The sequence below is a fragment of the Lepidochelys olivacea genome (assembly GCF_965140295.1).
Source record: "Lepidochelys olivacea isolate rLepOli2 genome assembly, chromosome: 9".
Classification (NCBI taxonomy): domain Eukaryota; kingdom Metazoa; phylum Chordata; order Testudines; family Cheloniidae; genus Lepidochelys; species Lepidochelys olivacea.
This window is the reverse complement of record NC_140419.1, coordinates 53,229,798-53,373,334: the sequence shown is the minus strand read 5'-3', so window position 1 is coordinate 53,373,334 and position 143,537 is coordinate 53,229,798. Positions and strand designations below refer to the sequence as shown.

General features: G+C 46.8%; 3 protein-coding genes across 7 annotated transcripts in view; 1 reads left to right on the top strand and 2 right to left on the bottom strand.

The window, feature by feature from the left end:
* Window positions 1-6,451, bottom strand: part of AMOTL2 (angiomotin like 2) — a 17,569-nt gene extending 11,118 nt beyond the window's left edge. The window contains exons 1-2 of the mRNA XM_084638610.1: window positions 6,307-6,451; window positions 2,479-3,311 (exon numbers count right to left, since the gene is read on the bottom strand). Of these exons, the coding sequence (XP_084494736.1) occupies window positions 2,479-3,227 (749 nt within the window). The 5' untranslated portion in view covers window positions 3,228-3,311; window positions 6,307-6,451. The remainder of the gene's footprint in view (window positions 1-2,478; window positions 3,312-6,306) is intronic.
* Window positions 6,452-88,283: 81,832 nt separating this feature from the next.
* ANAPC13 (anaphase promoting complex subunit 13) lies at window positions 88,284-94,351 on the bottom strand. 2 transcript variants are annotated; one of them, XM_084639801.1, is made up of 3 exons: window positions 94,277-94,351; window positions 92,711-92,836; window positions 88,284-89,124 (listed from the first exon to the last, which is right to left on the bottom strand). In XM_084639801.1, exons 2-3 carry the CDS (start codon window positions 92,807-92,809, stop codon window positions 88,999-89,001), a joined length of 225 nt encoding a protein of 74 aa, XP_084495927.1. In that variant the 5' UTR covers window positions 92,810-92,836; window positions 94,277-94,351; the 3' UTR covers window positions 88,284-88,998. The 2 variants fall into 2 exon arrangements, with proteins under 2 accessions (XP_084495927.1, XP_084495928.1); XM_084639802.1 differs by having other exon boundaries at window positions 94,223-94,297.
* On the top strand, window positions 94,324-141,020 carry CEP63 (centrosomal protein 63). 4 transcript variants are annotated; one of them, XM_084639798.1, is made up of 15 exons: window positions 94,324-94,410; window positions 107,249-107,317; window positions 112,600-112,780; window positions 114,931-115,026; window positions 118,095-118,217; window positions 119,307-119,420; window positions 121,688-121,924; window positions 122,240-122,385; window positions 123,248-123,382; window positions 123,966-124,080; window positions 131,147-131,344; window positions 133,882-133,947; window positions 136,225-136,430; window positions 137,887-138,205; window positions 140,490-141,020. In XM_084639798.1, exons 2-15 carry the CDS (start codon window positions 107,274-107,276, stop codon window positions 140,646-140,648), a joined length of 2,139 nt encoding a protein of 712 aa, XP_084495924.1. In that variant the 5' UTR covers window positions 94,324-94,410; window positions 107,249-107,273; the 3' UTR covers window positions 140,649-141,020. The 4 variants fall into 4 exon arrangements, with proteins under 4 accessions (XP_084495924.1, XP_084495925.1, XP_084495926.1 ...); XM_084639797.1 differs by lacking the exon at window positions 94,324-94,410 and adding an exon at window positions 100,101-100,117 and having other exon boundaries at window positions 133,882-133,968; XM_084639799.1 differs by lacking the exon at window positions 133,882-133,947 and having other exon boundaries at window positions 140,490-141,019.
* The last annotated feature ends 2,517 nt before the right edge of the window (window positions 141,021-143,537 follow it).

The following is a 143,537-nucleotide window of genomic DNA, read 5'->3' as shown; positions in this document are numbered from 1 at the left end:
CCTTTATTTCTAATCCATGTTTAAAAAGAAACTTTATACCACTCAACACCATCACCCCAGTGCTTAAGAACACAATAAGAATACACTTATCAGGGACAGCCAAGCATAGTGAAATGTCACCACAGAACTGCCCCCTCTCTTATCAAGCTCCTGGAAGTTAAGGAAATGCCTATTCCCCTAAGCAGCAGTGCCAATTACAAGGGAGGAACATCCCCCTGCCCCAAAGTTCTTCCACTTGCTCACAGTTCCACAGGCTGCAGAACTGGCAGGGCAGTGATCACTTTTCATCAGAGATCCTGTACTAATCAGTATGGCTGCTGCTGGAGCAGTCCAGAGCTTGGTCACAACACCACTGAAATTTGACCTGGCCACCCTTCTGTCCAGCCAAGGGGTGGCTGGGCCAAATGGTGGAGAACAGGGGAATCTGCCGAGATTGCAACTTTTGGCATTGGCTCATGCACTGTGCGAGTAAGAGGGGAGACTCCCCACTGGCTGAGGGAGACCCTGGTTGCTTACAAGGCGAGGAGAGATGAGTGGGGACCAGAGCTTGTCCTCCCCCTCTACGGAATATCTGAATTGACACCACTGCCCCAAGGTGATCCCTTATTAAAAGTAAACCATTAATAAACATGTCCTGGACTTTGAGGGAAAGGCATGCTAAGCAGACCAAACACTGTTATAGGGACATTCTGTTTTAATGAATCTTTAAGGCAACTGCTAAGAGGGCAAAGATACCATATCCCCATGCCAACTTGGCCACCCTATGGGAGTCTGACCATCAGGTGCTTCCCAGAGGGCACCATGGCTGCACATGACCCAGGGCTGGCTGTAAATGTGGGGCTGCATTCCTGGAAAGCGATTTGTAAGTACGTCTTCCTTTCTGCCTGCACCCCTCCCCTCTTTGTTCCCTCCAAAAGAGAGCACTTCCTGTCAGCGATATTATCTCTTCCTGTCAGCATTCACTCTGGCTTGCCCAACAGCACACACTGCTACTCAGCCTTCCACCTTTCCCAACCGTGCAGCTAGCTGAGAAGTCACAGGGAGAGTGGGCAGCTGGAAAATGGTGGGTGGTGGAGAAGGGAGAGAACACCCAGGGGGAACACGCAGGGTTTAAAGAAAAGGAGTACTTGTGGCACCTTAGAGACTAACAAATTTATCAACTTCATGAAAAAAACTCGTCCAGATGCAGACAGACATCATCTTTCTTTCCAAAAAATTTGTTAGTCTCTAAGGTGCCACAAGTCCTCCTTTTCTTTTTGCGGATACAGACTAACACGGCTGCTACTCTGAAAACTGTCATTACACTCAGGGTTTAGTTTCTCCTCTGCTACTCTGTATTTCCCTTGTTATAAGCAACCAAAAAGCGCTTTATGATGTGATCAAATTGCCAGGCAAAGCGGAATGCATGATGCCCTAAAGTGGCGAGGACCCATAACACCAGAGCTCTATGTAGGCTTCCACCGTTAGTGACACAGGTCATAATGCTAGCAAGGCCCTGTACACAGATGGTGGATCTGCTGAAAAGGGTTAGGCACTTTTCAGCCAGCATTAACACTCCACTTACCAACCCTATGCTGCAGCCAAGAGAAGCGGGACCTCAACTGCCAGTGTAACGGAGAGCATGGTTCACCCTTAGGATTGCATTGGGTGCAAGCTGGGGGCAGACTCTGGGCTTTGGCATTTGCAAAGTGGATGAGGGCAAAGCCCGGTATCAAGGGGGTGGTACGTGGCTAGGTACAGATTTGTATTTAGCAGGGCTCCCTCTGGGAATGTTTGGTAAGAATTCATCACTTTCACCTTCCTCTCAGTACAGAAAAGAGAGTTCCCAGTGTCCACGTGCTACTCAGCCCTCAGAGTCTGCACGCCCTCTGGGGACAGCACTGGTAGTTTTCCACATAGCAGGGCCTGCTTCCTCTCTCCCTTCCAAACTTAGCCATTTCCTGATTCAATTCCAACTTCTAAAATAATCAGAAATTCCACTCAGAACACAAGGGGAAAGAGGCTGTGAAGATACAACTTCATCTGCAAAACAATTGGTCTAATTGAGCCCTGGCATAGCCACCCCAGAGACAAATACAGCCCATAAGCATCAAAAGTCAGACTGCAAGTCCCCTTCCCCACCCATTTCTGCCCCACAGAACAGGGCAGCACTTCCAGAGTCAGCAAAAGGTAGATTGATCTGGGGCAAAGTAAGGATTCATGCAGCCAGGGGATGAACATTGTAGTGTCCCTACAGCTCATCTCCTTATTCTGCAACACGCGGGTTTCTCTGCTTATGCAACCAGCCTTGGGCATCAGAACCCATAGGGCTCCCCAGCCACAGCCTGTCTGCGAGCCATGCGGTGTAGCAGCAACATACCCGAACCCCTTCCCATGTGGCTGTCGCAGTCCCAGGAACTGAGTGCACGCCAGGAAGGAAGGGACTGGCAATGCATGCTAGCTGTGAAGTGTGAGGTGCTAGACAAATGTTGTGGTTACCTGACTTCAGGATGCTGAAATCCTGGCCCTTCCCTGGAGCAGTGCCTGGGATCTGCCAGGTAACCAACTGCAGGCTCCTGTGGGGGGATGATGTAGGGGTACTCTGGAGGGGGACCCCGTGGCTCCATCCCCTCGGCATGCTGCCCTCTTGGGGCTGACAGCTGGAAGTGCCTTGACAGCTGGGGATAACTGTGGGAGGAGCTCATGTGGTTCTGGGCCTTGGCTCCATTCCTCTCCAGCGACATTTGCATGAGGCGTTCACTCAATGACCTCACATGCCCATGCTTCAGCTCCTTTAGTGACTCGTCCTGCCGCTTGCTGCTGCTGTCAGGGGCATAGGCCCTGCGTTGGCCAGGCTCAGCGGGGGCACCTGGACAGGGCACCCCAGCCTGCTGTCCTCGCTGTGAGGCATAGTACTGGGAATGCACTTTGGCCTCCTCATAGGTGGGGAGCTCCTCGCCCTTGCGCTGAGGCTGGTGGAGCCGATACACATTGTTCTCCAGGTAGATGTGGTCGCAGTGGTGCTCCTGGCCCTGGGGCTCCTGCCGTGTGGACTGCTGGACCATCTGGCTCTCTTCTTGGGTGAGACTTTCCAGTGAGGAGCGAGGGCTGCCCGTGCTCCCACCTCCACGCAACGCCTGCTGCTGAATAGCCAGCAGCGTGCGGTTCTCTGTGAGGTTCCCGTACCTCAGCTGCTCCTGGATGAGCCGGTGCAGGACCGTCCCAGAGGAATCCTCCGCCGTCCTCATCCTCAGCTAGTCGATTGGCAAGGGGCTGCCACCAGGAACAGTAGACACAATACAATCCCAAGGATCTGGCAGCACCCAAGGAGCCTACAAGAGACGAACACAGGAATCAGGAGGCAGCTCTCAGTCAGGGGTTTGCTCATTACATATTTTCAGAAGATTTATTTTGCCAGGAGTCCCATTGTGGCACTCTGCCAGGAAAGACGCAATCCACCCTTTAGTCACAATACTGGTATCCTAGCAGAGCGGAGGAGGGGAGGGGGATTCTGAACAACATCCCATCCCTTTGCCACCATTAGGAAGGGCAGAGCCAGACCCTGGCTGAACGCTAATTCCATGGCAGACCCTTGGCAACCCTGTGGAGGCTGGAAGTGGACCATTCCTGGCAGGCTCAGTTGCAGGGAACTCAGCTCTCATGCAAAAAGCCTCCCTGCCCAGCGCTTCAGTGAGCCGCTGAATCGCCATCTCATCTTAAGCATCCTAAAGGGGGCAGCTCTTGGTGGGGAGTGAGGAATGTCAGCCATGGGGATCTCTGCTGGCTTCCCAGTGGGGTGAACGGCCTCAGCACCTGGGCTTAGCATGAGTGCATTTGAGATTCAGCGTGACTGCTCTGCATAACTTGATTTACTACTCTGGAAAGACCAGGTCACAGGATCCTAGGAACTTGTGCAGCCAGAACCCCTTTTTTTGGTTCACTTAGTGTGTGTGTCTCTCCACATGTGCCAGGCGAGGTAGCCATGGGAAAAGCTGTGATTGCTGTCTAAGAAATTCATTCAGTTCACTGACCAGAGTGAAACTCATTATCCAAAACAGTAGGCCAATGCAGGACTTTTAGTGAGACTCCTGTTAGTCTAGCTTTGATTGTGGGGCAGGGAAGAAGTTCTGCTAAGTGTAATGAAGATGGTGCTCTGAGCTCAATCCACCATTACACAAAATATCCTAGACTTGGCACGCCCAAGTTACACTGGCAGAGAATGTTCCTGTGTAACCTGCAGGACAGCAGCTACAGTCCACAAAGCAAGAGGATTTCAGTCGCCAGTACTTTCCGTCTCCTTAAAGAAGGGAGACTTGTCAAATTTGGGCCAACACTTAGAATTTGTAAATGGAAGCTCCTACAAAACCTAAAATCAACAAGAGTGTATCCACAAAACATTTCTTGAACAATTCCCATAAGATCTAATTGTTTGAAACAAATAAACATTCTCCCCCTCACATTTGCAAACATTGCAATATTATAATCCTGAATGAGTGTGAAATTGGCTCAAAAGTGACTGTGAGCAAAAGTGAAAAGGGCTCATCTACTATCATCACACCAGTGGATCACAAAATATAATAAAAGCTTCATACGAACAGTCACATAAAATAAACCTGATTTTCCTGATTAACAAATTTATTTGAGAAAACAGAAATAGTCTCTAAGGTGCCACAAGTACTCCTCGTTCTTTTTACATTGTTATGGTGTTTTATGTATGTATGTATGCACCCATGCTTTTCATACATTTACTGAATTTTAAATATAAAACACTTATCTTAAATGAATCAGCCATAACCTGGAGTCACCAATGTGGGGGTAGACCTTAAAAACATTCTCACAACCTTTTTGCTGTCTCTGGCAATCAGAAACTTCAGCTGTAGCCCAGGTTTGTGCATGGCTAGTAATTTACTGAAGAGGGATGCTTGCCAGGGAAGTTATATCACTGTTTTTAAGTTGCATGTCCTCCTCTGAAGGCAAACTTTCAAGCAAGTGAATTCCTAAATAGACATTTGATCACCTGTTTCTAGTCCCATGCTAGTGCATGTGGGTTGGCAAAGGGAGATTGCTAATCTCATATTGCTTCATACAAACATACCTCAAATATTGGTTCCCAACACATTGGTTCTTGACCAGGTTTTCCCTGAAGGTGAAATTAGGAAACTCTACACAGACTACCTTTCCTGAGCCTCATTTCAATGCTGACTCAGACCTCTGAGATTTAAAGCTAACCCCAGACTGCCTTTGGTGAATCAAAATAAAAGAACCACACATCCCCTTCAGTTTCACAAACCCTGGTGCGTTCTCACAAGGAGGAAGTATGAAATATTGGGTCAGGAAGCATGACTAGATAGCTAGGAAATTGGAGAAAACATTCCTTACCCCACCCCCGCTATATGTGCTCCTCAACCTTTTACTATTAGGGAGGATCACTCCTGAATCCTCAGCTGGTTTTTAATGTGGTTGCCTGCCTTTATTCCCCTCCCCATATTTTTATACATTTATTTAATTTTGAAGTGACAAGAAATTCCCTTAATGGCATTCAGCATAACCTGAATGAGCAGCATCAATTAAGAGAGGATCATTAAAAAAAAAAGGAGAGAGAGAGAGACAACTCAAACTCCAGTTGACAGATTCTAGGAAATTCAAAGACGATCCAGTGAAAGAACAAGGGTTTGCAACCCAGGAGATCTCCCTGGAAAGCTTCAACCGGCTGGGAGGTTACAGTAGGGTTGATGTTAAACAGCGAGACATTTCTGTGGCAGCATCCCATGGGAAAACCCCTTTTTTTGCCTTTCCAAACCCACTAGGTGTAAACTAACGCACCTAGCTAGAGCGCATTCAGCAATTGCCATCGGCAGAGCGGTGCTAGGGCCCTGCCTCGCTGCCGCTTTGTTTTCCAAATCGTTCAGCACTGACATCACCCGGGTTTGGATTGCAATTAACATTCCTTCTAAGTGAGAACGAGCTCATGGCTGCGGCAAGCATTTTCCGAGCAGGACAAAGAGAATTCTCCAGCTAGCTGGGGGCACAAGCACCTGTGACTGCAAACGAGCTCGGCAAAGCCCTGCTTACCCCCACTCTGCTTACGATGGGTCACAACCCAGGCGCTCTCGGGGGCTTGCAGGAATCACGGGTCACACGCTGCAGGGGAAGGAATGTGGGGAGCGAGAGCTATGGAAAGAGGGGGACCCCGCAGGCTGACGCCCACGGAGCGCAGGGAAAACAGCGTTCCCAACCCGAAGCGGCACGCGAGCCAGGGACGGGGAGTCCGAGATCTCCCCTGTGGCACCAGACACCGCGGGAATGGCAGCCCGGAGCGGAACTCACCGAAGCAGAGCAGCCTTGCTGCAGAGCCGGGGGAGGAGAGCCTCGCTCCGCGCTCGGCCGGCTCGCTGTGTGCGTGCGGCTCGCAGAGATCCTGCCCCCGCGGCTGCTGGCAGGCACTGAGCGCCGCGCCGGCCCCCGCCAGCTGTAATGAGAGCCAAGGAGGCTGGGCTGCGCGAGCGGCTGCTATGCCAGGAATGCGAGAGTTTCAGGTTCCCCCGGGATCAAAGCTAACCACAAATAACCTCTACGCCTCGGCAGCCGCTGCGCGGCGTGGCCTGCAGGGGGCGCAGCCGCGTCTCTCTCTCGCGCACACACACACACGCGCGAGCGCGGTTACCGCCTGCCTGGCTCGCTCTGGGTTAGGATCCGAAGCCTTGCAGCGCTGCTAGGCCGAAGCTGCTGAGTCCGCAGCCAGCCTGGGCCCAACCCTTCGGGACCGCCAGGGCTGCTCTAGGCAAGGAAAAGTTTTCCCGGTGCCTGGCGGGGCCATGCTTTCTGGAGCGGACCCTTTATACAGCAGGGAGATCTGTAGGAGATGAACCAGGGAGGGTTGCCAGTTTGTGTTGGATGTATTCCTGGAGGTTTCAGCCCATGACATAATCCAGAGAAACACCTCAGACATGGTGGATTTGGGACCCGTCTCGGGTTATTTACTTGCAATACCATGTGTGCAGACAGCAGTAGCATGGAGGGCTCCCTATTGTGCTGGGTACAGCACAGATACTGAGAGACAGTTCCTGCTCCAAAGGGCTGATCATTTAAAAAGACAAGACAGACAAAAGGTGGGAAGGGAAACAGAGGCACAAAGACCTGTCTGAGGTAATACAGCAGGGTGGTGGAAGTGCTGGGCCTGCAGCCTTATGGCTCCTGACCAGCACCCTCTGAATTAGAACATGCTTCTGCCTCAGTGAAGTAACTTCTTGGGGCTGCCACTACAAGGCAACAAAGAGCCACGCTCACCTTGTACGAGTTACACCACTGAGACGTGCCCAATCCAACTGCATGTGTTTCTCAAAGCCCCTCATGACTCAGAAATGTGCCATAGGAACCCAACAGGGGGAATGCTGTGGAACATCATCACATTGTAAAAAGGGGAGCTTGGAATGGAAACTATTTTGCAGCCTTCATTAGAGCAGTCGCCTCTGCCATGACTGCTATTCATGCGTGGCACGTGAACTGCTAGCTGGGGGAGGCTAGCCCAAGCCTTGCCCCTTCCACCCGAGGCCCCGCCCCTTTCGCACTGCACCTCTGAACCCAGAGCCCCCCCAGGCTGGCTAGTTCCCACAGCCTTCCCAACCCTGGGAAGGCGCGTGGTGTGGTCCCAGCCCCTGGAGTCCAGTGGCACCACTAAAGCGGGACCACGCCTCGCTGTTTGGGGAGGCACAGCCTCCCCCATACACTGCCCATGCTGCTATTACTGTGAGTTTGTTACTAACATGATTGTCTTCAGAATTAAAGCCCCAGTCTTCCGGCTGGGGAATGATGGTCCACTGGTGAAGGTGCTAGCCTGGGCAGGCCAGGGTCTAACTCCCTGCTCTCCCACAGACTCCTGGGATAAGTCACTTGGCCTCTCTGTGCCTCAGTTCCCCATCTCTAAAATGGGGATAATAGCCCTGCCCTGCCCCACAGGGTTGACGGGAGGGAGGATAAATACACCTTGTGAGGTGACTCATAGACTTCAAGGTGAGAAGGAACCATTGTGATCCTCTAGGTCAGGGGTTCTCAACCTTTTTCTTTCTGAGGCCCCCCTCAACATGCGAGAAAAACTCTGGGGCCCAGTAGGGGTGGTGGAGCAGGGGCTTCCGGGCCAGGGGTGGGAACCCTTGAGCATAGGTGTAGGTTGACTTCTATTTTGGGGGAAGGGCCGGCAGGGCTCGGGCACAGCAGGGTCCAAAGTGGGAGCGCCACCTCCACTCCTTGACTCACCTCAGCAGGCCACCCATCTGTCTCGGGCTGTGTGCCGGAGGCTGCTCCCTGAGAGCTCTGCTGACCCCAGAGCTGGGTCCCTGCCTGGGCAGCTCTGACCGGCTGCATGAGCAGTCAAAGGGGGCTGGGAGCTGAGGAGCAGCCAGAACCCCGGGCACCAACAGCAGATGGGGGAATTTCATAGCTGCTTCCCCCCCCCATGTCACCACCAACCAGAGGAGCAGCTGCCCTGAGCTGCCTGGCTCCGGCTTCCCACCTAGGACCTGGCCAGAGGGCTTGGGGAGAGGAGGAGGTGGAGGGGGGTGGAGCTGCAACCAGGATTGCCCCACTCTGGGTAAGGCACTGCAATTTGGGGGGGTACCACCCTCATGCCCCCTCAACTTTGCCCATGGGCTCAAGGTTTCTGCCTTTGTCAGGGTTTCAGTAGTTCCCCCCACTGCCACTGCTCCCCGCTTCAGTGAAGGGGGGCGGGGGGGGATGGAGCTCGGAATGTCAGCCCGCACCACTCCTGGATTCAACACAGGGAGCTTGGGGTTTCAGCCCCACACCACTCCCTGCTTCAGCCCCGCAGGGGGTTGCCAGGGGTCAGGGCACCGGGTTTCAGTGGCGGGCCTCCGTGGACCCGCTGAAAGGGCTCGCGGACCCTCAGAGGGCTGTGGATCCCCCGTTGAGAACTGCTGACCTAGGTGGATGCAAGGAGTTTGCTACTGGAGGTAGTGTGTGAGAGACTGCAGGCGGCAACCTTGTGTGTGAGGACATTGCAGAGATTTAGCAGCTGGCTGTGTGTGGAGGGAAGTTGTGTGTGTGTGTATGTGACAGAGGAGATTGCAGGAGCGTGCGGCTGGCTGTGCGTATGCTGTGTGTGGCAGAGGAGATTGCAGGGAGCGTGCGGCTTGCTGTGGGGTGCATGTTGTGTGTTTGTGAGGAGCGTGCAGCTGGCTGTGGAGGCGGGCGTTGAGGGGGTATACAGGCTGCTTGCCAGCTGTCCAGGGGAATAAATCTTCTTGTTTAAGTAAAGATAGGAGAGACACTCCATTGTCTTTATACGATACAAGCCTGCTAAAAGCTGCCTTACCATCTGCTCCTCCTTCACCCCCACCCCCATGCCCAGGGCACTTGGCTTCTCCCTCCCGCCTTGCCCCGTCTGACAGGTGCTGCCCATCTGTCACAAGCAGCAGAGGCACAAACTGCCCATCCTTTGAGAGCTCTGTGCAGCTTGTCTCTCTCATCAACAGAAGTTGGTCCAGTAGAGGATATTCCCTCCCCCACCTTGTCTTCCTTTGAGAACCATTCCCGGTGCTGGTTTGGGAATTTTCCCCTCTCTTTCATATGGGACGACTTACCCATTGGGGCTATTTTCTGCTTCACCACAAGAAAGGGTCTTAGACCGCAGTGGAGCCAAGGCAGGAGGCTTGAAGGGATTGTGGGCAGAGAGAGGGAGAGGAGAGTGGAGGAAGGGCAGCAAGAACAGATGGAAGAGAGACAAGAAGCCAGACTAAAGGAGAGATTTTCTGCTTCTCATTTTGGACCCATAGCTCCCTTCACATGACTGTGGATCCTAAGGTTTCTTCTCATCTGGGGACAGAACCACCCTAAGAGAAGGAGTGAGGAGGGTCACACACCTGCACAAGCTATTATCTTTCTGTACATTCCCTTTAGAATGTGAGTGTAAAGCCCATGCACAGTGAGACTGCAACCATGTCAGTGTCTGTCTGGCACGGCTCTGGCTAATGTTTGTAGGGCTAAGTGTCTACAGTTTCCAGAGACAGGCCAGGTAAACTGCTCAAACCCTCTCAGATGGTACTAACCACATGGCTGAAGTGGAGTTTTCTTATACACCTGCCCTGGTCTACACTTTTTCTTATATACCTGGCCAGGTCTACAATAGATCAACCTAAAATTTTGCACCCTGAGGGCCATAGTTAGATTGTCCTAACCCCCAGCGTAGCTGCATTTAGGTTGCTGGAAGAATTCTTCTGTCGACCTAGCTACCACCTGTCGGAGAGATACATTAACTGCATTAATGGAAAAATCCTCTTCCATTGATGTAGGAGGTGGCCAAACTCTGGTGCAGCACCAGAGCTGTGCGGCTGTAGCGTAGCCATGCCCTGATTTCCTCCTGAGAAGAGAAACTGCAAAGAGAACTGAAGTCCCCTCTAAAGTAGGAGTCAAATCCATAGTGAGTGTAAATCAGTGTAGCTGAAATTGGCTCAGATGGTTTGACACTAACTGAGGATCTGGCCGCACTGGCCTTGAACCAAGCTGGATGCATTGTACTCCAGTTCATCATGTTTGCCGTTCCCAGATGCTGCTGCAAGCCACTTTATAAACCATTTTCTAGCGTCAGTCCTTCCTGCAATGAGACCAGCTGGGTGGCATGATAGAGCAGAGGCCAGAAGGCAGAGGGAGGGGGAAGGAGTGCATCCTTTGACCTGTGCTCTGTAGACTGGGGTTCCATTTCTCTCTGTCTGTTTGGCCTCGGGCTCTGTGCCATTATGGGCAGTACTGCAGGAGCCGCAGGTGCGCTGAGGACAATGTACAATATTGATTGTATAGAATGCCACATGTGCTCTTAACAGACCCCAGCCTCAGCACAATAACCTCTCAGCTTGGTAATTGGACCCTTTCTCCTTTGAGCCTTTCATTGTTTCCTAAGGAAATGAGACAGCTGAACAGATGTAATCTTGTCAGGGGTTCCGCCACCAGGCAGTCACTAAGGGGTTTTGGAATAAGTTGACAACATTAGTCAAAGAGTGATCCAAGTTGCTGGGATCTTACCAGAGTTTCACTGCTTGCCTGCTTTTCTCAACAGGGGTCCGCCAGAAATTGGCCTCTGTGAGGAGACTCTAGGAGGTAAATCCAGGTGTAAAACGCTCCCAAATGGTCTGGTATCACAGAGCACTTTGCGCTGGGGTTACTGACAATACAAGATACAGCGCAACTGTGGGTCAGACCCAGGGAATCCTGAAGAAAGCAATGCAGGCTCCAGTATGAAAGTTGGGAGAATGGGCCTCTTCAAATTAGCTAAAAGAAAAGGAGTACTTGTGGTACCTTAGCGACTAACCAATTTATTTGAGCATAAGCTTTCGTGAGCTGTAACTCACGAAAGCTTATGCTCAAATAAATTGGTTAGTCTCTAAGGTGCCACAAGTACTCCTTTTCTTTTTGTGAATACAGACTAACACGGCTACTACTCTGAAACCTTCAAATTAGCTGTGACACACACTCGGGTAGCCCTGGACAGCAACAGATTCTCAGCTAAAATGGCAATGGACTGGCAAGATCAAATGCCCTAGGAGTGGATTGCTTAGATTTTCAGGTCTTTTTCAGGTCTGTGCCACAGTCTTGGGCAGTCCCAGTGGCGCAGTGTCTATCAGTTTCTGAGTGGTGATGCTTCTTGTTATTTGTAATTCAGTCCCAGACTCTCTCTGGATTTCCAGAGGCTGTGTGTGTGTGTTTTGGCCAGCTCATCTTCAAAGCAGCTGAGACGTCCCTCTCTGCAACATGAGTGGCACCTTCATGTCTTTGTTTTCAGTTGCTTCAGTAGGATCGGATCTGAGGGCAGCACCACGGGGTAGCGAGCACTTAGGAAGCTGGAACCAGAATCCAAAGTGACCTGGAGATGTTATGGGAGCAGGAGCTGCTGGCAACAAGGAGAAATTTGGGTCTAGTAATAAAAGTGCATTTCCTCATGCTGGGGTAGGGTGACCAGACAGCAAATGTGAAAAATTGGGATGGGAGTGGGGGTGGGGGGAGGGTAATAGGAGCCTATTTAAGAAAAAGACCCCAAAATCAGGACTGTCCCTATAAAATCGGGACATCTGGTCACCTTATGCTGGGGCTGACTAAATTCCTACTCCCACAGGGAGGAAATAAACAGCTCAGATGCAAATGAATCCTTAGCAGTTCCCCACAGTACACTTCATCCACAGATCTCCAAGCTCTTTCCAAAGAGATAATTGTCCTCATTTTACAGATGAGCACGATGAGGCATAGCGCTATTAAATGACTGGCTAAGGATCACACAACATCATCAGAAACAACACGCAGGCTATTTCCTGACTTCTATTTCCACGTCCTGGCCACTGGGCAAGGGAGATGCATTTTGGGAGACATAGTCAGATAGCCAGCCCAACAGCTTTCAGGAAGCGAGTTTATTTTTCTGATTTCCCTGTTGTCCTGTGCATGGCCTATTCATGCAACCAAGCTAAGCTGTATTTGCTTCAAGGGAGGTCTGAAATTGGACTGGAATGTTGGGAGAGGCGATGGCTGGGAGAGGACGTCTAGCCAAGGAGTCTGTTCTCTGGAGGAGTTTGAGGAGCACTAGACTAACAGGCTGGGCACTGGTCAGCTGCTCCTGTTCGGAACCAGTAGGCGATATGGATCAACATAGAAAGCTTGCTGAAGCCTGTGTGGCTGGCAGATTGTCCCGCCCCTGCATTATTCTATGCAAAAAGAAGGTTGCTTCTGGCAGCAATGTTGAGCTTTTCAGGAGGCCCCAGTATTAGGAAGGGCAGCCAGGGCTGGCTGCAGATGTGCTGCTAGTCGGTTGTGTCCAAGAAAGAAAAAGAAAAGTGTTGAACATTGCTAGTTCCGGAAGGTGGTGGCCAGGTGTGGCCGGGGCATCCCGTGCCATCAGCGCATGCTACTGGCTGCCTCTGCAACACTGAGGGATCAATATGCCCAGTAATGGCTAGGGTGACCATCTTTCCCTGTGCTGAATATGGGACGCCTGGTAAAATAACTCGTGTTCAAGCGAGTTCAATGGCAATCAATCAGAACTATGCAGTACAAACGTTCAAATTAACATCAAGTTGACTGAGCCCCTGTTAAAAAGAAATACTGTATAGTTGGATTCTTTTAATTTGCCTTCTTATCTTTAAGGCTTTAGGGTTCACAGAAGGAGAGGTGACACACCCATACTCCCATATACCTCTGTCACATGGAGGGGGTGACTGATTGACCCGACCCTCCCTGCTCGGTGCTCTCTGCCCTCCATGCCTGTCTGGGCCCCCAAGACGGATCTGCCTCTCCTGGTACATGGCGCTGCGTCTTCCTGAGGCAACGCATGGGGGAGGAGGCACATAGGGTCACATGCCCCCCTCCCCAGATTTCTGCCAGGGTTCACAACAGAATATGGCCAGCAGCAGCCTTTCGGCAGGCACTGTGTGGGAGGGAAGGGACAGGAGCTGTCTCCAGCCTCAGGTGAGGTGGAGGGGGTTGACCTGACCTGTATCTTTGCACAGCCCATCTTTCCACCCCACCCCACCCCTTTGCTCCCCTGTGGCTGGAAGCAGCTTTTCCCTTCCTGCCTGCACAGAGTTGAAAGGAAGCTAACATCTCCAGACTGCTGCTGGCCACTGACATAACCCAGCTGCCTCCTGTCTCCCGGCTACTGTGTGGGCAGGAAGGGATTAAGCCCTGAAGTATACATTGTGCACCAGGACCCAGGGAACCTGACTGCAGAGGCTACAGCCCACCCTCCCTGGGGGCAGGACTCAGGGTGGCGGGGTGTGTGTGTGAAGAGGGTGCCAAGCCCCTTGGGGCAGGAGGATGGATGCTGTGGAGTCTGCAGGGTTGGGGCATGAATAGGCTGGAAATCGCTTCCCCCTCCCACACTGCAGAGCTTAGCTGAGGGGTGGAGAGGGTTCCCATGCCTCCGCTGTGTGGGGCTTTGGCACACATAGGGCTTGGCTCCTCCTGACCAGCGCCCCGGGCCGGAGGTCCTTGGGCTTTCCGGGGCAGTGGGGGAAGCCTGCTGACCAGGCTGTTGGTGAGCTGAGCACTCTGGCCAGGGGCTGATTCTCTGCACAGCACTGGGAGTGGGATGCATCCCGCCGGGGAGGGGGGGAAGGATATAGTGGAGCAGCAGGGTTGGGGGGAAGGGGGAAGAAGAAGGGGCGAAGCAGGGAGAGGACAGCGAGAGGGGGAGCACGTAAAGGGCGGATGGGTGGGCAGCAGAGGCGACATGTAACCAGCCACCGCCGCTGTCAGTGCGCAGCCAGTGCTGGCTGGAAAGAGAGTGGGGCCGTGCCCGCTGAGAGCTGGCACTCAGTGGGGGCTGCACTGACGGACCAGCAGGAGGAGTGACTGGCCCCCACTACCAGCCTTGCACACCCACCCCTATCATCGGCCGTTGCCCCCCTCAACGCTGGTGGGCAGGCGGCTGGTGATCAGGGATCCTGCCAGCAGCAGGACCTGCTAGTACTGATGGGGAGGAGGGGGACAGAAAATACAGGAGAATTTGCCCGTTTTAAAGAAAAAGTCAGGACACCTGCAGGAGGGCTTAAATAAGGGACTGTCCCTTTAAAAATAGGACATCTGGTCACCCTGATAATGGAAGATCCAAAACCAGAGAGGCCTTGCCCAGTTTGCAAGCAGCCAGGATGCAGGTTAGGGCACAGCTGAGAGCAAAGCTAATTTTTCCGAGGCTCTCTAGCTAAAAGGTAAGAGGAGCAGCGGAGTGACAGTCCTCTGCAGCCAACGGGACCAGGACAGCAGGAAAGTTGCCCCCCTCCCAGTGCAATGCAGCAATACGTGCAGCAGGGCTTGTACCATGCAGAATGGGGGAGGGGGGGTTGGTTAAAATTTCATGCGGCTGGAGGTGGAGATAGACGGGGCTTATCTTGGATCAGAGCAAATATTACATAACAAGGCCATAATTAAAGCCAGGCAGAGAGGTGCAGGGTGATTTGTAACTAATAATTACACAACCTGGTCAGGTCATTCATATGTGCGGGTGGGGGGGAGGGGCTGCTGTGCTCCAGTCTCTCCTTTCACAGAATAGTCCATTGAGCCCTGTGTGACAGCTTCCTGCCCCAGCGTGGCGCACCAAGTCCTGTCCCTGCTTCGGAGCACCTGGACTTGTGTGCTGGCCTTCTACTCTCTCACTCCCAAGAGCTCTCCTAGCCCAATTGGGCTCAAAGACAGGCCCCAGTTCGGGGTCTCCCCAATGCTGACCAATTTGCAAATCTGAAATGTGTCTGAAACAGAAACCTCACCTCTCCAGGGCTGATTCTGATCCCCCTGTACTACAACACAGCCTGGCTGGAGTGCATCAGGGACCTTGAGGGAAGGATGGGATGTGGTCGGACAGCAGCCAGCAGCCTTGGGCCCTGCCCTGTTGAGAAGAGCATGCAGGACCCTGAGAGAAGAAACATGGTATCCTTTGGCTCTACCCAGAGGGCTGCTGGTTCTCCTTTCTGGTAAGAGCTGGTAGACCAGAGAACAGGCCATTGCTTTGCCAGGTCTGCAGTTCAGAGGGGAATCTACACTTGGCTTTGTTGCCAGAAATGTACCACCACTGCCCCACTGATGGTATCAATGGTGGGAACACTAGTGTAGACAGGGCCTGCTGGGGTTCTAACCACAGTGTCGTCCAGTCCTGCTCAGAGCTGGACTTGGTCTGACAATGTCATCAGTTGTCTACACTAGGACTCACCTGTAGCTTCCATGTGTACTATTAATGGCAGGCAGTGTGGGCCAATGTTCAGGGGGCTGGACTGAGACTCACGAGAGCTGGGTTCTGCTCCTAGCTCTGCTGCTGACCTGCTGGGCACCTTTGGGCAAGTCACGTCCCCTCTCCGTGCCTCAGTTTTCCTGACCTCGCTCTCACTATGTGTGGAGAGGGAGAACGAAGTGTAGACAAAGCTGGAGGGGAGAGGCAGCCCTTTGTCTGCATGGGGTACCCCCCAGCAGCTGCTCCCCTGTTCTGTTTACATTGACATGGTAATGCCTGGAATGCAGCTATTTCCTCTTCCCCTCCCCAGACAATGCGAAGAGGGACAAGAGGCAGCAATTTGCTCACCTCAGGTCAAAGATTAGCCCCCTCCCCTCAGAGCAGCCCCTGCTGCATAGCACCTCCCCGCATTATCTCAGCAGGGAGATGGAAAGTCAGGCCTTCCTAACAGGAGGCCTGCTCCCACACAGCTTAGTTCCCTTTGGAATGAAAACGGGCTCTAATGCCCCTCTCCCGGCCCCAGGCTTCCAGGAAATCACTGCCCTAGCTCAGCTGGGGACCTTGAGAAGCAAAGGATGGCACCTCAGTGGGCATACTGTGAGAGAAACTGCCCTAGCCCTTTGGAGGAGCCCAATTCTGCCCACCCACGAAGGCCCATGGTGGTGGGGTGCTGACTATGGAGCAAGTATCTTGCTGAACATGAGCAAAGAGGTCAACCTCTTGCCCTAGGGGTTTTCACTTTCCTGGCTAGAAAGTTGCTAATTTATTATTATTTGTTTGTACTGCAGTAGCATCCAGGAGCCCCGGGCATGGGCCAGGACCCCATCATGCCAAGTGCTGTACAAACAAACCCAGCACAAAAAGATGGTCCCACCCCTGCCCCAAAGAGGTTACAGTCTGACATGGTTTCCTGGCCAGTGCAGAGGGGACTATTGGAAAGCAGGTCTAAGGCCAGTTCCAGGAGTCGTAGGCACAGCTGCCATGGAAATTTACTGACCCAGCTGAAGTTTTTGGAAGAATGGTATTTTGGAGGGAAAAGATATCTGTTTGCTAATTGATTCCCACCCCAGCCAGGAAAGTAGGGTGGTGCCTGGAGAAATTCTGGAAAGTCATTGTATCCAACCAAATATTGTTACAAAGAAACATCACCTAGTGAAAGAGAAATCTCCTTTCAGTCTCTCCCACGTTTGTTGGAAGCTGGTTCAGACCGAGAGCCAGGTGGAACCACAGCCCAAATCTCAATGGCAAGAATCCAGACCATCATTTCAGATGAATAAACATTAATAAACGGCCCTTCTTCCAACACCCTGCTCTGAAATCCACCTTGAGGCCTGAGCAGGTCTGGCACTCCCTGGGACTGTTTACCTCAGGGTAAGTCACCACTGCACAGTTAACCTGGGAATCTTACCTGGGTGTCAGTCTGAACTCCCCGCCCATCCACACAGAAATGCCATGGATCTGGAGGTGCTGTAAGCCCAGGGCTAGCTGACCAGGATGTGGAGGTTTAGAGCCCAGGCTGGAGTGAGGATGCAGGCAAAGTCACCTGAGTGTTGGCAGTCCTCCAGTGTTCTTCCCACAATTCCTCCCCAAAGGACAGCCAAGTTCTCCCACAGTTGGCACAACTGACTGGGAAAGAATCCCAGAATTTCGCGCACAAAGGACCATGGGATCTGTCCCAGACCCACACAGGCAAGTGTAGAATCAGTGAAGATACATTAAAATGGGTAGGGCATTGCTGTGGGGATGATCGCACCCAAGCTGGGCCTACCTGAGTGCAAATCACCATTGTTATCTGTGCAGTGAAGACATACTTTAACTAGAGTGGAGGGGAATAAGAAGGGGTACAATAAAGGTTTACAAAATAATGATGGCTAAAGAGAAGGTAAATTAGGTGCTCCTCATTCACCTCCTCATCATACAAAAACTAAAGGGACAGTCAAGGAAAATTAGAGGTGACAAACTGAAAACTGGTACAAGGAAATTCCTTTAAAAAATGTAATTAGCATGGGGAACTCAATAGCTCAAGAGATCACTGAGGTCAAGAGTTTAGAAGGCTTCAAAAGGGATTAGACATTAATGTGAATAATGAAAACATCCATAGTTACAACAGAGGACAATAATTTGTATGAAGGGATACAATAAAATTTAGTAAAAATAATAAATACTTTGCTGTTATACACTGCTATGCCTCAGTAGATCTCAAAGTACTTCGCAAAGGACATCAGTATTGTTATCCTCGTTATACAGATGGGGAAACTGAGGCATATCAAAGTGACGTGACTAGTCCAAGTTCACCCAGCAGACCAACCCACATTGCATCATGGTATAAGTCAACCACTAACTGCCAGAGGACAGAAACTTCACCTGTGGGCAGATTATTCCATAATTATTCATCCACTGTCCTGTGAAGCATTTAGTTCTGCCCACAGTCAGAACGAGGATACTGTACTCAACAAATCCCCGATCTGATCATTATGGCTGTTCCTTATATTCCTAAAAGTGGCTTCTGCACTGTGCACCAAGGGAGGGTGCGGCTTTTAGCCAGGTCATGACTGTCTTAGTGGTTGGTTCCAGCTGTCTGAAGTAGTTTCACCAGAATGGTCCTGTATACATGGTCTTTCCTTGAGAGTTTCATTTGCACCTCTCTGGATAGACAGCAATTCTACTGCAGCTGGCTGCAGCTGTCTAAGAAGTGCAGATGTATGCGTGCAAAGCTTTTTGCCTCAATTTGCAATCCTGCAGAATATATTGTTTATTATTTGATTGGTTGGCGGTAGCACCTCAGAACCCCAGTTGTGTGCCAGGACCCTTCTACGTTAGGCACTGTACAAACACAGAACAGTGCTCTAAGCCTACATCCTTGGGAGAGGGTCCAAATACTGGCTTTCATATCTAATTCCTGTTTTTTGGGCATCAGCTGTTTTGTTTAGTCAGCCACCAAATACATGTGGCTTGCAGCTAAGATTAAGGGGTGCCAACATTTGCCCCCACAGAATCAGATTCCTGTTCATGGGACTATATTTCTAAGGCCAGAATCAGCATCTAGCCTTTTCAACCTTGGAAATGAACCTCCACCATCAAGAACCTCCTTTATAGTGCAACCCGCATGCTGCCCAGACAAAGAGATGCCAAGCAACTGTTCAGACTACATCCCAGGGCATTTCAAACCATAAAGCTCAATCTGGGTGGGGAATAGCGTACTTGGCCCTCAGCCCTTTTGCTGTTCTCCAAGGCACTGATAAATGAATCTGAAATAAGCCCCTTCTTGTCTTCTACCGGCTCCCCCCAGACACACATGTGCACAAGGGTTGCTCAGACATGTAGCTGCTGCCGTCTGCATTGGCTCTGAGACAGCAGATGGTCAGAAGGGCTACAGAGAGCGGGAGAGAGGAGGGCAGGTGCAGGGAAAATTGCTAATTAGATACGGAACATTAAGCTTCCATTCTAGAAAGCTGGAATTCAGCACCGAACCCCCCCTCTCCCCCATCTAGGCCTAGGAGTTTGGCTGGTGACTTCTCAATAAGTTGCATTCTCTGCTAGAGGCTGCGGCTCCCCACACAAAGCTTTGTCTGAGGGAAGAAAGGGTTTTTACCACTCGAGAAACTTCACTTGCAGGGTACTTTGGCCCTAATCCAAAGCCCTTTGGCATCTTTCCATTGACTTTGGATCAGGTCCTTAAAGAGCGACAAATGGTTCAGTTATGAAATGTCGTGTCGGAGTGACAAATGCAAGCCAGTAAAGCGCGCGGCAGCCCCTGAAAATGCCAAAGACTCTGAAAATCTGAGGCAGAACATTTTGTTGAAATAAATCATTTCTGATTAATACATTAATAATGAGCCCCCACAACTACTCCCCCAAATAATACCGGTGCTATTTCTGCAGAACAATGGGATTGTGTGATTAGAAGCCAATCCCTGCCTGGAGGGAACCAGGGAAAGAGGCAGGACAGGGTGCTTCTTGTTTGCAAGCACCATGACACTATAAAATGAACACTAATAATGCTGTGTAGCAGCACTGACTCCAAAGCCAGAACACTCAGTCAGCACAGGCACAAGACACCAGCTGGCTGCGTGCTCTCTCCATTGCTCTCTCAGAGGCTGCTCTTCACTGTCCTCCACTCGTCCCAGCCCATCTTAGGCCTTGTCTGCACCAGGCAGTGCAGTGCACCAGCTCTTGCCAGATACTCCACTTCCGACAAAGCAACTTGCAAGAAAAGAAGCTCCAGCCTTCAAGTGAATTTCAGCCCTGCTTGGGGGTGGGGGGAGCCCCCTTTTGATTGGCTGCCTTCTCCACTGACCAGCCTCCTTCTGGGGAAGGGCAGCCATTCACAGCTGCTGCAGGAGAGAGGTAGAGCTTTCCTCCCTCCCCTTGAGAGCCATGAGGAATTTCTGGAGAAGGGACAGGAGGGGGGAGAGAAAACAGAAACAACCCAGCTCCTTGTGATGGCTTGGCTCCCTCCTTCCCTCCTGGGGGCAACAGGTCAGACCATCTGCTGAAAGCCCAGGAGTCTTCCTTCATGGTGGCAGATTGGAAGGTGAAACCAACCCCAAGAGGCCGAGGTCAGGGTACTGTTCCAGTCTGTGAGCTGGACTAGTGGTCACAGCCCCTCTGCACCAGTTGCATGGGGCATTGGGACCAATGGAACTATTTAAACATGAATCCGTGGCCCCTTTGCTGGCCCACTAATTGTGGCCTGTGCAGGGCCTGCATGGAGACCCTTGCCAGGATACACAGGCAAAATGCAGAGGCACATGACCCAGTGGCACGGCCTGCAGATCCTTGTGCCTTCCCTATCATTAGTCTCACAAAGGGATACATCATGCACTGGGTTGAACTTGGGAATTTGCTCTACAGCTCTCCATAAAATCATCTGTGCCTCTGCACCCTGCCTTCCCCCACTGTGCCAGGCAGAGGGGTGCAAAACGGTCGATAAAACCCACAGTGGGACAAGTGAGTCTGTAGGGTGCACCCTGTGCTGCCTCTGCAAAAAAAAAAACCATGCAGCACAAAAAGGGAGTGTGAACAGGAGACAGGGAAGTGGAGCCACCCTTCCACATTTAGCACTATGCTTCCCACCCTGGAACTGCAGTAGAAGGGGTGGAAAGGGAATGCAGGTGGCAGAGACCTTAACTCTGCTGGGTGGTGTGTGTGATCCCCTGTCAGTCGGGTCTCAGAGTGTAGTCCAGCAGTCTGACAGCATTGTGGTCTCACTGTGCTGGGCAGGATGAAACATTTTTGTTGGAGGAGATGCATGAATTTTTTTTTAAAAGAAAATGAAAAGGAAGCAAATTACCTGGTTTAAGCAGCTGCAGTTCCACTGACTTTCATGAAGTCACAACTCCGATTTTGCAGAGGTTTCTGTAGCTCTGGGTCTCAAATGGCCCTATTCACCTGTCCAAAAAATAAAATAAAAAATCCCAGAGCATTCAGGGAGTGACAAATTGACAGCACTGATTTAAAATCATGAAAACATTCCAATTGAACAAGGCTGATCCAGTCTTTCCTTGTGAGATCTGTGAGGTCTGAAAAACGAGAAGTTGTTTAAATCATATCAAGTGTTTTATTAGAGAGTCAGAGATTTTAAGGCCAGAATGGATCCTTATTATCATGTACAACACAGGCCAGAGGTCAACTGGTGATTCCTGCACATAGCCTATATTTTGTGATGGAGCTAAAGCATATGGTTTTAATCAAACATCTAAGAATAAAATTGCGAAGGGAACAAGGTCCCCAGTACACGTTCCCTGAAAAGAAGTCAAATACTTCAGGCCAGCTTCTCAGCAGGTGTAACTCAACGTAGCAGCATTGAAGTCAGCAGAGCAATGCCCAGTTATGCCAGCTCAGGGTCTGTGCCTTCGTTATTAGGCAGTTATTATTTTCAGACTGTGTAGGAAAACAGACAGTTACACACCCTAAAATGTCTCTCTGTTGCTGCCCCTGGCATGATTGTCTTGCCGAACTGACATACATGCACCAGCCACCCCTCCAACAAAGGAAACCCTGTTGTGAAACTTGTGAACTTTTGCCTTTGTCCCTTCTGCCTCACACTGAGACTTCAAATGTCCTTTTGATTCTCATCTGTATTAATCTGTGAAATTCTGGCAGCAACAGCACAAACAAGTCTCCTTGTTTTTCTAGCTCAAAGTGATCAGCCGGTGAGAGAGTCAGCAGCTTGAGCTCATGAGAGCCCTTCAGTGCCGCAGTAGCTTCTTTTTCTCTGTGCTTGTCACAAAGACAACCTTTTCCCCTTTGCAAGAGACCACCTGGGCTTGGCAGTCGGTTTCCCAGCACCCCCCGGCCTGCATGCTTCCTTGCCGCAGTGCTGTGGGTTGCTTTAGAGAGGTTTTGTCGAGCAGCTGAAAATGCTTCACAAAACCTTGATTTTTTTTTTCCTGAGTGGAATTAGCCCGTCTCTATCTCTGGTAGTTTTGTGGTCCCTGTTACCACATATCTGAGCCCCTCAAAACACCCCTGTGAGGAAGGAAAATACTGTTATCCCCATTTTATAGATAGGGAATCGAGGCACAGAGACATCAAGGACTAGAGTTTTAAAGCTATTTAGGTGTCTAAATCCCATTGGGAGTTAGGTGCCAAAATGTCCTTTAAAAATCAAGCCCTAAGTGATTGCCCAACTGAGAGAGACAGTCCGTAGCAGATCATGGAACTGAACTCTGGTCTTCTAAGGGCCTAGGTTAATAACCTGGCTGCACCCTCCTTCCTAGTCTCACTTTGCTCTTTGTGCCATGGTAAGAATGTGAGGAAACCCACAATGGTACAGCTGAGTTCCAAATAAACAGGTTTACTAACTACATACAAATATACCAAAACCTTCAATACACTACAAGAATGCAGATCTCTTACACAGCGGGCCCTGCTCTCAGCCACTTAGCTACTCTGCCTCTCCAAGCCGATCCACCAGTCTCATCTATGCTGCTGTCATTCTGTTTTCCTTCTCCTGCAATGGTAACACTGTTCTGCTTTCAGCAGCAGGAACCCCCTTTTTCCAATGATAAAAACCTTTGGAAAATGTACTAAAGAAAAATCTCCTCTTCCCCTCTTGCCCCCTTTTTCCTCCAAAAACCAGGAATAACTTTTCAAAATTCCCATTTTCCTGTATAGCAAATTAAAACATTGGAAACACTTTCTTGTGTTATTAATTGTTGTTAGTAGTAAGGGAACATGTAGAGGCACTGATTTATTGTGTTAGGCAATGGACGTACACATAGTAAGAGAAAGTCATTGCCCCAAAGAGCTTACAATAGATAAAACAGACAAAAGGTGGGAGGAGAAACTGAGGCACCGGGAGCCATGATTTGCCCAAGCGCATGTGGAAGAGCAGGAAATAGCATCCATCTCTCCTGAGTTCCAGTCCACTGCTTTATCCATCTCTTTAACCTTCAATCAACTTCTTATAATCGTGACCTTACTCAGGGTATGTCTACACTACAAAATTAGGTCGAATTTATAGAAGTTAATTTTTTAGAAAGCGATTTTATACAGTCGATTGCGTGTGTCCCCACTAAGCGCCTTAAGTCTGTGGAGTGCATCCACAGTACCGAGGCTAGCATCAACTTTCGGAGCATTGCATTGTGGGTAGCTATCCCACAGTTCCCACAGTCTCTGCTACCCATTGGAATTCTGGGGTAAGCTCCCAATGCCTGATGAGGCAAAAACATGGTTGCAGGTGGTTTTGGGTACGTCGTCAGTCGCCCCTCCCTCCGTGAAAGCAATGGCAGACAATCGTTTGGTGTCTTTTTTCCATGTGGGCACCATACTGCTTTTAACAGGTGGTGCAGTAGGTCTGCAAACCGTCGTCATTGAACAACTGCTTCCACTGCCACTCTGCTCTCCTGATGCTATGAATCCACCTCGCAAGTCCTCTATATGATCATCGCCATCCACTGCTTCCGCTGCCACTCTGCTCTCCTGCTGGTCTCGCAGGGCCACTTCCGCTGCAACTCTGCTCGGCTGCTCTTGTCTCGCCATAAAATGGCAAGCGTGCAGCCCACTCAGCTGTTGTGTCCTGGCAGCACGGTGCAGTAGGTCTGCAAAACTGGTCATCCAACCACCACTTCCCCTGCAACTCTGCTCTCCTGCAGACACCATACCATGGCAAGCATGGAGCCTGCTCAGATCACCGTGGCAGTTATGAGCATTGTAAACACCACACGAATTATCATGCAGTATATGCAGAACCAGAATCTGCAAAAGCAGGCGAGGAGGCAATGGCAGTGCAGTGACGAGAGTGATGGACACAGACTTCTCTCAAAGCACGGGCCCCAGCAATTTGGCCATCCTGGTGGCAATGGGGAAGGCTCATGCCATGGAACGCTGATTCTGGGCCTGGGAAACAAGCACAGACTGATGGGATCACATAGTGTTACAGGTCTGGGATGATTCCCAGTGGCTGCGAAACTTTTGCATGCATAAGGGCACTTTCATGGAACTTTGTGACTTGCTTTCCCCTGCCCTGAAGTGGAAGAATACCAAGATGAGAGCAGCCCTCCCAGTTCACAAGCGAGTGGCAATAGGCCTCTGGAAGCTTGCAACACCAGACAGCTAACCGGTCAGTCAGGAATCAATTTGGAGTGGGCAAATCTATTGTGGGGGCCGCTGTGATCCAAGTAGCCAACGCAGTCACTGAGCTGCTGCTATCAAGGGTAGTGACTCTGGGAAATGTGCAGGTCATAGTGGATGGCTTTGCGGCAATGGGATTCCCTAACATGGTGGGGTGATAGACAGAATGCATATCGCTACCTTGGGACCGGACCACCTTGGCAGCCAGTACATAAACCCAAAAGGGTACTTTTCAATGGTGCTGCAAGCACTGGCGGATCACAAGGGATGTTCACCAACATCAACGTGGGATGGCCGGGAAAGGTACATGACGCTCACATCTTCAGGAACTCTGGTCTATATGAACAGCTGCAGCAAGGGACTTACTTTCCAGAGCAGAAAATAACTGTTGGGGATGTTGAAATGCCTATAGTTATCCTTGGGGACCCAGCCGACCCCTTAATGCCATGGTTCATGAAGCCATACACAGGCACCCTGGACCGTAGTCAGGAGCTGTTCAACTGTAGACTGAGCAAGTGCAGAATGGTGGTAGAATGTACATTTGGACATTTAAAAGCGCGCTGGCGCAGTTTACTGACTCGGTTAGACCTCAGCAAAACCAATATTCCCATTGTTTTTACTGCTTGCTGTGTGCTCCACCATATCTGTGAGAGTAAGGGGGAGATATTTATGGCGGGGTGGAAAGTTGAGGCAAATCGCCTGGTCTCTGATTACGCACAGCCAGACACCAGGGCGGTTAGAAGAGCACAGCAGGGTGTGCTGCGCATCAGAGAAGCTTTGAAAACCAGTTTCATGGCTGACCAGGCCACGGTGTGACAGTTCTGTTTGTTTCTCCTTGATGAAAACCCGCCCCCTTGGTTCACTCTACTTCCCTGTAAGCCAAATGCCCTCCCTTCCCCCTTCAATCACCGCTTGCAGAGGCAGTAAAGTCATTATTGTTTCAAATTCATGCATTCTTTATTAATTAGTCATACAAATAGGGGGATAACTGCCAAGGTAGCCAGGGAGGGGTGTGGGAGGAGGAGAAGAGAGAAGGAGAAGGCCACACTGCACTTCAAAACTTATTGAATGCCAACCTTCTGTTGCTTGGGCAGTCCTCTGGGGTGGAGTGGTTGGGTGCCCGGAGCCCCCTCCCGCCATGTCCTCGGGCATCTGGGTGAGGAGGCTATGGAACTTGGGGAGGAGAGTGGTTGGTTACACCGGGGCTGCAGTGGTCTGTGCCTTTCCTGCACCTCAACCATACGCCAAAGCATATCAGTTTGATCCTCCAGTAGCCTAAGCATTGCATCCTGCCTCCTTTCATCATGCTGCCGCCACCTTTCCTCTCTATCCCGCCGCCTCTCCTGTTGCTCCCACCACTTGTCCTCACGTTCATTTTGTGCTTTCCTGGACTCTGCTGTTGTCTGCCTCCACACGTTTGTCTGTGCTCTGTCAGTGTGGGAGGACTGAATGAGCTCAGAGAACATTTCATTGCGAGTGCATTTTTTTGGCCTCTTATTTGTACTAGCCTCTGGGACAGAGATGCTAGTTGCAACGTTGAAACATTTGCAGGTGTAGGAGGAAAAAAGGGAGAGTAAAATTGAAAAAGACACATTGGCCATTTAAAAGGAGGGGCTGATGTTTTCGGGTTAACGTGCAGCAAAAAACCCAACTAACCCCCCCCCCCACACGCACACACAATTCTCTGGGATGATCGCTTCATCCCTCCCCCCACCACGTGGCTAACAGCGGGGATGATTTCTGTTCAGCCACAGGCAAACAGCCCAGCAGGAACGCCCACCTCTGAATGTCCCCTTAATAAAATTCCCCTATTTCAACCAGGTGACCATGAATGATATCACTATCCTGAGGATAACACAGAGAGATAAAGAACCGATTTTGCTTGAATGCCAGCAAACACTGGTACCACACTCTGCCATGCTTTCTTATGCAATGATTCCAGACTACATGCTACTGGCCTGCCGTGGTAAAGTGCCCTACCATGGAGGATGCAATAAGGCTGCCCTCCCCAGAAACTTTTTGCAAAGGCTTTGGGAGTACCTCCAGGAGAGCTTCATGGAGATGTCCCTGGAGGATTTCCACTCCATCTCCAGACATGTTAACGGACTTTTCCAGTAGCTGTACTGTCCGTGAATGCATCCCAAGTCTTCAGGGAAAAAACCAATCATTAAACACTCTTGCTTTTAAACTGTGTATTATATTTACAAACTCACCAGAGCCCAGGTGGGGAGGGTACTGTCTCCAGGGTGATAAACAGTTCCTGGCTGTCGGGGGGAACGGTTTCTCTGCTTGCCTTGTGTGTGCAATCATCTTCCTCGTCCCCAAAATCCTCATCCCTGTTGCGTGGGACTCACTTGCAGGAGTCCACATACAGGGGTGGGGTAGTTGTAGGGCACCCTCTAGAATTGCATGCAGCTCATCATAGAAGTGGCATGTCTGGGGCTCTGACCCCGAGTGGGCGTTTGCCTCTTGGGTTTTTTGGTAGGCTTGCCTGAGCTCCTTACGTTTCATGCAGCACTGCTGCGGGTCCCTGTTATAGCCTCTGTCCTTCATGCCCTAGGAGATTTTTTCAAATATTTTCATAGAATATCAGGGTTGGAAGGGACCCCAGAAGGTCATCTAGTCCAACCCCCTTTGGCATTTTGTCTTTTGGAACGGAGTTCTGATAGCACGGATTCATCTCCCCATACAGTGATCAGATCTAATACCTCCCGTTCAGTGCATGCTGGAGCTCTTTTGCGATTCTGGCACTCCATGGTCACCTCTGCTGATGAGATCCGCACCGTCACCTGTGCTGATCAGCTTGCCACACTGGCCAAACAGGAAATGAAATTCAAAAGTTCACGGGGCTTTTCCTGTCTACCTGGCCAGTGTATCTGAGTTGAGAGTGCTGTCTAGAGCTGTCACAATGGAGCACTGTATGATAGCTCCCGGAGGCCAATACTGTCGAATTGCATCCAGACTACCCCAAATTTGACCCAGCGATGTCAATTTCAGCGCTAATCCCCTCGTCAGGGAGGAGTACAGAAATTGATTTTAAGAGCCCTTTAAGTCGACAAAAATGGCTTCGTTGTGTGGATGGGTGCAGGGTTAAATCGATCTAACGCTGCTAAATTCCACCTAAACTCGTAGTGTAGACCAGGGCTCAGTGTGTGGAGACTACTGAGAACAAGGTGGCAATTCCACTTGATCACCATATGGTTAGTATAGTTCTAACATACTAGTATAGGCCTTGATTCAGCAAGGTATAAAGCACATGCCTAACTATAAACACAGTATATCAACGGGCTTACTCACGTGCTAAAAATTAGGCAGGTGCTTAAATACCACAGTGAATCATGGCCACACTATTGCATGTTTTGGTTTCTTTTATATAATTCAGAAGCTTCAATTAGGTTCTGAAATATCTGAGATGGGAAAAGCATGGGAAATAGGTTACTGAGCAACTGTAAAAGTGGAAAAAGAGATATGGCTCTGGCAAAAAGGATGGGAAAAGAGGAAATTACCACCTGCTGCTCTTATTCTCATTAGTCAGGAAGTGGCTGTACCTATATCATCATAAAGAAAATAATTTAATACATCTACCATGTATATGGTGTCCTGTAGAACTGGAATTAACATGTTTCCATTTCAGAATTTTTCACCCTCTCCCCCCCCAAAAGGGACCAATTTTTCACAAGCATTTCCATGAAAAATTCATCCTGTTTTCAGCCAGCTCTATAGCTTCTCCAAACTTTCACTTTAAGACAAAAAGGAATTTTTTGGTGTGGAAATTTTCATGATTCCTCCCCTCTCCCCCCTGTTTTTCAGTCAACTTGAGTCTCCTGGTGGAGTTTGAAGGATTATTTTATTCAAACCCCAAGAGGGGAAGCCAAATTGCATAGAAACCACTCGGATACAGTGATGCAGTCTTTTCCCTCCAAATCAAATAATTGTGCTTGAAGGGTCTTTCCTTTTGCAGCTTGTTGCTACCAAGAGATGTAATAAGCTGTGAATTCTTTAACGGATATTTCCCTTTCACAGGGAGATCTAAAGAAGAACGAAGGGATTCCAAAGCAGTCTGGTTTTAGAGATTCAAAAATTAATTCTAGGACACACATCCACAATTTCACCACCTTTGGACACTCCTACCAAAGGCAAAAAAAAAAGGGTATCTCAACCACACTGTATATAAAGGCTCCATTTATAGAGGGTTAATAAATAAATTTTAGATGTTTTAATAAATGACAAATCAATTGTTATAGACTGTTGTAGAGTCCCAACAGGTGAAAGCTGTGTCTTTAAGTACCTATAAAACCTTCCACAGCTGAGGTTATAACCATCTAAAGACCAACTCTTACTCTTTCCCATATAGAGTGTTAATTTATACTATTGAGTATAATATTTATACTATTGGGAAACTGTCACAGTGTTTCATGGGAAGAGGGGCAGAGGGACAAAGTAACCAGATCTCAGACCATTTAGGACTTTTGGGGTCAAAATAGAAGCCAGTGCAGATCACACCACAGGAAACATGAGCTCCCTGTGTGACATGCTGCTTCATAATCCAGACAAGTCTCCCATCTGACCAATATTAAAATGTTTGCATTTTTTGAAATGTTTGAATTGTGCGGGACATCCCCAGGGGCGTGATGGGGAGGAAATCTCCATGATGCACTACTCTCAGAGGCGTGTCCTGATTCTTCCATCAGGGGGTCATGGTGAGCCAATAATACAAGAGGATGCAGGTCTGTCCCAACCCCCAGATCCTTGGGATCCCTCCGAATCTGGGAGGGGGATCCATGAGAAGCCAGGGCCATGGGTGCAGAGGCCCTCTCACAGCAGTGCTGTCAGGCCTTCAACAGACAAAAGGAGAGTTCCGCCACGGAAGGGTCCAATGGAAAGGCAATACAGACATGGGTGGCACTGGGTTACTGAACTGCACTGTCTAGGGCTGTATCATCCCTCTGCCCTGATCACCACAGGGCTAGCGGGGAGTCGTGACTCTCACACCCTCTTCCCCCATGCTGATCCCCAGGCCTGTGGGGTGGCCTTGGGGCGGGATGCTGGCACAGGTGAAAAAGCTTTATCTGCCAGGCATTGGGGGCAAGATGAATAAGGCAAGAAAATATTCAAGAATTAGATCACCTTGATTTTTGGAATGCTCATGTTTCCCAAAAGCCATGTTCAGTTTCTGTCTGACCTCTCTCAGTCCCAAGAGAGAACAACCATGTAAACAAAGAGCACAAAACAAAAGCCTTCCTCCCCCCAAGATTTGAAAGTATCTTGTCCCCTTATTGGTCCTTTGGGTCAGGTGCCAGCCAGGTTAGCTGAGCTTCTTAACCCTTTACAGGTAACAGGATGTTGCCTCTGGCCAGGAGGGATTTTATAGCACTGTATACAGAAAGGTGGTTACCCTTCCCTTTATATTTATGACACCATCTTAATCGTTCCTGAGTGAAAACTTACTCTGTCTGCAAGCTTTTCTGCTTTTAAACAATGTGACCACCACAGAATGAAGGCTTTGTGGGATAGCTTACATTTCTCAGATACACTATACTGGCGTTATTCATGTCTCAGGAGAACAGAGCACTGCCCCAGAACTCTGGAGCAAAATCAAAGCACGGCTGGGATTCAGAGATTGGCAACAAACAGGATTTTCCAGTCTCTGGGGGTGCATAGCCCCCAAGAAATTACGGACCGAGATGCTTTTTAGCATTAAATTTGGGTGAGTTAATTGGGCTTTTATAAAAAATCCCATGGCCAGATTCCCAATTGGTGTCAATTGTTCCGGCACCGCTGAAGCCAGTCAGTGAGGCTGTATGGATTTACCTCAACTGAGAATCTTTACTGGCCATGGGTCTGTAGGACCATCCATATTACAATGCTAATAACACTAGGCCCAATCACCCCTTTGTGCGGGACACCCCCATGGGGGTGATGGGGAGGCAATCTCCATGATGCACTCCTCTCAGAGGCGTGACCTGATTCTTCCATCCTGGGGCATGGTGCGCTGATAATTCAAGAGGATGTGGGTCTGTCTAAACCCCCAGATATCTCTGATTCTGAGAAGGGGATCCATGAGAGGTCAATGCCATGGGTGCAGTGCTCCTCTCACAGGCTCTTTGCCCCCTCAGGGCTGTCAGGCCTTCAACAGCCAAAAGGAGATTCCCACCCAGCAGGCCCAGGAGAAAGATGGATACGGACATAGGTGGTACTGGGTCATTGGACTGCACAGCCTATGGCTGGATCATCTCTCTGCTCTGATCACTACGGGGCTGGTGGGGGGTTGTGACGACCTCACCCCTTTCCCCCAATCCCCTTTGCTGATCCCCAGGCCTGTGGAGTGTCCCTGGGGGGATGCTGGCAGGCATGCAGCTGAGCTACCCTTCCACATAGTAGGGCTATGATCTAGGAATGGTGGGTCCCTTTCCAGGCAGATCAGGGCATATGATTAGTCTTGCTGATACTTCCCAACATCCATCTCAGATTCAGCAGTACATGCAAGGTGACAAAGCAGGAGCAGTTTGCTTTGCAACTTTAATGCATGAGGTGTTAGAACCAGGAGCACAGGGACATGAGCGTCCCTATTTTCACAGCAGAGCCATTTTGTGTGCCAAGGGAGCTGTGGAGTGCAGCTTGGCCAAAGCCATGGTAAAGGAGCATTGCTGGAGCCACAGAACTGCAAGGCCCCGGGAGACACAAAAGAGTTTTGCCATGACAGGAGACAAGGAACAGTAGCACTGTGGGAGTCCTGCCATGAAGCAGTAGCACTAGGAGGACATTGCAGCCCTACAGAAGTAATACCATCAGCAGCCACATCGATAACTCCTCAATAGATCTTTGCAAAGAAATGGAAATTGTTAGGGAAAGAAGCACCCAAAGTACAGACACTCCTCTGACATCACCATCTTCCAGACTTAGTTATCTCTGATGCCATACCTGTTACCACCCACTTACCCCATATGGGTAGAAAGATCACTGCAGAAAAGGACCTGGGGATTACAGTGGACAAGAAGCTGGATATGAGTCAGCAGTGTGCCCTTGTTGCCAAGAAGGCTAATGGCTTATTGGGCTGCATTAGTAGGAGCACTGCCAGCAGATCGAGGGAAGTGATTATTCCCCTCTATTCGGCACTGGTGAGGCCACACCTGGAGTACTGCATCCAGTTTTGGTCCCCCCACTACAGAAGGGATGTGGACAAATTGGAGAGAGTCCGGCGGAGGGCAACAAAAATGATTAGGGGGCTGGGGCACATGACTTACAAGGAGAGGCTGAGGCAACTGGGGTTATTTAGTCTGCAGAAGAGAAGAGTGATGGGGGGATTTGATAGCAGCCTTCAACTACCTGAAGGGGGGTTCCAAAGAGGATGGAGCGTGGCTGTTCTGAGTGGTGGCAGATGACAGACAAGAAGGAATGGCTCTCAAGTTGCAGTGGGGGAGATCTGGGTTGGATATTAGGAAAAACTATTTCACTCAGAGGGTGGTGAAGCATTGGAATGGGTTACCTAGGGAGGTGGTGGAATCTCCATCCTTAGAAGTTTTTAGGGCCCAACCTGACAAAGCCCTGGCTGGGATGATTAGTGGGAGTTGGTCCTGCTTTGAGCAGGGGGTTGGACTAGATGACCTCCTGAGGTCCCTTCCAACCCTGGTATTCTATGATTCTGTTATTAGAATTCAAGACAAACTGGAGAATTGGTCTGAAATCAACAGATGAAATACAGTAAGGACAAGTGCAAAGTACTTCACTTAGGAAGGAAAAATCAAATGCACAACTACAAAACAGAGACTAACTGGCTAGGTGACAGCACTGCTGAGAGGGGTCTGGGGGATGGAGTGGATCACAAATTGAATATGCGTCAACAGTGTGATTGTCACAGAGTCACCAGGCCAATGCTCTGGAACTACTCCATATGAAGCCAATCAGGACTCTGGGGGAGCATGCCTCCTCTCTCTTAGCATATTGTCACCAGGGCAAGAAGCTTACACAGCTTAGACTTCCTGGGTCTGACCTCTGAGCATTCCACATCCCCTTCCACACCATGCACTTCCCACAACGAGTCCGCCGGGGGGGGGCTCCTGGAGAAGCCAGAGGGCCCTGCACCCCAACTCCGTAGTCAGCAGTGACTCTCAGCTAGCATGCAGAACAGAAGGGTTTATCAGTCGACAGGAACACAGTGTAGAACAGAGCTTGCTATCACAAAAATCAGTGACTTTCAAATAAGTCCATCCAGACGGCCTGGACTCCCCCTTTTCCAGTCCCCGCAAGCAGACTGCCCAGCTTCCAGCGATCCGACCTCCAACAGCAGCGATGATGTAAAACTGTATTTGTGGGACAAAAAGGTGGATGCAGTGGGTGAATTAGCTGGGTTTGCAGACCCTTACGAGCAGTCACAAGCTGCAAGTAAACACAATCCACTGGCTGAGGGGGCAGGGTTGGGGGAAAGCAGAATCACCGTTATACCCCTGGGGAAAAGGAGGCTGGGTGTTCACCTCCCCATTCCCCTGTTACTCGTCCCAGGTCTCCTGTACCAAGAGGAGGAGCCCAGAAGGTGCTTTCACTGTAATTCCCCAGGGCACCTGAGGAATAAACTTCCTTGGCTGAGTGGGAACAGGCACCAGGTAACACCTGAAGCTGCTGCTTCTCAGGGCACAGGGGTATCCTAGGCTGCTGCCTCTTGCCACACAGGATTTGTAAAGGTTGCTTCTGCACAACCAAGCAGTGAGCATATGCGTGCTGTTAAGCTTAACGGCAAAGTACTCCAAGGATGGAGGGATACTGGTGCAGAGATTTCAGTGGTCAGGAGAAACCTAATCCGGGAGAGACCTGATCCAGGAGCAGGATTTGTTACCAGGAAAAATGGCAGAATTAGAATTGGTGGACTCAGGTTACAAAGTCCTTGCACCTTTAGCTAAGGTACACATGGAAACTGGTGATTTGCAGGCTGAACTAACTGTGATAGCAGTGGCACACAATTTTGCACCTTTTCTACTGGGGAATGATTTTTTTGGTGTCGCAGACTCTGTCCCAGGGTTTGTTAGTAGCAAGAAGGAATGTTGTGCTGAAAGCCCAAGAGGGGAGGGTAAAGTCCCATGTGCTGCTGGGGAAATAGGAGTGTGTTTCTTTAATTCCTCGGTAGCAGCAGGATGGTCCTAACCAGTTCTTGTAGCCCCAGGGCTCAAGGCAAGTCTCTGTGGGAAGGGCTGGATAGAGCCAGCTCCTGTCCTGTGATCATCTCCCGGGGGAGGGGGATGTTCCACCTTGTAACAGGGAGACCGTCCCAGCTGCTGACTACAAGGAAGTTGCAGGTCCGCAGGAGACAGGGCCTGCCCTAGGTGCACAGAGACATGTATCCCAGAGATGGAAGTTGTGGTCCTGACTGCGGTGGTAACAGACCTCAAGGGCTCTGTAGCTGGAAGCAAGCCCAACCTGAGAGAAAGGTGGGGATTTTGCTGGCCAGTGAAGGGTCTGTCCTAGCTGGACATAGGAGTGTCTGCCTCAGAGGGGAGCCCAGAGAGGGAAGTCCAGACGGAAGGTGAGGGGGGACAGGAAAGTCTGCCCACCTTTTGTAGGAAGGCTTTTCCCCAGGATGAGGGTGAAGAATCTGCATCTGAAATGCCAGATTTTAAGGGAAAACTGGGAGTCAAATCTCCTGGAGGGGAGAGTCCTCCCAGCTGACCTTTTGGAAACAGAGAGTGGGGTGTCCGAGGGGATTTTACCAATCCAAAGCACTCCATTGAAAGATGTTGTTCCTGCTATGCTTGTCAGAGATAAAACGGTCTCTTCAAGGCAGGAAGAAGAAAAACTTTGCATTTGGGAAAAAGAAAAGGAGTACTAGGGGCATCTTAGAGACTAACCAATTTATTTGAGCATGAGCTTTCATGAGCTACAGCTCACTTCATGGGATGCATTTGGGAAGCTTCACGAGTGGGTGGGGTCCAACACAAAGAGATTCCAGAGGGAGGGGCCGAGGGCAGGCACAGTTGCAGTGCACCCTTTCCTTGCCAGGACCCCAAACACATACCTGAATTAAGAGCCTTTTCCAAAGAGAGAGGAGTATCGGTATCTGAATACCTACCATGGTACACAAAGGGATTGGGAAATGGAATAGACACTGAACAAGCCAAAGTGTGAGAACAGTCTGTCTGTCATAAATTGGCTGTTAACCGTGTGTCTTTTGCTACTTCATCAATGGGTCAAGTGGAGCTGATACTATGGACAAACCCTGTGAAAATGTGTAACATACCTAATTTTTTGGAAAAACTTTTGTACATGCTAGGAATGGTAATAAGACAATACCACAAACATGATACCTCTCAGCTAATACCTGTAAACAGGCTAGAAGCTTGGCATAGCAGCAAGAGCGTAACAGGCCTACACTGCTGTGTAGAATGGGAAACTGAGGCACACCACCTTATGGCATTGGTGGCTAAATGCCAAGACATCTACACTTTAACAGATATTGCTGTCTGCATTCTGTTAGCAATACTACACCCCAACATGTTTTCAGGCACCCAGGGACCAGGAACCCCGAACCTTGCTAGAACACCTATGAATGATATCATAAGGTTTAAAGGTACTGGAAAAGGATGTGACCAGAGACTGACAAGGATTTTACATGTAGTGGCTCCACAATGGACAGTGTCCAAGACTCCGGCAGTAAGTTTAGGAGGAGGGTGTGATGTTGCACTCCATATGTTTATGGAAATATGCTTACAAGTATAAATCTAATGTAACTGGAATATGCTTTATGCAAAAGGTCTCTTATAAGGTATCAGTACAAAGCTTATCATCTACTGAGTGTGTTCATCCTATTTGTATGAATGTATCATTCTGGTATCTGAAGCTAGAAATATGAAGTATTACTCTGAAGTCCTATTGTAAAGTGTGGGCCATTAATGGTGGCTTGGAATCTTGATGACTCCCATTAACTAGGGCAATTGGTTGTGAATGGCTGTTTACTTGCAAAGCGTCCTAGGTACCTGCAGGCCAGCCCTGAAAGAATGGAGAATGAGGTCTTACAGTGACATGTGATCATGTCACCTGGTACTGGAATCCATCTTAAACCTAGTGTTTTTCCATTTAGAAGGAGGGGTGGGAACCCAGAGAGACAAAAGATTCCTGCCTTGTGCTAAAGCTCTAAAAGGGGGTAGAACAGAACAAAGGGGGATGCCAGTCATGAGAAATCCCCAAGTTACCACCTGAGCTGGAACTAACAAGGACTGTAGCGGGGAAAGGATTGGGCCCAGACTAAGAAGGAGTCTAGTCTGTGAAAGAAGCTTATTGAAACATCTCTGAGGGTGAGATTTACCTGTATTCAGTTTCTTAATGTATGAGGCTTAGACTTGTTTTGCTTTATTTTGCTTGGTAGCTTACTTTGTTCTGTCTGTTATTACTTGAAACCACTTAAACCCTACTTTTTATTCTTAATAAAATCACTTTTGTTTATTATTAAACCCAGAGTAAGTGATTAATATGTGGGGAAGCAAACAGCTGTGCATATTTCTTTATCAGTGTTATAGAGGGTGGACAATTTATGAATTTACCCTGTGTAAGCTTTATACAGAGTAAAACAGATTTATTTGCGGTTTGGATCCCATTGGGAGCTGGTTGTCTGGGTGCTGGAGATAGGTGAGCTGCTGAGCTGTTTTTGGTTGAAGTCTGTAGCTTTGGGGGCGTGGACCAGATCTGGGTCTGTGTTGTAGTGTGTCTGGCTCAACAAGGCAGGGTTCTGGAGTCCCAGGCTGACAGGGAAAACGGGCTCAGAGGTAGTTCCAGGACATCAGGTGACAGTCCCAAGGGGGTCTCTGTGACCAAACCCGTCACAGCAGTACACAGGGAAACGGAGGTACACACAGTATTAGTATAGGACAGAAAGACTCACATGCAACATAACAAGATGAATAAAACCCCACTTTGTCACAGTGATGCAGTTGTTAAAATGGCTATTATCATTCTGGGGTGTGTTAACAGGACTGTTGTATGTCAGACATGGGAGGTCATTGTGCAGCTCTACTCAGCACAGGTGAGGCCTCAGCTGGAGTCCTGTGTCCAGTTCTGGGTGCCATGCTTCAGGAAAGATGCAGACAAATTGGAGAGAGTCCAGAGGAGAGCAACAATATGTAAAAGGTTTAGAAAACCTGATCTATGAGGAAAGGTTAAAACAACTGGGCATGTTTAGTGTTGAGAAAAGAAGACTGAGGGGGGGACCTAATAACAAGGGCTGTTATACAGAGGATGGTGATCAATTATTCTCCATGTCCACTGAAGGTAGGATAAGAAATAATGGGTTTAATCTGCAGCCAGGGAGATGTAGGTTAGATGTTAAGAAAAACTTTCGAACTATAAGGGTAGCTAAGTTGTGGAATAGGTTTCTGAGGGAGGTTGTGGAATTGCCATCACTGGAGGTCTTTAAGAATAGCTTGAACAAAAACCTATCAGGCATGGTCTAGGTTTACTTGGTCCTGCCTCAGTGCATGGGGCTGAACTTGATGACTTGTTGAGGTCCCTTCCAGCCCTATGTTTCTATGATCTATGCTCTCCAAGGGATTGTGACTTCATGTAGTGTATAAGCATTAGGAGCTGTTGCGATTTTATGTATTATGCTTTTACATTCACACAAATTCCCCTTAATTTATGACAGGGGATGAGAAATATGGAGGACACTGTATGTGAGCTAGAAGCAAAACTGTCTCTAAATGGAACACAAAGGTCTTCAAAAAGTCTCAGGAGCATTGCAATATATAGGTGAACTTGGGATAAGTGTTAGTATTAGGGCTGGTTGAAAAATTTCCATGGAAAGCTTTTGTGGACAGAAAATTGGGTTGTCAAAAAAATGAAAAATTTTAATGGAAAGTGCCTCTCTTCAATTTTTTTTAAACAATTTTTGGTCAGAAAATGGGGAGGGGGAGAGAAAGAGTAGAGATGAAAAATGATCATTGTCAAAATTTTCAGTGCGAAATGTCAACTTTTAGTCAGAAAAATGTGTTGGATGAAAAGTCAACAATTGCCACTGAAAGTGTTGACAAAAGTGAACTTTTTTTGTTTTTGTCAACGTTCTCTGTGGAATAACCCCCCCATCCATTTCCGGTTCCCAGCTCTGAGGATTCCTGATGCACAACACATTGAAGTCAATGGAAAGACTCCCATTCACTTCACTGGGCTTGGGAATCTGGTCCCTGGTGAGAGTCACAAAAGGCTGCCCATTGAACTGGTTTTCCTGTCTGTCTCAATCTCTCTTTCTGCCTTATATTTCATTCTCTTAAGTGGCCTTTTTGTTCTTCATTTTCATTTAGCAGGACTCTTTCCTCCCACTGCTCTGCTAGAATCATGAGTAATAATTGGTGACTTGCGGGGTCCATCTCCCAGACAAGAGACACAGAGGAGGAAATTTCCTTCCCAGAATGCCAGACAGAATGTACCAAAAGTGCCAGGCCTTATCACCTCCTGCAGTTGGTCCTCTCCTGGGGATCAGTAATCAGATAAGAGCGAAGACACCTACAGGCAAGGAGCAGAGGCTGTGCGAAAACTCTCAGCTTTCACAGTTCATGCTCCTAGGATGAAGGGATTTCACTTCTTGACGCTGAAGGAAAACAGGGTCCCTTATTGTTTTCCAAATAGGGTGAATGACCCACAGCATACACGGTAAGATTCCTTTGTCTATTATGTTATCCATTTGTCGAGTGATGGAACTGTCTGAATGAGATTGTCTACAATAGCATATGGCCCATCCTCGACTGCTATTAACAAACATCTCCAATGGCCAGAGATGGGACACTAAACAAGGAGGGCTCTGAGTTACTACAGTTAATTCTTTCCGAGGTGTCTAACAGGTGGGTCTTACCCCCATGCTCAAGATCTCACTGATTGGTATATTTGACATCAGGAAGGACTTTTTTCCTTGGTCAGGTTGGCAGAGACCCTGGGAATTTTTTCACCTTCCTCTGCAGCATGGAGTACTGGTCAGTTGCATGTTTAAACTAGTGTAAATGGTGGATTCTCTGTAACCTGAAGTCTTTAAATCAAGATTTGAGGACTTCAGTAACTCAGCCAGAGGTTAGGGGTCTGTTACAGGAGCGGGTGGGTGAGGTTCTGTGGCCTGCGATGTGAAAGGAGGTCGGATTAGGTGATCATGATGGTCCCTTCTGGCCTCAGAGTCTATGTGACTACTGCTAACAGCTGCCCACAGAAAGCCATTTTCAGTGAATAACAGCAACAACTTTATTGACCCTACAAACTTATGAAGAGCACAACAGATACTATTACTTACATTTCATTAGATGGCAAGCTTTAGAGATATTAACTATCTACACACTCGCACACATATATATATATATATATATATATACACACACACATACACACACACAGACCCTGCTTCTGATTAGAGTTGGTTGGGAATTTTCCAAACAAATGATTTTCTGCTGGAAATTTAAATTTATGCAAAATCAAATTTTTCTGTGGGGAAATGTTACTTTTGTGAGAAAATTGTTCCCTGCTCTGCAGCTCCCTGGCAGCCTGCCTGGAAGGGGGGGTCCCAAAGAGGATGGAGCTTGGCTGTTCTCAGTGGTGGCAGATGACAGAACAAGAAGCAATGGTCTCAAGCTGCAGTGGGGGAGGTCTAGGTTGGCTAATAGGAAACACTGTTTCACTAGGAGGGTGGTGAAGCACTGGAATGGGTTACCTAGGGAGATGGTGGAATCTCCATCCTTAGAGGTTTTTAAGGCCCGGCTTGACAAAGCCCTGGCTGGGATGCTTTAGTTGGTGTTGGTCCTGCTTTGAGCAGGGGTTGGACTAGATGATCTCCTGAGGTCTCTTCCAGCCCTAATCTTCTATGATTCTATGGTGAATTTGTGCTCTCCCACTCCGAGCAAGCTTGCCAGGTGGATTGCCCTGGAGTCAAGGCTCCCAAGCTCCAAGAGCTGCCCCACTCCCCGTTTGGGGGGGCTGGGCATCTCCAAGAGCCTCCGAAAACATTTAGAAAAGGTCAGAATTAAATGTCATTTTTAAATTTAATTTTGGAGTTCCTGATCCACAGGGAACTCTGAAATTTCAATTTTTCATTCAATTTTGGAACAAAGTGTTTTTTTTTTTTTTAAATTTCAGAATTTCCCATGGAACAGGAATTCCAGTTTCCAGCCAGCTCTACTTCTGATATACAACTCTTGTTCTGTCTACCCAGTATACCCCCAAATATATTACAAATGTGGCAATGGTATCTCATAACCTCTCAGCTGGTTCCTTTGCTGGAGAGAAGTCTGGGATTCATCGATCCCCAGGGTTTAATTACAGTCACCTCCTACAGAGTATGTTTTTACAATGTGTCCTCCTGTGAGGAGGCTCTCATAGCATACACCTGGTGCTTTCTTCAGTGCTCCTGTTTCAGGGGAGATGAAGACTTCCAGAAATTTTGAGATTTTCCAGAATTACAGTTGTGGGGAATCTCTGACAATCCATGCTGCCCTCCACATGAGGGTCTTGTTGACTGATGGACTGCAATGATATTGTGCTGCAGCACGTTACTCATTAGGTACACCCAGAAGCAATGCCATACTCTCATCAGTGCATCCTGAGAAGTACTTTCTTCAGGAGATAGCATACCCCCAGGAAGGCTGTTTTATCACTGCATATTGCTGGAGAGGCAGGAATTTATTAAGGATGAGCATAAAGCCTGGAAAAAAGCTAAGGGCTCGTCTACATGAGGAAGTTATTCTGAACTAAGGTAGGGAGTGAATTTAAAGTGCGGTGGCTGTTCCAGACTAAGAATGTTCCTATTCAGCAATAGCTCTTCTGGTCAATTTCCCCATGTAGACAAGCCCTAAGAATGGACGCTAACTTTGGCCCGTCCACAGAACTACACTCATTCAGAACCATTTTACAATGTTGGATGAGGACCTTCCACTGTGACCACAGCTTCCAGACAGCAATCCTATTATGTTTAGAGTTCCCAGGGCAGAGCTCTGGCAACCTCTCTGTTGGGCACGAATCCACAACATATAGAACTCAGTGAAAAGGCTCCTCATTGGCTTCAGGCGGTGCTGGAGCAGGCCCTCGCTGTGGGGTTAAAATCTCACTTGTTGTGGGGTGTACAGTGTGTTCTGGGAGGAGTTGGCAAAACTCCTGCTCTGCAGCAGGAAGGGCCTAACAGAGAGGCTGCCAGATCCGCTGGACCCTCAGGGTGGGACCTTCAGGGGGTAGAAAGAAGGGCAACCTACGAGACAGTTGTGGGAGGAGGAGAGCTGAACATTCTGGAGAGGAGCATGAGGAAAGGTAGCATCAGAAAGGGTGGCTACATTTAGATAAGCATCTAGTCTGCCTGACCGAGCAGATTTTTCAGCCCTTCTGAGATCCATCCATAACTAGCTTTACAAGCTGCACTTTGCTCTAGAAAGCTCTTTGGACGAGCGTTTGTGGAAGGGGGATAGTCTCCAGAAAAGGTGATCAGCCAGTATGTCCCTATAGCGAATGAGACTCACCGGTGCAGCACCTCCTGCTGGTTGCCCTGGGAATTAGCTCAATTCCAGCTCAGAGCACCCTCTGCTGGGCACTGACTCACCTGCCTCAGGCCCCTATGTGCCTCCCAGACCCCAGTGCCCCTTACCCTGGGGTTCTGCCCCAGCAGCACCCCCAATCCTCTGGGTCTCACATCCCAAGGGAACCCCCAACCCTCTATCCCCCCCGCTTACCTCAGCGGCTACTGCCAGTCATCATCTAGCCCCCTTTCCCTGCGGCAGACTGCAGTCTAATGACTGCACTCATCATTGGCAAGGGGGTTAGGACCAGCTGCCTATTCCTATGCTGCACCTCTGTAGACCTTCAACAAGGCCTGCAGCCTGGAGTTTTACCAGGCTGGAGCTCCCGCTCCCTTTTCCTTTTCCTTTTCCTTTTCCTTTTCCTTTTCCTTGGCTAGAGTGAGACTCCTACAGCTCCTGGGTCACAGCCCCTTTATACGGCCAGCTGTGGCCTGATTGGGCTGGCCACACCTCTGGTCAGCTACTCCCTCAGCTGCTTTCACTCCTTTTTCCAGCCGCAGCCCACTCCAGAGCTGCTTTTAACCCCTGCCTACTGGAATGGGGCAGCCGCCCCACTACAGTCCCCTTCTGCTTCCTTCTGCCAATGCTATGACCCATCAGGATAGGTGTCAGCTTGAAGAGTCCACGTGAAATTTCAAGTTGCTGTAGTAAAATGAACATGCCCAGTACAAAGCAGCCACTGGGAACCAGACCCACTGGTTAGTGATGGCAGGCCAAACCACGACACAAGGCCAGCTTTGGAAGTCCTGGCTGTGAACAACGTACTGACCTGGTGTCAAAGCCACATGGCTAACAATTGGGGTCCTTTTCTTTGTCTTGTTAAAATGGCTGCTCCTGAAATAAGTCATTTCTGTTCCTGGATGTTCAGCTGTTCTTTTCTGTCCTTTTCCTTTAGCTATTGTGTTTCCTGAAACATGTTCATTGTCTGTGGGCCTCTACTTCATCCTCTCTAGCAGAGCCAGTGTTAGGTGGCACGGGACAAAGAAGGTTGTTTTTTTGGAAGCCTGTCCCATGACTGAAGTGTTAGAAAGGAAAGAAGTCAACAATCTTTGTATATGTTTTAATAATTAAATAATACATAAAAGCTGGAGCACATCAAAACCACTGTAAAGTTACCTAAGCATTTCCATAGCAAAGGGCCTTATTCTATTGGTTATAATGTGGCCATAGTTTCACCTTTGGGCTATTTTCACTCACACCTGGGAAATATAGAATACATAAGGAGAAATCCTGGCTCCAGTGAAGACAGTGGCACTTAAGTCACAGCTGGGAAAGGTCCCCTCTGTGGCTGGTAGAGTGTGGGTTTATATACCCCACCACAGAGAGGACGGGCAGTGCCTAAGCAGTGGTGCTTGGAGGCACTACTCCCACGTAAGGCAAAACGACTCCAGAGTCACTGTGGGGAGTGCTGTAAGCAGTGGGACGTCCATGGCCCATGCTGCTCTGTGCTCTCATGCTGGTGCTGTCTGGTGGCCAGGAGCAGGTGGAAGGGGCATTGGTTTCCCATAGCGCTGCTAATGCTGCTGGTAGAGCTACCACTCCCCCATCCTGCCATCATCCATTCACACAATGGCTGCCTCCTGTGTGGATGCACTGGATTGCGGCATAGGGGCTTCCCATGCCCCCTCTCCCTCTCTAGTGACCTATAAAAGCCCTGCCCTAGTTCAGCCCATCGGATCCGACCAGTAAACCTCAGCATGGATGGGTCTTACCTGTGCTTTTTTGACAGCACTGCACTGCTGTAGTAGTGGGTGAGTGCTGTATAGCTCCTTTATGCAGCCCATATGTGATATGTTATTTTGCTATGGCTGCTCCCTCGTTTTGGGTCTGGAGTCAGAAGTTTCCCTTGATTAGCCCCTCAACCTTTCAGTTATTTCTCCTCTGTCAAAGCAGCAATAGTCTACTGATTTTCATGGTCCACTGGACTCCTGCTCCTTTCCCTCTCCTTCCCGTGGGCTTAGCTGCTTGTCAGCTTTTAGTCTCTACTGTTACACATCAGGGTGAGAAATGGATAAAGGTCAGGCCCTCTATTTCAGGCTCCTTGCTAGACGCCTGCCTCATGCCTTGGTGCTGATAAAGAGGCAACATGAGAAACAGGATCATTAGTTATACAAGTTGTGATCCCTGGCTGCTGTTAGCCCATCCCCCGACCTGCTCCCACTCCTCCATCCTCCTGGATGCTGAAACAATGAACAGGACTGGAGGTACCTCCCAGCTTAGGAAGTCATTCCTAGCAAAGAAACACAGTTATTTCCTGCTCATTTCCACAGTTTGCCATTCCAATACATTTGCTTCATATCCTGCTTTTGAAAGGCAAATCTGTGCAGGCAATGCAGCACACAGCCAGAGTACACAACTTGGCATACAGAAACACATGCACACAACATTACAAATGCACAACACTTACAAGCCTCAACCTCAGAGGGGGAAAATAAGTAAACTTTGAGGGTGCAGGATATATACCAATCCTCTACTGCATTTTTTGCTGCATTACTGCGATCCAATTGCCACTCAAAGACATCAACACAGTTCTTCCTGAGATTCATACTATCTGCTAGCCAGTAGCTACACCAGCCGGATGGGTTAAGGTTTCTAACCCTGCTGATGTGAACACATGCATAACTTTCCTCACATGAGTAAAGTTACCATTAAGTGTTTGCAAGATCAGGGCCACAAGTTGTTCAGAAGCAGGAAATGGCTTTTCAACTAACCAGACCTTTTTCTGAAAGCTGAATGGTTTTCTGCAATGGTTTTTGGTTTTCATTTTTTCAGTGAAAACCTGAACATTGCTGACAAAAGTTGGGGGAAAATTGTTTTTGTCAACATTTTTTGGGGGGAGAGGTAAAGAAAAACCATTTCCCAGCTAGCTGTAATGTTAAGTCAAGCAAGGACGGACTCCTAATACTTGAAGGCTGGATGCCCATCCCCCTAGGAGTTCCCACAATATGGGAAAAATCACTTTCAGATAGGAGGTTACAAAGCACAAAGAAGATTATTTCCTGATCAGCCTTGCACATTCATTTGCCGTTTGTTTTGTCTGTGCCATAGGGAGCCACAGTCCCTGGAGATTGTCCCCATTTTCCCTGCAAATTCCCATGTGGAGGACACTGCCTGGGCTGAAGTTGGTTCCCCTCAGAACCTGCCAGTGATGCTTCTTCAGTCAGTATACTAGAAATGCATAAAGGGACAGGCTGTGACAGAGAATTAGGGTCTGGCAGTGTAAGGAAAGGAGTGCCTGCTCTCTGTTCAGCAGTAGCAGGGACACAGCATCAGACATGGGAGCTTAAGTTACTGGGAGAGGAAGCCTTGGGAGGACATTGGGATTATTCCCTGTTCCTCTTCAGAATGAGCTATAAAATCTTCACCTTCTCTACAGACAGCAGCGGGACTTTGATTTGAAGTCTCTTATGAAAGACAATACATTTCCGCTTCCGCATGCACCGCAGCATCAGCTTGGGTTATAATCGCTCAGCTAGTGCTTTGACCTACAGCTGATTGCAGTTTTTCAAGGAGGCTTTTGTTTGATGAAAAATGGCTCTTGGATGAGCCATTTTCATGAGACCAACTTCCATTTTCACTGAAAAGCAAGAAATAGATTTTTTCCTCCTTGGTTTTGACAACCAAACACGGATCTTTTTCCTGAAAGAATCCACAACAAGTTTAAATGAAAATGAAATTGCTAAAAAATGTTGTTGACATTTTTCATGGAAAAATCCATTTTTTTCATCAGTTCTGGCTTGACCCCAGGACTCCTAAGTCAAACCCAAAATTGGCAGAGGGCTTCCAGGTGAACCACAACAGACAACCCAGAGTTACCTCAGCCAATGCAAACCGTTTTCATTTACATTTGACTTTTTAAGCAAAGTATGCCATACTTTCTAGCCTTGAGGTGGTGCATGACATTTTGGAATATGGTTTATTATCCCCTTTTACTGATGAGGCAATGGAGGTCTGACTTTGCCAAACGATTACCTTGTAAATCAGTAAGAGAGCCAAGCAGAGCACCCTGGAGTCCTGGTTCCCAGCGTTTCTAGCCACCAGATAACATTCCTTCCGCAGAATGTGTTTTGGCTGTGAATAGAATTTGTCCCTCAGAGCCTGATCCAAAGCCAATTGAAGTCAGTAGGAATCTTTCCACTGACTTTAATGCGCATTTGATCAGGCTCCATGGATTGGCTGTGCAGTGTGAAAGTCACAGCTGATTGCAGGTGTCCCCCCATCTCTGTGCTAAGGATACTGCGCCTCCCTTCATCCAGCTCCCTAACAGAACAGGAGCCCTTAGGTTGGGCACTAACAAGGGGCTTCTTTGTACCCACACTCCTGATTGTGAGCACTGAGCGGGTGTTTCCATGGGCTTTCAGGTGCGTGCATACCCTAACTCTGGAGCCGCAGCAGGCTCAAGTGGGAGCAGCCTGAGGGTCACAACAGCAGGGGGTAGAGCAGTAAAAACACCCCCTTCTCTTCTTTGTGATAAGAATAAGCTCCTCTTTGTCTGGATCACATTCCAGAGCAGTAACCTGAATGTTAGAGATGCAGGGAATGTGTCCAAGGAGGCTGTTTACCTCTTCTGGACAGCACCACACTGTGTTTGAAAAACACGCCCGCCCAAATACCACACAGTCACTCAGTTACACAGAGTCAGATGTACTTAGTAGCCACTGAAACCCAACAAAGCACACACCATAGTGCACAAATGGGCTTATCTCTCTGATTCTTGCTGATGCCCCCCTCCTTATGTAGAAGTGCAGTCATTTGTGATGCCAGCACAGGGATGTCTGCACAGGGAGAGCAATACAGCGGTGCATAGACAATCCAGGAAGTTTTTGGAAAGCGTAGGGGACAATTTCCTGGCGCAAGTGCTAGAGGAGCCAACTAGGGGGGGCGCTTTTCTTGACCTGCTGCTCACAAACCGGGTAGAATTAGTGGGGGAAGCAAAAGTGGATGGGAATCTGGGAGGCAGTGACCATGAGTTGGTTGAGTTCAGGATCCTGACGCAGGGAAGAAAGGTAAGCAGCAGGATACGGACCCTGGACTTCAGGAAAGCAGACTTCGACTCCCTCAGGGAACGGATGGCCAGGATCCCCTGGGGGACTAACTTGAAGGGGAAAGGAGTCCAGGAGAGCTGGCTGTATTTCAAGGAATCCCTGTTGAGGTTACAGGGACAAACCATCCCGATGAGTCGAAAGAATAGTAAATATGGCAGGCGACCAGCTTGGCTTAATGGTGAAATCCTAGCGGATCTTAAACATAAAAAAGAAGCTTACAAGAAGTGGAAGGTTGGACATATGACCAGGGAAGAGTATAAAAATATTGCTCGGGCATGTAGGAATGTTATCAGGAGGGCCAAATCGCACCTGGAGCTGCAGCTAGCCAGAGATGTCAAGAGTAACAAGAAGGGTTTCTTCAGGTATGTTGGCAACAAGAAGAAAGCCAAGGAATGTGTGGGCCCCTTACTGAATGAGGGAGGCAACCTAGTGACAGAGGATGTGGAAAAAGCTAATGTACTCAATGCTTTTTTTGCCTCTGTTTTCACTAACAAGGTCAGCTCCCAGACTGCTGCGCTGGGCATCACAAAATGCGGAAGAGATGGCCAGCCCTCTGTGGAGATAGAGGCGGTTAGGGACTATTTAGAAAAGCTGGACGTGCACAAGTCCATGGGGCCGGACGAGTTGCATCCGAGAGTGCTGAAGGAATTGGCGGCTGTGATTGCAGAGCCACTGGCCATTATCTTTGAAAACTCGTGGCGAACCGGGGAAGTCCCGGATGACTGGAAAAAGGCTAATGTAGTGCCAATCTTTAAAAAAGGGAAGAAGGAAGATCCTGGGAACTACAGGCCAGTCAGCCTCACCTCAGTCCCTGGAAAAATCATGGAGCAGGTCCTCAAAGAATCAATCCTGAAGCACTTGCATGAGAGGAAAGTGATCAGGAACAGCCAGCATGGATTCACCAAGGGAAGGTCATGCCTGACTAATCTAATCGCCTTTTACGATGAGATTACTGGTTCTGTGGATGAAGGGAAAGCAGTGGATGTATTGTTTCTTGACTTTAGCAAAGCTTTTGACACGGTCTCCCATAGTATTCTTGTCAGCAAGTTAAGGAAGTATGGGCTGGATGAATGCACTATAAGGTGGGTAGAAAGCTGGCTAGATTGTCGGGCTCAACGGGTAGTGATCAATGGCTCCATGTCTAGTTGGCAGCCGGTATCAAGTGGAGTGCCCCAAGGGTCGGTCCTGGGGCCAGTTTTATTCAATATCTTCATAAATGATCTGGAGGATGGTATGGATTGCACTCTCAGCAAATTTGCGGATGATACTAAACTGGGAGGAGTGGTAGATACGCTGGAGGGGAGGGATAGGATACAGAAGGACCTAGAGCAATTGGAAGATTGGGCCAAAAGGAATCTGATGAGGTTCAATAAGGATAAGTGCAGGGTCCTGCACTTAGGACGGAAGAACCCAATGCACAGCTACAGACTAGGGACCGAATGGCTAGGCAGCAGTTCTGCGGAAAAGGACCTAGGGGTGACAGTGGACGAGAAGCTGGATATGAGTCAGCAGTGTGCCCTTGTTGCCAAGAAGGCCAATGGCATTTTGGGATGTATAAGTAGGGGCATAGCGAGCAGATCGAGGGACGTGATCGTTCCCCTCTATTCGACATTGGTGAGGCCTCATCTGGAGTACTGTGTCCAGTTTTGGGCCCCACACTTCAAGAAGGATGTGGATAAATTGGAGAGAGTCCAGCGAAGGGCAACAAAAATGATTAGGGGACTGGAACACATGAGTTATGAGGAGAGGCTGAGGGAGCTGGGATTGTTTAGTCTGCAGAAGAGAAGAATGAGGGGGGATTTGATAGCTGCTTTCAACTACCTGAAAGGGGGTTCCAAAGAGGATGGCTCTAGACTGTTCTCAATGGTAGCAGATGACAGAACGAGGAGTAATGGTCTCAAGTTGCAGTGGGGGAGGTTTAGGTTGGATATTAGGAAAAACTTTTTCACTAAGAGGGTGGTGAAACACTGGAATGCGTTACCTAGGGAGGTGGTAGAATCTCCTTCCTTAGAGGTTTTTAAGGTCAGGCTTGACAAAGCCCTGGCTGGGATGATTTAACTGGGAATTGGTCCTGCTTCGAGCAGGGGGTTGGACTAGATGACCTTCTGGGGTCCCTTCCAACCCTGTTATTCTATGATTCTATGATTCTATGTCAAACAGCTGATCCCCAGGACAGATTCTGATTCTGCAGAAATCACTCTTCCATTTAAACCCCAAAGCAAGCTCCAAGGCCTCCTGGTTGTGAAGATCGCCTTCCACCAATGAACTGAGTGCAACTGATGCAAAACCTATGCCGTGTCATCTTCCTGAGTCTGCTGACAGCCTGAAATACTAGCTCTGATAGGTGATCACTGCTCTACTCATCTCAATGATGTGTTAACTCTTATATCTAATGGTGACACTTTAAAAGCCAGATTGTCAAACAATTTTATGTGTGCAACTGTTACACCTATAATTGCATAATGACCAGCACAAATTGGACAACCACATAAACAACAGAAGAAAGAGCAGTGGTACTAAAAGTCCCTAATATAATTATTTTCCTACAAAGTGACACAGAATGCAACAGTAATTTTCCTGAGGTTGTAAGCTCTTTCAGGCAAGGACTGTATTTTTATTCTGTGTTTGTACAGTGCCTAACACAATAGGGTCCTAGTCCATGACTGGGGCTTCTAGGCACTACTACAATTAAATAATAATGATAATCACCAAAAGTTTAAGTTACTATGTAGGAGCCCCATTCCACTCTTAATCTTTGTATAAATCCCCCATTTGTTATCAGAAGGAACTGGGTAACTCTGTAGTTTCAGCCCTGCACTAAAAATGGAATTTGGCCCACTCACTGGGATGAATCTGATACTCCTACATGAAGGGAGCCCAAGAAATCCAAATTAGCTCCCATCCAGCTTTAAAGAGAAACTAAAACCTCAATTATTTATTAATTAATTAATCAAGCAGAGAAAGGTCTAACATGATCCAATGGCTGGAAGTTGAAGCTAGACAAATTCAGACTAGAAATGAGGCATACATTTTTAACAGTGAGGATAATTTACCCTTGGAACAACTTACCCAAGGGTAGTGGTGGATTCTCAATCACTGACCATTTTAAAATCAAGACTGGATGTTTTTCTAAAAGCTCTGCTCTAAGAGCTTTTTTGGGGCAGTTCTCTGGCCTGTGCTATACAGGAGGTCAGACTGGATGTTCACCATGGTGCCTTCTGGCCTTGGAATCTACACATCTATGAACTGAATGTAGATATGACAGAAAGACTTGCAAATGTGGAAAGACTGTCTCTTTTGCTCAGAGAGGAGTTGAACTAAAAAGGACACATTAGAAATACAGAAACTAATGAATGTATTCAAGTCAGCTGAAGCTATCTTAGAACCATTAGCAATTATCTTTGAGAAAGCATGGAGGAGGGTGAGATCCAAGAGGACTGGAGAAGGGCAAACATAGTACCTATCTTTAAAAAGGAAACAAAGAGGACCCAGGAAATTATAAACCAGTCATTCTAACTTTGATACCTGGAAAGATAGGAACAAATTATAAATAGGGTTGACAATTAATCGCAATTAACTCACCCTATTAACACAAAAAAATTAATCGCGATTAATTGCATTTATAACAATAGAATACCAACTGGATGTTTTTCTACATTTTCAATATTGATTTCAATTACAACACCAAATACAAAGTGCACAGTGCTCACTTTATATTATTATTTTTTAATACAAATATATACACTGTAAAAATGATAAACAAAAGAAATAGTATCAGAGGAATTGACGTGTTAGTCTGGATCTGTAAAAGCGGCAAAGAGTCCTGTGGCACCTTATAGACTAATAGACGTATTGGAGCATAAACTTTTGTGGGTGAATACCCACTTCGTCGGATGTATGTAGTGGAAATTTCCAGAGGCAGGTATAAATATGCAAGCATATGCATATCCAGGCTAGGGATAATGAGGTTAGTTCAATCAGGGAGGATGCGGCCCTCTTCTAGCAGTTGAGGTGTGAACACCAAGGAAGGAGGAACTGCTTTTGTAGTTGGCTAGCCGTTCACGGTCTTTGCCTTGGTCTACACTAGGAGTTGAGGTCAAATTTAGCAGCATTAAATCGATTTAACCCTGCACCCATCCACACAATTAAGCTCTTTTTTTCGACTTAAAGGGCTCTTAAAATCGATTTCCTTACTCCACCCCCGACAAGGCGATTAGCGCTGAAATTGGCCTTGCTGGGTCGAATTTGGGGTACTGTGGACACAATTAGATGGTATTGGCCTCCGGGAGCTATCCCAGAGTGCTCCATTGTGACTGCTCTGGACAGCACTTTCAAATCAGATCCACTGGCCAGGTAGACAGGAAAAGGCCCGCGAACTTTTGAATTTCAATTTCCTGTTTGGCCAGCATGGCAAGCTGCAGGTGACCATGCAGAGCTCATCAGCAGAGGTGACCATGATGGAGTCCCAGAATCGCAAAAGAGCTCCAGCATGGACCGAACAGGAGGTAAGGGATCTGATCGCTGTATGGGGAGAGGAATCCATGCTATCAGAACTACGTTCCAGTTTTCAAAATGCCAAAACATTTGTCAAAATCTCCCAGGGCATGAAGGACAGAGGCCGTAACAGGGACCCGAAGCAGTGCCGCGTGAAACTTAAGGAGCTGAGGCAAGCCTACCAGAAAACCAGAGAAGCGAACAGCTGCTCCGGGTCCGAGCCCCAAACATGCCGCTTCTATGATGAGCTGCATGCCATTATAGGGGGTTCAGCCACCACTACCCCACTTGTGTTGTTTGACTCCTTCAGTGGAGATGGAGGCAACATGGAAGCAGGTTTTGGGGACAAGGAAGATAGCTTACAGCAAGCAAGTGGAGAAACCAGTTTTCCCGACAGCCAGGAACTGTTTCTCACCCTGGACCTGGAGCCAGTACCCCCCGAACCCACCCAAGGCTGCCTACCAGACCTGCCAGGCAGAGAAGGGACCTCTGGTGAGTGTACCTTTTAAAATAGTATACATGGTTTAAAAGCAAGCATGTTTAATGATTAATTTGCCCTGGCATTCGCAGCTCTCCTGGATGTACTCCCAAAGCCTTTGCAAAATGTTTCTGGGGAGGGCAGCCTTATTCCGTCCACCATGGTAGGACACTTTACCACTCCAGGCCAGTAGCACGTACTCGGGAATCATTGTAGAACAAAGCATTGCAGTATATGTTTGCTGGCGTTCAAACAACATCCATTCTTTATCTCTCTGTGTTATCCTCAGGAGAGTGATAACATTCATGGTCACCTGGTTGAAATAGGGTACTTTTCTTAAGGGGAAATTCAGAGGTGCCCGTTCCTGCTGGGCTGTTTGCTTGTGGCTGAACAGAAATGTTCCCCACTGTTAGCCATGGGGAGAGGGGAGGGATGAGGGGCTAGCCACACAGTTGGGGGAGGGAAAATGCGACCTTGTAACGAAATCACATGTGCTATGTATGTAATGTTAACAGCAAGGTTTACCATGAATGAGTGTACCCCCTGTTCTATACAATGTGTCTTTTTAAATACCACTGTCCCTTTTTTTTCTCCACCAGCTGCATCTGTTTCAAGGATCACAGGATCTTCTCCTTCCCAGAGGCTAGCAAAGATTAGAAGGCGAAAAAAACACACTCGCGATGAAATGTTCTCTGAGCTCATGCTGTCCTCCCACACTGACAGAGCACAGATGAATGTGTGGAGGCAGACAATGTCAGAGTGCAGGAAAGCACAGAATGACCGGGAGGAGAGGTGGCGGGCTGAAGAGAGTAAGTGGTGGGCTGAAGAGACAGCTGAAACTGAAAGGTGGCGGCAGCGTGATGAGAGGAGGCAGGATTCAATGCTGAGGCTGCTGGAGGATCAAACTAATATTCTCCAGTGTATGGTTAAGCTGCAGGAAAGGCAGCAGGAGCATAGACCGCCGCTACAGCCCCTGTGTAACCAACCGCCCTCCTCCCCAAGTTCCATAGCCTCCTCACCCAGACGCCCAAGAATGTGGTGGGGGGGCCTCCGGCCAACCAGCCACTCCACCCTAGAGGATTGCCCAAGCAACAGAAGGCTGGCATTCAATAAGTTTTAAAGTTTTAAACTTTTAAAGTGCTGTGTGGCCTTGTCCTTCCCTCCTCCACCACCCGTCCCAGTGCTTCTCTCCTCCACCACCCCTCTTGGGCTACCTTGGTAGTTATCCCCCTATTTGTGTGATGAATTAATAAAGAATGCAAGAATTTGAAACAACAATGACTTTATTGCGTCTGCAAGTGATGATCAAAGGGAGGAGGGGAGGGTGATTAGCTTACAGGGAAGTAGAGTGAACCAAGGGGCAGGGGTTTCATCAAGGAGAAACAAACAGAACTTTCACACCACAGCCTGGCCAGTCATGAAACTGGTTTTCAAAGCTTCTCTGATGCGTACCACGCCCTCCTGTGCTCTTCTAACTGCCCTGGTGTCTAGCTGCCCATAACCAGCAGCCAGGCGATTTGCCTCAACCTCCCACCCCGCCATAAATGTCTCCCCCTTACTCTCACAGATATTGTGGAGCACACAGCAAGCAGTAATAACAGTGGGAATATTGGTTTTGCTGAGGTCTAAGCGAGTCAGTAAACTGCGCCAGCGCGCCTTTAAACGTCCAAATGCACATTCTACCACCATTCTGCACTTGCTCAGCCTGTAGTTGAACAGCTCCTGACTACTGTCCAGGCTGCCTGTGTACGGCTTCATGAGCCATGGCATTAAGGGGTAGGCTGGGTCCCCAAGGATACATATAGGCATTTCAACATCCCCAACAGTTATTTTCTGGTCTGGGAATAAAGTCCTTTCCTGCAGCTTTTGAAACAGACCAGAGTTCCTGAAGATGCGAGCGTCATGTACCTTTCCCGGCCATCCTACTCTGATGTTGGTGAAACATCCCTTGTGATCCACCAGTGCTTGAAGCACTATTGAAAAGTGCCCCTTGCTGTTTATGTACTCACCGGCTTGGTGCTCCGGTGCCAAGATAGGGATATGGGTTCCGTCTATGGACCCACCACAGTTAGGGAATCCCATTGCAGCAAAGCCATCCTCTATGACCTGCACATTTCCCAGGGTCACTACCCTTGATATCAGCAGATCTTTGATTGCGTTGACTACTTGCATCACAGCAACCCCCACAGTAGATTTGCCCACTCCACATTGATTCACAACTGACTGGTAGCTGTCTGGCATTGCAAGCTTCCACAGGGCTATTGCCACTCGCTTCTCAACTGTGAGGGCTCCTCTCAACTTGGTATTCTTGCGCCTCAGGGCAGGGGAAAGGAAGTCACAAAGTTCCATGAAAGTGCCCTTATGCATGCAAAAGTTTCGCAGTCACTGGGAATCGTCCCAGACCCGCAACGCTATGCGGTCCCACCAGTCTATGCTTGTTTCCCGAGCCCAGGATCGGCGTTCCACCACATGAACCTGCCCCATTAGCACCATGATGCCCACATTGCGAAGGCCCGTGGTTTGAGAGAAGTCTGTGTCCATGTCCTCATCAGTTTCGTCACCGCGTTGATGTCGCCTACTCACCTGGTTTCACTTTGCCAGGTTCTGGTTCTGCATATACTGCTGGATAATGCGTGTGGTGTTAATGTGCTCCTAACTGCCAAAGTGATCTGAACGGGCTCCATGCTTGCCGTGGTATGGCGTCTGCACAGAAAAAAGGCGCGGAACGATTGTCTGCCGTTGCTCTGACGGAGGGAGGGGTGACTGACGACATGGCTTTCAGGGTTGGCTTACAGGGAATTAAAATCAACAAAGGGGGTGGCTTTGCGAGAAACAGAATGGCCCCCTGAAGGATAGAACTCAAAAGCTCAAGGATAGAACTCAAAACTGGGTTTAGCAGGCCATTGATTTCACGGAGGGAGGGAGGAGAAAATGAATACAAAACAAATCTGGTCTATTTCTTGTTTTGATCCACTTCTATCTTTATACATCTTGCTGGCAGCAGACTGTGCAGTACGATCGCTAGCCATGGTCATCTCCTGCGTGCTCAGCAGAAGACGATTGTCTGTCCTTGCTTTCACAGAGGGAGGGAGGGAAGGGGGGCCTGATGATATTTACCCAGAACCACCTGTGACAATGTTTTAGCCCCATCAGGCACTGAAATTTCTACCCAGAATTCAAATGGGCGGCGGAGACTGCAGGAACTGTGGGATAGCTACCCATAGTGCAACACTCCAGAAGTCGATGGTTGACTCGGTACTGTGGACACACTCCGCCAACTACATGCACTTAGAGCATTTGTGTGGGGACACACACAATCGACTGTATAAAAACGCTTTCTACAAAGCCGACTTCTATAAATTCGACCTAATTTCGTAGTGTAGAATCATAGAAGGTTAGGGTTGGAAGGGACCTCAGGAGGTCATCTAGTCCAACCCCCTGCTTGAAGCAGGGCCAATCCCCAATTTTTGCCCCAGATCCCTAAATGGCCCCCTCAAGGATTGAACTCACAACCCTGGGTTTAGCAGGCCAATGCTCAAACCACTGAGCTACATACCCTTTGTTTAATCCTGAGCTGACGGTGTCAAATTTGCAAATGAACAGAAGCTCAGCATGTTTCAGAGTAGCAGCCATGTTAGTCTGTATCCGCAAAAAGAGAAGGAGTACTTGTGGCACCTTAGAGACTAACCAATTTATTTGAGCATAAGCTTTTGTGAGCTGCAGCTCGCTAAGATGCCACATGTATTCCTTTTCTTTTTGAAGCTCAGCAGTTTCTCTTTGAAGTCTAGTCCTGAAGTTTTTATGCTGCAGGATGGCTACCTTTAAATCTGCTATTGTGTGTCCAGGGAGGTTGAAGTGTTCTCCTACAGGTTTTTGTGTATTGCCATTCCTAATATCTGATTTGTGTCCATTTATCCTTTTACGTAGGGACTGTCCAGTTTGGCCGATGTACATAGCAGAGGGGCATTGCTGGCACATGACGGCATATATTACATTGGTGGACGTGCAGGTGAATGAACCGGTGATGGTGTGGCTAATCTGATTAGGTCCTGTGATGGTGTCGCTGGTGTAGATATGTGGGCAGAGTTGGCATTGAGGTTTGTTGCTTGCATTGGTTCCTGAGTTAGAGTTTCTATAGTGTAGTGTGACAGCCTTAATTATTAAGCAATCAATTTGTAAGCACCTAGAGAAATATAGGGTTATAAGGAACAGTCAAGAACAAATCATGCCAAATCAACCTAATTTCCTTCTCAGGGTTATTGGCCTATTGGACGAGGGGAGAGGGGAAAGCAATGCACATGATATCTCTTGATTTTACTAAGGCTTTTGACACAATCCCACATGACATTCTTATAAGCAAACTTAGTAAATGTGTTTTAGATTAAATTACTATAAAATGGTGCACAGCTGGATGAAAGAGTGGGTGCACAACTGTACTCAGAGAGTAGTTATCAATTGTTTGCTGTCAAACTGGGAGGATGTATCTAGTGGGGTCCTACTGGGGTCAATCCTAGGTCCAGTATTCTTATTAAATATTTTCATTAATGACTTGAATAATGGAGATTTGCAGATGACACTAACCTGGGAGAAGTCACAAGCAGTTTAGAGGACAGGATTAGAATTCAAAACAACCTTGACAAACTGGAGAATTGATCTGAAATCAACAAAATGAAATTTAATAAATACAAGTGCAAAGTACTTCACTTAGGAAGGAAAAAATCAAATGCACAAATACAAAATGGATAATAACTGGATAGGTGGTAGTACTGCTGAGAAGGATCTGAGGGTTATAGTGGATCACAAATTGAATATGGGTCAACAATGTGATGCAGTTGTGAAAAAGGCTATTATCATTCTGGGGCGCATTAACAGGAGTGTCATTTGTAAGATGCGGGAGGTAATTGTCCCGCTCTACTTAGCACTGATGAGGCCTCAGCTTTAGAAAAAATTCAGCAAATTGGAGAGAGTCCCGAGGAGAGAGACAAAAATGATCAAAGGTTTAGAAAATCTGCCTTGTAAGGAAAGGTTAACAAAACCGGGCATGTTTAGTCTTGAGAAAAGAAGACTGAGGGTCAGGGACCTGAGAAGGACAGTTTTCAGAATGTTAAGGGCTGTTATAAAGAGGATGGGGATTAAATGTTCTCCATGTCCTCTGAAGGTAGGACAAGAAGTAATGGACTTAATCTGCAGCAAGGGAGATTTAGGTTCGATATTAGGAAAATCTTTCTAACTCTCAGGGTAGTTAAACTGTGGAACAGGCTTCAAAGGGAGACTGTGAAATCCCAATCACTGGAGCTTTTTAAGATCAGGTTGGACAAACCCCTGTCAGGGACGGTCTAAATCTACTTGAATCATAGAATATCAGGGTTGGAAGGGACCTCAGGAGGTCATCTAGTCCAACCCCCTGCTCAGAGCAGGACCAATCCCCCATAGTTGCCCCAGATCCCTAAATGACCACCTCAGGGATTGAACTCACAACCCTGGGTTTAGCAGGCCAATGCTCAAACCACTGAGCTATGGTTCTGCCTCAGTGCAGGAGCTGGACTGGCTGACCTCTGAAAAGACCCTTCCAGCTCTACATTTCTCTGATTCTGTGAATGGCATAGAGAAAATCAGATGTTTCCATTTACTCTGACTTGTAACACAAGAACAAGAAGTCACACAATGACACTGGAAAGTGACACCTGTAAAACTGATCAAAAGAGATACTTTTTCAGCACAACAAATACTTCACCTGTGATGCTCGCTAATCTTGAGATCACTGAGGCTGGGAGCTGAGTGGGATTGAAAAACAGATTTGCTATTTGTATAGATAATGAGAACATCCACAGTTACGTTAGAAAGGACAAAAACATGTAAGGGATTTATAAACCCTCACAGTTTAGGGCAGTGGTGGGCAACCTGCGGCATGCGGGCCACACGCAGCCCGTCAGGGTAGTCTGCTGGCGGACTGCAAGATGGTTTGTTTACATTGACCATCCACAGGCACAGCTGCCCAGAGCTCCCAGTGTCTGCGGTTTGCCGTTCCCGGCCAATGGCAGCTACAGGAAGTGGTGTGGGCCGCTGCTTCCCGCAACTTCCATTGGCTGGGAACGGCGAACCGTGGCCACTGGGAGCTGCAGGCGGCTGTGTCTGTGGACGGTCAATGTAAGCAAACTGTCTTGTAGCCAGCCAACGGATTACCCTGATAGGCTGCATGTGGCCCATGGGCCATAGGTTGTCCACCACTGGTTTAGGGCATAAATCATACTTTAACTGCCTGGGGTTTGGAAGAAATGTTCTCTGTTGGCTTTTTTATTGTGTGATTGTCCATTACAGGAATTCTTGTACCTTCCTTGGCAGCATCTGGTACTGGCCACTGTCAGACAGCGGATACCAAACTAGAAGGACATAGTGGATACCACTGATCTGATCCTGATCCAGTACGGAAATTCCCATATATAGAGACTTGGGAGCAGATCTTCAGCTGATGTAAAGAGAAGCAGCTCTGGTGAACTTTGTGGAGCTCTGCTGATTCACACCAGCTGAGATGTTGGTCCTTGGTTCCTCCAACTCATCGGGGTATTCAGCCGCGGGTAGCCCTGGTAGCTGCAGCGCACCCTCAGCATTGGGCTCACTTGGGCTTGGGTCGCTGCCCGGCTCCTCCGGTTCCTTCGGGGTACTCTGCAGCTGGCGGTCCTGGTAGCCCGAGTCCTTCCTCTGGGTCAGGTTTCCCTTGTTCCAGGGAGTCCCCTGGTTTGGCAGCAGGCTCCACAGGGAGCAGCCTGTGTCTGTCTCCCTCCCTGGGGCAGTGCTTCTATATCATGATGCCAACTTTTCCCAACCTAGCACTAAAAATTTCCCAAATCTGGTGAAAAATTCCCAGATAAAGTTTTTTATTTCAGAATCTCAAAGGAATGTAATATGTGTGTTTTTAATAACTATATAATATATATTATACCCAAGGATTCAGAGTAACAGCCGTGTTAGTCTGTATTCGCAAAAAGAAAAGGAGTACTTGTGGCACCTTAGAGACTAACCAATTTATTTGAGCATGAGCTTTCGTGAGGTACAGCTCACTTCATCGGATGCAGCAGAACTAGAAATCAGAGCTGATGTGTGGCAAATGCACCTGACTAAAACTACCTGCGGAACATCTTCTCTCAGTTTAGAGAAAAATGAGTTCTTTGGCCAGATCATTACACTACCTCCATCACAGACTACACCTAAAACATTATTCAAAGGAATATTTGTCTCCATCACAGACTCTTTAAAAGTAGTGTAAATCCCCTCTGCAGTGCAATTTTTGGCATCAAGTTCTAATAATTCTAACAATTGTGAGGTAATTTTGCCATTGGATCGATTAACATACTGAACAACAACTGCGGGACATTTATTCCCTGAAGTAGATTCATCCACAAATACACTAAATTCATTAACTTTCAATTTTTCTACAAGTTCCTCAGTCTCAGTTTGCTAAAACATTGCTAATTATAGCAGTACATTTATCTTTCTTTAATGTTACAGCCTCAGCAATTTTGGAATCAGGGAAACATTTTTTAACTACTTCAGTCAAGTGTTCTCCAGGTTGAATACAGATATGTTCAGCAAAGTAACAGGCCATTCTAATCTCTGCATCTTTAACTTGCTCTTCAAATTTTCATGCTTTTTTAATTTCACAATCTTGTTTATTAAACATATTGTCAATTTTCTTTGTATTAGATACTGTCTCAACCTTTTATTTATGTTTTTTACCATTAGCATGCTTATCTAACTCACTAGTACCTGCCTGGATTTTTACACCACAACATTTGCAATAAGCTAAAAAACGATTGTTTTCTACTTTCTGCAGCCAGTCTTTGTATTTAACTTCTTGAAGCAATGAGTCTTGAAAGGCTTTTTTGAATGTAGATGGCTTCTCTTTTGGTGGAAGTTCACCCCGAGTCTTCAATACTGTGTTGGGGGTGCTATCCCGTTGTTTTCATTTCGACGTGGACAGATCTTTGTCTACTCCTGCAGTCCTCTTCCTCTTCTCACCAGACTTACCAGTCTCTTTATTAATTTTTTACGTTAGATAAAAAATGGAAAGAGATCTCTGAAATAATGGAATGCGATAATTAGTATCATGAATGAGGGGGGATTTGATAGCTGCTTTCAACTACCTGAAAGGGGGTTCCAAAGAGGATGGCTCTAGACTGTTCTCAATGGTAGCAGATGACAGAACGAGGAGTAATGGTCTCAAGTTGCAGTGGGGGAGGTTTAGATTGGATATTAGGAAAAACTTTTTCACTAAGAGGGTGGTGAAACACTGGAATGCGTTACCTAGGGAGGTGGTAGAATCTCCTTCCTTAGAGGTTTTTAAGGTCAGGCTTGACAAAGCCCTGGCTGGGATGATTTAACTGGGAATTGGTCCTGCTTCAAGCAGGGGGTTGGACTAGATGACCTTCTGGGGTCCCTTCCAACCCTGATATTCTATGATTCTATGATTCTATGTATATTTCAATTTATATTTAAATCAAAGAAGGGAACATATTATATATTATTACCTAACACAGTAGGCAAAGATATTTAATATTTGCCTGGAGGAAGGTGCTGTTACAAATTTATGATCAGCCGAACACTCTGGTTCACATTCTCTGTGCAACTGCAAGCATGAAATACAAAATTTTAGATATTTAATGAAAGATCAAGAAACTAATCATAGTAATATATTTAATTATTGGAAGAAACCTTACCTAGAAGATAAATTTGATAACTATCTCCTCATTACCTGTCAGCCAGCTGTTGCTGAGGTTGGTTTTTTGTGAGTGCATGTGTGAGCACTTGTCACTTCACTTGTGCCGTCATGATATAGTATGTTGAAGCACCACCAATAGGAGAGCAGCATAGCCCATTTATAAAAATCATGTGACAAATATTCACCAATCGAATTGAAAGCATTTTGAGGGAAATTTAAAAGAAGCGCAAATATTTTACTTATTACTTTTTATGAAAACTTCCCAGCATTTTTGAGATTTGGAAAATCTTTTACTTTTTATGAAAATTTTCCAGGATTATTTAGGTTTTGAATGAAAATTCCCAATTTCCCAAGTTGAAACATTTTTACTCAAAAATGGGCTGGTACTGCACCCTGGTGAAGCGGACGTGCGTTTGGAAGTGAAGTGTGTTCTCCAGATTTCCTCTGTGAAAGGCTTTCGTGCTACATGCATAACATCTGATGTTGTACAGCACTTAAAGATCCACTGATGCCGCCAAAAAAACCCTGATAATCTCCTGGGCCTGGACCCTGGGCTATAGATGGGGAGTGCACAGTGCAGCTCAAAGGACTCATGCGACCCAGCTGTGTTATTTAGAGCAGCCTGCCACTGGCCCCTAAGAGACTAAGGCAGCCAGGGGTCCATGGTGTCATTCCCCCTTTACACTGGCCACACCCCATATCACAGCAGCCGGAGTGTGGTGCTTTAAGAGTTGCAAAACTGCCTCTACCTCATAGGGTCTTCCCCTCCACTGGGGTGATATGATACTCCCCTGACCAGCTAAACTGTCTTTAGGGCCATAATCTGCTGGCACAAAGCAGCTGAGCTGCACGACCCCAGAGGAGCTGGACTGCTATGGAAATAATTTGGTTGATGCATCGTATATTTCCTTATATTCCATCTCTCTGTATTTTTATTATTTGGGACATTTGCATGAAAATAGGATTTTATTACCAAGGTGTCATCAACTCCCCCTGCTCAGTCCCCATCTGAAGTCATATCCCTCTCTGCAATTTCATAAACATCTGCATAGAAATGAGTTGTGTGGTCTCAAACAGAAGATAGACTTCAGGGGCAGAATAAACTGCGACAGCCAATGAATTCTTAGAAATAGGGAACTAGTTTTATTGCAGTGTCTGACTAATAAACATTGTGGGGAAGACAAAGACAGGACAGATGTATCAGAGGAGTTCTCATTAAAATGTGCCAAATTCATAGTCCACTGGAGTTACACTAAAGATGCATTTGACCTGATAGTTTTAGGTGGCAACAGATGTTTAACTCCCTGTCAAATCATAAAGACAATTCAGATAGATCGAGCAGATGGGGAATGTATAATGTGTGAGTTAGATTCTGAGCTAATCTTTGGCTAAGGAAGATGAAAAGGAAGGAAAAAAAATTCCTCCAGCCTGAAACCCTGATTGTAAAGGCTGTATTATAAATGGTGTCTTATCACTTTGCTCATTACAGGGAAGAATTCTTCAAAGCCCTGATGACACTTACAGTGCTTTATAACCCGCTCAGCCATTGAGCACTTCCTTTTGTGGTTGGCTGAGGCAGAAGTAAGTGCTTCTTGCAAAAAAAGAGATAAGTGCCAACAAAGAGTCATTTAGATGAAGTTCAGATAGGGGAGAGGTTAAGCAATGCATCAAAGGTACAGTTCTTGGAGTGCACCAAACCATGTCTGAAAAACAAAAGGGGGAGAGCGAGGGGCAGGGAAGGCATGGCCAGCTGCTGCCTCTCTCTTCCATGGCAGTGGTACGCAATCAATGTATTCCTTTAACAAGATTAGCCCTTTGGGAGAGAATGAGCACTGATGACACTTACTCCAGCTTTAATGCAGATGCCCAGCTCCCCCCTCGCTCCCCACATCTATCTCCCTTGCCATCTCCAAGTGAAAAGAATCTGTTGAAAAGATCTCTACTACCCCACAGGGACATCACGCCTGCCAATTTTGCCACCTTTAATGTCCTCTACCATTAAATCCTCATTTTCCCCTGCCCCTTTCTGCTCTCCCTTTGATCTCCTGACACTCAGTCAAACAACATCCTTTCTGCCAATAAAAGGGCATCCTGCATTGGCTATATTCCCTTTTTTCAACCCGTCTCTCTAAATGTATTTCACAATAATCGACCACTCCTTTAAAACTGATATCTTCCATGATATCCCCAAGCAGCCAAGATATCCTGTAAAAAATCCCTTCCTACCACCCCTTCTCTCATTGAAAACAAAGACAGACTTTGGGCAACCTTTATAGTCAAACATAGAATTTTGGGGCCACCGCTATGCTATGAGAGAGGCTATTGAAATTAATAATCAGGTTTAAACCTAACTCAATGTGATATGGAGGAGAAGCTGCCCCCTTGACTTATCTTTGAACTCATGTGGTAGGAGGGGTGTTGGCATGGGTGCTGATTGGTAGCCCTCCCTCATTTTAATTCTTTGAGTGGTCCCCAGCTGGTGGAGGGAAGGGAGCACTGTCTCAGCAGTGGGCAACGGAGATCAAAGTAGGAGAGTAGCTCATCATTTTTGGTGTCATCGTGGGGGTTGATGCCACGTGGTGGTGTGTCATTGTATCTTCTTGTGTGATGGGACGTAGCACATACCCAGACACACACAGTGAAGAGCAATGTAGGGAAATATGCCTTGTGCTCCCAATCCCGTCCCCCACCCCCCATTCTGTAGGAGACAGAAGGGAGAGAGGGGACCCCCAGCTGAGGCAATTCTTCTCCCCTCACTCACCGTTGGGAAAAGCTAGCCCAAACTGAATTTCCCCAGCCAGGTGCCAGCTCCTCCTGCTGCTCCCTCTTCATATTCTCTCCTGGTAAGTCATTTCCTCAGTCAATGAAGAGGTGGGAGGAGGAGAAGGAGACAGAACTCCGGGAGAGCTGAGCTCTGTCAAGCCCAAGACAGTAGAGGAGGAGGGTCTGTGCTCCCATTCCCTCCCCCTCACTGCAACCCCTGACCAGACTCTTCACCTTGGGGTGCTGATGACCGGTCACAGACCGCACGGGGAGGTTACTGGCTGAGCCCTTCTGCTTGACAGTGATAATGGCCAGACGCAGGCTTCCCTGAAGTACATAGCTCAGCTTAGTCTGCAGAAGAGAAGAATGAGGGGGGATTTGATAGCTGCTTTCAACTACTTAAAAGGGAGTTCAAAAGAGAATGGATCTAAAACAGAGGGGAGCAAACTATGGCCTGTGGGCCACATCCAGCCCGCGGGACCCTCCTGCCCGGCCCCTGAGCTCCCGGCCCGGGAGGCTAGTGTGGCCCTCAGGTCAAAAAGTTTGCCCGCATCTAGAATGTTCTCAGTGGTACCAGATGACAGAACGAGGAGTAACGGTCTCAAGTTGCAGTTGCAGCCATTTAGGTTGGATATTAGGAAAAACTTTTTCACCAGGAGGTGGTGAAGCACTGGAATGGGTTACCTAGGGAGGTGGTGGAATCTCCTTCTCTAGAGGTTTTTAAGGTCAGGCTTGACAAAGCACTGGCAGGGATGATTTAGTTGCTTTGAGCAGGGGTTTGGACTAGATGACCTCCTGAGGTCCCTTCCAAACCTGATATTCTATGATTCTTTGATTCCTTTGTTGTACTGGGCTGATGCCAAAGGACAGACTTTGGAGAGGTAACTGGCTCAGCACTTCTAGACTGCTGGGAACAAGCCTTGGTGAGGTCATTGTATCAACACCTCCAGCTTGCTGGGTTGATGCCACGACACATGTCTCTGGTCACAGATAAGTAGTTTAGCATGCTAGTCTAATGTCAAGACTCAGGGATCTATTAAGGTTACTAGCTCTGGGCACAGGCCTTTGTGAAGGTTAGTGGCTCAGCACTTCTTCTGGGCTTACATCAAAGTCGAGGCCTTGGTGAGACCATTGGAGAAGCTCCTTGAGCTTGCTGGTTTTATGTGAAGGTCCAGGACTCCATGAGGTCTGTGGATCAGCACATCTAGTTGGCTAGTTTGATGTCAAGGGACAGGCTGCTGAGAGACCACTGGCTCAGCCACTTGAGCTTGATGAACTTATTTCAGGTCATACATTTCTCTGAGATGTATGGTTCTTCTGTCTAGCCTCCAGGGCTGATGCCACAGCTTGGGTCCCTGGAGATGAGAGGCTCAGGGCCTCTAGCTTGCTGGGATGAGGCCATAAGACATAGGCCATTCAGAGATTATTGCCTCACCATCACTGGATTTCTAGGCTGACATAAAAGTCCTGGCCTGCATGAGCTCACTGGATCAGCACCTCTAGCTTGCTGGACTGATGGGAAGACTTATTTTTTTTAAGTCTCTGGATCAGCAGTTTTAACTGGGGGGCTGATGTCAAGACACAGGTTCAGGTCTTGGGTCATTGGTCTGATGTCAATGTAGAAGAGTCTGTGAAATCCTCTGCTCTAATGGTTAGCTGCCCTTGTTGGCTGGTCTAATGTCCAGGAACAGGCTGCTGTGAGGTCACTAACACACCACCTACAGCTTGCTGGTCCAAAACCAAAGCACAAGGCTTTGTGAGTGTTACTAGATCAGTACCTCTAGTTCGCTGGGCTTATGTTAGGATGCAGGTGTCTGTGAGCTGATAGGATTTGCTAGGTTACTGACAAGAAAAGGCCTTTGTGAAGTTCCTGGCTTAGAAGTCCTATCGTATAGGGCTGTTGTGAAAGCGCAAGTCTCTGGGAGGATACCGGCTCAGGCTTGGTAGTTAGAGATCAGACTAGAAGGAAAGCTCACCAGGTCTGGTGCTTGTGTGTCAACATCGGTGCTGATGGCATGTGGTGAAGTGGCATCTCATCATCTTGTATGATGGGACATGGACCAGGGAAGATAATAGGGACAAAGGAATAAATGTATTGCACAGATTCATGTCCCCAAGCAAGTCCATTGCCAGCCAAACCTGTGTCCATGTGTGTATGCATTTGTGTGCATGTGCATGCAGAGAGTGGAGCTGTGCAGGTGAACAGCCACTGAGCACCCAGCTACAGCTTCTTTGAGCTCCATCAGTGCCAGGGATGGCTTTGACCCAGTGTTGGTGGGTGTGGGGGTGACGGGGTGCGGTGCAGAGAGGTGAGAGCTGTCTGCAGTTCTTTGCAGCCCCTTCCCTCCAACTAACATAGGTGCTTGAAAAACACACATTCCTCTCACCAACCATGATGAGCATTGAAGGGCAAGCCAGGGGTTAAGGGCAGGAGACTCCGGCAAGAAGGAGCATGCTCTGCCAATGGGCTCATGATAGATTGTAAACTGGTGCCCTGGCCAGTCATCCCAGCATTACAGAGAAAACATGTAAGGGGGATAACCCCTCCCCCATGGCTTTTCCCAGGTGCTCATCAATCGCCAGGACATATATAACAAGGGAGTGGGTCTGGAAGGATAGGTGTACTCATGTGTTAGCACCAATTTGTAAGCTGAGAGGACAAACAATGGCAGGCAGTTTGTCCTGGAGCACTGCTTTCCCGGGGCTTGTTGGGCACTCGGGATCCCTCCGCTAGATGCCTGCTTCTTTTTGAAATTGGGATTTTTTAATTCTTTTATATCAGCAGTGCTGGCCTGCTTTGTTCCCTTCCTATCTTCAGGGCTACTTCCCCTAGTAATGCTGACTGGGCTGGTCAGCAGAGCCATGGCAGCAATCTCAGGCTCTTTTAGTTCTTGAAAACAAATTGCAGGCTCTGTTTCCTAGAAGGAAAAAATGACTCAAACCCTCAGAGCTTTCTAACCTCATTCTCTGCCATCTGCATTCCTGGAATGGACACAAGGGACTACATAAGGAGATGGGCTGCCAGTGCTGAATGGGAACATTTTTATTTGACCACAAGATTTTTTTATATGCTGGAAAGAATCTTTCACTCTGTTGGGACCTTATTACAGCAATGCAACACAGCAATGCTTTCTACCTTCTGCATGGCAACCCAGGGAGAACAGAAACCAGGATGCTCCACAATGACTGGCAGGCTTCCATGGAATGAGACCCAAAGACATGTATGGCATGAGCGTTACGTCGGCATGCATGATGGTATCGTTTGTAGTACTGGGAAAACATGCAACATTGGAATGTTGAGAACAGGGTTCTGTAAATAATGGACCCAATTCTCATTTGCACTAAGGCCTCTTTACACAATGCTGGCAGTGCAAAGGAGTCTTGAAGCAGGTGTAGATGACCTGATGTGTAGCTAAAAATGCTGGGGCACCTAATGTGGAGATTCCCACTGAAGCCAGGAGATGGAAACTAGAGGGGAAACTCCAGGGAGTCTGCTGCCCAACTCAGGAGAGTAGCCACCTTCCATTACACCTTCTGAGGTGGAGAAGAGGGGATACCTCTCCTTTCAGAAAGGGTCCCCTCTGGAGTCATATCCATCTACAGCAGTAATTCTCAACCTTTCCAGACTACTGTACCCCTTTCAGGAGGCTGATTTGTCTTGTGTATCCCCCAAGTTTCACCTCACTTAAAAACTACTTGCTTACAAAATCAGACATAAATATACAAAAGTATCATAGCTCACTTTCTCATTTTTACCATATAATTATAAAATAAATTGTGGTCCCCATTGATATAGTATATAGAGCAGCATAAACAAGTCATTGTCTGTATGAAATTTTAGTTTGTACTGACTTCACTAGTGCTTTTCATGTAGCCATGTAGGCAAATATCTAGATGAGATGATGTACCATCTGGGAGACCTCTGCATGGGGTACACATATCCCTGGTTGAGAACCACTGGTCTACAGTAAAGACAAAAGATCATGGAAGTGTAACATTAGAAAACAAACAGTAACCTCAAACTGTTTGATTGCAGTGGGAAAGACCCGGTTTTATTCAGAGGGAATCCCCATTTACTCCCCCAAGGATTTAATTGCACATCCCTGTTAGCCACATGAAGGAATGGCAGAACAACCAGAACAAAAGAAATTGGAGTGGCAGAGAAAAGAGACTATGAGAGAAATCACTGAAGACAACGGCAAAACTCCTATTGATGTCAACAGGGTCAGGATTTCACCCTATTATTATCTGCCTGCATATTTCTGGTATACCCACCATCTAGTGTCTCTGTGTGTGTGTGTATATATATATATATGGGTCTATTTCAACACCCACTGAAGCCAGTGGGAGTCTTTCCCTTGAATTCATTGGTATTGGATCATGCCCCACCTGCCTGAGTTTTAGTAGAATTAACTGGCTGATCTCAGGGACTGTGGGTTCATAGTTTAAACTCTGACTAATTGGTAATGCCCGACCCCTCTCCCCTTAGAAGTGTCAACATCCATATGAATATTAACCCTTGTGTTGCAGAGCAGAACTGTCTATGGCCTTGTCTCTACTGGTGGTGGTGTGTAAGGTATGTGTAGCATGGCAGTGAAAGGCTCTGGCAGGGAGAAGACAGCAGGGAAAAGTTCCAGCAGCTCCCCACTGCTGGAGTCTTTCACTATGGAGTGGGGAGGTGCTGGCAAGGGGAGGTGGTGGGGAAAGACTCTGGCAGCGGAAATGAAGTACCAGTGATGAAATCAGCAGGGACTTGACATAAAGTCAATTGGAGTCTTTCCACTGACATCAAAGGATTGCAGATCAGGCCCTAGAAGAGGCTGGAACATCTGGAAGTTGTGTAAGGGAATATGGAAATGAAGCAAGAAGAGCAGAATGCATGGACATGAATCAGGAGCTGAAGGGACACCATAAATTCTAGAAATTTCCTCTTTTTAAATTGCTCAGGCTTTAATTGCTCCTGGGCTTTCAAATCTGACATATGTCACTATCACACAACACCCAAAACATTAAACAACTAGACTCTCCAAAAAGTGAACATATCATGTGTAGTGGTGTCTTTTAGTCATGATTCTGATGGTGTGAAAGAACAGGCCTCTGATGTCCTGGCTCTCTCTGCTACATTTCCTTAGCTTGCTGGAATTTCCGTCTGTTTCTTTCCCTCTCAGATGCCAGCTGAAGGACAGCGTCAATCCATGTGTATCCCTGACAGAGGCTGGAGAAGTGCCAGTTTACTAATCAGATATCTTTGCCCCTCTCTCAGGTCTGTTGCCTCAGTGTGTTGGGTATTTTTACAGAGCAGGTTTCGCTGTGGTGTCAGGCTCCATCTTCCCCTATTATTAATCATTGAAGGGGGCTCTGCCAATCAAAGAAAAGATTTACGAGGCAAGCAGGAAGCTCTTGTTTTTACAGGAGTGTCTCGCACACAGTAGGAAAAGCAAACATTCCAAACATACCAAAGGATCCATGGGATAAAAATTCCCCAAGCAGCCGAGATTAAGACACTTGAAGCACATGGAAGGATTGAAACCTGAACTCAAGGATTTAACTGTCTTATTAGCGGTCAGCACTGAGTACTGGTAAGGAGAACCTGAACCATACATGAAAAGTCATTCTTGGGGAGAGGATCATCCACAGCCCCCAGGGAACCCTAAAGGCACTCCCACCTCCTCCCGATATGGTGGCCAGCATCCCTTTGGTAGTGTGACCATATTTCCCAAAGGGAAAACGGGACACTGCATGGGGCTGGCCCAAGCTGCTTGCCCAAGCCCTGCCTGTCCCTGCGTGAGGCTGGGGTCTCTACTTGCTGGAACCCTGTCTGCCTCACCCCTCACAAGGCTGGGGTCACTGGTTGCTCAAACCCTGCCTCCCAACCCCCCATGCTGGGCTGGCATCGCCACTTGCACCCCCACACATTCCTCTACACCCCACTTTTTTGACAAAAGTGGGCATTTGTCCCGTTTGCTCTTGCCAATTTATCAAGTTGGTAAGACCAAATGGGACAAATGCCCACTTTTGCCAAAAAAGTCAAGACGGACAGGACTGGGCTTAAAAAAGGAACTGTCCCAGCCAAAATGGGATGTATGGTCACCCTACCCTTTGGCTAAGTTTTAGATGGGAATCTCTTTGGAAGCTATCAGCCTGGCTCCTCAGGAAGGCGGTGAAACACTGGAATGGGTTACCTAGGGAGATGATGGAATCTCCATCCTTAGAGGTTTTTAAGGCCCAGCTTGACAAAGCCTTGGCTGGGATGATTTAGTTGGAGATTGGTCCCGCTTTGAGCAGGGGATTGGACTAGATGGCCCCTGAGGTCTCTTCCAACCCTAATATTCTATTATTCTAAGTCAGAGAAGGGTCACTGTTGTGTGAGTTGACACAATGCCTGATCTCAGTTTTCAGGGCGGGGGTTGTCTCTTTTCTGCAGTGCCCAGCACAATGAGGCCCCAATATTAATGGAAGGGGGCCCACAGATGCTGCCATAAATGTTGCAAAGTTTAGATGTTACATAAAGGTTATAATCTCGCCTTCATCTCTGTGCAAACCTCCCGCTGCCATCAGCATGTATTCTGCCATGCACTGCGGTAGAACCCCTGCAACTGAATTCAATGGGGTCTGCCTGCATGGATTTGTTTGTGGAACTGGGGCCTAAATTATTGTTTGCCTCTTAATAAATCAAATGCTTTTCATTATTATTTTATATCTCTTTGGTGTCTTTCTTCACTTATCAGCAGTTACTGATGTCAGTTTGGAAATTGTTTGCAAATTAACGCTTTCATTATAAATTTGTCCCAGTGAATACTATTTAGTTTTAGATTCTACTGCCAGTATATTCCCTCACACCATACTATCTGCTACTGTACGTATCAGTAATCTGTGCCTGCTGCGTATGTATAGGTTTGAAGAGCATTACATTTCATTTCAACTTTCCCAGTAAGTTAATTTAAGAGCTAAATTGAAGCATAATGATTTAGTTCAAACATTACTGTGTGCACAGCCTGCAGATAGGTGCACAGGTTGCTGCTTGCTCCTTTTTGGGAACCTGCCACATGCTGGCCTTGTGACAATGTATCTTGCTCTCTTTCAGTCTCAATCCTCAGCCTCATTGACTTCAATTGGGATACTCATGTGATTAATGTTAAGCATGTGCTTAAATGCATTGCCAGATCAATGCTCCGCAATTTACGGGCTTGTGCCCTTAAAGTGCACTTCTGGTCTGAGAAATGACTGTAAATGTGCATTTTCTTACTCCTTCTAGCTGCTCCTTGGGTATATTCAGTCACATCTGCTGATTTTAATGAGAACAATCAGTTCTGATTGTTTTTTTATTCCTGCTAGCTTTACAGAGCCAATACAGCTGCAAGAGAGTGGGCTGGATTCAATTCCTTCCCGTGCATCATCAAGAGAATAGTTTCCTAAACTCCAGTTCAACTGATGGCAATGGGATTGCACAAATATCTCTGAGGTGATCATTTGAAAATATTTGGGTTGCACAAGTGTAAGTGAGAGCCTAATTTGGCCTGTGGAAACTTTATTGGTGATGATAATATTTGAGAAGGAAAGAAGCCAAGCTTGTTTTGCAGATCGCATGTTGAATTTCCAGGACTGGAAGTCAGAAAAAACATTGTTTCACTTGCACTTAGCAAATTTGATCTGGGACTGTGAAGAAGCCATTACAGAGATGCCACAATGCCATTTTTACACAGTCACGTTCAGAGCAGATTCCTCACTTTAATATTTTTTGCAATAACACATGAAAGAATGAAATGCCATAATAAAAACAGAGACAACAGTAACATCCCCAACTCATTACTGGAAAACAAAACACCCTTCACGGCCAGTCTGCTGAGCAAACAGCCATGACATGCAATTTTAAATATGCTCTCTCCTGCACAATTGGCTTCAAACCACAATAACTGCAACCCGCATTCCCCAAACGTTTCATCTGTCACAGGTGATCTGTACACCAAGGTGAACTGTAATTATGATGCACAGGCAGAAGGTGTTTAAGAGCCATTCTCTCAGTGGCATTGAACAACAGATAGTCATAACAGTTTACCAGGGCACTGATAGAACAGCACTGTCCCCACTAAATATCTGATTCTGACTCACTGGAGACTAGGAAACGAAGAGGCTGAGACAGGCAGAAAACGAAAAAAGGGATGAACTAGTGAAGAGGGTATAAATGTAGGTATCACTGTTGAGAACTGATAATGTTGAAACCAGGAAGCAGGTGGTTAAATATAATGGCATACATACACAAGAAGTGGTCAGGGATAGAAACCCTGGGGGAGTTGCATAGTGAGGAGGTTCAGTGTTAGAACAGTGACCATTGTCAATCACAAAAGGCCTTGGATAGGCTGCAGATCTTGAGTAATTAGGGTATTTTCATGTCAAGTTTTTACATGAATTTGGATTCTTGATATCTCAATTTCTTGTTCCTTTTAATATGTATTTATTTCATGTAACCTTGATATCAAATGTCAGGATTTCCCAGTGCATGACACAGCAGCCAGACTGTATCAAGAAGTCAGTGAATAATCATGCCTTCCCCATGAAATGGCTGGTTCAATTTGATTATGCCATGATTATCTGCCAAAGCAATTGGTAGGAAAGGAGGAGATGTAATGCATATTTAGTGGCTACATGCACTCCCCTTTCAACTCTGGAGACCCCTGTTCTGATTGTTTTTCACTCACAGGTGAAGTGAGCTAGCTAGTCTCTCGGCCTTATCCATCCTTTGCTTTTGTCCATACCCTAAATCCATTACATCACCTGGCACATTACATCACCTGATTGGGAAGAAACTGCGTATGAAATAGCATGGCAGTTGCAAGGGAGGACTAAAGAGAATTGGCTGAGTTGTGTGGGGCCCCGCACTGGAATAGCATGGTAATGAAGAACAAACTTACGTTTTTACATCCAAAGTCTTTGGAACTGTGTCTTCTCTCTGGATGGGCCTGACTCCACAACAACGCACTAATGATGGAAAATGTAATCTTATAACAATGCATAGCACTTACCGTTTATAGTGCTTCACAAGTTCAAAGATCAGTGCAAGCACCAATTCCTCCACTAATTATTGTTCTTTTTCTTTCCTGCTCTCTCTACCTATGTTTCAGGAACCTTTGGTTCTGACATCATAATCTGCTGCTATGGGAATAAATGAGGTCATGACAAAGGGTACTCAGGAAAAGTTCTGACAGATGATAGTAATACATAGGTATCTTTGGTAAGGTTTTAGAGACAATCTAGAGACAAGAGAGATTTTTGACTCAAGATGAGAGTCCCACTTTAAACCATTTCTCTTTGCAGATGTCCTTGTGTCAAGCCTTATAGAAGATACATAGGTTCATTAAGCTGGGGCGAGAGTAAATAGGGCAAGAATTTTCTTTCCATTTTCATGGCTGCTTTAGGCTCCAGAAGGAGTCAGTGATGTTTATGAGGAGCGCTGCTGCCCCCTGTGTGCTCCTTACACAAGCCTTTATTTTCCCCTTTTTAAATGAGAGGCATTCTTGTTCCAGTGAGGCCTGGCCAAGGATGCTGAAATTCCTCTGCCTCTGTTTGTTGCTATTCTGGCAGCCAGTTTCCATGGCGACGCAGATTCCATGCGAGCTAGCGGAGGGCCTAGCACAACCCCATGTCTCAAGGTCTCCTTGGAAAAGAATGTCCCCCCTCCAAAAGGAGGAAGAAGAGCAGGAATACATCTCTGCCCTTCCCCAAACCCAGCACACTCACACTCCAGCATCAATTTGGCTCCCTTGTTGGGAGCAGTGTAGTTGTTTGGATTGTGAGTGTTGTTTTAGGGTGACAGGAATCCACAGCACACCTCCCCCCTTCTCATCTCCCCCGCGTATACGCAGGAATTACCACATCATGCTAACATTCCAACACGAGCAAGCACTCCAGATGGTATGCATTAAAATTCCAAGATTTCTGATTCGCCAGTGACAGCTTGCTCCCTAAATTATCTCCAGAAATACAAACCAAATCTAAGCACTGGGTAAAGACAGAGGGGAGAATGAAAGTTAGATGAGGAAAGGGAGAAAAGACAGGGACCATTCCCTTTCCCCATCTCCCTGCTTGACATTAGGCTTTCCCCATTTCTTTCATTGCTGCAGTGACTGTGGTTTGCTGCATCGACATAGTGGATGGTGATTTCCTTGCTGATGACACTGTCTCTATGTGGGTGTTTTTGGGAAAATTAATGCAGCTGGAACTTCCCCTTCTGTTCTCAAAATTGGATTAGGGGACTCGGGCTGCGTGCTTTGCTTTTACTCTTGCTTAGGGGTGCCTAGCCTAACCCTTTTTGCTCCATAGGTGCCCCACTGAACAGCATACTGTTTAACTGGGTATCTGCTGGGGCTGATGATCACTTTCCCCACTCATGAGGCTCTCCAGCTGGAATGGAGATGGGTAAGAAAAGTGGTGCTATCATATGGCAACTGTGCAACATGATGCATTTGAAGGAAAACAATGTTTGAGACAGAACTCCAAGCCCTGATTCCACAGGTCCTAGAAGTGTGACTTCCAACTGATCAATGAACCCCTCCCTCTGCAGCATCTGCTACTACTAAATCTAGGGAATAGTACTGTTAATATCTTATAGGTGGTCCAGCCCCTTGTTCTGCTTTTACAGTTCACCTTCTTGGTCAGTCCATAAGTTGGCATTGACCCAAAGAGGTGGTTGTGGTAATCTTGCCCTCTGATCTGGATGCAAAATGACACAATGATGGACCTAATGGAACAGGGAATACAAAAGGGATTATTAGTGCCAAGATAAGGCGGTGGGCATGAACTAATATTGGCCTTCCCTAGTTGAGATGTGAATTAAATCAATGTTATGTAGATTCAGATCCAGAGAAAATAGAATCTGGTTCTTCAGTAACAGCTTCTTTACACTTTCCCTGGAGTGACACTTGGTCACGAGGTGTAGCTTGCTGTCTGGGACACTCACTAGAGGACAAGGGCAGCAGGACTATAACAAGAGAAAGCAGAGCCTTCTCAAAGGAATGTCATCCTAGCTCTTGTAATGTGCTGTCATGGTTTGTATTTGCATGTCGCAGCAGTAAAGCACAACTGCCAACACTTAGAGACTATACCACCAGGGATGTTAGAGGCATGGACACATTAATGAAACACATGCTTAATTCAGCACGCTTAAGTTCCATTGGCTTCAATGAGACTTAAGCATGTGCTTAACTGCTTTGCTAAGTAGGATTGTGCTTACTCATCTACTCAAAGTTCAGCATGTACTTTAAGTGCTGTACTCAATTAAGGCCATGGAAGTCAAGCAAACAGGATTTGGCTCCAGACTCATGTAGGGTTAAAAATAAAATACCTTTTCTTCCAGCTTATTTTATAACACAATATCCAATTTGATGTAGTTCATATGTTACCCAGAAAAGAATGTATAAGATGGGCAGAAAAGCTTGCTAGATGCTAAATAGGAGGTAGCTCTGTTGCCAAATTTAATCAGGTGGTAGGATTTAATGGTAGGATCACCTGCCTCCTGCCAAAATTCTGAAGATTCATAACTGAGGAGTGTGCCTCCATCAGAAAAGTATGTTGCTGAGACTGGTACTGCTGGCCAAGATAGCACCTGTAAGGCCACAACAAGGTATATATTAGTTGGCTAGTGGTGTGCACCATGGATACTTTGTAAGGATACATTTCAGCCACACAGAAACATCAATAGCCTATTAATCCATGCCTTGTTGTGGCTCAGTTGAAATATTAATTATTTTTGGCTAACAGTTTTTTATTTTGGCACTGTGGTGGAGAGTTTGCAACACAGAAGGCAATTTGGATGTACTTTATAATACAGTGATTTTAATTACAGAGTAATTACAGTATAGTTGTGCTTTCTGATATCTGTAACTATCAATCATTCATATATCTCAGTCTAAATACATAATGGAATTATTTAATACCCTGTTAGTTTAAAACATGTAGCTTTAAAATCCAGGTACATTAAGTACATTGCATTTACACTGAAATTAGTCTGAAGGTATAATTTTGGTTGTGAAGCATAGATAATGTACCTGGATTCTAAAAATACATGTATTAACTATGAAGTTCTGGGGGTAGTTCAGTCATGTATTTTACTGTCTAGTTATAGGATCCTGTAGTAGTTACATGTATCAAAAGGGATAACTTTAGAGAAATTACACTATAATGTACCAAGTATGGAAATAAAAAGGATAATAAAGGATCAAGTTATGAAGTTAACCTTCAGTTATGTTAATTACAGGGTCTGAAAAGCATAACCAATGTGCAATTATACTATAAGTGCAATGTAATGTAGATTTAGATCCAGAGAAAATAGAATCTGGTTCTTCAGCAACAGCTTCTTTACACTTTCCCTACAGTCGCTGTATTATAAAGTATAGCCCATTTTGAATATATTTATAGTTATTATTTTCCTTTAAAATAAAGTATGTAGCAGAAATGGAAGGGATATCAAGATGATTAGAGGCATAGGAAAACTTCCATATGAGGAGGGATTGAAAAGAGTGAGATGGTTAAGTTTAGAATGGAGATGAATAACAGAAGATACGATTAAGATGGTTTAAACTAACAAAGGACATAGAGTATGGAAGCTGGGCACCCGTATTTATTCCCGATTTATAAAACAAACAAAAGGGGATATTGTGCCTGATTCTGACAAAATCCTTAGTCAAACTCCAATTGACTCCAGTGGTGCATGTGGTGAGGCGGCTGCCCCACACAGGTAGATGGAGGGTTAAAGCAGCCCTCAGGAAGGCTGTGCAAAACCCAACCAATGGGTTGAGGGCTTGTAGAGAGCCAATCAGGAGAAGGTTTGTTGGAGCAGCCAATCAGGGCCAGGGAGGGCCATATAAGAAGGGCTGCTCAAACACAGCAGGAACAGCCTCTCTCTGGAGTGCAAGGGAGAAAGTCTGGGTGCCTAAGGGTATGTCTACACTATGGAATAAGGTCGAATTTATAGAAGTCGGTTTTTTAGAAATCGGTTTATATATTCGAATGTGTGTGTCCCCACAGAAAATGCTCTAAGTGCATTAAGTGCATTAACTCGGCGGAGTGCTTCCACAGTACCGAGGCTAGAGTCGACTTCTGGAGCGTTGCACTGTGGATAGCTATCCCACAGTTCCCGCAGTCTCCGCTGCCCATTGGAATTCTGGGTTGAGATCCCAATGCCTGATGGGGCTAAAACATTGTCGCGGGTGGTTCTGGGTACATATCGTCAGGCCCCCCTTCCCTCCCTCCCTCCGTGAAAGCAAGGGCAGACAATCGTTTCACACCTTTTTTCCTGAGTTACCTGTGCAGACGCCATACCACGGCAAGCATGGAGCCCGCTCAGGTAACCATCACCGTATGTCTCCTGGGTGCTGGCAGACGTGGTACGGCATTGCTACACAGTAGCAGCAACCCATTGCCTTCTGGCAGCAGACGGTGCAGTACGACTGGTAGCCGTCCTCGTCGTGTCCGAGGTGCTCCTGGCCACGTCGGCTGGGAGCGCCTGGGCAGACATGGGCGCAGGGACTAAATTTGGAGTGACTTGACCAGGTCATTCTCTTTAGTCCTGCAGTCAGTCCTAATGAACCGTCTTATGGTGAGCAGGCAGGCGATACGGATTGCTAGCAGTCGTACTGTACCATCTTCTGCTGGGCAGGCAAGAGATGAGGATGGCTAGCAGTCGTATTGTACCATCTTCTGCCGGGCAGGAAGAGATGAGGATGGCTAGCAGTCGTACTGTACCATCTTCTGCCGAGTAGCCATGAGATGTGGATGGCATGCAGTCCTTCTGCACCGTCTGCTGCCAGCCAAAGATGTAAAAGATAGATGGAGTGGATCAAAACAAGAAATAGACCAGATTTGTTTTGTACTCATTTGCCTCCTCCCCCGTCTAGGGGACTCATTCCTCTAGGTCACACTGCAGTCACTCACAGAGAAGGTGCAGCGAGGTAAATCTAGGCATGTATCAATCAGAGGCCAGGCTAACCTCCTTGTTCCAATAAGAACAATAACTTAGGTGCACCATTTCTTATTGGAACCCTCCGTGAAGTCCTGCCTGAAATACTCCTTGATGTAAAGCCACCCCCTTTGTTGATTTTAGCTCCCTGAAGCCAACCCTGTAAGCCGTGTCATCAGTCGCCCCTCCCTCCATCAGAGCAACGGCAGACAATTGTTCCGCGCCTTTTTTCTGTGCGGACGCCATACCAAGGCAAGCATGGAGGCCGCTCAGCTCACTTTGGCAATTAGGAGCACATTAAACACCACACGCATTATCCAGCAGTATATGCAGCACCAGAACCTGGCAAAGCGATACCGGGCGAGGAGGCGATGTTAGCGCGGTCACATGAGTGATCAGGACATGGACACAGATTTCTCTGAAAGCATGGGCCCTGCCAATGCATGCATCATGGTGCTAATGGGGCAGGTTCATGCTGTGCAACGCCGATTCTGGGCTCGGGAAACAAGCACAGACTGGTGGGACCGCATAGTGTTGCAGGTCTGGGACGATTCCCAGTGGCTGCGAAACTTTCGCATGCGTTAGGGCACTTTCATGGAACTTTGTGACTTGCTTTCCCCTGCCCTGAGGCGCATGAATACCAAGATGAGAGCAGCCCTCACAGTTGAGAAGTGAGTGGCGATAGCCCTGTGGAAGCTTGCAACGCCAGACAGCTACCGGTCAGTTGGGAATCAATTTGGAGTGGGCAAATCTACTGTTGGGGCTGCTGTGATGCAAGTAGCCCACGCAATCAAAGATCTGCTGATATCAAGGGTAGTGACCCTGGGAAATGTGCAGGTCATAGTGGATGGCTTTGCTGCAATGGGATTCCCTAACTGTGGTGGGGCCATAGACGGAACCCATATCCCTATCTTGGCACCGAAGCACCAAGCCGGTGAGTACATAAACCACAAGGGGTACTTTTCAATAGTGCTACAAGCTCTGGTGGATCACAAGGGACGTTTCACCAACATCAACGTGGGATGGCCGGGAAAGGTACATGACGCTCGCATCTTCAGGAACTCTGGTCTGTTTCAAAAGCTGCAGGAAAGGACTTTATTCCCAGACCAGAAAATAACTGTTGGGGATGTTGAAATGCCTATATGTATCCTTGGGGACCCAGCCTACCCCTTAATGCCATGGCTCATGAAGCCGTACACAGGCAGCCTGGACAGTAGTCAGGAGCTGTTCAACTACAGGCTGAGCAAGTGCAGAATGGTGGTAGAATGTGCATTTGGACGTTTAAAGGCACGCTGGCGCAGTTTACTGACTCGCTTAGACCTCAGCAAAACCAATATTCCCACTGTTATTACTGCTTGCTGTGTGCTCCACAATATCTGTGAGAGTAAGGGGGAGACGTTTATGGCGGGGTGGGAGGTTGAGGCAAATCGCCTGGCTGCTGGTTATGGGCAGCTAGACACCAGGGCAGTTAGAAGAGCACAGGAGGGCGTGGTACGCATCAGAGAAGCTTTGAAAACCAGTTTCATGACTGGCCAGGCTACGGTGTGAAAGTTCTGTTTGTTTCTCCTTGATGAAACTCCCCGCCCCTTGGTTCACTCTACTTCCCTGTAAGCTAACCATCGTCCCCTCCTCCCTTCCATCACCGCTTGCAGAGGCAATAAAGTCATTGTTGCTTCACATTCATGCATTCTTTATTAATTCATCACACAAATAGGAGGATAACTACCAAGGTAGCCCAGGAGGGGTGGTGGAGGAGGGAAGGAAAATGTCACACAGCACTTTAAAAGTTTACAACTAAAATTTATTGAATGCCAGCCTTCTTTTTTTTGGGCAATCCTCTGTGGTGGAGTGGCTGGTTGGCCGGTGGCCCCCCCACTGGATTCTTGGGCGTCTGGGTGTGGAGGCTATGGAACTTGGGGAGGAGGGCGGTTGGTTACACAGGGGCTGTAGTGGCAGTCTGTGCTCCAGCTGCCTTTGCTGCAGCTCAACCATACACTGGAGCATACTGGTTTGGTCCTCCAGCAGCCTCCGCATTGAATCCTGCCTCCTCTCATCGCGCTGCTGCCACATTTGAGCTTCAGCCCTGTCTTCAGCCTGCCACTTACTCTCTACAGCCCACCACTTACTCTCTTCAGCCCGCCACCTCTCCTCCCGGTCATTTTGTGCTTTCCTGCACTCTGACATTATTTGCCTCCACGCATTCGTCTGTGCTCTGTCAGTGTGGGAGGACAGCATGAGCTCGGAGAACATTTCACCTCGAGTGCGTTTTTTTTCTTTCTAAGCTTCACTAGCCTCTGGGAAGGAGAAGATCCTGTGATCATTGAAACACATGCAGCTGGTGGAGAAAAAAAAAGGGACAGCGGTATTTAAAAAGACACATTTTATAAAACAGTGGCTACACTCTTTCAGGGTAAACCTTGCTGTTAACATTACATACATAGCACATGTGCTTTCGTTACAAGGTCGCATTTTGCCTCCCCCCACCGTGTGGCTACCCCCTCAACCCTTCCCCCTCCCTGTGGCTAACAGCGGGGAACATTTCTGTTTAGCCACAGGCAAACAGCCCAGCAGGAATGGGCTCTTCTGAGTGTCCCCTGAAGAAAAGCACTCTATTTCAACCAGGTGACCATGAATTATATCTCACTCTCCTGAGGATAACACAGAGAGATAAAGAACGTATGTTGTTTGAACGCCAGCAAACATACACTGCAATGCTTTGTTGTACAATGATTCCCGAGTACGTGTTACTGGCCTGGAGTGGTAAAGTGTCCTACAATGAAGGACGCAATAAGGCTGCCCTCCCCAGAAACCTTTTGCAAAGGCTTTGGGAGTACATCCAGGAGAGCCGCGAATGCCAGGGCAAAGTAATCCTTTCACATGCTTGCTTTTAAACCATGTATAGTATTTTAAAAAGTACACTCACCGGAGGTCCCTTCTCTGCCTGCCAGGTCCAGGAGGCAGCCTTGGGTGGGTTCGGGGGGTACTAGCTCCAGGTCCAGGGTGAGAAACAGTTCCTGGCTGTCGGGAAAACCAGTTTCTCCGCTTGCTTGCCGTGAGCTATCTACAACCTCATCATCATCATCATCTTCTTCGTCCCCAAAACCTGCTTCCATATTGCCTCCATCTCCATTGAAGGAGTCAAACAACACGGCTGGGGTAGTGGTGGCTGAACCCCCTATAATGGCATGCAGCTCATCATAGAAGCGGCATGTTTGGGGCTCTGACCCGGAGCGGCCGTTCGCCTCTCTGGTTTTCTGGTAGGCTTGCCTCAGCTCCTTCAGTTTCACGCGGCACTGCTTCGGGTCCCTGTTATGGCTTCTGTCCTTCATGCCCTGGGAGATTTTGACAAAGGTTTTGGCATTTCGAAAACTGGAACGGAGTTCTGATAGCACGGATTCCTCTCCCCATACAGCGATCAGATCCCGTACCTCCCGTTCGGTCCATGCTGGAGCTCTTTTGCGATTCTGGGACTCCATCATGGTCACCTCTGCTGATGAGCTCTGCATGGTCACCTGCAGCTTGCCACGCTGGCCAAACAGGAAATGAGATTCAAAAGTTCGTGGTTCTTTTCCTGTCTACCTGGCCAGTGCATCTGAGTTGAGAGTGCTGTCCAGAGCGGTCACAATGGAGCACTCTGGGATAGCTCCCGGAGGCCAATACCGCCGAATTGTACCACAGTACCCCAAATTCGAGCCGGCAAGGCCGATTTAAGCACTACTCCACTTGTCAGGGGTGGAGTAAGGAAATCGATTTTAAGAGCCCTTTAAGTCGAAATAAAGGGCTTCATCGTGTGGACGGGTGCAGGTTTACATCGATTTAATGCTGCTAAATTCGACCTAAAGTCCTAGTGTAGACCAGGGCTTAGAGGAGTACCTTGGATAGCTCAGTACTGGGCAGGGTCAGGAGAGCAATAGGGAGCTCCAGCCTGAGGACTGCCAGGCTGAAGCCCCTGATACAAAGGGTGCTAGGGCTACAGGAAAGTGCCCCAGGAAAACAGGTGGCGGGAGTTGGAGAAGTGGCAGCACGTGGCTGCCAGCTATAGGGTCCCTGGGTCGGGGCTTGGAGTAGTGGGTGGGCCTTCCCCCATCCCTTTTTTCCCCCCACTTGCAACAGAGGTGGTGGCCTGTATTCAAATTGCAGTTTACCCCTTAATGCGAGGGGCTAGACTGAAGGCCGCAGTAGGGCACAGAGGCAAGCGGATGGATTAGAGACAGCTGGTTCCCCCAGAAATGGGGAGAAAGTGGAGTGGGGCACAGCTGCAGGGCTGTGCCCAGAAGAGGATGCTGCGGTTCAGGGAGTGACACAGCTTTTACAGGTGGAGCAGAAGTGACGGCGGTGAGACACCACTAGAGGAAGGTGCACTGGCAACCAAGAGCTAATTCCCAGCACGGCCAGCAGGAGGCGCGGTGGTGGTGAGTCCCACTGCATTACAGTGCAGTATTGAAATGCACATATTTTATATTAAGCTTTGTCATATGTACTGTAATGCAGCTTTTCCCTACCAAACTGATTAACATTTATTCATAACCCCCCCCCACTCACCTTTAATTATGCACATAAGACAGTTAAAATTAAGGGTTTTGAGTATTCAGGTAAGGTATGGCTAGGACTTCTGAAGCTAACTCTAAGTAAAAAAATATTTTTTCAATCTAATAAGAGGATGAAGGTTCTAATACATTTTTAGATGGTTATTGATGTTTTAGTGCTAATGGTATCAGATCAGATGAATCCATACTAGTTGCATTCACATATCTAGAACCAATCCATTAGCCTGTATAGATCAGTAACCAGTTCATATTGACTTCTGATCAGTTTCCCAGCTGCATTAATCCTATTGGTATCATTTATTTGCCCATAGAGTTCTTTGCCATAGTATAAATGCCTCATCAAACATTTACCCTCAATGGCCTTGTGAGGTAGGGAAGTATTATCATCCCAATTTTACAGAAAGGAAACCGAGGCACATTTGCTGAATAGCAAACAGGAAGTCTGTGGTAGAACCAGAAAGAGCACCTACATCTCCTGAGTTCCAGTGCAGTGCCTTAGCCATCAGACCACCCTTCCTTCCTTACTAGCATTGTGGCCTTGGGACCCATTCTTTTTTTGGAGACTTATTTTTGTAGACTTCTGTATATTCGCTCAATTAGCAATTTGTGCTCAAGATAGGCCAGCACAGAAACAGTGGTGGGCAGCAGATGATGCTCGATTTGGCAGAGCAGAACAGAGAAAGCTTACATCCATGCTTAGGCAGCCATATTAAAAAGACTCATGAGCCTCCCTTCGTTTCCCTAGCAAAAATGACTAACAAGAATTCATTTCAAATGTGCTATATAGGCAAAAATCACAGGACAGAATAACTGATTTGAATAAGCGTCTCAGAAGCCATAAGCCTCATAAAACCCTTAGAAGGTTTCAGCCTTTCCTATGTCTACACTGCAAAAAAACCTGCATGGCAGCGAGTCTCAGAGCCCATGCCAACTGATGTGGGCTTGCGCTGCAGGGCTAACAATAGCAGATGTTTCTGCTCGGGCTGGAGCCCAGGTTCTGAAACCCACACCACTCTGCAGGTTTCTGAGCCCTGGCTCCAACCTGAGCATGAATGTCTACACTTCTGTTTGACCTGGGCTCTGAAACTTGCTGCCACTGGATTTTTTTGTGCAGTTTAAACATACCCATAGAGTCTAAGCTCTGGTCTACACTACGAGTTTAGGTCGAATTTAGTAGCGTTAGATCGATTTAACCCTGCACCCATTCACAGGACGAAGCCATTTTTGTTGACTTAAAGGGCTCTTAAAATAGATTTCTGTACTCCTCCGCGATGAGGGGATTAGCGCTAAAATCAACATCGCCGGGTCGAATTTGGGTTAGTGTGAACGCAATTCGACGGTATTGGCCTCTGGGAGCTATCCCAGAATGCTCCATTGTGGCTGCTCTGGACAGCACTCTCAATTCAGATGCACTGGCCAGGTAGACAGGAAAAGCCCGGGGGCTTCTGAATTTCATTTCCTGTTTGGCCAGCGTGCCACAGGTGACCATGCAGAGCTCATCAGCAGAGGTGACCATGGAGTCCCAGAAACGCAAAAGAGCTCCAGCATGGACTGAACGGGAGGTATCGGATCCGATCGCTGTATGGGGAGATGAATCCGTGCTATCAGAACTCCGTTCCAAAAGATGAAATGCCAAAATATTTGAAAAAATCTCCAAGGGCATGAAGGACAGAGGCTATAACATGACTGGCAGCAGTGCTGTGTGAAAATTAAGGAGCTCAGGCAAGCCTACCAGAGAACCAGAGAGGCAAACAGCCGCTCTGGGTCAGAGTCCCAGACATGCCACTTCTATGATGAGCTGCATGCAATTCTAAGGGGTGCCCCTACCACTGCCCCACCCCTGCACGTGGACTCCTGCAAGGGGGGAGTCTCAAGCAACAGGGATAAGGATTTAGGGGATGAGGAAGATGATGATGAGGAGGAGGATGAAACTGTTCTCCCTGACAGCCAGGAACTGTTTATCACCCAGGATCCAATACCCTTCGAACCCTCCCAAAGCGGGCTCCCGGACCTTGAAGGTGGAGAAGGCACCTCTGGTGAGTGTACCTTTGTAAATATAATATATGGTTTAAAAGCAAGCGTGTTTAATGATTAATTTGCCCTGAAGGCTTGGGATGCATTCGCGGCCAGTACAGCTACTGGAAAAGTCTTTTAAAGTGTCTGGGGATGGAGCGGAAATCCTCCAGGGACATCTCCATGAAGCTCTCCTCGAGGTACTCCCAAAGCCTTTGCAAAAGGTTTCTGGGGATGGCAGCCTTATTCTGTCCTCCATGGTAGGACACTTTACCACGCCAGGCCAGTAGCACATAGTCTGGAATCATTGCATAACAAAGCATGGCAGCGTATGGTCCTGGTGTTTGCTGGCATTCAAGCAAAATCCGTTCTTTATCTCTCTGCGTTATCCTCAGGAGAGTGATATCATTCATGGTCACCTGGTTGAAATAGGGGAATTTTATTAAGGGGCCATTCAGAGGTGGCCGTTCCTGCTGGGCTGTTTGCCTGTGGCTGAACAGAAATCATCCCCACTGTTAGCCACGTGGTGGGGGGAGGGGTGAAGCGATCATCCTAGGGAATTGGGTGTGTGGGGGGGTTTAGCTGGGTTTGTGCTGCACATTAACCCGAAAACCACAGGCCCTCCTTTTAAATGGCCAACCCATTTTAAATGGCCAACCCAACGGGTGCTTGGTATGGGAAATGAGGGCACTGCTGTTTGAAACCATTCCCACATGTCATGAAGGTTAAAGAAGCCAAAAGACTGTGGCTTACAATAGTTGCCTGCAAGCCAAAGTCTGTTGCCCGGCACTGCGTGTGTGATCTCTCAAACCAAACCAGCAGCCCCTCAATATAACCGAAAGCACATGTACTATATAATGTTAACAGCTTGGTTCACTGTGAAAAAGTCTACCCATTGTTCTTTAAAATGTGTCTTTTTAAATACTACTCTCTCTTGTTTTCCTCCCGCAGCTGCAAATGTTTCAACGCTCCCCCTATCATCTCCGTCCCAGAGGCTAGCACAGATAAGAAGATGAAAAAAACCCACTCGTGATGAAATGTTCTCTGAGCTCATGCAGTCTTCCCGCACTGAAAGAGCTCAGCAAAATGCATGGAGGCAAGCAATGTCAGAGTCCAGGAAAGCACAAAATGAACGCGAGGACAGGAGGGACACACGAGTGGAGAGGTGGTGGCAGCATGATGAGAGGAAGCAGGATGCAATGCTGAGGCTACTCGAGGATCAAACTGATATGCTCCGGCGTATGGTTCAGCTACAGGAAAAGCAGCAGAAGCACAGACCGCCGCTGCAGCCCCTATGTAACCAACCACTCTCCTCCCCAAGTTCCATAGCCTCCTCACCCAGACGCCCAAGAATGTGGGGCGGGGGAGGAGGGAAGAGCAGCTCCGGGCACCCAACCACTCCACCCCAGAGGACTGCCCAAGCAACAGAAGGCTGGCATTCAATAAGTTTTGAAGTGCAGTGTGGCCTTGTCCTTCCCTCCTCCCCTCCTCCACCACCCCACTCGGTGCTTCCCTCCTCCCCTACCCCTCCTGGGCTACCTTGGCAGTTGTCCCCCTATTTGTGTGATGAAAAAATAAAGAATGCATGAATTTGAAACAACGACTTTATTGACTCTGCAAGCGGTGATCGAAGGGGGAGGGGAGGGCGGTTGGCTTACAGGGAAGTAGGGTGAACCAACGGGCCAGGTTTTCATCAAGGAGAACCAAACAGAACTGTCACACCGTGGCCTGGTCAGCCAAGAAACTGGTTTTCAAAGCTTCTCTGATGCGTAGCGCGCCCTCCTGTGCTCTTCTAATCGCCCTGGTGTCTGGCTGCACATAATCAGCGGCCAGGCGATTTGCCTCAACCTCCCTCCCCACCCCGCCATAAATATCTCCCCCTTACTCTCACAGATATTGTGGACCACACAGCAAGCAGTAATAACAATGGGAATACTGGTTTCACTGAGGTCTAACTGAGTCAGTAAACTGTGCCAGCGCGCTTTTAAACGTCCAAATGCACATTCTACCGCCATTCTGCACTTGCTCAGCCTATGGTTGAACAGCTCCTGGCTACTGTCCAGGGTGCCTGTGTATGGCTTCATGAACTATGGCATTAAGGAGTAGGCTGGGTCCCCAAGGATAACTATAGGCATTTCAACATTCCCAACGGTTATTTTCTGGTCTGGAAAGTACGTCCCTTGCTGCAGCCACTCCCACAGACCAGAGTTCCTGAAGATGCGAGTATCATGTACCTTTCCCAGCCATCCCACGTTGATGTTGGTGAAACGTCCCTTGTGATCCACCAGTGCTTGCAGCACCCTTGAAAAGTACCCCTTGTGGTTTATGTACTGGGTGCCTTGGTGCTCCGGTCCCAAGATAGGGATATGCGTTCCATCTTTCGCCCCACCACATTTAGGGAATCTCATTGCAGCAAAGCCATCCATTATGACCTGCACATTTCCCAGAGTCACAACCCTTGATAGCAGCAGCTCAGTGATTGCGTCGGCTGCTTGGATCATAGCAGCCCCCACAGTAGATTTGCCCACTCCAAATTGATTCCCAACTGACCAGTAGCTGTCTGACGTTGCAAGCTTCCAGAGGGCTATTGCCACTTGCTTGTGAACTGTGAGGGCTGCTCTCATCTTGGTATTCTTGTGCTTCAGGGCAGGGGAAAGCAAATCACAAAGTTCCATGAAAGTGCCCTAAGGCATGCAAAAATTTCGCAGCCCCTAGGAGTCATCCCAGACCTGCAACACTATGTGATCCCACCAGTCTGTGCTTGTTTCGTGGGCCCAGAATCGGCATTCCACAGCATGAGCCTGCCCCATTGCCACCAGGATGTCCAAACTGCCGGGGCCCATACTTTGAGAGAAGTCTATGTCCATGTCCTCATCACTGTCGTCACCGCGCTGCCATCGCCTCCTCGCCTGCCTTTGCAGGTTCTTGTTCTAAACATACTGCAGGATAATGTGCAAGGTGTTTACAATGCTCATAACTGCCATGGTGATCTGAGCGGGCTCCATGCTTGCCGTGGTATGGCATCTGCAGGAGAGCAGAGTTGCAGCAGAAGCGGTGGCTGATGACGGGTGCCACTAGAACAAATATTTATAGAGAAAGACGAGAGGACCTGTGAGGTGGATTCATCAGAGCAGGAGAGCAGAGTTGCAGCGGAAGTGGGAGCCCATGACAGCCAACATGGAGAAATTCACTATCAAGACAGCAGAGTTGCAGCGGAAGCGGTGGTTGGATGACCAGTTTTGGAGACCTACTGCACCATCTGTTGCCAGCAGCACCAGGACACAACAGCAGCGGTATCGGTGAGCTGAGCGGGCTGCATGCTTGCCATGGTATGGAGAAACAAGAGCAGGAGAGCAGAGTTGCAGCAGAAGTGGTGGATGACGACTGTCATATAGAGGACCTGCGAGGTGGATTCATGGCACCAGGAGAGCAGAGTTGCAGCGGAAGCGGTGGTTCGATGACGATGGTTAGCAGTCCTACTGCACCGTCTGCTGAAAGCAATATGGCGTCCGCACGGAAAAAAGGCGCGAAACGATTGTCTGCCGTTGCTTTCACGGAGGGAGCGGCGACTGACAACATGTACCCAAAATCACCTGCGACAATGTTTTTGCCCCACCAGGCATTGGGTGCTTAACCCAGAATTCCAATGGGTGGCGGAGACTGCGGGAACTGTGGGATAGCTACTCACAGTGCAATGTTCCGAAAGTCAACGCTAGCCTTGGTACTGTGGATGCACTCCGTTGACTTAATGTGCTTAGTGGGGTCACACACAATCTACTGTATAAAATCACTTCCTAAAAAATTGACTTCTATAAATTCAACCTATTTCTGTAGTGTAGACATACCCTTAAATAAGTGTCAGGTCTTGAGATAAATAAGCAAATCATTGCTTCTGTGCCCTCTACTGGCTATAGTCTGTTAACCAGGGCATCAGCTGAACAGCATGTTGAATGCTGTCCAGACATTACAAAGGAAGGTCCTTCTTCTCCCCCTGCTGGATTTCAAGAGGCTAGCTTGGTTTAAATGTAGCTTGATTGAACTTGTTTCTTAAATCACAGTGATGTACTTAAATCATAATCACTGATACTGAAAGGAAAGCTAATAAGTAATAACACGTCTACAGTGGCTGTCAGTGTTGTTTTAATCAAACTTTTCTATTATATGTACTGCAGGAGTGCCTAGAGGCTTCACACGATTGGGGCCCACTGTGCTATACACACAGACAATGAAAATACAATCCCTGCACCAAGCACTATCCATATCTGGTTGCTCTTGTTTTCCTGGTCTTTACATATAATTATTCTGCTGTTTCTAAAAAGATTTCGGCTTTCCTACATCTTCATATTTAAATTAGGTTAAAGTTTCTAGCCAAGAGAAAATATTTCATTTCAGCAGGGCCAAGACTCTGAGCATATTTGCTACAGCAAAATATGAAGAAATTACACTATGGGCTAGAGTAAGTCCTAGGTTACACAGGTACAGACTGTGCCCAGAAGCGGGAAGTCTATCTAGAAGGCAGTTGCAATGGCACAAGTTACCCACAAATTCCCCTCCACCAGAGGGCCTGCCAGCATAGCCCCATTGGTGGATAAAAGGTGGTTGGGGAGAGATTACTGTACTGTCAGAGTAGCCAATGCATGCAGTTCCTGCACAACATCAGTCATGAGGTCTCCTATGAAGCCCCAAATGCAGTGTCAGCTGCACAACCCTAATTCAATCTTGGTGCCCTATTGATTCTGTGTTCTGAATAATGCAGGGACCTGTAGAAAAAGTAGAATCACACCATTCATAGTAAGTATGCAAAGGGGGGCAGAATTAAGGTTACACAAGGAACCTTTATTCTGGCATTTCCTAACTTTCACGTTTGACTTTGCAACTATAACATTCCCTTAATAAAAAGAAAAGGAGTACTTGTGGCTCCTTAGAGACGAACAAATTTATTTGAGCATAAGCTTTCGTGAGCTACAGCTCACTTCATCGGATGCATGCTGTAGCTCACGAAAGCTTATGCTCAAATAAATTTGTTCGTCTCTAAGGAGCCACAAGTCCTCCTGTTCTTTTTGCGGATACAGACTAACACGGCTGCTACTCTGAAACCATTCTCTTAATGTAGTTTTTGTATGTAATATCAGTTTTAATTGTGTGTGTATCTATTGCTAGGCATACTTCTGCTAATGTTAAGTGTATGCCTATTGTTGGCTGGTATTCTCGTGATGAGCCAAATTCAACCCTGGAGTAAGCGGTTACAACTCTTATTGATTTCAATGGGCATTTCAGCTGCTTATCTCAATGACCACGCTTTAAAATAAACATGTCTCCATCCTTTTCTGCAGGCACCATCTCTATGGCTGAGATGACAGTTTACTCACAGTCCTACCTGAGACTGTTAATAAGGGTGCCAAGAATGGTGTGGACACCTGTTCACGGGAATTGAATTGAGGTCAGCAATACTTTCCACATAATTCACGAACATACATAAAAGGGCAATTACTTTGAGTCAACACTAACAAAGCCTTTTAATATAAATTGTGCTCTTTTACAGTATGGTTAGCAAACATACCACAGGATGTCTGTGTTGGAAATGTGCTCCAACCAGACTAGGCAAACTCCAAGACTGCTTACTGTATAAAGAATTTCTTTCCCATGCTCATTTGTGTTTACAGACAAATTTCAGTCCCTTTCAGACCCTGTTAATTAATCTTTCTCTCGGTCCCAAAACAACCTTCCTGTGTCACAAACAAGTTAAAGGCAGTAAAAGTTGGTTCATAATTGCTCAGGTTTTGCACCATGATCTCTAACAGCAGCACCAAAACATAAAAGAATAGCTTTGGGTCTATAAAACATCAAAGCGACCACAAATATTCACTGAATCACTTCTGAGATCAATGATCAGCTTTCAGGCAGTGATAACTACCTCTTTGATCATATGCAAAAGACAATTAAGATGAACTTATAAAGAAGTTGTCAACACAACAGGACTCCAAATATTTTTGTGTAAGTGAAAAAGCACTCTGCTACCTCCCCGCAGCTTTAGAATGTCAGTTATTTTACATTGGTTACATAGGGCCTTTTAAACTATTTTGCTTCTGTTTGAGACTAGAAGGTTTTTAAAGGTTTTGATTCCTTCTTAAGCAGTTGGACAGGAGATGGTGAAGATCTGCTGGAAAACATCTTCTTGTATTGAAACCATCCCATGACATAACACTGATTCTCTAGTTTCCTGTTGGCGGAACGTTTTCATGCAGATATTGCAAAGCCAAGTCTGTCCATTTCATTTCTTGTTCTTTTACTGACTCTGTTGTGCCGCCATTATCTTGTTCTGGTTCAGGAAGCTCATTCTGAGAACACAAAATGGTACAATGCATTCTATACTTACAAAGCACCATAACAGGAGCAGGTTAGTATCACTTCATACTGATAAATACACAGATCCACAACTAAGACTGGATGGAGCATCAGAAGGACATGTACTGTACATACTGCTCCCCTTAAAAATATCAACAAGCCCAAATATGGGCATTCCATTTTCCACAAGAATTCTGTGCTTAGTTTTAGAAGTGAATTAGTTTCCTATCTTGGCGGCTGGTGGACCCAAGTAGTACACACGCAGCAAAATAAATGATTGTAATGTCTGGTAAATATCAGATACATAAATATCAGTGCAAATATTCTATTGCTTGTTTGCAATCTTTCTCCAGCAATGAAGTCCAAATATATAGGTATTCCATTTCAGAATTTTAAATAAGACATTTTATCAAATTATCTCTTTACTGTCCTACAGAAGGTAACAAAATAGCAAAATAAGCACTCGGTCTCAAAGTTGAGGTCAGTGACCTAAAGGAGGTGAGGCAGTGTTAGTGCCAGATAGAAAACTGGAAAGCACTTATAAAGTTTGCTTTAGTTACAGAAAACTGATGAACAGACAAGCTGTCAGGACGAGCAATGGTTTACTGTTTTGTTTTTCTTTTAAACTTTATTCTCTAAGTCAGGGGTAGGCAACCTATGGCATGCGTGCCAAGGCAGCATGCAAGCTGATTTTCAGTGGCACTCACACTGCCGGGTCCTGGTCACCGGTCCAGGGGGCTCTGCATTTTAATTTAATTTTAAATGAAGCTTCTTAAACATTTTAAAAACCTTATTTACTTTGCATACAACAATAGTTTATTTATATATTATAGACTTATAAGAAGTCCTTAAATTAGAGTGAATAAATGAAGACTCGGCACACCACTTCTGGAAGGTTGCTGACCCCTGCTCTAAGTGTTGTTATAACTATGCAATTGCTAGAGAATGTGTTATTCTCACTCCTGGGTCTTGGGACTCCTAGCATGAGACAAACAGAACTCCTCAAACTCTAGGATTTTGTTCACTGGTCCTGATCCAAAGCCTGTTGAAGTCACTGGGAGTCTTTTCATTCTTTTCAATGGGCTTTGGATCAGACACTAAAGGCAGAAGTAGTGGGTCAGGACTCAAGTTCAAAGTGGGTCAGGACTCAAGTGGGGTCACGTACTGCCCATGACTCTAAACGACACCAACTTTCAAGTCAGCTCCTGCTTGACTTTGTTGAATGAAGGAATACCCCACAGCAGCCATGCTAGTTTTATAGCCTGCTAACATCCAATCTCTGACAATGGCTCAGTCCTCCTGAGGCCTCAGAGGGCCTTCAGGTCCACACCCAGGCCCCTCTCTACTGTTAAGTAAGAGTGCCCACAGGACCAGGACACCTCAGAAGTATGCTGCAAGTAACTCTTCCTCCTCTGCAGATACTGTCTGTATGCACAATTCTCAATCTCTGAAAGTACATAGTCACTTTTGGGGGGTCTTTTTGCGGGGAGGGAAGATATTCTATGAACTATCTACTGAACCGACAATAAGACAAACGCCAGCACCAAAGCTGTTTCTCTATTTAGCCAGTTTAATGAGGCACATCCCAGTAAACTCTAACAGCTTGGAGAGTCTGGGCTTCCATGTCTCAAAAACATAATCACAGATCAGCAAGATGGAGGTAGGATTCTTTCCTAAAGCCTGAATACAAACAGCAGAACTAAGTGAAGATAGTGAGTTGCTATGCATATGTCTGCAACAGACACTGACTGTCCTAAGGCAGGTGGCATAGGCTGCCTCACCTGTGACCCAGCTGACCCTGAGATGGGCCTTTAGGCTTCAAGCTTCAAAGTAACATAAAATGTAACCAGACAGCTATCCCAGCATGGTCCTTTAGTGACAATACCCTCTGGAGCAGTGATGCCAAATAAATCCAGAAAGTCAGGTGGACTGACACAGAGAGTAATTCCCTTCAAGTAACCTCAAGAACTTTGCATACTGAAAGAATGAAGAGAGGCCTTGCAGGTTTTGGGTACATGGATGTGGGAGGGAAGAAGTCTAGCATGAGAGGCCTACAATTTGGGAGCCCATCACTGCCCTAAGACAGAATCTTGGCAAAAGGTAAGAGTAGGTACAAAAGCCTGAAGTACACTTACTCAGCGAGCTAAAATCACTGCTGGATGGAAGTGTCTCAACATGAAAGGCAACCTCGAGCCCATCAAAATAGAGTGGCACAGGAAGGCCTTTAATGAGTTAATTAAGGACTACAATCTAAAGGCTTACTGGGTTTAAATGAGGGGTTTCCATGAATGACAAGGCTGTGTCTGTGCCTAAGGACAAGGGGCTGTGAACATCCTGATGTACCATTAAGTGGTCTGTGATAGACCAAAAATAGTTGCTGAATGAGCCTAGGAGGAGTTATCCCTTTTCCTCCCTTGGCTTGCAGTAGTGGAAGTGAAGGAGGGACCGGGAAGACTGTGAGTCCTCCCACCTCCCCTCCAGCCGGCTGCATAGCACTTGAAAGAGCTGAGGAAGAGGAGAGTCCTGGAACCCCGCCCCATAGACCGGTGATACCAGAAGTAGCTGGGGAAGATTGAGACCCCTTCACCCATCTCTGGACTAGTGGCAGTAGAAGCACAGGGGGTGGTGGTGGAGGTGGAAACTCTAAGAAAATGTGCCCTATGTAGCAGTACCTCTGTGAGCCGAGACCTGCCAACAATGGATGTATCCAAGCACACAGCTTAGAGGGTACCCCTGGTGTGGATACATTTTAATAGAGATCATATCACAGACACCTTCATGATTACATACCATCCTTGTACCAACTACAGCAATTGCTTTCATGCAAAAGTAATAGGAAAATATTTAACCTATTTTGTCTTATTTTAATGGCATTTTAGTAGCTGGAAATAAAGAGTAGCCAGCATCATGTGACTAGCCAGCTCTCGGCATACTGCTATCACCTGGCTGATCACCTGCCATGCCAAACTGAAGTGTATCAGGGAGAAAAAGCATCACTTATGTCTGCCCTGTACTCCGGGATAGCTCCTGGAGGCCAATACTATCGAATTGCACAGCGCTGTGTCTACGCTACCCCAAATTAGACCCAGGAAGGTCGATTTTAGCGCTACTCCCCTCGTCAGGGAGGAGTACAGCAGTTGATTTTTTAAGAGCCCTTTAGGTCGGGGGAATGGGGTTGGTTGTGTGGATGCATTCATTATAAAATTGACCCAACGTGGGTAAATTCGACCTAACCTCGTAGTGTAGAACAGGCCAGGCAATAAGGGGATAATGGGAAGAAGCATTCCACCATCCAAAGAAATAGATAACTGGTCAGGAGTAGGGGAAAGCATTTTCTCCTTCCAAAGAGAGGCAGCTGACTGCAGGGAGAGAAGCACTTGTTCTTCTAGCCACCGAAAGATATGAGACAGCAGGACGAAATCCCCCACAAAATAAATGGGAAGCTGGCCCCTGGGTTGTGGGAGCATCATTTGTACAACTGGCAGAACTGTAAGACACATTTGCTATGCCATGCCTCTGTTAAGAGGTTAAAGAGGGTAGAAACATCCGGCTTATCAGCAGCCTATAGTATTCACCTACCAATGGTATTGCTACATCCTCATATGGTAATTTATCTTCTCTCCATGCATCATCAATCAAATCCAGGATTCTTCCATCCCTCTGAACCTCACTGTCCATCTTTGTGCAATTCACATACAGATAGATCTGTGATATAAAGCAGATGTTGTTTGTGATATCCAGACCCCCCAAAAGATTAAGCTTAACTCTATGCTTGCTCTGGCCTTGATCCCTTTATTAAATAGCTTAATATTTTTTTACAGTCAGTACGGCATGGCCAAGTTGGTTTTCATAGTTATTGTTTGTATTGCCCTGTGAGAAGCTTGAATACGACATTTCTTTCTCTACCAATTCAGTTTTTGTTCATGTGACAAACTTAGTTTCCTTCCCTATTCAAAAAGGGGTTTAAAATTGCACTATAACAATCTCATCCTTAAAGGGTCACTGTCAAACCTTATTGTAAACAAATTTTGTTTCCTGACAGAGTACCATCTAAAATTGTGTCTCCAATAGATTTAAAATTCCTTTATAAAAAAACAGTTAAGGATATTTCTGCTCGTGTTTTCATTTATCCAGCTTCAGGTATAGTGACCATCCCCCCAAAAATATTTAGAACCATCTTTAGGATGGCCTACTCCTCTCTGCACACAAATACCTGCCTACTGCTTGTTGCCTGTTTACTTTCGATCATGGATCTGCTGCCATAACTGGCAAACACCCTTTTGCAGAGTGTGGGGAGAGGTGTGCACCATGAAGACAATGAAAGTGATCCTTCACAAAATACTGTCAAAGGCAGTGGCACAAATGAAGGAGACTAATAAAATAGAGGAAAAAGGAGAATCTTCTCCAAGCCTCATCAACCATAGTAATCTCAGGGGTTGCGTGTGAGAAGTGCATTACTACTCTCTCCTTCAAATACTATCTCCAGACACCGCTGCTGCAATGCCTACAAGCAATCTGCCAGAGGATGATGGCTGGGTTGTGTGACAGCCAGGCATAGCCAACATTATTTATTTAAAACTAAAGCACAGATGGAACTAGGAGGTTTGTGCCAGAGCAGATGCACGTAGCTGCCCGGCTGCTGCTTTCCCACAGCTTACACATGAAACAGCCCTGTTCCTTGCAGCAGGTGTCAGGCGAGGCACGCGCCAGGGCAGGGCGGTGGCTAGAGGTCAGGCTGCCAGAGAGCGACCCCAGCCTGGGGCAGCGGTGGGTGGCGGCGCGCAGCCTGGATGCCCAGGGAATGGGCTTCACCCCCACAGCTCCCATGGAGACGCACTGACGGGGGGGAGGGGCAGCCTCTACACAGGATCCGCCCCCGCTCATCCTCTTTGCCCCCGTCCCGACTCAGGGAGGGGGCTCGAGCTTCCCGGGCAGCGGCCTCCGCGCGGTCAATGCGCATGCTCAACCGCCAAGCATAAGCAGTGGCAACACAGCCCCGCCCCCACCCCTGGTCCCGGGTTGTGTTAGAGGTCTCGGCTCCCCCGGGGCTGAGGGGCTGCGGCGGCAGCGGGGCCCAGCATTTTACCGCACCCTTCGGACCGCCAAGGAGCCTTTCCCCCCGACGTCCGGGCCTAGCCCCCGTACCTGACAGCCTGCGCACGCGCCGTCTCCCGCCAGCAGTCCGAGGAGGAAACCACGTGACCGGCGGCGCTAGGCCACGGGAACCATAGAGAGCGGGAGGTGCGAGTCCGCCGAGGAGAGAGCGGCCGGCCCCAGAGGTAACGGTTCGGCCGGGCTGGGCTGGGGGGAGCGTGTCTGGTCGTGACTGGCTCTGATTGCGAGTGTCTGACTGTCCCTGGGTGACCAGGTGGCTGTAGCCTGGTGTCCGGTCGTGGCTGTCCCTGTGGAGCTGGGTCTGGTTGTACCTGGCTGTGTGTGGTGAGGTAATTGTAGACTGGTGTCCAGCGATGTCTGTCCATGTCTGACTGTATTCGGCTGTGACAGTCTGACTGCATGACCAGGTGGCTGTAGCTTTTCGTCCAGCTGTGACTGTCCCTGCGGGGCTGGGTCACACTGGGTGTGTGTCTCCAACTGTACCTGGCTGTGCGTGTCTCCGTGTGATAAGGTTCTGTAGCCTTGTCTCTGGCTGTGGCCGTCCCTGTGGGGCTCTGTGGGATGAGGTGATTGTAGCTGGGTGTCCAGCTGTGACTGTTCCCGCAGGGCTCTGTCCCCTGACCCTATTGGGGCTGAGTCTTCACTGCAGAACATCTGTGTTTGTACATCAAGAGCGTCAACGTGAGATCAAAGTAAGAATCTTCTCTCGCTGTGAGAGCCTAGTGGGGATGTGTCGTGGGTCTCTTCCCCCCTTGGGGGAGCCAGGCGAAGTACCGCTTACAGCATCTTTCTGAATTACAAGTTGGCTACCTCAGTGTGCAAATGTGCCACTTCTGCAATGGAGACAAAATGAGCGCCCCGGTGGCTGTGGCCCTGTCTTGGCTGGGACTCACTGGTGAATTTGGATTAGTTTCAGGAGTCGGTACCTGCCCCAACCACTCAGTTTCTGGATCTGGAATTGGAGCTGAGTTCTGAGCAGCAGCTGCTGGTGGGAGAGTTTGGGGGTAGGGATAGTAGATGGGGCACTCCCACCCTTGGTGCTGCTGCTGGTGCCCTGTCACTAGCCCTACTTCCTGCCTTGTGGTGGACTGTGATATTAGAGGAGAGCAATAAGCTGGGGAGACACTCGGACACATTCACTTATTCTACTGTCAGTCATAATGCATGTCTATGCTTCAGATGTAATTGCAGCACCCATGTAGGTGTACCCAATTTAGCTTTATTCTGGCTAGCATAGGTACCAATGGCAGTGAAGCCCCAGTTCTCAGAAACCTTTATGGGGATGGTTAGGCCTAGCAGTTGGAGCTGTGGTAGTCAGAGCCAGTATCAGAAGTCCAGAGCGGGCTTGGAACAAGGCTGGAGCAGGTTGAGACTTGGGGAGTCTGTTGCCACCATCAGGCAGGAGAAAGTTCTAAGCCCTGGAGTGACATTGGGATAACTGAGTTGATTTTCCTCCTGTGAGGTTATATACCTCCCTGAGAGCCACCAGACCAGTTCCTGGCTTCTGGATTAGCTGGAGCCTAGCGGAGGTGTGAGTCTTATCCTCACAGCAGCACACAGGCTATACGTGCTCTCACGGGATGCTGGGTAGCTAGTACATGCTTCCCCAGCATCACTGCTATTGGTACCCGTGTTATCTAGATCAAATTTAGCTTGGATATGTTTATGTGTGCTGCAATCACACCTCTGATTACAGTGGCCTTGTACCTGCAGTGACAGTCACAGATAGCCATGCACAGGTCTGTTGTTCCAAGCCTTCAAGTGGCAGATCCTTAGCAAGTAGAAATCTTTATGGTTTTCTGAGTGTTTCCGTGAATGATGGGGTGTGAGAGACTTGGTCTGTCAGTGCCACATTTTCCCTTTATCTCTGTCAGAATCCCACTGCTCCCCCAGTGAACAGTACTGTAGGGAAGGGGCACTTTTCAGAAGTGAAAACTAGTTGCTTCTAATAATTCTTATTCCATATTTTGTTATTACTATTTATATCAAACCCTGAGGAACCTGGGAGGTCCCTTAACAGAAACACCTTTTCAGTCCATCTTCCATCTAGTGTGGTCTCTGACAGTGCCTGATAACAGATGCTTCAGAGGCAGATGTAAAAGTGCATTATGCACCAAGTTGTGTAACACTAACACTTAAACCATTTTCAGCTCTGGTTCATGGAGACTCAATGTAGGCAATGGTTCAGAATAACAGTTCAATATCCCAGTGGTAGACTGGGCTTTTAAAGACTTATTTCTGTCCTTGGGTTTTACCTAAAAGTTGAGATTGATTTTGTTAATTTGTTTACTAGAGGCCGAGGATTCTCAGTGGAGCAGCTGTCTGTTCCTCCATGCTTGCCCCAGTTGGCTGAATTTCAGGGCACATTGCAGAACCTGCTTTAATAAATACCATTTTAAGGTCTGATGTCTTACAACTCAGGAGGCTAAAAATGAAGACTATTTTATGCCATTGGCAAGCTGTGAGAAAAAAACCCGTCCCTTCAGTGGTAAAAATCTTTCATTTCTAGTCCATTCAAGTCAGGAGATGTCCAGGTTGAATCCCCACTTTGTCACTCCGTGTGCAGAAAGTGGGGACTCGCAAGGATTCTAAAAATTAATACTTGCAACTCCAGGCTTGTATTAAACTCCCAAGGTTACAGCTTCTCTCTGACCTTGGCTTGGTAAATGCTGCCCCACCCAAATGCAAAAAAAACCCTTGGACGCAGGAAGGAACACTTGGGAATTGCTCCCTGTGGGGTACCCTCAAGCCCTTTCACCTGCCTCCCCCCCCCACCCCCCGGGAAGAGCTGAGAGAGAAAAAAAAGGAAATGAGCTGTGGCCACCAATTAATCAAACAGCATATGCACAAATCTATTAGGACACAAAAATCCAAATCATTCTTAAAAAAGGTAAATTTTATTAAAACAAAAAGAAAGAAAATACATCTGGAACTTAGGCTTTTGCTAGATCTTAAAAGAGCAATTTCCAAAAATGAAGCACCCAAAATAGCTTCTTGGGATTCAGCTTAAAGGTTACTAGCAAACAAAAGCATCTGGGGTTAGCACAGAGGAGATCCACAAGCCAAAATAAAGAATAAACCTGATCTCATTTATCTGAACGTTTCCTATCCAAATGATTCCTTCTAGGTATGGAAGATAATTTTTCATACTTGGTTCAAACTTTACACAGCATTCCTGCTTATAGCATTGCTGCTCTATCCCTGCAGCCCAGAGAACACCGGACAAAGGTAAAGTTTTTTTTCCCCAATTTTAAAAAGTTCTACCTTCCCATTTGCTGTTTTGGTCAGGTGCCCACTCCTTTTCTTTTATCTGTGGGCTTGTTAACCCTTTACAGATAAAGCAGGCAGAGAACAGACCAAGCGGGATTTTACGGCTAACTGGTTGGCTAGGTGTCCATCAAAGGACCCAATGTATCACAGGAGATATTACAATTTAAGATCACATCATTCTGAATATCATTTTGAGTTTTTCCTCAAATAGGCCACAATGCAACAAGGTACTCGAGCATAGGTCTAAATTTCACTTCAGTGGGACTATTTGCACTTACAGTTGGGCTTCTGCTTAAGCATTTTGCTGAATGTTAAGGTCTTAAAGTCTGAGGGTATTTTAGCAGCTGCCATCTTGCATTGTTAAAGCATTAATTTCTAGCATTATACCATCTGCAAGCTTGGAATTGCACTCTGTAGTGTTTGTAAGTTATCTGCTACTAGAACCATATCAAGTGTTAGAACAGAAAAAAAAAAACAAGCAATGTGATATGGTGTAATTATAAGGTCCAGCATCTCGTTACCTCTCAAGGCTGAAAACACTTGTGGCAGGTCAATACAAATGCTTTCAGCATCAATAAACTTTTCTAAGCACAAATCCAGGACCACTGCTGAGAGGGGGTGGGAAGATGCTTGAAGGTTCTTTTCCATCTGTCATTGAAACACACTAATTTTGTTATTATGGGCTCCTTACTTATGGAGTTGGAATTTTGTTTTGTTTTCAAGAAATATGTATTTTCCATTTATTTTTAAGATAAAACTAATGGACTTTGCAAGCTGTTGCGATTGGAGGGGAGGCCACCCCACGTTTTCTTGAACCAATAGCAACCTTGATGGCTACCTGTTGTTAGTTTATAAGTCCGGGCCTCATCTGTGATGGTAGAATCTAAGAATTATTTTGGGGCAGTTCTCTGGTCTGTGTTATCCAGGAGGTGAGAGTATATGATCACAATGGTCCATTGTGACCTTGGAATCTATGAATCCACAGCTTGCTGTGGAATTGTTCTCCAGAATCTAAGGTGTCACTTAAAAAAAAAAAAAAAAAAAAAAAAAAGTTTTGAGTCTATATGCTTGGAAGTCTGGCATTGTGACAAGCAGTGTGTCAGGGTTTGTATGGGAGCGTAAAGTAATAGGATGAACATGGATTAGGGTTAAAGTGTAAGGTGATAGGATGGACATGGATTGGGGATGTGGGGGAGGAATAGCAATGAGAAGTGAGTGTGTGGAGTTGGGGTAGGCTATACCAGAAGTTTGCATGGGTGTGTGTTAAAGAAGCTGGAGGAGCAGTGACTTGAGGCTTTGATGTGGGGAGGAAACATGTACAAGCTGATGCACTATGCTTGTACATTGGTTTCCCTCTCCACTTCAAAGCCTCAAGAGGGTGAGGTAGGGAGCTGTCTGTGGGAGCCCTCATGGAGCTGGATGAGAAGGGATTGCTTGCAGTCTGGTGGCTTGAGAAGGCAACTGTCCTTACATATATAACAAAAACAGGAGATACTTTTTAAAAAGCACAGTTTACTTACATTTGCAATACATAATATTAATACACGGCAGAAGGTCTCAGTGCTGGTAGTGTCACATTTCCTGTAAGGATCAGAAATACAAGAGCTAGATTTCCAATGAAATGCATGAGCACAGCTATGCCATCTTGCTGGGGCACAGAAACCAGCACATAAGGCACTGTCGAGCATGTTGCCTCTTTTATTCATGACAACTAGCAAAGAAACCTCAACCTCAGAATTGGCAAAAGCCTGATTCTAACTGCAGACAGATGATAAAGGCAAGCAAACAAATAGTTCTGAAGCTGACAATGACCTTTCAAGGAAATAATAAGCATAGTACTCTCTTCATCAGGCTGTGGAAACAATGAAGTAGGTCCGTAGGCAGTCTAGAATTAAGATTTGTTGGGAAGAGTATGTGGTTCTCAAAAGCTTGCTTACTTTGATCCCTTCCTTGCTGACCTTCAGGACCCTATGATGAATTCTGTTGATGTACCAGTACTTCAAAAGAGATATAAAAAATTGATTAAAGCTAATGTTAAAATTATATAACACATAGGTTAAGAAAAGAGTGGCACTTGACTTAGCACAGGTCTGGGTAATATCTATGAATTAGTCATAGAATCATAGAATATCAGTGTTGGAAGGGACCCCAGAAGGTCATCTAGTCCAACCCCCTGCTCAAAGCAGGACCAATTCCCAGTTAAATCATCCCAGCCAGGGCTTTGTCAAGCCTGACCTTAAAAACCTCTAAGGAAGGAGATTCTACCACCTCCCTAGGTAACGCATTCCAGTGTTTCACCACCCTCTTAGTGAAAAAGTTTTTCCTAATATCCAATCTAAACCTCCCCCAGGGAGGGGAGTCCAAAGTTTACACTTATAAAGTTTTAATTTATCTTCACAATGGAATAAAAACTGTTGTGGCTAATCACTGTCTATGCCATTTTCTTCTATATGCGTGCATTCAGAGCTGAAGAGCTAGAGTCGTCATCGCTACTATCATCAACCTCATTCAGTTTTAGATTGAAAGCCTCGAGCAACCCTATCCTGAGGCAAATGGAGCCATCAAAAGACTTCCACCAGTGCCTCTCCCAGCATTCAGTAGGTGAGCTCTCTGCTGCTCATCTACTGATATGGTGTGAAAGGGGATCTTGCACTTCTCCAGCAGAGCTCCCAACAAGAGTTGTTGCCAGAGTACTGGTCACATCAGAGCCCAAGCTGGGGTTCACTCCATACTGACACAGTTGCCAATGTTTGAGGAAGAATGTGAAGGGAAAGTCAGGAAATAAAATCTTCCAGAGGAAGAGATGGGCATTGGATCCATTGTTAGTTTCAGTAGGAATATCTTAGTTATTGGGGATTCAAAACTGGTGCCTCTGCATTATCTTTACTGAATGCCAGACTGACATTGCAAAAATACCTAGAGACTCGCGAGACTAGAGACTGCAAGTTTTCCGGTATTTAGAGAAGGTACCAATGGAGGGCCTGTGACCTTCCTCCCCAATGGATCAAACTGTGGTTATTTTCTTGGCAGGGGAGAAAGGGGGCAGCAGCCTGTTCCTCACCCACAGACATACTCACTCCCTCTTTCTAGAGGCAGGTGGTCTATACTGGCACCTGTAGCGAAGGCCAGTAGGCACATTTCCTGGCAACTGGGGCATATCTCCTTCCTCTTTCTCCTCTAGGGAGAAACCTTGTTTCTTTCCATATCTGCCCTTTGATGTTTTTCCTGTCCCATTTTTTTCCTTCCACCACCAGTTGATTGGAGCCCTTGTTCCTCAGAGTGGTGGGCCATCCCTTTTCACTGCAGCTTAATGAGTGGGGATGGAGTTGATGCTGCCATTGTATTGGTCAGGGTGGGAGGCTGGTGAATGATTGCTCCTGACTGCTTTCCCTATCTTGCTGTCTGCTTTTCACCTGAAGTTAGCAGGGGGCATAGGCGTGCGCAGCACATTTAATTAAGGTGTGCACCCAAGGAATTTTATTTATTTATTTATTTTTAAAGGCAAACATTTAGCACACAATTTTCCACACTGAAAAAAACCCAGTAACCTAGTTAATAAAAATGAATAAGAACAATAAAATCAACACATAGAATTAATGAAAAATGTGTGTATACTGTATATGAGATTATTATATGAGAAATGAAAGTGATCTTGTTTTGGGATTTTACAAGGCACCTATATCATTTAAACACATTTGGTACCCTGAGTAATGATAACACTTCTTGCAAATCACATAAATAGGGATCTCATGGTCCTCTTCCTTCACCCCATTGCAAAGGTGCAGCTGTTATTGCTGGCTGCCCTAGGGCTGCCCTATGGGCAAAACGTATGGAAAGAAGAGGATCAATTTATACCGAGGGCTGAAGCGGGACTCCCATAGTGCATTAATTAACACTTAATAAATACATCAAAATTAAATACATTAGAGATAAGAACCTGTAATGACAACTTTACTTCATGAGAAGCTCCAGAGAAAGAAGACCCAGAGGGAGTAATGGTAGGGGGAATCCCAAGGAGACCAAAGCGGCTGGTAGAGGAAGCAGACAGAGAACAAGGTTAGAGGCAGAGTGGCTGCAGGGTTGGCCCAGTTTTCTTCATCTCCCCTGTGGGTGCAGACACTGATCTCTATCACTGTAAGAGGGAACAATAGAATGGAATGCCCAGAAGAATGAATGACTTGAGGACAATTTCCTGAGGGACCCATACCCTTGCAGAGCTTTTCTAGCTCTGACATTTACATTTTTACATGGTTTGGCCACAGAAATAAAAATCTGCACATCTTCCATGTGTTTTTGGCGCAACGGAAAAAAAGTTACAATTCAAGTGACGTTTAAAATTCCCTATGAAACTGAGTTAACAAAATAAATGAGCTTATGAACAACCAGAAAATATACTTCTCAAGTGAAAAAGTATAACTGGACTTCTTTGCAAAGAAACTGTAAGTTTTCTTACAAGAAAAGCCACAAACTGTCTGGAAAGGAAGAGTAGATTAAATTACTTGCCTCAGTGAAATTAAATATCCAGAGAATTGCTGTGCCTGTGATGATGATGACCGGGGTTTGCTCATCTGTGGCTCCCCCTCCCCGTGCTCTGGAGCCACAGCTGGGCAGGTCTGCATCTGCAAGCAGGTCCCCTGCCTCAGGTGCAGCTCCTGTTGGCCTTGGTGGTCAACAGTCTGGGAGCCTCTTGGCCAATGATCTGGGGGTTGGAGGGGGAAGGCAAAGGGGAAGATTGTAGGGAGCAGGGGGAGGGGAGCTGTCCCTGGAGGCACAAAGTGGGGGGCTTTCTGGAGAGGGGTGATGGAGGCACAGGGCTGGTGGGGATCTTCCAGGGAGGCAGAGGGTTGTGTGGGTCTCTTTGGGGTGGGGAGGAGTGATGGACAGAGCCAGCTGCAGCCCGGGTCTGGTCTGCGTGGGAAGGGACTATTGCTATAAGCCCACCCCCCAGGAAGCCCCCTCTGGACTGTGTATTTTATACCAGCCCCAGGATGCCCGTCACTGCTTCTTCCTCCTGCCCCCGGCTCCATCTGTTTGTCTGCCCCCACAATGCCCCCCCCCCGCCGTCTGTGTCTGACAGTGACAGATTCCTGCTGCTCTCTCTGCCTGCAGCTTCCTCCCCCTCCCTGCTGGGGAGGCGCGGTCAGGCAGCTTTGGCACCGCCACCCCCCCATAACTCCCATTGGCCAGGTTCCTGGCCAATGAGCTGGGAACCGGGTCAGCTCTGGGGTGGGGGACAGAGGCAGCCTGTGGAACTGCCCTGCTTCAGCCGTGACTCTCCCCAGCACGCAGGGACGCCGGGGAGGGGGGAGCTGCCCCCGAGGTGAGAGCGCCCCACCTCATGTTGTCGAACTGTGGAGCATGGGCACCACAGCCCATCTTGCCAGCTATGTATCCAACCCCTCCTGCTCCCTGTCCCTTGACTGCCCCCGCCCTTATCCTGTTAAGCTGATAAGCGCCCCTTATCCTAACCATGAGGCTCGTAGCAGCATTTGGCTCAGCACGGAGCCAGACATGCTGCCCTGCGGGAGCACGCAGCCCAGCCCCCCCCAGAGCTCTGCCCAGCACATCCGGTGCGCACGCCTATAGCAGGGGGGTGGACAGTCAGCTGTCTGTCTCCTACAAGATCAGCACTGCAGGCTTTAATGATGAGAATCCAGTATTAAATAAACAAACTTCATGCAGCAGCAATGAACAATCCTGGGGCATTGGCCAAAACTCTACATCTAGGATTGTTCCATCCAAATCAGGGCTCCTGGCGGGTATGTGAAGCTACCTTGTGTGATATAATCTATTCTAGGGAGCTAAGTGGAAGCAGAGGAGGATGTTTTCCAGTTTCCTATGACAGTAAAACCTCTTAGTTAATTCTGCACACAACACTCATTCTTCAAACTCTCCTGACAGGAGCTACTGTGTGAGAACTCAGATTGTTCTCAAGGTTCAGCATCTAAATTTAAGTAAGTTATCTGTAATTGCAGTATTGCCAACCCCAAATGTCCAAAAGTCACGAGGCAGGATCACCAAAATCATGAGATTTAACATCTTTAAAATAATGAGATTATCTAAAATAATAGATTTGGGGTTCTTTTTATTTGCTTTCTGCTTTTTGAGCCTTTAGGGTGCACTGGGGTCACATTTTGAAGCTCTCTCCACAGCCACAAGGGCTAGAAACTTACTTTTTCTTTAAGAATGAAGGCTGAAATCATAACATATCCACTTGACTCCAGGAGATGGGGCTTTAAGGAAAACTATAATTATCATGAGACTCCTGACAAAAATAATGAGAGTTGGCAACACTGCAAGTTGCTTCAGGAAAGTGTGAGCTGAGTCTTTTTGGTGGTACTGGTGGAAATGATGGCATGGTTGACCAAAGTAAGGTACTGCAAATGTAAATCAACAGTTCTTATTTTCATAGCTTAGAGACACCAGAAGAATGTTTTAAAAAATCATTGGTATAAGCAACATCAGTTTGTTTGTTTGTTTTATTTTGCACAATGTTAAGAGATTGACAAGTAGCAGTGCAGTCTGGAAGGGATATTAAGCCTAATGCTTGAGGGTTTAATCCAGTTTCTATTGGTGTATGTCTACACTATAGCTGCTACAGTGGCACAACTACCATGCTGCAGCTGTAGTGCAGTAGTGTAGACCTTCCTACATTGATGGAAGGGTTTTCCAACTCTCTGAGAGGCAGTAGCTAGGTTGACAGAAGACTCCTGTAACCCAGCTGCATCTACACAGAAAACTAGGTTGACCTAGCAACAGTGCTCAGGATGCAAAATTTTTCACAGCTCTGAGTGATTCAGCTAGGTCTAGGTCAGGGGTCTCAAACATGCGGCTCACAGAGTTATTTCCTGTGGCCCGCCGTAGGCACTGACTCCGTGGGTGCTCCAGGGCTGGAGCACCCACAGGGAAAAATTAGTGGGTGCTCTGCACCCACCGGCAGCCAAGCTCCCCTCCTTCACCCGCCCCATCTCCTCCTCCTCCCCCTATGAGAGCACTGCATCCCCAATCCTCCGCCTACCTCCCAGTGCTTCCCACTGCCAAACGTTTGTTTGCACGCTCGGTGGGGAGGCGTGGGGGAGAGGAGCAGGAACGTGGTGTGCTCAGAGGAGGAGGCGGGGCCAGGGCAGGGATTTGGGGAAGGGGTTGGAATAGGGGTGAGGAGGGGGTGTATTTTGTCGTTTGAGTGAGGTGGTTTGGCATTCTGCTTTGGCTGCTGTTTGCCGAAGGTGGAAGGTTTGCAGTGCTGCTGGATGGGCGATTTGGATGGGAAGTTCTCTTTAGGGTGGGGGTTGCATGGTTTTGTTTACTTGAATCAGGTCAATGTGCCTCTATCCCCCACACTCTCAGGACAGCGCCTCCTGTTACAAGGCATGTGCTCACAACCTGCACATGCTCCCTGCCTACAAACTGCAGCTGGCTGCTGCCTGCCCCTTCAACATTTTCATTCTTTTGTGTACATCAGTGGATCTCAAACTTTTTTACTGGTGACCCCTTTCACATCGCAAGCCTCTGAGTGTGACCCCCCCCCAATAAATTAAACACATTGTTTAATATATTTAACACCATTATAAATGTTGGAGGCAAGTGAGGTTTGGGGTGGAGGTTGACAGATTGCGACCCCCGCCCCCATGTAATGACCTCGTGACCCGATCCCCAGGTTGAGAACCCCTGGTGTACATGAACTTGGAGGTTCTTCCCCCACATGAACAGTTACAACAGAACATCACCTTGTGGAACCTAGTGTACTCTTTGCCTTTAGCCCCAGCCCACATGTTCAGAGCTTAGGGACATGCTGCCATACCTCTGGCCCCAAAGCTCTAGACTACCTTTAAATCAACAGACAGGAGTCACAAGAGACTTGACCACCAGAGCCTTAGCTGAGACCAGCAAACTCATATCATGTAACATCAGTTTGGCTTTAAATCCTAGACTCAGGAGATGAGAACCAAGTGTCTTGCCGAGGCTCTCTATTTTCCCTTTCAAATCAAATCCCTCTTGGTGCCTCCAAAGTAGCTGACGGGGCAGGTGAGCCATGATATGTTCAGCGGGATTCCACAGGTCTCACTTAGCTGTAATTGTTCATTTTTTTTTTTCCTATTTGACTGTGCTTTTGTATTGTATGAAAAAGGTTTCCGTGATGCGGCCCTTAGCCAATATACTAGTTTTCATGTGGCCCTCGTGGTAATTTGAGTTTGGGACCCCTGGTTTATGTGTAGACCAGGTGTCAGACAGCAGGGTAAGACCTAATGTGGGGACAGGTTATCCCACATCTGCCTACTGTGGGGTTCTTATACCCTTCATCTGAAGTAGCTGGTGTTGGCCACTGTCAGAGACTGGACAGTAGACCGAATGGACCTTGGTGCTGATCCAGTCAGGTAATTCTTATGTCTCATCACTTCTCTGCCCTAGAGAGGGAAAATCCCTCAAAGTCCAGTATATCCTTATGTCACGGTTCCTCCCCCACTCTGAACTCTAGGGTACAGATGTGGGGACCTGCATGAAAAACCTCCTAAGCTTATCTTTACCAGCTTAGGTCAAAACTTCCCCAAGGTACAAAATATTACACCTTGGACTGGCCGCTACCACCACCAAACTAATACTGGTTACTGGGGAAGAGCTGTTTGGACGCGTCCTTCCCCCCAAAATACTTCCCAAAACCTTGCACCCCACTTCCTGGACAAGGTTTGGTAAAAAGCCTCACCAATTTGCCTAGGTGACTACAGACCCAGACCCTTGGATCTTAAGAATAATGAACAATCCTCCCAACACTTGCACCCCCCCTTTCCTGGGAAATGTTGGATAAAAAGCCTCACCAATTTGCATAGGTGACCACAGACCCAAACCCTTGGATCTGAGAACAATGAAAAAGCATTCAGTTTTCTTACAAGAAGACTTTTAATAAAAATAGAAGTAAATAGAAATAAAGAAATCCCCCCTGTAAAATCAGGATGGTAGATATCTTACAGGGTAATTAGATTCAAAAACATAGAGAACCCCTCTAGGCAAAACCTTAAGTTACAAAAAAGATACACAGACAGAAATAGTTATTCTATTCAGCACAATTCTTTTCTCAGCCATTTAAAGAAATCATAATCTAACACATACCTAGCTAGATTACTTACTAACAGTTCTAAGACTCCATTCCTGTTCTGTCCCTGGCCAAGACGACTACAGACAGACACAGACCCTTTGTTTCTCTCCCTCCTCCCAGCTTTTGAAAGTATCTTGTCTCCTCATTGGTCATTTTGGTCAGGTGCCAGCGAGGTTACCTTTAGCTTCTTAACCCTTTACAGGTGAGAGGAGCTTTCCCCTGGCCAGGAGGGATTTCAAAGGGGTTTACCCTTCCCTTTATATTTATGACACCTTACCAGTTGGATTAACCAGGCCACTAATGTTCTCATTCTGAATATGTATTTCACCTCCACTGTTGAAGCATTGTATTCACTGGATCAGACTATTGTATCAACCAGCCAATGGTGAGGAGTGAGAAGTAATTCTGACTCTTATTGTAATGAGGTTTGTTTTGCTGCTTTATCTGGCCCACGTTTGGCTTGTAAGCTCATTGAAATGATAACTGTTCTCCCTGTTATTCCCATGCACACACTGTAAATTGTGTAATTCTTCACCTTCCCTGCCTCCTAGACTTCTATCATGTTCTCCAGTCAGCTGTGGAGGGACTACACTGGCTGATGAATTGCCATGGCATGATCTCTGCTTTGTTTGCTTTCCCAGCTGCCAAAGAGGACGTGACTTGGTGATGGAGGCTTTGCTGGAGAGAATGCAAAGACAAGGGCATGGAGGGTATGTATACCACCATTTACAATGCTCTCTCAAACTCATGCAGCTTCACTTTTATATCAGTTCAAATCCTACAGTCCTTTGGTTTGCTCCTTAGTCAGACAAAATCTCCTTTGCTTATTGTAACAGCTAGGAACTACAGATAGGGACCGGGACCCATTATGCTAGGACAGGGGCGGGCAAACTTTTTGGCCTGAGGGCCACATCGGGTTTCCAAAATTGTATGGCGGGCTGGTTAGGGGAGGCTGTGCCTCCCCAAACAGCCAGGCGTGGTCCAGCCCCTGATCCCTATCTGACGGCCCCCACCCCCACCCCGGACTCCTACCCCATCCAACCGCCCCTGTCCCCTGACGGCACCCCCAGGACTCCTGCCCCATCCACTGCCCCCTGCCCCTGACTACCCCCCGCCGCCCCATCCAATCCCCCCTCTCCTTCCTGACTGCCCCCCGGAACCCCTGCCCCCATTCAACCCCCCTGTTTCCCGCCCTCTGACCGCCCTGACCCCTGTCCACACCCCTGCCCACCCCTTTGAACTCACATGCCCTCTATTCACACCCCCCTGACTGGAGCACCGGTGGCTGGCAGTGCTACAGCCGCACTGCCACGCAGCACAGAGCACCGTGTCAGGCCAGACTTTGCAGCTGTGCTTCCCCAGGAACTTGCAGCCCTGCCGCCCAGAGCATTGCGCCGGCAGCACAGTGAGCTGAGGCTGCGGGGGAGAGGCCGGGGGCTAACCACCCGGGCCAAGAGCTAAGGGGCCAGGCAGGAGTTTGCCCACCTCTGTGCTCGGAGCTGTAAAGGGTGTTATGTTTGAGTAAGGTCTTCAGGATTTGGCCAGTAGGGCCTGATCGTATATCATTAACTTCAACTGGAGCAGGATCAAGGCCATAGTGAATTGCTTTTCCAAGTAGTTCCTGGCTACAAGCCTTTGTTGTCTTAATAGCTGGCATTTCTGTACTATTATCCTTTTGCAAAATCTCTGTTCTATTTTTCAGCCTTCTTACAAGTTATTCTACTGCTAAGTGCAGTTATGGTCATAAAAGTGAATACGCAAAAATGGCACCACCTTACTCTGTGGATCTATTCCAGTCTGCTTACTTTACTGTCAGAAATACGGCTAGCACTGCATGTGGCTATAGGAGAGCGAGCCGCATTCTCTCTTGGCTCCCACAACATCAACAGATCTTAACTAAGTTCCAGTTGCAGAATCCTACTGCAGCCAGGATAAAAACATCATGACTCATAGAATTTAAGGTCAGAAGGGACCGTTATGATCATCTGGTCTGACCCCCGGCACGTTGACCCCCTGCAGAACCTTGCCCGCTTCAGATCCTGGGTTGAGTCAGCAGCGCTGGCAGTTGAACGAGCATCTTTTTTTCTTGTCAGTTGAGCAAATGGGACATGAAAGTAATTGTTCCCCTTGCCTCAACGGCGTGTGCCACTTTTATATTCCTTTTGCCAGATTGTGCCCCAACTCCAAAGGTGGCAAAGACTATCTCTTTGCCAAGTAATGGTTTCAGAACTTGGATATGAATTGTACACCTACTCTCACTGAGTGGGAAATGTTCTTAAGGACCATAATTACTGCTTAATGTTTGGTCAACTCACAGGACAGGGTGAACTTCAAACTGAACTGTGAGGTTGGCTCCTTTAAGAATGAGTAGCCTTCCCTCAGCTTCCCCCTGGTTTGAGCATTGGCCTGCTAAACCCAGGGTTGTGAGTTCAATCCTTGATGAGTTCGATCCTTGAGGGGGCCATTTAGGGATCCGGGCAAAAATTGGGGATTGGTTCTGCTTTGAGCAGCGGGTTGGACTAGATGACCTCCTTAGATCCCTTCCAACCCTGATATTCTATGATTCCCTATAGCAAAGCTGTCAAGTTCTGAAGTTTACGGATACTCCAGGGAGACAGAGGAATTTCAATCCCTTGACCTATTGATTTCCATTTCTTTTCAGTCCTTCCTATTTGACAAGCAAATTAAGGGGGTAAAGATCAGTATGGAGTTCACGTCTCTCTTGGGCTCCATCTTGCAAGATTTAATATTGTCCCAAGCTTAGCAGCTTGTAAGGTTTCAGAGAAATTAGTTGATTTGGGTTCAGTGATTACTGCCCCAAAGTTGAAATTTCAGCATGTCTAGGGAGCAAACTCTCGCCAGTAGATTGGAGATGTTTTATTCTTAATTATGGTGGCGTTATCCACCCTGCTTCACTTAGGTGTTTGTCAGCATTTATGTGATAATCCTCTATTTTCAGGAGTTGATAAATTGGCTGTAAGATTTCTCTGATGATTGGAACTCTGTTCAAAAAAATTTCTGCTTGGGGACTGTGATAGTTTCAGGCTGTTTCCCGAGGATCCCGTGGGACCGTTGTACCCCTTAACTCTCCAGCCTGGACTGTCTCTCTCAATGCTATGCCAGTGACAAGCAGCTAGTTCCTACAGGTGCTATGGTTACTCAGCTGTCGGCATGTGGAGACTCACACCCAGCTAAATTGCATGAATGCTCTCCAAGCCACTCATGAATCATACACAGAAAGGCACCAGCCAAGCACCCCAGCTCCCATCCTTGCACCCCAGAAATATACTGTCTTACAGTGCTCAAGACTCTCCTGGATGGTGCAAACTCATTAATTAGTTCGCCACTCCTGCAAAGGGTAGTAGATGTGCAACAGCCGTTGTTAACCTGAGCTGAGATGCCCCAAGCACTTCAACTGAAAACACATTGTTTTAGATAAAATATAAAGCAGATTTATTAACTACAGGAAGATAGATTGTAAGTGATTATAAGTAGCAGGCATAGAGACCAAAGCTGGTTACATAAGAAATAAAAATAAGTTAGCAGTCTAAATTCTACACACTGAGCAAGATTTGAATCAAGCAGTTTCTCACTCCACTAGATGTTCTAGGCAGTTTACAGCTCTTAATACATAGTGTGAATTCCCTTCCTAGCCTGGGACTAGTCTCCCCAGTTCAAAATCTTTGTCTTCTAGACAATCTTCCAAGTATTGAGATGGGGGAGGAGAGAGGCCAGGTGATGTCATTGTCCCTCCTTTTTATACTTTCTTCCAGCTGCTAGAAAGATCCTTGAAGTGACATGGGGGTTAGGCAGCCCTCGTTGCATAGGTGCCCTCTCTGAGAAGTCTTTTGCAGAGTAGATAGGTGTTGATGGGCCGTCAACACCTGTCTGGCCAGTGATAGCTGCTTCTTTGTTGCGAACGAAGGGCTGGCTGTGGGTGTCTTCCAACCTCACATGTTTCAGTAAAACACACATAGTATAACTTCAGATACAATGATAGTACATATGATTCAACAGAACATTAATGTTAAACAGATCAAGACTTCTTAAATGATACCTCACAAGGCACTTTCCACAAAACATATAATCATATACACTGGTGAATATGGGTGCTATTTTGAGATACAGTGTGTCATAGGAACAAAGTCGTGTTTTGTTTTTAAATTACAAAATATGAAAATCCCATTCAGTTAACTACACGTTAAGCAAGGAGTTACTGTACTAATCTCTGTGTTTTGACACTTGGGTAATGCAGTTATGTTCCTGAAAAATGCTACTTTAAGCAAAAAAATGTGAAGCGAATACAATTTCCCTATAAGAATTAATGTAAATGCGGGGGCTAGGTTCCAGGAAAATTTTTTCGCCAGACAAAAGACTGCGTGTGTGTGTGTATACACACACACAGTATAAGTTTTAAACAAACAATTTAATACTGTACACAGCAATGATGATTGTGAAGCTTTGTTGAGGTGTAGAAGTCAGAGGGTGAGATATTTCCCAGGGAATGCCTTACTGCTAAATGATAAACTAGCAGTCAGCTGAGCCGTCAGGGGTTAACATGTTGTTAATATAGCCTCACACTCTACAAGGCAGAACGAATGGAGGGAGGGGAGACAGCATGGCAGAGAGAGACAGAGACACACAGTGTGTGAGAGAGAGATGCGCATTGCCCCTTTAAGTACGCTGACCCCACTCTAAGTACATTGCCTTTTTAAGTAGATCAGCAAGTTGAGACAATAGCTGCTGCCAGCAAGCTCCCTCTGTCCTGAGCCCTGTTGTCTCGCCCCTGCTCTATGGAAATGGGGTAAGGAGCGGAGGGGAGGGGAACACTCTCACATTAGCACCCCTTTCCTCCCCCCCCCCCCCTTGCACAGCAAGCAGGAAGCTCCTGGGAGCAGCTCCAAGGCAGAGGGCAGGAGCAGCACATGGCAGTGTGGGGGAGGGACAGCTGAACTGCCTGCAATTGATAGCCTGCTGGGCGGCTGCTGCATAGGGAACTTAGGGGAGTGGGGAGCTGATGGGGGGCTGCCTGTGCAACCTGGTTCCAAGCCCCCACCAGGTAGCTCCAATGGGCTGCTCTTTCTGCAAGCAGTGGACAAAGCAGGCGGCTGCCAAATAACGTTATAAGGGAGCATTGCACAACTTTAAATGAGCATGTTCTCTAATTGATCAGCAACGAAACAATGTTAACTGGGATGACTTTAAGTGAGGAGTTACTCTATTTATAGATGTTTTTTGTGCTCCTGTGATTAAATAAAGAGAGGTTTTGCCTTTAGTTTAAATTGTATAGGCCATTTGTCCTGGTTGAGATTTTCAAAAGTGCTCAGCATTGGCCTAATTCTGCTCCCACTGAAGTCTGTGGTAAAACTTCACAGAAACCTTTGACTTCAATGGATCAAAGTTAGGCCGTGCTAAGCGCTTTTGAAAATTCTACCCCTTGGCTAGTGTCTTGACCTGAACAGATGGGGGGTAAAATAAATCAGTAATTTTGTTTAGAAGTGCAAAGTACTATATGTGCGTTTATTGTAGGATCCTTAGCTAATGCAAATCAGTGTGTCCAGTGGCTTCAGTTGGAGCTATGGCTGATTTATACCAGCTAGGGTTCTGGTCTCTAATGTTTGAGTGCTCTTTTTAGTTTAGTACACAAACAAAGCATACGTCAACATGGTAGTTCTAGCATGTAGGTGAGGAACCCCCTGTGATTCTGAGCTATACTAGACTGCCTGTTTAGCTGCCACAATGTTAAATAATTCTCTACTTATGGCTTTCCTTGATGAGGGAATGTTACACATTTTAATATATTGCCCTATTTACTGTGCCTACCCCTGCTCCCGCTGTAGTCAAGGAGTTCAGTTAGCCTGTTTTGGTGGAGATGCCCATCATCATGGGTGAGGGGGGTGTATGAGAGTGGAGGGAAGAAGTACTCTTGTTGGGCTAGGTTCAGTAGCTCTTTTGTCTACTGTGCGGTTTTAGCAAGCTGTCTTCTTGCCAGCAGAGGGTTCTTAACGTCCTGCGAGGCAGAGCTGCAGGAGCTGATGAAGCAGATCGATATCATGGTGGCTCATAAGAAGTCTGAATGGGAAGGGCAGACCCAGGCTCTGGAGACCTGCTTGGAGATCCGAGATCAAGAGCTTTCCTCTGTCAGGACTCTGTTGGATGAGAAACACAAGGAGGTACAGCCCCAGGCTCACTCTGTCTAACATTCAGTGATATTCCTGTGCACGTTGTCCGTCAATATAGAATATACAAGAGCCAGCATAAATTTTCATTAATGTTCATTGTCTCTGCACAAAAATGTATTCACCTCAGTTACTGTTTTGTCAGAAGCATCTTGTTTTTTGTTGGTGTTTTATTGATTAAAGCTCAGAGATTAAGTGGTGAAGACTTCAATGAAAAAATGTAAATGTGTAACATGTCAGGTCTGTTAACCCTGTGTCAGGGAAAGCAGGAACCCTGCTTCACAACTGCGGACTACCTGTCATTGGCAAAGGAATGAGTTGCCTAACTCGCAGTGTTATTCAATGGAAACTGGGTGCCGAACTTCCCGTTTCAAGAAACCAGCCTGGACTCTCAAAGTCCCTTGTGAGATCCTAGAAACACCTTATCTGGTCACAGAAGTCATAAGCAAACTGAATACTTCCAATCACAAGGGTAATGAGAAAGCTAATTGCTAAACTGCACCAAGTGATGATCCAGTGTTTCCAAACTGATTTGTTTTTTGAGGGCTGTGGCATTAGTTTTGTGGGGTTTCAAAAGTATATGTAACAAATTCCTGTGTCAGTACTGTACATATAGATCAAGTAGCAAAGCTTCTGTGGTCTGTGTTTATAATGATATTAAACTTAACTCATTTTACAAGGAGCAATGTTGCACCTTCTCTTGAGTGCTAGGAGATCAAGAGGACTGTGGTGGGCTGTGGGACTGTCTCTGACCTTTAGCTGTACTTCATTTATTTTAAAATCTTGCCTCACATTGTACAGCTTCTTTGTCCTGTTTGTTCCTTGTTAGCACATTGCCCTCCCCATAAGTAGCGTGTTAGTTGCACTCCAGGGATGTGGGGAAGGCATTCAAGTTTTAACATGTTGGGACTGGAATTTGCACCTTCATCACAAAACTTGTTTGTGACTGAGTATATAAATTGTGTTTTGGGTGCCTTTGTCACCATGGAACTAGAGGTATTTCTATGGCCCCTAAACTACACCTAAGTATGTATATAACTACTAGTAGATCTGGTGTAGAATCTAGGTTAACAAGACAATGAGCAGGAGAAAAAAGAGAGTCGGGTAGCTTATATTGGTAATGTGTTGGGAATTTATTTTTTAGTGCCCTACTCTCTTCTCTAGATATTAATGATTGACAGGGTAAGTATTAGGATTAGCATGTCCAGAATACAGTTATTTTGTATCAGGCCACCAGTATTCACAACCAGTTTGAATGAAGTTTCTTTGTATGGGTCATGATCACACTTTTACCAGTTTTTTATTTCACTGAAAACTTTTGAGAGATTCCCTATCACCAGAGACAAACTATACATTTCTTATGCTGAGATGTGTTTGTAAAAAAAAATATATATATATATATATATTTTACATTGCCCAAATCTTTTTTGTTGTCGTTGCTTTTCAGACATACAATTAGACAGGTCTCTGCCCTAGAGTTCCGAGAAGGGGAAAGGATGTGAGGAAGAAGGAAAATGAGTTTTGTTTTTTTTTTAAAAAAAAAAAGCCTTTAAAGGAGGAATAATCTCCCATTTGCCTGTTTTGAAGCCTGTTTTCTTTTATTCCTCTCTTCTCCCCTCCCTGCATATAGAATTTGAAGAATTTCTTCTTACTCCCTGCAGATGAAACAGCGGAGGTGGCTGTCTTTGTTGCTGACAAATAGTTTGAAATGATAATCCGCATTTCTGATCAGTCACATCTGCCCCCCTCCCCCCGACCTTTTGGCGTAAACTGAGTTTGGCAAATTTCAGCCCCAAAGATGCAAATTTTAGAAAACTGATTGGCTGAAAACAAGGGGTTGAAATGGAAGCAATTCTGCAAATGTAGGTCAAATCCAGCAAAGAGTTAAGCACACACTTAAACTGATGCTTGGTGAGTAACCCCATTGAAACCAGTAGGACAATAGCATTTCTTGTACCAGGACCTTAATTGTAACAGTTGCTACCACTTATACTATAATGTGTGTTTATGTATGTAATATATACTATGAAATTAAAATACAGTAATCCTTCAATTTCCACATCTACTGGTGAGACAGCCAGCTGTGTTGAGTCTGCTGCTTCTGTGCTGATAGTCACTGTGCTGTGTTTTAACTCTTTCTTTAGGTCGGTAGGTTGCGCCAGCAGTTAGAACACACTGAGCAAGTCCAACAAGGCATGGTTGTGGAGTATGAACAGCAGCTGAAGAAGTTTCAAGAAGAGGTGGGTTTCAGAAAGATGAGATTTGGTGTTGAAACCCCAGTCTATGCCTTGTGGTCTGATAGATTAAATGTTTCATTTTGTCACTGTCCTTTTGAATGCTGTGATTTTCTTAATCCTCCCTTCCCCACTGTGTGCCAAAACAAGAGGATTGATTAGCAACAAAATAATATTTTACATTTATATAGCACTCTTCATCTCATTCCAAAGATTACTGTGAAAGTGGAAATACTTGCTGTAAACTGAAGTCAGGTCCACACTCTAAAGTTAAGTCGACCCAGCTATGTCGCATAGGGGTGTGGAAAAATCCTCACCCCTGAGCAGTGTAGTTAAACCAAACTAACCCCTGCCATAGACAGTGATCAGCTGACAGAAGAATTCTTCCATCGCCCTAACTATTGACTCTTGGCAAGGTGGATTAACTATGGCAATGGGAGAATCCCTCCTGTCGTTGTAGTGAGTGGCTACCCTGAAGCACTATAACTGCGCAGCTGTAATGTTTCAAGCATAGACTAGCCCTTATTGTGGCTACTTTCAGGTGTGTTAAAAAGCGGCAGAAATTTACAGCCAAGGTTTCCTGTCTTCTCTCACCCCAGACACCCCTATGCTTGTGCTTATGTTGCTTTGTTGCTCTCCCAGCATAGCATGAAATTTAAAGAAAGCACAGCTCTGCAGCTGGCCTTTTTCATGTGAAATAAACATGAGATGATGACTTTTCCTGCGGCAGATATATACCTCCCTCTGGAAGTACAGTCATGGTGGCCGAGAGAAGGTGGCAACCATCCACCGCGTGGTATACTGACTCCACCAGTGCATGGGCATGTGTCGGGGGATTTGAATTGAGCCAAGGATACCAACCTCCTCCTTAAAATTGCTATGGAGTCTACGTCATGTCCTTGTAGATCAAAAATACTCTGTGTTTTACGGTCTCCTACAAAATTTCTGTATCTCCTTATTTTAGGATTTTATCCTGCCGCCCATTATGGTAGTCTGTGTGCACCTGCCATGTAAAATGGGTTCAATTTGGTAGTGACGGAATATCATTATTCTGGTGGCTTTTCAGAGGCTAGTGTGTAGTCAGTTGATCTCAAAGTCCTTTTACCAGTGAATGGGTATCCACATTCCTGAGACCAGCATGCCTGTTGATATTCTTGTTGATATCTCAGGGGAAATTCTAGCTGTTGAATCAGCATAGAGCCTGACCCTCGAGGCCAGGGCTGAAGGAGATTGGCAGAATGGGGTGGGGGGGGGGGTTACTACTGGTTCTGCCTGTATTCTTGTTCTTTGAAGGTGACTCCATTCTCCCAGGCATGATGATATCACTAAATTTACTTGACAAAGACTTTTAAAAAGAGTTCCACACCCTTCATTCCACAAAGGATGTCATGCCCACTGTAATGTAACAGATGCTGAGATTTTCTGCGGGTGGGCTGACAGTATTTCATGTAAGTGCCTTAATGATTACTTCTGTTTCCATTGGCTTGTCAGTAGTGTGGAGCTAAATGCCAGGAGAGGGTAGCAGTGCATTATCTCTGGAGGATTGGGCTCAGTTCCTGCTTACTGTAGGTCATAAGTATAATTAATTTGGTAGTCTCAATTTAGTGTGCAGAAGACATCTTTCCTCATTTAAAACCCCCTTACATTTCAGCATGATGAACAGTCTTTGTTCAGGAAATGTCCCCACTGGAATAGTAGAGATGCTGCTAGGCCAGACTGAAGTGCATTAACAGATCTGTCTTAAAGCTCAGGACTGGAATCGCAACTGTGGTGTGGGTCAAGACTGAGGCGCATTAGTATTGAACTCAAAAAGGGATAATGTGGTGGGGGTTAGAACAGGAGACTGAGGAATCCTGGGGTCTAATCCCCAAACTGCTTGCTTTGTGTCTGTAGGAAAGCCTCACAACCTCCCCCTGCCCCAAGTCACCCATCATTATAAATGTGATAGTTGATACTATATAATCTATAAATCACAGAGATGTTGCAAGGCTAAATCTATATTTGTAAAGCTTTCTGGCTCCCACTCAGCAAAGCGCATAAGTATGTGCTTAATTTTAAATGTGTGCGTAAGTCCATTCCTGTTCCGCAAAGCGTTTAATCACTTTGCTGAATCAGGAGATCCTCTTCTGAAAGGAAGCATGGCTTTGTGGGTAAAGCACAGGACTGGGAATGATGAGATTTAGGTTCACTTCCTGGCTCTGTTCATGTGTTTCTTTTAGAACCATGGGCAAGTCACGAACCCACTCTGTGCCTCATTTTATCCATCTGTAAAATGGAGATATTTCCCCAATTCACAGGATGTTAAGAGCTTTATTTTGTCAGTGTTTGTAAAGAAATTATCTAATCAGGTGGCAAATGCTCTGTTTAAGTTCAAAATATTTGATCAAAGATGCTATTTAAATGCAAAGTATTTATTATTCAAGTTTTTTAATAAAATTAGAATTCTAGCAGTAGACATGGGTGACGTTCTTCCTTATCTTTCTCCAGTCAGTGGGGAAATTTATGACCTAGCTAAGCAACCAGTATGACAAGATGAGTGGCTGTTGTATCGCATACACTGGAATTTCATGAATGTCTTTCACCTACATCCTTGATCGGTTCGTAGTTAAGCCTCACAGTGTTCTGTTTTTCTTTGGGTGCTGTCACTCCATGTTTCTGTAACCCATATCTGCTCAGCAAGGTACTTTGTCTCCCTCTGGTGCTGGGTGGGCACAGACAGAAGTTTATGAGCCTGGTACAGCCTTGGCTGACAGAGCTGGGTATTATGTATTTTAGCTCGGGCAGTAGGGGCTCCTGCCTTAAGTCCATAAGACCCAGGTTCAATTTCTGCTGCTGCTGATCCACCCCGCGGCAAACCACTGTGGCACAATCCAGCATATTTTGATACATTATGGAGTACATATAGTACTTTTTGTTTATTATACAGGTAGAAATCTTCTGCCAACCGGATGGTCTTGGTTTGAGGGAGTATCTCTATAAAATGACTTTATGTCCCTTCCTTCAGAATGCTTCATTAATTTAATGTACTGTGACCTTGACCAGCATTATCAAAAATTGCACTGACTTCCTTGCAGCTAGGCAGGCTGAAGAGAAGCTATGAGAAGCTGCAGAAGAAACAACTGAAAGAAGCTAGGGAGGGTCCCAAGAGCCACGGGGATGACCGGTCCGAAGTGAGCAGATTGACTAAGAAGATAGAGGTGTGTGGATAATAGAAGCCATGGCCATTGTTCATACAAACCAAACTGACTTGTTTCAGGTTCAGTAGCAACTCTGAATGTTTAATAAGCAAGTGGACTGTGAGTGCAAATACTCAGTCCACTCACCCCTGCATTCGCTGTCCTTGTGCTCTTGTGTAGCAAAGGCCATTTCTGCACTGGTCCTCTCCATGATGCTGCCCAGTTTAATTGGGATCGCATGTGAGTTTAATTGTGTCCGCCAGGATTTTATAAAAGAGCGGGGCAAGCTGTCACAGGTGTGTGTGTGTGTGTGTGTGTGTGTGTGTGTGGAGAGTAGGGGAGAACTGTTTGAAAATGTAAAAAGAAACATATGATTACTGGTAAACATATTTTTATCGCCTTAGCACAATGGTGCCCAATCTCTTTTGGGGCCTGCTGCTATTTTAATACAGTTAATAAATGATATTATTGTTATCCTGGATTAAATCAAAGGTGAGTGGATGTTTTAAGGACAAGACAGTATGTAAAGGTAGAAAATTCAAGCACGATGGGGTTGTTACCACAGAGTTTGGAGGAAATTCTCTGCATGAGTGTTTTCCAAGTCCAGCTTGTCTTTAATCTTACTACCATGATGAGACCAGCCATATTCTTTCATCTTTGATAGCACCACTTAGAAGTTGGTAACGAGTCTCCCCAAAACACCTCTCTGAGGCAGTGTCTGATTTCTGGGTTAAGAATTATTGTTACTTCATACTTGCAAACTTAGTGAGTTCAGTAGCAACCTTTTCTTGTAAACTTACAGGGAAGTAGAATTGTTAATGCTCTGACAGCAAATCTGTAGAGCTGGTCATGAATCAGCACTCAACATCTGTAAGTAGCAGTAATTGACATGAAGGTTTTAACTCAGAGAGAGCAATGCCACAGCACAGTGTGAGGGACTTTTTAATGCTGAGTCAGTGCATTAAATGACTGGCTGATGGTTTCCCTGCTGTGGAGGAAGGCTCAGGAGTATACAGTGGCAGGAGAAAGAATGTTAGTGAGAGTTGGGAGGGGATGATCTTGACAACCAAATGGGTGGTAAATTCCAGGTCATCTCAATCATCCTTGCAGGAATTCCGTCAGAAATCTCTAGACTGGGAGAAGCAGCGGTTGCTTTACCAGCAACAGGTGGCGTCACTGGAGGCCCAGAGGAAGGCTTTGACAGAGCAATCTGAGCTCATTCAGGTACAATTAATGTGCGCTGAAAGTTGTTTGTTTGCAGTGACGAGCTAATGAAATCCCTCAAGTGTGAATCCACTTCAGATCGCAACTGAAATGACTTTATCAGTCCTAATGGAGTAAACTCATCTATACAGTACAAGCAGTGAAAGATCTGAAGTCTGTTAATGGAGGCTGGCTAAACCTTCCCCATGGCTCCCGTACACTCAATCTCACTCATAAATATTAGGAGGGGGAAGATAGTAAGATGAGGGTTTCTGGGAGTGGGGGGGAGATTACAGGACATGACGCTTTAAAATAACTTTTGTCACGTCCTGTTCAAAGCTATGTACCTGCCAATCCTCAGCTGTGTAGCTGCAGCTATACAGAAGTTGCTCTTTGAAAATAGTCTTGTCGTACAAAAGGCATTTGCCACACGGTAGCAAAGCAACAGCAGTTTCTAGCTTTGTTTTTGAGGCTCTTAAAACAGGAGCAGAATGGTGCTGTTGTTCCTGAAAAGTTAATCCATTCCCGAGCTAATGCTGCTGCAGCAGTCTGATGAGCTGACCGAGACCCCAGCTGTGAAGATGCTTACACTGACACAATTACAGCAAATGCTGATGATAAGCTCTTGTTGGGAGCTTTTCACTTAATGGGCACCTGAATTGCTGCTGAGTGGAAGCTCTGGCAAGGAGGAGTTTTGCAGTTTGTGTTGACAGGATTGGAGTTGGCACTAATGGCGCTTTATGAGGGGCCAACACTAGCAGATCCACAAATGCCGAGTGGGCCTTTGAGCAGAAGGTCTCACCGCTGCTGTCTCTCTCCTTGCTATTTCAGTCTTCCAAGGAGAGACGTGTCCTTGGAGCACTGGCCAGTGTGTTAGATCACAGTGTAGCAGAAAAATGGGACATTTACGTTGCAATTTCCAAAGCAGTCTCGGGGACTTAAGCTCACCTTTATTGGCAAATGTGATGGAAGCCTAAATCCTCATGACTGCGTTGGAAATCTCAACCTTAAAAAATAAAACCTGTCACAAACACATCCTGACAGCATTTTCTGGTTTTGTTTTTTTCTGACAAAGGCTTGGATGAGATCTGCAGATCCCATGCACACTCTTGCCCCCACCCAACCCATTAGTCAGGGGTGCCATTTTTCCAGCTAAGGACGACTGGATTCCATTTTGTCACTGTAACTGTGCAGGTTACTCTGGAGTAGACCGTGGCTTTCTCTTGCCCAGTGAGGAGTGCCTTCCCTCCATCCCTGCCAGCCTAATAAACTAAAGGCTGGCAACCAAAACTGGGCCTCCTACATGGCACCATAGGAGATTATGGCTAGGCCTTTCCTTTGTGGGTCTTAACTTTTACTTTCAGGCTTTCCATTTATTGCAGAAACTGTCCATGAATTCAGCCAGTCTGGCATGTTGGTTTATTGGGCCATCTCGGGCAACCACATGCTTTTACTTTCATAGCCATTGGTCCTTGTGATCCAGGTTTGTGTATTGTTTGCAAGGGTAATGACAACACTGCGTATATTGGGCACTACATAAAAAAGGTGTTCAGAAAGTGAATGTTCTTAGAGGCATATGACATTACTCATTTTTTAAATTATGTCAGTCTGCAAATAATAGGGAAGGTATTGTTTGTCAGTGATATGTTTAATGTAAGTATTCTATTCCTTTCTCTAATTTACATTTAAAACAATAAAACCTTCAAATCTCAAGAAAGTGAGTGTTCTAGCAAGCTTCTAGTACCGGAGATTCACTGCATGAAACAGAACATGACTGGCTGTTGCCGTCACTCCAGTTTCTAATTTCTATTTGATTCCTTTTCCATCTGTCAGGAGTTGCTCCTTGTCTCCATGTGGGATTAACAGATTTGCCTGGCTTTGTAGTTCATATATGGTATTTCCAAATCTGCTTCCACTTTGTCCTCTGGCTAGATCTAACCCCTAGGTTGATGGACAGGGAACTTAGGCCGCTTTACTGTTTGTTCAATCTCTTGGGCAGTGTGGGTTGTCTGCTTCAGAGATTCTCTTTCTTTAGATGCCCTCAGAACCTCTTTTGGAATCATAAGGATGCCGTCAATTCCTTTCTTCTCCCCACCTCAAAGGCCTCACCTATGTACAATCCTGACGCAGCACCTCCTGTTGTTCCCTGAAGGGCAGCACTGCTTTCAGAGAAAATGGCATGTTGCATCGAGAAGTATCGGTGTGGAGCCTTCATGAAGCTTCGAATCTGTTTATTTCACCTCTCTTTATATGTAATTTAGCTATAACACAGCAACAACCTCTGTCAGCAGACTCAGCTCACCAATCGGAAGCAGATGCTGGAATCTGTGCAACTGGCCAGCCAATCGGAAATCCAGCATTTAACCAGCAAGCTGGAGCGAGCCAATGATACCATCTGTGCCAATGAGCTGGAGGTGGAGAGGCTTAACATGAGAGTGGATGACTTGACTGGAGCCAATCAGAAGATTCTGGAGGATCACCAAAGAGTCCAAGAGGAGCTGGGGCATTCTAAGAAAATGCTGGAGGTTTGTGAGAAGTAGCAGTGAGAGCTGTCCATGGAGGGTGCTGGGGGTAGTTCAGTGCATTCCCTTACCATCTCAAGATGCGATTATCACCTGGGAGGTACAGTCACCCTGGAGATCTCCCACCCTTCCATCAATGCCTTTGTGTGAGGCTCCAAGCTGGCCGTGAGGCCAGCTTTGTACCCATGTGGCATTGTGAGCCCATTACCCATCTAATGCTTCTTTTGGCATCTGAAAATACAATTCATTTCCAGCCCAACTATACTAAACTGATTCTGTCCATTCCTGCAACAGTAACTTCCATTTCCTCTCTTGTAGGTATTACAAGAGGAGAAGTTGGAGCTGAGAGTCACTCTGCAGTCCCAGGAGGATTTCATTAAGAGCTCAAAGATGCATCAGGAGCAGTTACATAAGGAGCTGGCCAGCGTAACTGAAACCCTGCACAGCAAGGAGCTCCTTACCAGGTCTGATCCTTGGCATCTAAATGTGGTTGGCCATCACCCCACTCAATGTAGATCTGTGACCTTAAGTGACTCTCTGAGCCTGTGGAGCTCTTTCTGTATGTTTGGAGTCTGAGCTCATGGCTGTTAGTATGCTGTAGGGGGACACTGTAAGGTAAGGGTGCCTGTTCTTCATTTGCTTCAAAAGCAGTCGGCATCCAAACAGCGAAGAAGTATTGTAAATACAGAGGGGTTCAGCCTTGGCTCTCTGGTAGGTTTCCTGAGTCAGTGAATTGTGGTTTGATTCCCTTTTCGTGCATTTCAGGTGAGTAGTGGAGAGAGAAAACATCCTTTGGCCACTAAATGTGCTCATTGAAGTCAGTGCAAAGGTCCCATTAACTTTAAGGGCATAGGGTCAAGGCTTCAGCAAGGTTATAATGATTGTGGCAAAGGCATCAGCCGCTTTCTGCCTTGATACTGGTGGAGAGAGACACTGAAGTATACACAGAGATCTAGCAGCTATGCCTTTCCCTGCAGCAGGGATTACTGAGCATCTGCCAGTGGGATTGAAATTGCCCAGTTGTGTTGGTTTTTTACTAATTTGATGGCGGCCTGTCATAATCTGACTGAATTCAAACATGGGCCTGTCATCAGGATGAGATGCTTGGGGCATCCAGAATATCCACAGATGCCACATTATAGCATTACATCTTGGTGGATTTTGTAGAGCTAGAGTAGAGACGAGATGGGTGAGGTAATGTCTTTTATTGGACTGCCTTGTGTTGTCAGAGAATAGAAAATATCACTGTTCTTATATCAATACACAGGGGGATGAGGTGTGTCAAGAGACTAAGGCCTTCTCGGATGGTCCTGTGTTTGTGCATAGGTCACTGGAAGAACACCTGCGTGAGAAATGGCTGTCACAGGAGTTCCCAGAGCTGGAGCACGTACTCCTGCAGTTGGATCTTGCACAGAAGAATGAAAAGAACCTACAGTCAGAGGTGGCTCGTCTTGAGGGCAGGTAGAGGACAACTTCAAAATTCAGTCACACACAGACAATATGGCATATATAATGTCTTATTCACCAGCACTGTTAACCACAGTAAAATCGTCCAAACCACTAGTATTTTAAGAGTCCATAGAAATCTGAGTCTAAAATCTTACCACAGTGGGATGTTAGGGTTGGTTTGTTTGTTTGTTAAATATACCTTTTTAAGTTTTAAAAAATATTTTCTTTAGTATGCTTAGACATGTCATTTTCCTTTGTAGTGGAGAGGGAAATCTTTGTTAAACTAAATAGCCAGTCAGCTGCTGAGAGCTACATCTCATCTTTCCTGTTCTGAGTAAAAACTGTGATTGAATTTCTCCACTGATGGATCTGTAGAGAAGATCCCCGGTTTACAAGGGAAGTTGGTAACTTTCCTTTGGTAAGGAAAAGAGAAATGGCTGTATCTAATCAGAAAAGATTGCAGTAGTCTTGGTCTGTCAAAATGACTTCGGTAGAGAGGATAGATGTGTGAATGCTGGTTTCCTGAGATAACCTGCATTGTGGCTCATGGGGGGTGTTTTTAAATTGTGATTTGTTTCTTTGTTTCTGCCCCCAGCCTGGGAGCCATAAATGCCAGGTGTATACAGCTGAGCAAGGAGCTGACAGAGAAGTGCAAAGAGCTGCGGGTGACGGAAGAACACCACTGCCTGGCCAAGGCTGAGATTAAAAAGGTAAGACCCCTGAGTCTTAGAGTGGGAGCGAGGTTTGAGGACTAACTAGCACAGTTGCCCACAACAACTCTGTGTGCTCTGTATTAGCAAAGCAAAGAAAGGGATGAAGGAACAGAGTATGTTGTGGGGGAAATGGTTGCTCAGAATGAAGGGGTGGGAGAGAACTGAGGATCCCACACGCAACTTTCCCTTATGTCTTTTTTTTTTTTTTAACCTTGAGTGGAAGAGCGTAGTCTTGGTCTGTGCTTTTAAAAGTGGCAGTGGATGGCTGAAGGAAATAAGCAATGGAAGGGCCTCACTGACATAGCAGTTCGTCTTCGAGTGATTGATCATTGCATTCCAATAGGTGTGTGCACACACTGTGTGCATGATCGTCAGAAGGGTTTTCCCCTAGCGGTACCTGTCAGGTCAGCTGTGGAGACCCCTGGAGTGGCGCCTTCATGGCGGTGTATATAGGTCCCTGCCGACCCGCTGCCTGCTCAGGTCGGTCTTACTGCCAGTGATGGTCGTTGTAGCAGCTCAGTCTCTTGCATTCTCAAATGGCTACCTAGTGGTTCCCTTTTCTTATTTGTAAATAGTTAATCAATAGTTGTATAGTAGTTAAGCTTACTTTGAGGGGCTCCCCCCCACCCTGGTTTTCCCCAGGCACCGGGGCATGACTCAGTCACAGGAGTTTAAGGCATGCGAGAGGTGTACGAAACCTATGCCCAGAGGTGATCACACGCTGCTTGTGTTAAGTGCCTAGGAGAAGGTCATCAGACAGACAAGTGACCAATTTGCAGGAGCTTTAGACCCAGGACTAAGAGAGAGCAGGACTATCATTTAAAGCTCTTCCTGATGGAGTTGGCCCTCTGCCCTCAGCCGGTACTGGAAATGTCACCGGCATCATCAGTGTGCAGCGCCCCAGCCTCAGTGCACCGAGGAAAGACCTCTTCACCGCTTACAGTCCCCAGTGCCTCATAAGAAAAAGAAGGCGGATGGGGGTCGTTCCCTCTGGTAAGAAGCCGCAAGGGGATTCCAGCGGGGTGCATCCTGTGGCAGGACACCCACGGCTTGGCTCTCAAGACCTGGCACCATCGATTCTGGCCCCGATCAGAGGTCCGTCGAGTTCAGTGCTGGTGGATTCCTCCAAATCCTCCTGAAGAGCTCGACCTTCCCTCCACACTGGATGCCTACAAGGCAATGTGGGACCTTATTGCCATGACGGCGCAGTCCCAGCCCCGCAGATGTGAGCGACGGCACCGCTGCAGATGCCGGCTCAAGTTCAGGCACTGTCAGCGGCACTGACAACGGCACCATCTGTGGCATCTATGACGGTGCTCCATGTGGCACCATCTCCGGCATCCTTCATGGCAGTGATGGTGGCACTGGCCCGTGTTCATCATCACAGCAAGCCCATGATGTTACAGCACCTCTACCCATTACCCCGGTACCGCTCCCTGGCACCATCAGGCTCTCTCTCCTTGTGGTCGGGCTCAGAGTACTCTTCCAAGTCGGAGGCTGAGTTTTCTGTCTCCTGATGCAGCCAGTACCACTTGTGGTCCTGGCACTGCAGAGTTGTGGACTCGTCGGTACCGGTGGTATCCTGGCCACCCCAGTGGCAGGGCCGAGTACAAAGGCCCAAGCAGTCCAAAAGGGCCAATCATCAGGCTCAGGGCTCCAGGGCTGCATTGATGACATCTGCACCCTGTGCCCCATCCTCAGCAATGTCCGTGTCTCATCACACACCCAGGGCTCCAGAGGATCCTGCATGAGACAAGGACTCTGGGCTGTCACGCTTAGGAGCAGCACCCGAACCAGTACCACCAGTTGTACTGGAGCCACCTCCAGTCACGGAGGGACTGACACACCTGACCCAGCCTCCAGGGAGCCAGAAGGGCAGGAAGACCTGGTCCCACGGACCTCCTCCTCCTCCTCGCCAGACTAGGCGGTGGCAGGCAGCGCCACCACCCTGCCAGCGGTGGACACCAGGGGATACCAGGACCACCTTAGGAGGGTGGCCCTAAACCTCCAGGCAGAGGAGGTCACAGAGGAGTCGGACCCGATGGTGGACATCCTTGCCCTGGAGGGTCCATCTAGTGTGGCTGTGTCCCTGATAAGAACTATCCAGAATGCTACTAGGGTGCTCTGGCAGAATCTGGCCCCTATACCACCCACTGCTAAGGGGGTGGGGAGACATTATTTTGTGCCGCAGAAAGGGTATGAACACGTCTTCACCCACCCACCAACCCAGGGACTCTAGTGGTCAAAGTGGCAAACCATAAGGAGTGATGGGGCAGCCAGGTGCCGGTCCAAAGTCACGGGATGCTAAGCAGCTGGACTTTTTCGGCTGAAAGGTCTACTTGACTGTGGGGCTCCAGCTTCGAGTGGCCAACCAGCAAGTGGTACTCAGCCACTATGCTTTCAATTCCTGGAGCACTTTAACAAAGTTTCAGGAGTTGCTCCCGGCTTTCTCGCACAAGGAATTTGATGTGCTTCTCGAAGAGGGCAGAGTGGTCCCAAGATCCTCCATCCAGGCTGCGTTAGACGTGGCAGACTTGGCGGCTCGAACTATGGCCTCCACCGTTACAATGAGACACAGCGCGTGGCAGCAGGTGTCCGGGATACCACCGGAGGTCCAGAACACCATCCAGGACCTATCCTTTGACTGTGCAGGCTTGTTTGTCCAAAATACGGACTCTTGCTTGAACAGTCTTAAGGGCTCATGGGCGACTCTAAAGTCTTTGGGAATCCAGACCCCTGCATCCCAAAGAAAGCCATTTAAGTCTCAGCCCCCATCCCACTTCTATTCTGGGCCCCCGAGGCGAGACTTGTGCTGGAGACAGGGGCAGGAATCATAGGAGATGCCCGTCAGTCCTCCTCAGGCCCAGGCCAGGGTTCTTCCAAACAGCCCCCCCCGGGCCCAAAGCCAAACTTTTGAAGATGCGCCCGAGGACAGAGCACCAGTACCGAGCTCGGATCCTTACCCCCTCTTCGTGAATTTACTCTCACTTCTACTGTGCTTGGTCTCAGATCACATCAGATCACTGGGTTCTAAGCACGGTGGACGTGGGATATTTTGTCCAATTCTGTTCCCTCCTACCCCCCTTCCTTGTCCCTCTACAGGGACCCTTCTCACGAACTACTCCTGCAAGAAGTGCAATCACCCCTCTCTCTTGGGCAATAGAGGAGGTTCCTCAGTAGTTTGGGACTACTCCCGCTATTTCTCCATCCCCAAGGCCAAGGGTGGGCTCTGGTCTATTTTGGCTCTGCGAGACCGTAACAAATTCATAAGGAAAGTAAAGTTTCGCATGGTCTCTCTGGCCTCCATCATTCCTTCCCTGGATCCAGGGGACTGGTATGCCACCCTTGACTTGAAAGATACGTACTTTCATATTTCCATTATTCCGGCCCAAAGACGGTTTCTTTACTTTATGGTCAGTGGCCAGCACTACTAGTTCAGGGTGCTCCCATTTGGGCTTTCGGTGCCCCTCCTGGGTATCCATGAAGTGTGTGGCGGACGACTGGCTCATGAAGGCCAAGTTGCAAGCACAGGCTGTGAAGCATGTCTCTCTGTCTCGGGCCACCTTCCTCAGGCTGGGCCTCATGTTGAATGTGCCCAAATCTACACTAGTCCTGATGCAGAGAATAGAATTCATAGGAGCTCTCTTGGACTCCATGCAGGCCAGGGCATTCCTGCCCGAGCTGCATTTTCAAGGACTCAGGGACATTATTGAAAAACTTCACCGATTTCCCCACAATGATGGCCAGAAATTGCATGAAACTGTTGGGGCATATGTCAGCCTGTACAAAATGAGCTGGCCGATTGCCTCAGCTGGGCGTTTCACAATCACGAATGGTCCCTCAGGCTGGACATCGTGCATACGATTTTCCAGAGATGGGGCTTTCCCCACATAAACTGTTCACGACGCGGAGCAACAGGAAGTGCCAGCGGTTCTGCTAGTTTCTGAACCACAGCCCAGGATCCATCACGGACGCCTTTCACCTTTTGTGGACGAGTCACCTGCTGTACACGTTCCCGCTCTTCCCTCTCATACACAAAGTCCTCCTCAAGACTCGCCAGGAAGGGGCTTCCTTGATCCTCATAGTGCCAGCGTGACCCCACCAGCACTGATTCACCATGCTGTTGAACCTCTCAGTGGACAGACCACAAGCCCTTCTTGTGCGCCCGACCCTCATTACACAGGACCATGGCCGCCTGCAACACTCAATCCTGGAGTCCCTCCACCACACGGTGTGGAAACTCCATGGTTGAATCTGCTTGAGCTTCAGTGTTCGGACCCAGTGAGGGAAGACCTGCTGGGAAGTAGGAAACCCTCCACGCATGCCACATATCTGGTCTCTGCAGAGGGGCAGCCCTCCACAGCAAGCGCCAATTCCCTTTGTTTTGGACTACCTACTATACCTCAAGCAGCAGGGGTTGGCAATATAATCTCTCAGGGTACACCTGGCTGCCATTTCTGCCTTCCACCTGGGAGCAGCAGGTAGGTCAATCTTCAGCAATCCCATGGTGGGCCAGTTTCTCAAAGACTTGGACAGACTTTATCCCCAGGTGCAACGGCCCATTCCCCAGTGGGACCTCAACCTGGTCCTGTCTGCACTCATGAGGCCGCCTTTCGAGCCCATGGTGACCTGCCCTATGTCCTACCTTTCCTGGAAGGTAGCCATAACCTTGGCTAGAAGGGTCTCCGAGCTCACAGCGCTGACTTCCGAGCCTCTCTATACAGTCTTTTATAAAGACAAGATGCTGTTACGCCCTCACCCCATGTTTCTACCAAAGATAGTCTCCCAGTTTCATGTGAACTAGGACATTTTTGCCTGTGTTCTTCCCTAAGCCCCATGCTAGTAACAGAGAGCAAATGCTCCATTCCCTGGATGTCAGTCGTGCCCTAGCATTCTACACTGAGGGCACAGAGGCATTTCATAAGTCACCACGGCTCTTTATTGCAATCACAGAGAATGAAGGGGCTTCCAATCTTGTCCCAGTGCATTTCATCGTGGATCACGTCCTGTATCAGGACGTGCTACGACCTGGCTAAGATTCCAGCCCCTTCGCTGATGGCGCACTCCACAAGAGCACAGGCTTCATCCGCAGCATTCCTGGAACAGGTCCCTATCCAGGATACATGCAAGGCAGCAATACGGTCTTCCATCCACATCTTCACGTTGCATTACGCCATCACCTAACAGGCGAGGGACGATGCAGCCTTCGGCAGGGCAGTCCTGCATCCAGCAACCAAGCGAACTCAGGAAGAACTTCTCCTCCAGGAAAACTGCTTGGAGGTCACCTATTGGAATGCACATGAGCAATCACTCGAAGAAGAAAAAATGGTTACCTACCTCTCGTAAGTGTTTGTTCTTTGAGATGTGTTGCTCATGTTCATTCCAAATCCCACATGCCTCCCCTCTGTCCGAGTATTCCAGCAAGAAGGAACTGAGAAGGTGGCGGGTTGGCAGGGAGCTATATACGCCGCCATGAAGGCGCCACTCCAGGGATATCCATAGCCGACCCGACGGGTACCGCTAGGGGAAAACCCTTCTGATGATCGTGCACGTGGTGCGCGTGCACCTATTGGAAAGGACATGAGCAACACCAGTTACGAGAGGTAGGTAACCTTTTTTTCCATTTTACTATAGGTAGGAAAATGTGGTATAGTTCTGTGCAGAAAGTAACACCCAGAGAACTGTGGCTGTTTTTTGACATTAGTGTGAGGCTAACTGTCGTATATCCTGTCCATATATGTGGGGTTGTAGATTCCTTCCTGAGAGGGGATGTGTTTAGAGCGATTCTGACCCTGGTTATGACAGCAGATTCGCAAAAGTAGAAGGAATTGAGATGAGGAGGTGATATCTAGCAGGCCCAGTGGTATAATGTGCTTCCCATTTCACTTCTTGAGATCTGAACATGTTTTAGGGTAGTAAGTGTAATGAGTGAGTTTGTATCCGTCTAGATATCTAGGTACACAGCCATATGCTAGCCCAGAACACAGCAGCCGTCTGCAGTGAACGCATCACCCTAGTGCTCTGCCCTTGGCACTGGCTCCCCATGGAATACACCGCTCATATTTGGGTTATCCCTCCATGGGATTGGTCCTAGCAACCTGAGAGATCTCCCCGCCCCCTCCCCCCCCCCGCAACTATGACCTTAACAGCAACATCCTGCTGGGAGGGTGAAACAGTATGCCACTGGGGTTAGGCTTGTCAGTGTGACAGACAGAACTTTCCCAGGAGCAGGAGCTAGCCTACAGACTTTGTTCCCACCAAGAAGTAAGGGATAGTCACCACACCCCTTTCAGACCGTACTGGAAATCTCATTTCTTCTATGTAGCTCTTCACATACACAGACACCTCATCTTAGACATGCCTATTTACTTACACACACAAACAGCTCCACAGGCTGGGGAAGAGGAAAGAGAAAGTGGTGGTCCTATTATTTCTATGTTTAAGTACTTGGGAGGCCGTGAGATACTACAGTGATGAGTGCTGTGTGGTATCTAGATAGACAGACTGTGGTGCTGTAGAAATAGGTCAGATTAGGGATGTAAAATACTGAACGGTTAACTGGTAAGCATTAGTCTTACCGGTTAACTGATCCTAACCATTAACCCCCAACCCCGGGGCTGATTACATGACATAATTTTAATTGTTTAAATGGTTAACTTTTTAAACGGATATTTACATCTCTACTACAGATATGGCACTTTATAGATAGGTTGAGATCTGTGGGCTGATTTTCAGAAGGTTTAAGTGTTCACAGCTGCTATCAATGAGGGGTGTGGGTGTTCAGCCCTTTTGACGGGCTTAAGCTCTGCAGTGGGTACTTATTCACAACCCACTTCTTACCCCAACGGATAACTGGGGAAGCAGAAGACCACCAAAGGGATGAGATAGTTAGTTTGTTATAAGTCAGGATTGAAGTATGTTAACAGAAGATTCCGAGGAAGCTTGCATAGAGCTCTGCACCAGCCAGTGCTAAAATTATACATAACTCATGTGTCAGCACATCTGCTTTCTCGCTGTTTGTCCTTTAAAAATCCATGGGTGGTTCATACATATCTCTCTCCAGCTGAAGGAGCAGCTGTCTCAGGCTGAACAAACTCATAGCAGTGAGCTAGAAGGGATGAAAAAGGAGATCTCCCAGTTGACACAGGTGCTGCACCAGCGTGACATTGCTATCGCCTCGTCCAGCGGGTCCACTTCTGACATGGAGCAACGAATGAGAATGGAGATTGAAAGAGCAGAGAGAAAAGCTGTGGAGCACAGGGTAAAAATGACTGAAGGCTCTTCCTCTGATCCACAGCCCTTGGGGCCCTGAGGGTTGCAGCACAGAGTCCTGTATTTCAGCTAAGCTAATGCTTTCCTTCCCTCTTGTGTTTTTAGCCGTGGGATCCAGAGACTGGCATGATCAAAGCAAGGGACTGGAGAGCCTCCCAGGGAAGCTGTCTAACCTTGTTGTGTCCCCCACAGCCTCTTGCTTTCCTAACCAAACCTGTAGCCATTACTCGTCTTTCCTTCTAAAAGGGGTGTAGAAAATTTCTGAGTTTGATTTGGGTGAGGAGGATCCTATTGTAGCTGTCTATGGAGCTCTGGCATTATCCTAGGCTGTCAGCTGTGTGGAAGGAAAGGGGTAGAGAAGCTTTCCTTGAGCAAAGAGGAACTCTTGACAATCTCTGCTTGATCAAGGTGAACCAACTTATTGTTCCATGTGGTACCAAAGTAGCAGCAGCTTTCAGCTCAATTTAGAGACTCTTAAAACAAGAGCAGAATGGTGCTGCTGTCTCTGGAAAGTCAGTCTGTTCATTGAGGTAGATCTGGAGATTATGAGCAAATGAGGATTACCAGAGGAAGGCTTCGTGATCCCATCCAAACTGGAGCCCCTCTTAGTAACCATCCATATTTTGATCTCCATGCAAATTATCTTAGTGCGAAGGAAAGATAGGAAGAATATTAAGAGGCCAATATGGCTCCATAAGGAGCTCTGTAATGACCTGAAAATCAACAAAGAAGCCCACAAAAAGTGGAAACATGGATGAATTGCTTAGGAGAAGTACAAAAGAAAATCACAAGCAAGGAGAGACAAAATCAGAAAGGCTAAAGCACAGAATGAGTTACACCTTGCAAAGGACATAATAGGCAATAAGAAGAGGCTCTATAAATACATGAGGAGCAAGATAAAGATGAAGGAAACTAGGTCCTTTACTTAGAGGGGAAGGAGAGCTAAGAAGCAACATCAAGAAAGTTGAGGTGTTTAATGACTATTTTGCTTCAGATATTCAGCACAATTAATGTTAACAAGGGGGAAGGAACACAAGCCAAAATAGGGAGAGAACAGGTTAAAGAATATTTAGATAAGGTAGATGTATTCAAGTTGGCAGAGCCTGATTAAATTCATCGTAGGGTACTTAGGGAGCTAGCTGAAGCAATCTCAGAACAGTTAGAAATTCCCTTTTGATAACTCCTGAAGGTCAGGTGAGATCCCAGAGGGCTGGAGAAGGGCAAACATAGTACCTATCTTTAAAAGGGGGAACAAAGAGGACCCAGTGAACTTTGATACCTTGCAAGATACTGGAACAAATAATTAAACAATCAGTTTGCAAGCACCTGGAGGATAACAGGGTTATAAGGAATAGTCAGCATGGATTTATCAAGAACAAATCATGCCAAACCAACCTAATTTCCTTCTTTGACTGGGTTATTAGCCTGACGGATAGAGAGGAAGCAGTAGAAGTGATACCTCTTGATTTTCGTAAGGCTTTTGACACAGTTCCACGTGATATTTTCATAAACAAACCAGGGAATTGTGGTCCAGATGATATTACTATAAAGTGGAATAACTGACTAGGTGGTAATACTGCTGAAAAGGATCAGGGGATTATAGGGGATCACAAACTGAATGAGTCAATAGTGTGATGCAGTTGCAAAAGAGACTAATGTCATTCTGGGGTGTATTAACAGGAGCGTCATAATGTAAGACATGGCAGGTAATTGTCCTGCTCTGCTTGTATTGGTGAAGCCTCAACTAGAGTAACTGTGTCCAGGTGCCACAAGTACTCCTTTTCTTTTTGTGTCCAGTTCAGGGCACCAAACTTTAGGAAACATGTGGACAAATTGGAGAGAGTCCAGAGGAGAGCAACAAATGTGATAAAAGGTTTAGAAAATCTGGACTATCGAGGAAAAGTCAACAAAACTGGGCATGTTTATTCTTGAGAAAAGAAGACTGAGTGGGACCTGATTAACAGCCTTAATACGTTAAGGGCTTTTATAAAGAGAATGTGATTGATTGTTCTCCATATCCTCTGAAGGTAGGATGAGAAGTAATAGGCTTAATCTGCAGCAAGGGAGATTTAGGTTAGATATTATGAATAACTTTCTAACTATTAGGGTAATTAAGCTCTGGAATAGGCTTTCAAAGGAAGTTATAACATCCTCATTATTGGAGATTTTTAAGAACAGGCTGGACAAACTCCTGGTCAAGATTTACTTGGTCCTGCCTCAGTGCAGGTGGCTCGACTTGATGACTTTTCAAGGTCCCTTCCAGTCCTTCATTTCTATGATTCTGTGAATTCAATTTGAGATCTCTTACATTAATTAGACTCGGGCAATAAAATCCTACAAACCAATGTGAAAATAGGATGGCTTGAACTGTGTATACTAAATAAGTTGTACAGGTGCCATTGCAAACTTAGTGGGGACTACAACTCAGAACTTTCTTCCTAAGCTACATTAGCATTTGAGCTAAAAGTGGGAAAAGATAGCATGTAGGTCTTTGATTAGTTATTTGTGTTCATCCTGTCTTCTCAGGTGATTCTGGTTCATTTGGAAACCCTGAGGCTGGAGAACCGTCACCTCTCTGAGATGTTGCAGAAGGTGGAGTCTAGTGTGTTGGGGGTATGGAATGTGGAATAGCAATTCAGATGACCTAGTGTCCTGGTGGTGGGCTGTATGGTAGCAATAGTAGTAGTGCTTATATCGCCTTCCACACCTAGGCTGCCAAGTGCTTGATAAAACTGGGTAAGCATCATTCCCTTCCATTGTACAGTTGAGGAAAGTGAGACCCAGAGATTATGATGATAGCTTGCTCTTATACAGCACTTTTCATCAGTAGATTTCAAAGGACTTGAGAAAGGAGGTTGATTTCATTATCCCTGTTACATTATCCACAGGTGGAGAAACTGAGGCACAGAAGGAGGAGGTGACTTACTCAAGGTCACCCATCAGACCAGTGGCAGAGCTGGGGATAGAACCCAGGACTCCCAATCCCTGGTTCAGTGCCCTAGCCACTGGCTCCTGCTGTCTCCTGTCATCACATTGTAGTACATGCCATGTTTTTATCAGCTTGCCTTCAAGCTCTGAGCAGATTCAAGAGTCTAACTATAAATCCCTGGTGCCTCCTCCACAAGTTTGAGAGCTATAAGTACTCTGGCTCTTGCAGCTACTGCACTGAAAATACATTTTACTTCCTGGTGAGAGGGAATTTGGTAGACTTTCCCCCCTCTCTTTAGTCAGTAGGCACTGGTGGAATGTGGCATTGAAAAACATGTAAATTTACAGAAAATCTATTTGACTTGCTGCTACCACTAGATGTCGCTGTGGGTGGCAGTTCTGAATAATAGGGAGGGAGAGAAAGATGGGGCTTAGCATAAAGGGTGGAATATACTGGTCACTAATGCAGAGACTTCTCAGAGCAAAACATCCTTTCAGCCTGGGTTACTCCCCACCTGTGCAATGCACAGGAAAGTAAAATCAGTGACACTAAAATGAAGTAGCAGAAACATTCCGAGGGAAGATATTTCTGGGGCATTTTATTTATTTATGGAGAATACAAATGTTTGTTTTTCAACCAGCTCTAAAACGTACTAAGTTGTCGGAAGTCTGCAGTTTGTGCAAGAGAAATAGTTTTCTCCGGGGCCAGTCTGAGACTCCCAGGAACTAAAGACCATCCCAAACCTCACCATTTCCCATTGAAGTGCTAGGCACACATGTCCAACCTGCTTTCTTTAATATAAACCCAGAGTCGCACAGACCTCTTCAAAAAAAAACACCAACCCTGACAACCCCACCAACACACAATTGTATGCTGCATACACAATTCTCCTACCTGGGTAGAGGATGAGAAAGAGAACAAATCACATGTGACAGATGTTAGTCTCATTGATTAATGCACAACTAGATAGTGCTGAGATACTGTGGACATAAGGGCATCGTAAGAACCCGAATAGAATAGAATAGACGGTGATAGCAGCCAGTTTGAATTACCAAGCCTATCAGCAAGTTGAAGACTTAACTGGTGGTCTCTGAACTTTTTCCAAGGTACAGCTTTGGGGTTGTCTGTGAATGGACAAAAAGAAAGAAGGGGAAAGTCTATTGAGGAAAAACAGTTGGGAAATAGAAATTTCCTTTCCCCAGTTAGAAAAGGGGGCAGGGAGAGAACTAGATGTCAAAAACTGAATCACTATAGTTGTGTACAAACAACCCATTCCTGCTTTTGAATGGCTTAACAACGTAAGTAATTAATGTGTGAAACTCAGAGAAAAGATTGGAAGTCGTATTTCAGAACTATATACATTTCTGCTCATGCCCACAGACCTGGCGTTGGCTATGTTACGTGTGTGTGTGGAGGGGAGGGGTTGCACAGAGGGAGTTTCTTTTGTCTATAATTTGTTCTTGGAGGCAGAATTCTATGTTTGTCAGTCCCAAGTCCTTACTTTGCCACTTTGCTGCAGCAGGAAAGAAGTCATTCCCTATGTAAAGCCCATTCAAATAAATGGAAGGTGCCTAGTACATCTAGCCGCACCAGTGCGCAAACACTTGTTTGGGTGTGCCTGAGGAGTCATTTAGCAGTTAAGTGACTCCCAAATTTGGCTTGTAAGTTCACTCTCAGTGAGATGAATGAAGGAAATTCACATCTCTGCTTGTTTAGCTCATTCTGTCTGGTTGCAGACTCAATAAGAGAGCAGCAGTTGATTTACCCTCTGGAGGTGGTATTGCTAGTAAAAAGCCTGGAAATTTCACTCCTTAAAATGGGACTCCTAGAATATGTTCTAGGAAGAACGTGGTTTATCTGTGCTCTGGATCTAGATTATCTCTGTAAAAATCCTGAAAAATACAAGTTTGGATTGACTTCAACATCTCTCCCTTTGTTAGGCAAAAGATGTCCATGTAACAGACATTCAAGAAAGCTACACCACAGCACTAAATAAATTAGAGTCTGAGAACCAGCAACTGCAGAAGAACTTGGCAGAGACTAGAGCGAAGTTAGAGCTCTCCACTCAGGTCTGTCGGGACAAGTATGAGAGCATCGTGCAGCAAATGCAAAGCAAAGTGACTGAGATCAAGGATACAGAATGCAGGTGAGAGCATGGCATGGGGACAGTTTTTTGTTCTATTACAAAGGAAAGTCGAAGGCACACGAATAGATTTCTGATGCCACATTTGTACAGAATATCTACCCCAAAACTCTGACACAAGACCATTCTGGAATTTGCTGTTGTGCTTTAAATGGAGCAATAGCTTTTAGTCCCTGTTATCTTTGTTCTGCAGTGCTAGCTGGCGTCTTAGGCTACGTCTCCACAGCATTTTGGATTTGACAGTGGGGCTCCCAACCTGGGTTGACAGAATTGGATTAGTGGGGCTTGCACTAGCAGTCTAAAAGTAACTTTTTAGACTGCGCTTTGACTGTGCAACCTCGGGCTCTGAAGTCTAGGGAATGGGGCTGGACTTCAGAGCCCAAGCTGCACCTTCATAAGAACATAAGAATGGCCATACTGGGTCAGACCAAAGGTCCATCCAGCCCAGGCAAGGCGGATTAGTTTATCTTTTTGTTTTATGTGAATTTTTCTTGTGTTAAGAGGGAGGTTTATTCCTGTTTTCTGTAACTTTAAGGTTTTGCCCAGAGGGGGATCCTCTGTGTTTTGAATCTGAATACCCTGTAAAGTGTCATTTAGTTTTGTGAGATCTATTTGAAGTCCTTCACAGTCTGCTTTGGTCTTAACTATCTTGAGCAGGTTAGTATCATCTGCAGACTTTGCCACCTCACTGTTTACCCGTTTCTCCAGATAAGTTGAATAGGATTGGTCCTAGGAGTGACCCTTGGGGAACCCCACTAGTTACCCCTCTCCAGTCTGAAAATTTACCATTTATTCCTACCCTTTGTTCCCTGTCTTTCAACCAGTTCTCAATCTATGGAAAGGATCTTCCCTCTTATCCCATGACAACTTAATTTACGTAAGAGCCTTTGGTGAGGGACCTTGTCAAAGGCTTTCTGGAAATCTAAGTACACTATGTCCACTGGATCCCCCTTGTCCACATGTTTGTAGACCCCTTCAAAGAACTCTAATAGATTAGTAAGACATGATTTCCCTTTACTGCTAACTCACCGTTGAAGGCTGTGTAGACATGCCCTTACTGGTGCTCTTTATTGCTGCTATGCTTAGCTGCTTTTGTGTAGCAAAATTAGCACATATTCGAAGCATGCATGCATTCTCCTCAGTTAACTTGTACTGGTTTTTGTGGAGGAATTAGCTGTGGTACAGGAAGCTGTGGTCGTAATAGGATGTGCCACAGACTGTAATACTTCAAATGACTAGAACAATAGAATAAGTGGTGTTGTGAATTCCCTGGAGACTGGATGTACTTCTGGGGCCTTGTGAAAACAAGTGATAGCAGCCAGTTTGAATCACCAAGCCTATTAAGAAAGTGAGGACTAACCTCTCTGAACTTTTCCAAGAAAAAGCCCTTGCATAAGATCTGTAAAACAGAGCCAAACTATCCTGATTTTAGATTTATGCTTTCTGTCCTGCTCTCCAGAAGAACCCAGGAGCTGCAGCACAAACATGAGGAAGAAAAAAGGAAACTGCAGGCCAGGCTTGAAAAGACCATTCAGCACTACAAAGGGGAGATCCAGAATCTGAAAGCCCACCATGTGTTGCCTGGGATGGGCGCTGTGTCAGATGCATCAGGCGGATCGAACCCCCATGTCAGTAGGAGCAGCTCTAAGGAATCCCTGTCCTCTGACTCGCTGCCAGGAACAGACCCTTTGTCCCCTGTGCTGGATGGAAAACAAGATTTCACTGACGATACATCCAGGAAGTCAGTCTCCAGTCAACGGAGAGAACTTGTGCCCTTGGTAAGTAGTAATATAGGAGCTGTTGGTCACTGTTCAGAGAGAAGGGATATAGTCAGGATTCTCTATTCTCTTATATGACAAATATAAGCAGGTTTCAGAGACCACCTTTTAAACACCACTATACTGTGTGTGCACGTAGAGGTACATTGTAACCCAAAGCCAGGAAAACTAATAGTACTGGGATGATGAATACTCTAATAACTAGAATGACGGTTTGGAATAAGATTATTTCCCAGAACACTTTGGGGCAAGACTTTCTGCTGAAATACGAATTCTAAACTCCGAGTTGGTTCAGCCTGTAGTGAACTTCTCCCTTGATACTGGAGTTGTGTACCAACTGACGGAAGCAACCTGCTTCAGTTATTAAATATTCTGTATCAGTATCTGTTTGGTGAAACTTGGCTCAGACATTTAATATTTTGTAGGAGAGGAAAAACTGCTATGCTGAAAATATAGGGGATGGGGGGGATGAAATCAAGTTTCTGAGGTAGGCAATTAGTTCACATATTTTTCCTAGTACTGATTGGAGGGCACATGGGGTTTTTTGGTTCTCTGCAACCCACACACTGTAATTTGTCACCATTTTATGGCTCTTAAAGGGCTGCCCCTGGTAGATCACTCCCCTACAGCATTAGTAGAGAAAGGGAGGTTGCCAGCAGGCAGCATTTGTCACCAAAAAAAACCCCCAAAAACGGTGATTGGAGAAGTGGCAGTAAACTGGATGAGACTAGCCCCTGCATATCCGTGAAAGGCCAGGATTTTCTGTCTTGGTGATTTCCACATACAGAGAAAGCCTCTTAGATTTCACCCAGTTGTCTTCTCTTACCAAGAAATTGAAGGCAGGCTTTCCCTGATGGACAACAGCTCCTTCCTGATCTCATATTTTACCTCCCCTTCCCTTCCCCCAACATTTCCTTCTCTGAAAGTCTCCCCTCATTTTTAATGTAGTTTAAAACTTAGCTTCGAAATGTCCCCCTTTCAGGGGGTGAGCTGTCTGGGGGAGGCAAGTGAGTGGCAGAACCAGCTTCTCTTTTTATTTGAAAGAACACATGGCAATTTATCAACAAGGGCTGGCTGAATAGGAGTGTGATGGGAGCTCAGCACATTCCTCCCAGCTACATGGGAATTGTGCATCACAAACCCGTACTGCCTCCTTGAACATTACATAACAGAAAGCAGGGACTTCATAGTCTGCTCAGAAACTCATTCCCGCAGTAGCAAGAGACAGGCAGCGGCGGGTGGGTGAGTAATATGGACGGGAAAAGGTGGCTAAACTCACGTAATAAAACCATTGTAATGATTCAGACTTGCATTAGACAGTGGTTTTATATAACCTCTTTCATAGTCTTGAGTTACCCTAAAGCTGTGTAGAAAGTTCAGCACTGAGTATGAAATCCTTGCTCCATTGAAGTCAACAGGAATTTTACCACTGACTTCCCAGGGACCAGGATTCCCCCTAGAAGTGCAGTGGTCGGGTAGGTAACTGTGGAAGTCATTTTCCATGCAATAGTAGCTCCCACCCAGCCCTGGATATGTGAATTCCTTGTTATGAAGAGCAGTTACATGCGCCAAGATAGTGTTATGGGATTTTTCACTGCTGTTGGAGCCTGGCTGAAGCTACCTGGAGAGTCAGTATCTCTCCCTGTGTGCCCCACAACTAGCAAAATAGGACTGTATTGTTGTATCAGTGACTTGTCTAAGCATGAGACCCCGGTGCCTGACTTGGCCCAGCTCATGTAGTGCTGTACCTTTTGAAAGTATGGCTGGAATCCTGTTTTTGCTGACCTTCAGGCTGGCACTCTTTTACTGTGACAGACAGGCTGGAAGCACACCCAATCTCTGCATTATTGATTTCCTATTACTTCTGGCTTTTTGCGGCGTCCTGAGGGCCTTGTCCCTTTCTGATTCAGAATCTAGCCCCTTGCTGTGTGGCAAGGGACTTAAGAGCAGACATCCCAGCTATAGGTCTTCCAATGGGGCTTCTGCTTCTAAGTCATTTGTTAACTTAGCCGCCCGGGGCCTTACTTTTAGAACGTCGCTGTTTCCAGCTGACCTTTTAAGATTCTTAATCTGCTACCTCAATAAAGGTCAATAATGACATAACTTAGATTCTAGGTTCTCTCAACATGTAGAAACTGCTTGTGGTTCAGTACAGTTTCACTTGAATTAAATGCACTGTTTTTCCCCTCACAGTCAAATGCCAGAATATTGCATGTGTTGAAGCCTCCGGCTGCAGTTTATTTCTGTGCCCATGAGCCCTGTTAACATCTCTGTTTTCCTTTAGTGCCCCCTGCCTACAGCTCCGATTGGCTCAATAGCAGCAAGGTTTTTGGAGGAGGAAGAAGTGAGATCTCAGCGCATCCTGGAACGCTTAGATGCTCACATTGAGGAACTGAAAAGGGAGAGCGAAAGGACAGTGAAACAGTTCACACACCAGAAGTAACAGTTCTTCAAGGTCTGTGGATTTGAAGACTGGTTTAATTAAACCACATCAAACTGAGGGGGAGGTACCCATGAACCTAATATAACTCAGAGCTTGCAGGAAAGAAGTCTCCTCATTCCCCAAGCTGAATTAGCAGTGTGGAAACCAAGGAAATTGTGCTCGTCTCTGGAGCAAAACACTTTGCCTGGCGGGAGTGATTGTGCTGGTGAAAGTACATCTCCATCTGAAACACTGGCTCAGGAGGCTAGAGGTCTCTGTTCTAGGAGAGACTGTGTGCGTGTGTGTGTGTGTGTGTTCACTGTCATGGAGATTGTGATGTCTTCCCGGAGCAAATTCCAGTGTAAACTATTTATTTAAAACTATTTTTATATCTATAAAAAAGATAAATAAAAGCAAAACAGGAAAAATCCCTTTTCCCATTCTCATTCCCCCCCTCCCAAAAAAAAAAAAAAAGGCACAAAGTAAATCTTTCAGCCAGTGAGTTTTCATTTGTATACCATCTCCAGGGAATTAATCTGACCATCTGCTTCCAAGAGGTTGTTATGCTCTTTTCAAAAAACAAGGTACACAGCAGGCCTAAGTGGGGGAGAAAACACTTTCCAAATGAGGCTCTCGTCTCCTAGTGTACTGTTGGTAAATATTTCCTGGAGCTTCATGCAACTCCTACACCTGGCTGCTTGCGTGCTGTGCTGTTCATTTCCATACGATTCCATCTTGCTCTTATATTGCTTCCACAGATACTGAAGCAGCAAAATACACAAGCAGAAAACAAAGAAAGGAAAGGTGGCAGAATTCTCACTATGGTGATGGATATAAAAAAGGAGCAGTGGGAACAGAAGGTGAAGTAGAGTGTAAGGGATAAACACACATGAATGAGAGCCAGTATATTTGTACAACAGCTGTTTTAGAGAGCACTGAGCAGCTGGTGGGAATTGTAAGAGTGGTTTTAGGAGTCAGGTCAGTGTGCCAGATAGCTTCTCAGAAGTCGTTTCATTCTGACAGGAGGAGTACATTTTAAGGCACTTGTCCTTGACTGTTTTCAGTGTGTGTTCTGTCACATCTAAGGGAACAGATTGGAGACCAAGCTTGATGCTTTTGTTGTTGATAAAGAATGAATTCCTAATCTATCCTCACCAGCTCCTTTGTTTTATGTACTAGCCTCATTTATAAAGTGGACCGCATTGGCTAACCCAGTCACGTGACAAGGTGGTGAGCTAATGCTGCCACATGGCTCCAGTAAGAGTCCTCACAATGAATAGGCCACTGAGTCAAAGTTATTGTAATAAATTGTCAGCTGACCAATCAGAAAGAATTTTATGCCCCTGTTATATATTAGGTGAGAGATTCAAAGATCCCTAGGGGAGTTAGGTTCCCAGTTGCCATTGAAAGTCAATGTGAGTTGCACACCTAACTCCCTAGATCCTGGCCATTGTCTTTCCTCCTGCTCCTTTGTTGTGCTTCCTTTTCCTGCTGCTCAGACTCCATTCCCCTCATGTTCATCCTGTCCCTCCTTGGCAAGGCTGTGGGTTCCCTGAGCATGGTCCAGGTGGGCATTGATTCACACTACTCCGCACCCTGCTGCATAGCTTGACTGATAAATGCAGTCTGATTTAAAATGTACACTGTGCTGTATTAGCATCTCCATCCCCACATTTGCCACTCCCTGTTTCTCTCTGTCCTTATTAGTTTTTCACAACTGTTCATCAGTTTTACACGCTGACAAGACCTGAAATCACAGACCCCATGAAGACTTGCCGTAAGTGATAATCAGCTCCATTGATCCAGACCATCCAGTGAAGGTGGTAAGTAATGCCTGTCGAAACAAAGGCGATTATATTCTGTTGTTGGAAGCTTTTGCCTCACCCACTCTCCTCCCCTCCCGTCAACTATAAGTCAGTGCATCTTTGAGAGCTCTCCTCATGTGCCTGGGGAATTTCAAAATGTGGAGGATTTGTGGGTCCCACCAGCTGTCCTTGATAAATGTGAATGATGGTTCTAGAGCCATTCCAGAGTCTGTTCTGTCACACAATGGGACCTAGTGCCCTTTTTTTCAATGTGATATTTATTATGGACACTCCCTTTCCCATATAACATATCGGGCCTGAAGTCACACTGTGGTGGCAGGATTTTCCAGCATGCATAGTGATGGTCTGACTCTCCTCTGGTTCTGATTTCAATTGGAGCAGAGGTAGGTCAATGAAAACAATTCAACAAGGCCCCATATATCGGCTAACCACTCAGGCCAAAGGGGCAACAATAGCAAAGGATCTCAAGGCTTCCATGAGCTGGAGTATATAAACATTAGGGTGATGGAATCCTGGCCATTATCTAGTCAGTGGCAAAACTCCCATTGACTCCAATAGGTGCCAGGAGTTTGCCCTATGATTAGCAAAACTTGGTAAATCCTGAAGTAGATGATGGTTGCAGATGAGCAACACTAAACATGCCCAATTATGGAGGCTGTGGGTGGTAAGTAGAGAGGAAAGAAACTTAACAGACAGACTGTGCCATGAAAGGAGCAATCACCCCAGTTGCATCAGGTCAGGTTATACAGCCACATTCTGAGATATGAAGCCAATATACTGCTCAAAACAAAGCAAGATGACAGCTATCCCTACTCATTTGGGGATATCAAAGGCAATATGCCATTTGCTTGCACTGTAATAAAAGGCATGAAAATACTATTCCATCAACATCCCATGCACCTAAATACAAGCTGGATAAAAATCAATGATTTTTTTTAAATAAAATCTGATTTTTTTTAATTTAAATCAGATTTTTTTGATAATTTTTTCCTCAAAAAGCAATCTAAAGATAGTTTTAATTAAGATACATTATAGCTCAAAGATATCTCACCATGGAATAGGGATTATAAATTCTAATTCTTAT

Bases quoted from the DNA above. Each gene is read 5' to 3' on its own strand.
- CEP63 (XM_084639797.1), top strand. From the start codon at position 107,274: ATGGAGGCTTTGCTGGAGAGAATGCAAAGACAAGGGCATGGAGG. The intron at 112,781-114,930 runs GTACAGCCCCAG...CTCTTTCTTTAG, and splicing joins TGGATGAGAAACACAAGGAG to GTCGGTAGGTTGCGCCAGCA. The intron at 122,386-123,247 runs GTCTGATCCTTG...GTTTGTGCATAG, and splicing joins AGCAAGGAGCTCCTTACCAG to GTCACTGGAAGAACACCTGC.
- ANAPC13 (XM_084639801.1), bottom strand. From the start codon at position 92,809: ATGGACAGTGAGGTTCAGAGGGATGGAAGAATCCTGGATTTGATTGAT. The intron at 89,125-92,710 runs GTAGGTGAATAC...TTGTGTTCTCAG, and splicing joins AGGATGTAGCAATACCATTG to AATGAGCTTCCTGAACCAGA.